General features: G+C 45.2%; 2 protein-coding genes, 1 long non-coding RNA gene and 1 other non-coding gene across 4 annotated transcripts; 2 read left to right on the top strand and 2 right to left on the bottom strand.

Moving 5' to 3' along the window:
* Positions 1-28,193: 28,193 nt before the first annotated feature.
* On the bottom strand, positions 28,194-61,430 carry LOC126534277 (uncharacterized). Its single transcript, XR_011895437.1, has 5 exons — positions 61,262-61,430; positions 46,602-46,671; positions 45,019-45,096; positions 31,101-31,220; positions 28,194-28,332 (listed from the first exon to the last, which is right to left on the bottom strand). It is a non-coding gene; the product is annotated as an uncharacterized lncRNA (long non-coding RNA).
* On the bottom strand, positions 48,516-48,588 carry TRNAT-UGU (transfer RNA threonine (anticodon UGU)). The gene has a single exon. It is a non-coding gene; the product is annotated as a tRNA-Thr (tRNA).
* A 13,495-nt stretch (positions 61,431-74,925) lies between the features above and the next one.
* On the top strand, positions 74,926-97,474 carry LOC129385847 (protein Skeletor, isoforms B/C-like). The gene is made up of 10 exons (XM_072289483.1): positions 74,926-74,965; positions 76,039-76,173; positions 77,142-77,214; positions 78,659-78,761; positions 80,255-80,423; positions 82,147-82,222; positions 90,900-91,117; positions 94,412-94,501; positions 96,438-96,490; positions 97,333-97,474. Exons 1-9 carry the CDS (start codon positions 74,926-74,928, stop codon positions 96,464-96,466), a joined length of 933 nt encoding a protein of 310 aa, XP_072145584.1. The 3' UTR covers positions 96,467-96,490; positions 97,333-97,474.
* Positions 97,475-100,826: 3,352 nt separating this feature from the next.
* Positions 100,827-110,294, top strand: LOC129385476 (protein Skeletor, isoforms B/C-like). The gene is made up of 6 exons (XM_072289482.1): positions 100,827-100,878; positions 102,289-102,423; positions 103,585-103,660; positions 108,058-108,160; positions 109,889-110,057; positions 110,257-110,294. The coding sequence occupies exons 1-6, from the start codon at positions 100,827-100,829 to the stop codon at positions 110,292-110,294; spliced, it is 573 nt and encodes a 190-aa protein (XP_072145583.1).
* The last annotated feature ends 8,145 nt before the right edge of the window (positions 110,295-118,439 follow it).

Here is a 118,439-nt window from a genome sequence, read left to right as displayed (position 1 = left end):
AAGGTTTCCAGGTAGTACTTTTCTTACAAACTTTCACGCCCTGGATTGTACGATTTAGACGTGCGTACAGTTCGGCCCCGATGGCTGTCAGGTCACTACGCAAAACAAGGGACACAACAATTGTCACAGGACTCATCTCACAGCGAATGTCATGAGAAGTGCGCCAGAGGCCTTCGGGACTAGAATCGGGGTGCGCCCAAGCATGCGGATACTAATAATTCTTCCATAATTTGCCACACAGTCAGTGGCACACTCTCAGTGGAACACACTCAGCCACCCAAGTTGGCGAGAGGTCCACTGCAGAGCGGCACATGCCCAGTGTATTCATGTGCTCCCTAAAGCGTTGGCATGTAAAGCGTTGACTGAATTGCGGCGCATGCTCAGTTCATTTGTGGTGCAGCCTGCTAAAGCGTTCTGTTGCTGTCCTTGAAGTACCCTTATGACGTGGGTTCAATTCCGCTGAGCCTCTGATAAATTTATGGGATCTTTTTCTTCATTGCACAGCGGCACGCTCCCAGCGGCACATACCTAGTCACCGACCCAAGTTGACACAAAAGGGTTTCACTGAAGACCAGCATAGATAAAGCGGAACATACCCAGTACTCCAAGTCGACGTCACAGAGTTTCTTTGAATAGCGGTACCTACCCAGTCCCGCGTCTACAATGACGCATGAAAGAGGTTCATTGAAAAGCGACAGATATGTACACATCTCCATATACTGAGTGATCTAAGATGGTCCAAGGGTCAGCCTCGAAACCTGTTACCTCAGGACAGGAGCCCGATGCGCTGCCCTTTCGACCATGGACTACCCAGTGACTCAGACAGCCGGAAATGGTTATATACGTAGATAGCTAGCCTTTGGAAGGTGCGTGAAAATGCTAACGTCAAGGTAATATAAACAGTATGTGACAATGTATACTTGCGTAAAATTGTGCTGGATAGGATTGTTACCACCAGGAACTCGAACACACGATAACTTTTAGGCCTGCTTAGCTGTAAAAGAAGAGGATATGGCTGGTAAAACAAACCATAACACGTAGTTTTATGTCAAGGTTGAGTAGCTGACCGTGGCTGTTGGGAGATCCGTTGTGTAGGACAACTATAGATGTATAATGCCCACAGGCCTCCCCAGAAAATTAACCTGGTGACATTGAGCACGCGATGTTCATCGAAGAAGCAAACGTTAGTGTTTGCTTGACTTTAGTAGTTGTGAGCTGTCATCTTGCTGTTCCTTTCTTCTTTAGTTCACTTCCTCTTATCTTTGACTTCTTTTTCTATCCCTCGTTTCCTAAAGAGTATAAGGCAGGCTCTGTGCCCATCTCGATGCCATTTGCCAGCTTGCTGCTTTCCTATTTTTCTCTCTGTGTACTGGATGTGTGTTTTCATATCAACTAATATAGACTCACCATCCAAGTTCCTTAGCGTGTAGCTGAAAAATTAAGGCTAAAGCTCACGGCGAAATTCAAGGTTTCAAAAAGAATGATCAGGATAGCATAGAGGTACCGAAGGAAACATTCTTGAGGAGCACGGAGGGTGAACGACATTTAGGATTTGAAGTCATGGCTATATGTAACAAGAGAAAAGAAAGGCACCGTGAGCCAAGCCACCGAATTTAAAGAAAGAAGGTAGATTGTGGCAACCTGGAATCTCGCAAATAAGGTCAGATTGTGCAGACTGTCAGAACTACTAAGCACAAGAAAAATAGGTGGAATTAAAAATTATGGCACTGGAAACATTCAGGAAGGACAAAAAAATATTGATTAAAACGGAGAGCTCGCATGACGAGAAAATGCGAGGTTTGTCTGGCAAAAAATATCTGAAAGAGCAGGTATTGTGTGAAATAGCAGCCACTCGGGGTATGTGGGGAATTTTTGAAGAGCTTGTAAGCATGATCAGATCATGAACAGCAGGTTGCCATTATCCCTCAAGAGAAAAGTGTATAATAGCTGTGTCTTACCAGTACTCACCTACGGGGCAGAAACCTGGAGGCTTACGAAAAGGGTTCTACTCAAATTGAGGACGACGCAACGAGCTATGGAAAGAAGAATGATAGGTGTAACGTTAAGGGATAAGAAAAGAGCAGATTGGTTGAGGGAACAAACGCGAGTTAATGACATCTTAGTTGAAATTAAGAAAAAGAAATGGGCATGGGCAGGACATGTAATGAGGAGGGAAGATAACCGATGGTCATTAAGGGTTACGGACTGGATCCCAAGGGAAGGGAAGCGTAGCAGGGGGCGGCAGAAAGTTAGGTGGGCGGATGAGATTAAGAAGTTTGCAGGGACGGCATGGCCGCAATTAGTACATGACCGGGGTTGTTGGAGAAGTATGGGAGAGGCCTTTGCCCTGCAGTGGGCGTAACCAGGCTGATGATGATGATGATGATGTAAGCATGTGTACACAGGGCCTCGTGACCTTAAGTTAGCCAGGGATTCTAAAGAACGCAAACATAATAACAAGACGAAATTCTATGGTAAATAATTGATAACATATATGCCGTGAGCATGGTTTTGGTGGTTGTATGGAATATTCACTAAAGTAAGGTAAAAACAATCAGCTCAAGAAATATTCAGTGATTATGGAGTAATGCTACTTCAGCACTAAATGAAATAATATGATGTTCTTACGAGTGGTGGCAGTGCTGTTGAAGACATTATCTGTAGTCTTCTGCAGCGTATACTTTCCCTTTTCTGTCTACAGGAAGAATGCCGTAATGTTTGAGCACGAAACACAAACCGAACACGAGCAGGAAAGAAGAAAGGGGTGGACACAAGCAAGTGCGGCTCTCAACTGTTTATTTCACAACGCCATAACATATATATATATATATATATATATATATATATATATATATATATATATGCGTGATATGCACTTGCGAACACCTAATAATAAATGAATAGACAACGAACGGTTTTACTTTTATACACGCCTCGAAGAATGCGACTTGTTCACCCGCAAAGAACAGAACGCTCACTGAGACAGTCCTTCGAGCTCTTATATATGTGAAATCCCCACAGTAATGCGGGTTTGCTCGTTGCAGATTTGCAACAGCTATGGTTTCCCAAAGCAATGCCTCCCAACCGCATGAGTGCCCGTGTTCCAACAGGTGTGTGCGGTCTTAATCGTGCGCTCGGAACCGCACGTTTGCACACCTTGCGATTTGACCTATATGACTCTTGCCGCAAGACAATGGCATGCCCCATACCAATGTACAAGTGGCTTTAACAAAGGGCAACACATGCTTTTTTGGCAGCCTCATTTTTTATCGCATGCAGTGCCAAAACGAGTTCGAAAACGGGCGACTTTGTTTGGGAGTAGAAGATGCAGCGGCCACGTCATGCCTAGTTGCCGACGTCTTGATGTTATTTGAGCTTTTGTGCAAATAAGGCAAGTTTTCCAGTCGCCGATTCATCTTTATGGATAGGGTCAGCATTGTTGCTGATCCGTCGTTTGAACTTCGGTAGGAGGGTTTAAACAACCACGGATATCCTTGTCGGTGGAAAGCCTGCCGCCGGCACTTTTGACACCTTCATGTAAAATCTTCCTTCACTCATGTGATGACGCAACTTCTTCGGCGCGGACGCGAGGGAAAGAGCGGCAAAGGCTCTTTTTTAGTGTCGTAGAACAAGACGAGTGCAAATGTAAAAAGCTTTTTGCTGCCATAGTTTATAACACTAGCACACACGTTCTCAAGAAAAGCTAAGCCTACTGTCTAAAATCTGGATTGATTCCCGCACGGAGAGTTGATGTGTATGTGAAATAGCTTGCTATGGATCAGCCAAGTCTCGGTACAGGCTTAGTGCCTATGGCTTTAACGATAGTAAAAATCACCCATAAATCTAAAACACGTCCAACAGATTCCCTCCTCTTTATTGCACGTGCGGTTCACCTTAGAAGGCGAACTATTGCGGTTGTCAGGTATAGTTTTGGGAAGCAAAGATTCTTGTCCAAGGCTGCAGCGAGCATGCCCGCTTGTAACTGGCAGCATTTCACATGAAAAAAGAGGGCAGAGGGCTGCACCAGTGAAATTTCTGTTTCAATAATGAAGCCTGATACCTGGAAGCATATATGAAGTGGTGAAACATTTTTTTTTCTGTTTTAGCATTAACACAAACGGCCATGCGCATATTACCCGTATATCTTTTATGACGACGTTGAGAAATAAGCAGTTGAGAAATGTGGAAGGTTGGGCGAGGTGGTGATTAATTATCATGCCGTGTTGGTGTTCTTGCGAGTCGGCGCCTCGTCCTGGTTAGTGCGCTGCTTCACCAACACGGTACGATTAAAACAGTTGAGAGCAAAACTTGTACCGTTTCGAGCACCTTCGCTTGTGCGGTGTTTTATTTTTTACTCATTATTATATCACTACGGACCAACTAGTCTAACAGGAAGGAATTTTACAAAAAGAAGTCGGACCCCGTATTTACAGACCTGTGTACCTAAAGCTGTCAGCAAATCTACTCCGCTGAGTTGCGAAGCATTCCAGTAGCAATAGTTCATGGGTATAGCACCTTAGATAATGTGCTTAACCTACTACATTATTGTTCTTTCTGACATCAATAAGGAACGAAAACTATTTTATCGCAATAGGAAATACATGGACATGCCGAGCGCAAATCTGTCGTACGGCGACGCCATTTCCGCGAGGTTCAATATAAAGTATAATTAATAATTCATAGTTATTATTTATTGGTAAATATACGGTAAATTACATGTGCGTAGTATACATAAGGAGGTCCCATAGTCAAAGAGTGTATAGGGAGGTCCTGTTAAAGACACTTATGATAGTAAACAATGTTTAAAGCAACAGTAGTACAGATGAGAGCTAAGAGCAATATCAAAGCATGTTTATAGCGTATGAGTAATAAGAGCACTTGTTAACAGCATGACAATGTAAAAAAACAGAATAAAAATTAGAAAAAATAGAGAATATCAGTAAGTATTTATTTTGAATGCTTTTAGTTCTCTTTTAAATTGACATACATCGTTTTGGATCTTTGTCTTTGTTTATAGGCGGTAGAGTATTCCAAAGCGATATTGAGGAAAATTCCGCAGTCTGTTTACCATAGTTCGCACTTTAGGCAGACGGAAATTATCAAGTGTGACTATGCAAATCTAGTGTGACTATGAGCTATCAGGTTATAAGGTGAGAAACAGATCGATGGCAGTTCCTTAGTCATATATTGGTAGAATAATATCCCTAGGTTATATTTCGTGAGTTCTAAAATGGTTAGGATGTTGTTTTCATGTAGTAGTGATTTCCCATTGGCAAGCGTGGACTGCTGGTAAACATTCTTATGGATTGGTTCTGGATTACCTCTAGGGGTGCCAAGTAAGTGTTATAAGTGTTACTCCAGCATACTGCTGCATTATCTTCGTCGTGTCGAAATCCTTCATTGACGCTCCAAACGAGCCAGAACTTACTTATTGTTAACGTCGATGGGGTGTCTCTTTGACGGCGTTAACAGATACTGAGTTCTAACCTCCGTCGTCGACTGAGGAAAGTTCTCACGCTTCCTACTACTCGAGCCGTACGCGTGGCCGATGGCAGCACTGTTGACGTCACTGGCATGTGCACTTCCAGTACAAGTATCACCGGCCGCCACGTTCCTGTTCTTTATACAGTGCTGATCAATTGTCCCCTTGACTTAATCCTTGGACTAGGCTTTCTTACGGTGCATTCAGCTTTGATAGACTGTTCTGCCGGTACCCTTTGCCTCGAACTTCCTCTACTCGGGCATATTCGTGCCGAACTGCCGAACAACTTTTGTGCGACTGCCTTCGTCTACCTGCCGCCTATAGCCTTGACTTTCGTCGATTTGCTATCATCTCTTCCTGTGCCCGATGGTGATTACGTCGCCACACCTGTTCCTGATGTTCTCTTGATGCGCAATATGACTGTGCCCCACTCCGTCGTCACCATCGCCGATAACTGGACACGCCTCCCTGTCGTTAATTTTGGCCTCAAAAAGGAAGTTCTACCGAAAGGCATATCGGTTGCAACTCTCCGTGCTATCGGAGATGACCACGTCACGACGTTTGCCGTAGACGTCAGCTCAGATTCTGCACCATGTCCGCAGGATGCTATTTGCCCTGACGCAACATTTCGTACCTATGATTGCTGCGGACCTATCGCCTGAACAAGCAGCAGCTCTGTGTCGACTTTTGGCTTCCTACCACGACGTATTCGATTTCCGCAATCGCCAACTGGGCCAGACTTCAATTGTTAAGCATCACATAAATACTGGTGATGCCAGTCCTACTCTTCGCCGGCCATATCAAGTTTCTGTTTCAAAGCGTAAGGTTATTCAAGACGAAGTGAACAAGATGCTTGCCAAATGCATTGTTGAACATTCGTCGAGCCCTTGGGCGTCGCCCGTGGTGCTTATTACAAAGAAAGATGGCACATGGCGTTTCTGCGTATATTATCGTGATCTAAACCGCATAACCAAGAAAGACGTCTACCCCTTGCCTCGCATTGACGACGCCCTCGATTGTCTCCACGTGCCAATTACTTTTCATCAATGGACCTGCGGTCTGGTTACTAGGCAGATTTCTGTCAATGAAAAAGACCAACAGGAGACCGCGTTCGTCACTCCTGATGGTCTACATAAATGCAAAGTTATGCCATTCGGTCTTTGCAACGCCCCAGCAACGTTCGAACGTATGATGGACTCTTTGCTTCAAGGGTTCAAATGGTCAACATGCCTCGGCTACCTAAACGACGTTCTCCTATTTTCTCCTGTATTGGAGACACACCTTCAGCGCTTATCAGCTACTCTTCAACTCTTCCGCAAGGCTAGGCTCCAACTAAATTCCTCGAAGTGTCACTTCGGTCGTCGGCAGATAACAGTGCTGGGCCACCTGGTCGATGCTTCTGGTATTCAACCAGACCCGGAGAAAATTTGTGCTGTCACGTCTTTTCTTGTACCTCAGTCTGTCAAAGACGTACGAAGTTTGTAGGACTCTGCTGCTACATCTGAGGCTTCGTTAAATAGTTCGCAGCGATTGCCCGACCTCTTCCTCATCTTCTGAAGAAATACGTGCCGTTTCGATGGGGCCCTGCTCAAGTTGCCACGTTCCCCTACGTCACCAACATTCTCACCACGCCAAATATACTAGCCCACTTTAACCCGTCCTCTCCTACAGAGGTGCGTACCAATGCGAGTGGTCAGGGTATCGGAGCCATCTGAGCTCAGTTCCAACAGGGTCAAGATCACGTTAGCGCATATGCTAGCCGCCTCGTCACATTAGCGGAGCGCAACTATTCGATTACAGATCGTGAATGCCTGGATCTCGTCTGCGCAGTTTCCATATTCCACTCGTACTTGTATGGCACGCACTTCTCTGTAATTACGGACCACCACGGGCTCCGCTGGCTTTCCTCACTCAAGGATGCTACCGGCCGGCTTGGTCGCTGGGGTCGGCGGCTGCAAGAATATTCTTATACAGTAGTGTACAAGTCGGGCCGATTACATCAAGACGCAGATTGCTTATCATGCTAACCAGTGGACGAACCACCCGGAGACCCTGACCCCGATACCGACGCTTGGTTTTCTCCGTTTCTCAGCTGCTACACGTTGCCTAAGAGTGACGCCGCGATGCCACCTTGCGCGCCATGATTGATAGCTTGGAATCTTCGCCTTCTGATTCGTCCATTCACCTGTTTGTTCTCCGGGATGGTGTATTCTACCGCCATAATGTACACCCCGAAGGTGTTGCCCTACTCCTCGTCATTCCTAAGCACCTCCGGTCAGCTGTTCTCCAAGAACATCACGATTGACCAACGGCAGGTCACCTTGGAATCTCCCGCACCTACGACCGGATCCGCCGACGCTTCTTTTGGGCAGGCCTTGCCCGCTCCGACCGGAAATACGTTGCGGCGTGCGAAAAATGCCAGCGCCGAAAAACGCCATCGACGCTCCCTGCCGAGTGCCTTGAATCACTCGACATTCCTTCGGAGCCGTTTTTTCGCGTTGGCTTGGACTTACTTGGTCCTTTCCCGCTATCCACGTCTCGCCACAAGTGGGTCGCTGTGGCGACAGATTACGCCACGCGCTACGCCATCACCAGCGCGCTTACAACAAGCTGCGCCACAAATATCGCCGATTTTCTTTTACGCGATGTGATTCTGCAGCATAGTGCTCCACACCAACTGCTCACAGACCGTGGTCGGACATTTCTTTCTTAATTCATAGCCGACATCCTGCAGTCCTGCTCCACCAAGCACAAGCTGACTGCGTATTACCATCCACAGACTAATGGTCTCACTAAGCGTCTGAATCGTACCCTAACAGACATGCTTGCAAAGTATGTCTTGTGCGACCATGCTGATTGGGACCTTGCCCTGCCTTATGCAACTTTTGTATATAATTCTTCGTGTGACGACACTGCCGGTTATTCAATGTTTCTTCTGCTGTTCGGCCGAGAACCCAAATTGCCACTGGACGCTTTCCTTCCATCCGCCGCAGCAGAGAACAGCGGGTATGCCCTTGACTCCTCTGACCAGGGCAGCCCAAGCACGCGAAATTACCCGTGCTTGCATCCTGAGCTCTTAACACAAGCAACGGCGCTTGTACGATCGATAACACAGATACGTCAACTTTTCGCCTGGATCTATGGTACTCCTGTGGTCCCCGACTCGTCCCGTTGGCCTGTCAGAAAAACTCCTGTCTCGGTACACAGGCCCATATCGCGTGCTGCGGCCCGTGACTCCAGTTACCTACGAAATCACCCCAGTAAATACCAGTGCCTCATCTGCCCCAAATTCCACTGACGTTGTGCATGTCGCAGGCCTTAAGTCATATTACTTTCCTGTTATCACCGATATTTAGACGCCCCGGGACGGTGCTTCTGCCACCGGGGTTAATGATACATGCATATTGCGTGTTTCTTGGAGCCGATGCACGTCGACGCCCCGACGAAGACGAAGAACACTCTCTGGCTCTCGAGCTGTCGGCTGAACTGTCCAGTGCTGCAGTTACCTTTTGTAAATATACTTTGTAAATATTCTCCAGTCTTAATCCTTTGTTCGCGTAACAATACTGTGCCGTAGTTAATATGGGAGTGAATAAATAAGTATTATAGCGAGGATAATGTATTATGTGTAAAGTAGGCATAAGTTTTATTTAGAAGGCAAATACCGTATGCTATTTTCTTTTTTATGTGAGAAATGTGATCTTTATATTTCAAGTTGCAGTCAGCAAAAATTCGTAGGAAAGATGGGCATGGACTGGAAGAGATAGAGTGTGAGCCAAAAGTTAAAGAAGGGAAGGATTGCGAATGTTGTTCATGTGAGGAAAATACAACAAATTTAGTCTTGGTGGCATTAATAGATAATAGATTAGCATTACACCAACTTAAAACGTTTTCTAGATCAGTATTTAACTTGTTAATAACACGTGACATGTTTTTATCAGAGGCAAATATGGTAGTATCATCAGCGTATGGAATGCACTTAGTAGACGACAAACAGGTAGATCATTGACATAAATAAAAAAGAGTAGTTTTCCTAAGATGAATTCTTGAAGCACGCCAATGTTAGTGCTTTGTTGTCTGGAATAGACATTAGACACAGACACAACCTGAGCTCTGTTTGATAAGTTTTTAATAGTGAGAGCGCAGGATCACGAGCACCGATAGCCTCAATCTTAGCAATGATAATACTATGGTTTAAGCATTCGAATGCCTTTGTTAGATCGACGAAAACTGAACCTGCAATTAGACCATCGTCAATTATTTTTTTAATTGGTCAGATGTATGAGTGCCAAATCTGTGGAGTATCCGTTAGGAAAGCCAAATAGGCATGAAGAGAGAATATTAAATTTAGTGAGATATTTGGTTAGAAGCAATTCGATTAGTTTCTCCAGAACTTTGCCGAAAAAGGTAAAGTACAAATAGGGTGGTAGTTATGTCTTGATGTCCTGTCACCTTCTTTTTAGAACTGGAATGACTTTTCTGCAGTTAAGCTCGTTAGCAAACGCACCAGTCTTGAATATCGAATTAGTAATATAAGGCACGATATCAGAAATTAGGTGGGCAATCATTTTAATGGTAGCAGGTACAACTTCATCTATTCCTGAATTGGTGGATTTTAGGTGACATATAATGTTATATATTTCTTCTGGTGTTGTGTCGAAAAGAAATAAATGAGTGAGGGAGACGATTAAGTTGAGTTACTTGTAAAGGAGACTGTGTGTCATTATGAAAAAAAATAGGAGCTGAAGGCGTTGGCTATTTGGATAGGGGAGCTGTACTGTCAGTTTTTATACATGTGCTGGTCTAGAATTCCTGTCTAGAAAGGGATTGATGTTGCTCCACTTCAATTTGGTGTTATTGCCTGCTTGTAAGATTTTTTTGTGGTAGATATAATCGTTTTACCGCTTTTAACTGGCTGTTTATAAAGTTACATCACTTTTTATATCGGGCAAATAATTTGGTATTAACAGGCTCGCTTTTGGTTTTTCTTGTACAGGTTATCGCGCTTCGCAAAGCTACTAATAACTTTTTAGACATCGATGGATTGTGAGAATATTCAAAGTTTTTTTTTTTACATTTCATTTTACAAGTGAATTTACGAATATGTGATATAATTACAGTAAGAAATTTACAAAATGCTTCATGAGGATCATTAAATGTTTTGATTTCATACCAGTCTATATTAGCAATGGCAGTTATCAAGCTCTCTTTGTCCAGAACGTATTTAGAATGTGAAAGACGGCAAGGACTCGAGTTATATTTAAAACTTAGAATGAATGGGCAATGATCAGTTATGTCAATATCAAGAACTTTCACTTCTGGTGGAGTTAGTAAATTAGAGAGGACGTGATCACTTAGCGTCCCGGTGCCATTAGAAAGCTGTCGTTTAGGAACATGAATTAAGCATTCATATCCGTAGCTTTGTAGTAGAGGGCTTTAAATATCTCTGGGTGATGTGTCACTGAGTAGGTTCATGTTAATGTCACCCGTTATAATCCCATTTTTATTTTCGAGTGGAACAGTACGTAAAGGCTGATAAAATCATAGCCGGGCACCGTATGCTATATGCGCGAGTGAAAACATCCGATGGTGAGCCAGCGATCACGGCTCAATCTCGCGCGCGCAAAGGAGGAAAGCGAGGAGGAAGCACATGGTCTTCCGTCGCGAGCAAGGCTGTTGGAGGAGGGTATAGAGGGATTTCTACACTGGGCGGCGAAGGCGCCCGCACGCGCGGTCATCGAGTGAGATTTATTCATGCCTGCTTGTGCGCGCTTGACACCGTGCTTGTTAATTTAGTTATTATGCCTATTTTTACACGCTTATATGGCAGATAGAACTACTATCCTTACTTCGTATAGCTGCCAACTAGTTTGCTGTCGCAGGCTATCCTTTGCCTTTCCGGCGAAACTGCGACTGTTTTCTTTTAAATGTGTCAATGACCTAATGTAACTGTTGTTGCTCGAGTCTGGAAAATATTGAGGACAGCAACCTGGTCAGGAAGAGAGTAATACTTCTTTTTTAATTACGTATATGAAAGAAAGGGTGCTCTTCTCCACCTGACTAGGTCCCTGTCCTGAATATTTTCTACGCTCGCGTTTAGCTGCTGGTCTGATTGGTTTTTTCATTCTTTCTTGCATGTTAGACCTAGCTTTTAGGCGACCGTTCCTTCGTTGAGCGTCGCGTGCCTCGGCGTCTGTCATAACCGAGCGAACGAGCACAGCGAAGTATGAAAGAGCGAACGCGGAACGCAGCGGGTGTTGTAAAACGGCGAGAGCGTAGATGGCGCGAGGAGGAAGGCGGAGGAGGAAGGAATGGTGAAAGCATGAGAAGAACAGCGCAGTGCCACGCAAGACCGGCTCTGTGAAGACAATGACTACGAGATGGCGCCAGAGTAGCGCGCGACAGACATATAGAAAAAAAGAGCTGCATGAGCGGAGGCCTGTCTGAGGCGGTGCTATGAATCACGCCTACGCGTCACCCGCGCGCTGCCTCTCTCGATCTCCTGATTAGCGAGGCAGCCGCATCACATGTCGCTCCATTTGCAATGTGCCGCGCGAGATAGATTCTCCGCCCCAGCCAACGTATCGTGAAATGAAAATACGTATAAAGCAGTGCTCGATACACGATAAGAGCACGATAATCATCCATGAATATTTTGCATATATTCCTAACGAGTTTGTAACGAATACGTGTAACGAAGAGGGAAAGTGATCATAAAATAAACTGAAACTAAAACTAAACCGAGCAATGAATTACGCATGTACCGACCAAAGCTTTGTGGCGAGATAAGAGTGCAATTTTCTATTGTTCTTTTTCTTACTTTTGCACAACGACTCTCTGCCCGTATAAGAATACTGTTGCGTATGGAGCAAGAAATTCACAATTAAAGATTCAGCGCTGCCTTAGACGTCTGGAGGCCTTGCTGACTAACCACAAGGTTTCAATATGGGCATGATTTTAGAAGAACCGAAGAGAGATGGGTTTTCGCGGACGCAGTGTTTTCATCCCGCCTCCTCTTGGGTGTGAAGCTTGAAACAGTCATTATAATCACTTTACGTATACCTACCTGTATATATTCAACAGGCTGGTATATGGATTCAAGCCATGAACCTGGACATTTTCATGTCCGTCACTTCGTGTAAAATGCCCGTGTTTGTAAAAAAATTATCACGCACGATTCATCTACCAATGGCTAATTTTATCACGTTCCTTTGGAAACTGGATGCCAATAGGTTAAGTTATCATATCCTGGAAAGAAAAATGGTCGCCTTCGGGCTTCGTCTTTTTGATGGGTGGGAAGTGCACCTTTTTTCTTCATTTCTTCATTCTTTTTCATTCATTTCTTCATTCTCATTTTCTTCATTTCTTCATTTTCTTCATGCATAGATTGAGGACGTAAGCGCGGTATTTATCATTTTTTGACGTTTGAGACTTGTTTATTTATACAATACGGTATGATAGTCTGTGCCTCTCCAACGCGTTTTTACATGTCACCTTTCTTATTCTTGTAGTCGGTCTGTTACCTTTCAAATTATTGGTTGTGCTTTGCGAGAGCGGAAGCATGTGTACAGTGAAGTATGTAACTTTGTTGTGTGTATATCTGTAAGGACAGTCGAGGCCTCATTACGCAATTCAGCCTTCAGCCTAGAGCTCCTTTTAGGCACTGTCCATGGGACCAAATGCTTTTGAAAAAATAGCACTGAGTGACGTAGAATCCAGAGGCGTTTTTTTTCTATTTTGTTGGCCTTCTTGGCAGCCCGGAGAAAGGAATCTTGTAAAAAATATCATAGAATTAACTTCATTAGGCATTTATGAGCACGCTCAGCAGCGTTTCAAATGCAATTGATGCCCTAAAGAAATATCTGAGATTTCTCATATTTGAAAACAACTATTTATCTAACTAATCGATCTTCAAGAACTAGTGCGAGTAACTTAAAGCTACAAACAATATTCTGATACTCTCAATCGTATTATAGAGTACGCCACGTTATTTTGTAAGTTTGGTTGTCTTTGTGTGAAACACACAAAATGTTTTTTTTCACTAATAAGCTTGTCTTGAGAGTCGTTTTATCGTCTGTTAATGATTGTTTTGTCAAATGTAACCGTGCAAGCAGGCACAGGTTCTTCTTGTGTAACATGCATTGAAAGTGCAATTAGATGACTGGAAGAGCGTATATCTACCTGAATACAAAATGCACCTTGCTAAGCAAAAAGTGTCATTTTAGATGAAAAGCCGTTGAAACTTTACGCATCCGTGGTATCGATGGCCGTTGAGGGCGGCCTTATAATTTTGCTATCAGTCGTTTCTCGCTAAGCAAATATTGCCGTTGTTGTGCATGGACTTAAGATGGGAAAAGATGTTTGCGAACAATCCCCCTTTCTTGTCTCCAAGGAGGAGGAGGAGGAATGAAAGAGAGAAGGCAGGGATGTTAAGCAGAAATGCGTCTAGTTGACTATCCCACTCTGGGGGACGGGAAAGGGGCAATAGAAAGATAAGATAGAGAAAGGAAGGGGGACGAAAGATATGGTGAGCTCACGCACACACGCGGAGGGCCTGAGAAATTCAAAGGCTTTCACATAGTCCAGTCACCCTCAAGAAAGAGAAAAGTGCCTTCACAGCTTTGTGCGTTGACGAGTGATGGATACGGTTTTCAAGTAGCACCTGCACGGACAACGGCCGATCGTCCAACAGTCGTATTGCGAAAGATAATATTTGTCTTTTCGACGGAAATTGATGACAGTGGCACAATAAATATTCGATGTTCTCTTCGGCGCTGCAGACCTCATACGCAGCCCTGCCGGTCATTTCAATCAAAGTAGTGTATGCCTTTGCGAAAGGCACTCGATACGATACGATACGATACGATACGAAAGGCACTCCAACAATACCTGACATCGGTGAAGCCCGGGTGGAGGTCGGAGTTGGAGCGAAGAGTTCAGTTCGTGGAACTTGGTGCGCCTTACATTTGGGGTGTTCCACTCTATTAAAAAGAGACTGCGTGCTAGGTGACGAAATTGTCTTGCAGTGTCTGTCATGGAAAAAATAGTGAGAACGCCATGTTGGTCTTGATGTGTCTCGATCAGCTTTGTCTGCTTGATCATTTCCACCTATCCCACAATGGAGAGGTAGCCAATGCAAAATAATTTCGTGGCATTTCAGCTTGATGCCAAGGGGAAGGTTGACGATTTAGTTTTTTGGCTGTTTGTGCGCTACACGTGGGAGAAAGAACGGCCTGCTACACATGTGGCCTGAAAACTCATTTCTTCGTTATTTTGGCAAACATGTGCTAAAATGTTTCGCCTCTTTTGCGATCATGTGCTCTGTTGCAAATAGAGCTCGAATTACACTGCGCTTTCATGAGTTGATTCATCACATTCGCGTACATCTTCAGCATGAGTGTATCGAACAACTCTTAAACCATTTATTTAGAACACTCGCCACTGTTTATTCGCTTGGTTCTAACAAGAATATGGATATTCAAAGTACGTTCTCTCAGCCACTGTCTCCACGCGCAGCCAACGCATGGAGGCTTAGAAGGCCGCCAGAGACGCGCAGTGTCTTTGGCTGCAAAAACACCCAAGCCGACTGGGCACTTTCCCGCCGTGCTCAATCCTTTCTGCACGTAGGCAGAACAGCGTTGTACCTTCCCGTGCTAGCTTGAACATAGCGCGCGCAAACATTAGCGGTCCTGCTGAGAAGCTGTGGGCATATCACACAGTGGTGCATACACTGGTCAGACAGTTTTTTTTTATGAGCTTTATTTCGTGCAATCATAACTGAGGTGTGGCACCTGTAACAAAGCTTCTGTCGTTCCACATCGCGCCAATGTTTTGAGACTGATGGTATATGGCACGGGGCTATCGCTGCTGCATAGATACAATTATCTCGCGTATCCTGTCGGGCCATGTCGCCTCCGCGTATTATTAGAACCACGCTCGTGCGCAATGCTAAGCGTTCCCATTCCTTTCAGTGCTGTAACTTCAGAGAAAAAATATTCATGTAGAAATTCTTGTAGAAAGCATTTCGCCACTTGCTCATCTCTACGTAACGTGGAGTCATCATAAACGTTATCAAACTTGATCCGACCAGCATGACACTTTATCAACCCTTATCGGCCGTTATCAACCTTATGAGACCGGATACGATCCTTATCGCAATTCATTCGACCGTTATTCATTCTTATCTATCGTGATCAACCTTATCAGACATGATCCGACCTTTATAAACTCTTATTGTTGCTTAATAACCCTGTAAGATTTGCTCCGACCGTTGAAGTGCTCATGGCTATTTAGCATCTTATCCATCCGCGTCGAAAAATTATCAACCGTGATGAAGCCGATATAGCCTCTCATCACTCCTTATTACCCTTATCAACTTATGGACAGCTTATTTGGCTGTGCTGCGCTACGTGAAGTTCATGAGCCTTCTAAGATCAGTGGCATTTCGGTTGGGGAAGGAACGCCCCAACGGAAGGCAAATCCCGCGACAACCAAAAGGCGTCGTGGATGTGGCATGTGCGGCATTACATTTTACCAAAATCGGAATATTTCTTAGGTCTAGAATGCTCTAATCTTGCTCAACGTGTGGTCCCAGAGGTGGCTTGTATTCCACTATCACCAAATATTTCAACACAGCCGTCATGGAAACTGCTCTTCGTTTATTTTGTACATCAGTTTTTACATAACCCACTGTCTTACGCGACAGACGGATGGACGGACCAAATACCGAACGCGGACAGCAGCCCAAAGCAAAGCCGTGTATTGCAGGTTACGGACCGCGTTACTAAATCACGTTACCCGTACGGATGCTGGAACCAGCGTCGTTTTTCCAGCGTTGAAAGGCCAACACCTCTTGTCTCTCGTTGCCGTGTCAAATAGTTGGAAGACCAAGGCGCACATACCGAACTCAATAACCGGTATTTGGGCCTCTGGCCTACATCAGGTCTTTACGCCTCATCATTTGTGATAGCACGACTATTATCGACACAGGCTTTGTGTGCCAATTTAGGCTGCTCACTTGGGGATCTAAGAAGTCGGATAATTAACTCTCAAACTCATTTATGCGTTAAAAAGTCGCATTCAACAATTATTAGGTCCCTAGAACTTCTAGCCGAGCCAACATGTCACCACACATGGTCCCAGATATTGGCGGAATTCGTAGAACTTTTCTTGCCATGAGCTCGGGCAAGCCAGTTGCTCACGATGTTCAACACAATATTGTCCCCAACGACCCGCTTGTTTCTGTGGGACCTCGACAACTAGCGTGTGACGACCCCCAGATCGTGCCCCATGTGTGACTGAGTTCTTGCATGCTTGATATGGGTTTATTGCGGCCATGCTGCCTTTGGTCCCCAGCATAATACATGGTGCCTAATAAGACTCTTCACTGGTGGCCATGCAATGACTACCGTGCTTTAACATGTCACCACTCCAGATCATTAAGCTATTCCACATATTCAGGTTTCTTCTGCTTGTCTCCTCGCCTCTACTGCCTTCAGCAAAACTGGTTTATTCAAGGTGTATCAGGAGACTGCTGTGAAACCATTAGATACACCGAAATGTGTCATCACCACTCTTTTCGGCATGTTTGCTTATTTCCACACTGCACTTGGCCAATGCATCTCGGCTCAACAATTTCAGAGGTTTGTTGAGCCTCGCATGTTGCTTCATGTACCTCAATGGCGTCCTTGCTTTGAGCCACTTACGCTCCGAGCATCAATATAAGCTCAACCAAATTTTGCCTTCCCAATTCAAGACGGTGTCCCAATCAACGCGTTGGCAGCTGAATGCAGCGTCTCGGCGCTCGACATCCTTGGCCACCAAAGCTCTCATCTCGGTTTTGTTTGATACAACCCATATTCCTGATAATGTTGTCTTCAGGCACTTTTTTGGTAGTATGGTAGCTATCTCGTTCACCAAAAAAGCAAAAGCGTCAAGGTACGTCAGGCCTAGAGCGCTCGCTATGTATCATGCCATGAAACATTTTATCCACAGCCTTAAAGGACGTCATTATGTTTTTACAAAGTGACAATACTGCCTTGATTTGCGGCACAAATTTTGTACAGTGTATCCTACAGCCCTTATGAATTTCGTCATTTTGCCTAGATCCCTTAAATCACAAGCGACCTTCGCCACATCAGTGGCAAGGACAAACCTGCCTCTGGCGCGGTACTGCGGCTTGCGACGTACAAAGACAATGCAACCTCTAGTTTCCAGCCGCAACACCAGCGCCGATTGCTTACCTGATGGAAGAATTTGAATGTCGAGGATCGTGTTTGATCCCGCCAGCCTCAGAGCGGCTGCAAACCCGTCTGCATTCGAGCTTGCTTGTGCTACTGGCGGATGTGTGTCCAGGATGGCAAGTGTCAGAATGCAACACTCGTACAGCGTACGCCTGTGCCTTTTAAAGTGAGAACAGACTGACAAGTGACGACGGACCCCGCTTGGGAAGTTCTGTGTATTACAGGGAAATTCGCAGATGAGACAAACTCCAACTTGTACGAAGAGTCAAACTGCGCCTTTTTCTTTCGCATGCCTTGTTTCCATCTGTGTCATGTGGTAAATTGTGGCGCTTAATTGCACAGGCATCCAGTTTTGTAGGCTCTGCACTTACGTGCACATCTATTCAAGAGTGAAGCAATTAAAGAAGAAGCGCGCTTCAAAACCCACTGATGAGAAACATTGTCGTGACTAAGTGGTCTTTTGAAATGTTGTAATGAATACAGTATTTATTAGTAGGAAAAACAAGGGTAAGTATTATGGGTATTCCCTGCGGTCTGTGTCCTCGGTGTACGAGCCTGAAGTGCATGCATGTCTTAATGTTCTATGACAGCCAGTAGTATGCTCAACCGGCATTCCCGCACTGCTTTTCATGCTCAGTGAAAGGTTTTCATGAGCCTTTGCAAATCTTTCCACTGATAATAGCACCTAATGCATCTACATTGTTCAAGCGCTTGGACGGCATAAGGCGTCTGGCAACAGTGTTCAAAGCCTTTAATTGAGTTGGACAAAACATCGCATTCAAGTTTCGGAGGCAGATTGCTATGCAAAAAAAAAAAATACTGATCATTTGCATACACGTGCACCTACAGAACGACTGAACGGCAGTCGGCACACCAGGAATGTTATTAGCGTTCTTCCAATCATGGAAAAATTAACAGTGCTGATTTTTTGTTACAAGTGTTATGCACGTGCCTTTTGTTGCTCTGAATTGGCGTATATCTCAAGGTAAAGTTTGGAGATGCTGTTGTCATTGATGCTAAAAATACACTTGGCATTCCTAATCCCATTTTACGTAGACACTCTGACAACGTAATTAAAGGCACAGCAACCTTCGCCTTTCTTCATGTTCCCACCCCGAAGAACTTATTCTGCGTCGGTCAACTTCAAACCAGTAGTTCAAACCAGGCTGCGTATAGCGTGGCCACGTGGGCCCGTTCTCGTTAGGATGCGGACAGAGTGATGGGGACAGAGTGCAATCGGTATAGAGTGCGCCGACCACTGATTGCTTTGTGTGTGCTGTATGCTTGCCGCTCAGTTAGCGCTGAAGCGAGAAGCAGCATGAAGGTCGATTCGATCGCTGTTGCTGCGGCCGCGCTTCCTCACTCCAGCGCTTTCACCGAGAGTGTGAGCTGTCACCGAATGAGACGTGTTGATGTTTGCTCGTGATTGCGGGACATCGTGCTTGTCAATTCAGTTAGCATGCCTATGTTTACAAGTTTATACGGGTGATAAAACTACTATCCTTATTTCGAATAGCTGCCTTGTAATTTGCTACCGCAGTCGATGCTTCGCCTTTCGGGCAAAACTGCAACTTTTTTTTTTCCTTTCCGTATTTAGCATGTAAGTTAAGATATTTAGTCCCTTTGCAATATGGTGTTCGTGGTGGTGACGATGTTGCAAAAGGCGCGATTAGCCTGGCTGACCTGGCCGGCAATGGCTCCACATGAACGCCTCTTTCTGCATTGCTGCCCTGCGGGTAGCGGAGAACAATTGAAAATGGTTTATATTTGGGCAGTATTGCACTAGAAGAGAGAGAGATCGATGCCGCGTTGAATGCTTCCGGTGCGTGGTCGGGTGGAAGCTAAAAAATCAAAACAGCAACGCAATAAGCATTCCTACACAATATTCAGGTAGTTATGGCAATTCGAAGATTGAAAAAATGCGCAATTGTTCGTATCCGCGAATTTGCGACTCTTTCTTTATGATAATCGCCTGTGCCAATGTTTTTAACAATGGGTATGTTAACATACAATACTCACGAAATTTTTAGAAATGGTCGAACGTAGAAAAACACGTTTTTTTTCGAGCGAAGATCAACCTACTGGCGGAAATATGGAATACATAAACAGAAGCAAGAAGTTGACCCTTGGTTCTTTGCGCTATTGTGAATTTCACAAGTAGCCCAACGAATAACAAGGCTGAGCATATCTAAGCCTTCCAGTTGATCATAAGCGAAACATACCTCGGTTTTCATACAAATGATCTTCAAAACACTGTAGTAGAGACACAGAAACATTATTTCTGGCAAATTTTTCCCGCCAGCTTACGGAAATTGCCCGCTGCTGAGTCCCTCAGTGTAATTTAACTTTAATATTACTCCAAAATAAATTGGAATTAAGATATATTTATTTGTTGCATTAACAAACAGGGCTGTCATGGAATATATGTTGAACACAAAGGCATTCGCTGTCATAGAATACCTTGAAATTGGTAGATGTGTGCTGATTACTATAAATTTGAAAGCTGTTTGCACATTGTGTGCAATGGGCACATTCTTGGCGAAATTGTCATAAACGAATAAATTTTTGAGAAATCTCAGCAGAGTGCCTGATTTCCTTAGGGAAAATAACGGAAAACATTACTTTGAACTTGCACTTTGATTAGTCTTCATTGCATCATAGTGTAAATTATCATAATCCTTACTCTCTACCCCCGCAGGGGCGTCTGCATCAGCAAGCGCTTGTTGAGTTGCAACAACACGTACCCAAGCGAATGAGGGTTGGACACTTTCGTGCGTGGGTTAGCCATGTCCCGAGGAAAATAGGATCCTAGGGGTTGAGCTAATGCCGGTTGTTTGGACCTTTACGGCTGCTCGGCGGCGGAAGTACAGCCCTTTCACCTCGGCTTCCCGCAGACTGCACTCCCGGACAAGACCCACCCGGTGGAAATCGGTAGTTGCCTCTTCCTGTCCCCCTCTCCAATCTTCCTTTTTCTCTCTCACTGTCAGTCTTTCCTGCCTTCTGCTCACTTCATTTTACTTCTCGTTTTCCATGCAGCAAGGGTTAGCCGTGTGTATCTACCTAGTCTTGGGTGCACATATTGCGTTATAGCGGCGCTGTGTAGCTGACGTCTACAGGTATTTGCCTAACCTCGTAGCTTAGCGTCCCCTTGCTGGGTTCGGTGATGGGTGGCTACCATCGCCGCTGAATATTCCAAGAATGTCATGACAAATGCATTCCCCCGCTTCCATATTGCCCTTACAAAAGAGAGCGCACAGAAGCAATTTTTTATTTTACATTAAGAAGCAACTTAGAAACATTCCTACGCTACCATGCGAGGCACAGTGAAGGATCTGCACCAATAAGAAAACTGGCTCCTTTCCAAGCGGCGAAATCCCTCGCCAAAAATTTGGAAAGCAATACAAGGCCTCAAAGAGGTCAAGTGGGGACCTCCTCCTCGAACTCAAAACCAAAGACCAAGTAGGAAACCTGGCTGATCTCACTTGTGTCATTGATATCAAAGTCACAGTCTGATTACACCATTGTCCAGGTGCAAAATGTAATCAATGTTCAAAGAATAAGCTCTCGAAGAAATGACAAAAAAATCCCGGCCGCAGTCACCTAGGGGAGTGTCCACTCTTTATGTTTACTATGGACTCTTTTTGCGGTGATCCCATGGGCGCTGCCATGTCTGGTCACGTGGTGACACGGCCATTTTTTGCCTCAACTGCTTCCGTTGCCGCCCCGTTTACAATGGGTGTGTATTGCGCCGGTAATACTTAGCAAACCTCTGTTTCGGGAGACATCGTAGACCGTGACTGGGTGGACGACACGAAGCTTTGGCCATAGCCTCAGAGAACTTGTAAAAAATGTTTTGGAAGCTTATTAAGCTATGTCCAAAGGGCGCGAACCGCATATATGGTGCTTGTTTTAAAAGCGAGGCTAAATATTTTTTCCAAGCTATCCAAACTTTCCGCTCATGTATTGAATCAGGGTTAGAGTGTTTTGCTCTTCGTTGTTTATTTGGCAAATATCTTGAAGCAGCGGCTTGTCACATTGCCGACTCAGTAAGTTTCGTTGGACGGCCACTGTCTCATTATTTCGGCCTAATCGGTCGCGGGTGTACTCAATTACGATAGATGTGTTCTTGCTGTGCGCAAGGCATGAATCGTAGCCGTTTTCTGCATTGTAATACCTTGTAGCAAATATGTATTATTGCTACTAACTCGCTCACTCTTGTGTACCATCACGAACACTGAGCTTCGACTATTCGTGCGCTATTGGCGTAGCCCATCATTTATTGGGAGTATATGGTGCGCATATATTAAAGTATCCGCGCATTCACTTACTGACACGTTGGCGATAGAGTGGGTGTAAGATTTCGTGCCAGTTAGGGCAGACGTGTGTAGATACTGTGCGCGTAACGTACTATGACAGGAAGTGGCGCTAATCCCTTTGTCACTGTTTAACTAGCAGTACTCAAGATAGCCGAAGTACCGGGAGTGATGCACTTTCTTTGGAGGTTAGCGATACAACTTTGGCGATGAGCAAATTTCTGCATCTTCGAAGAAAGCCGCAGATCTCGAACTACCGGTAATACCTATACAGACAGTTGCAGCAGCGGTCCGCGAACTTGGCCACACAGATTCGTTGCATTCCTCGATATGGCGGTCACTATTTTTGCAGCCAACTTCTGCCCACACCTTCAATTCACACACTTCAATTCGGTGGCGTGATTGGAACACAGCGCGTTAGTGAAAATTCAGTTGCATTTCCGATAACTGGGGTGAGGGGGGGGAGGGTGTTCTTTAACAGTCCACCTAGTGGACTGTTCATTCCGGCTGCTGCTGATTGGCTAGGGCCCCTCGTCTCCTCCTCGCTCGTACAGCTGCGGCCAATCAGCAGCGGCCGCAATGCACAGTCCACCAGGTGGACTCTCACACAATACTCCCCCCCCCCCCCCAATCGCACAGAAGCAAGGTGAAACAGGCATGGTTTCGTATTCATGCGCAGTCGCTAAGGCGACGTCCAACGCACCACCGAGAGCGCCATCTCGTTTCAGTAGAGCAAACTGCACCGCGAAAGCGGTCAATATTACTCTATGGCGCTAGGGGATAACGTGATCCCGCTTGTCGTCTGCTGTGCAGGGGACGAGCACATGACTTTCTCTGCAGGCGCCAACGGATACCAACACCACTTGCATTTTATTTTTCAGATTGCGTTCCTCCTGCAGAGATGGTTTTCAAGACCCTTTGGCTTCAAATTTTCTTGTCGTACTCACATTATGTGTGCAGCGTATCTCAGTTAAAAATTAATCTTTTTGTGTTCAGGATGCGTGAGCCAGCACCCCATGGAGCGCGGCTGTCTTGCTTCGGCAAAACATAGCTAAGCAGAAAAGTGTGACTTATTCGCTGTTTTTATTAGCGACCTATCGCACAGCAAAGAATTCAATACACAACACGACAATGGAGAGTTCAGTGCCCCATTATTGAGTACAAATTGACGCATTCTGTATTACGAACCTACATGCATAAGATGGCTGCCTGCAATTTCTCATAGACAAAAAAAAATTCTATGGAGGCAATCTTTTTTTGCTGTGCACAGCACAACTATGCCGAAGCAATTTCTGTCGCAACAGTTATTTTTCAGTAATAAAAATATTATCAAGAGCAGCAGCCTCACATTTTGGTTATGCTATTAAAACCAACTTCGTTTTTTATTCCATAAAATGGGTATACATGCTAGTCCAAGAAACATGCCATCCTAGAAAATTTTCTGCGTTGCTCTCCTTGCGCTAGCGTGCCGACAGATATTTAGCAAACTATATTGAAAATGTCTACAGTATTTTTTCTTTCATATTTCGTTTAGTTTCGCGCTGCAACATGTAAAATCCCTAGAACTTCATTAAGGTCTGCAACATTGCGAAGAAGGCATCATTACGAAATTTCGCACGAGCATATTGCAGATGTCTCGTACAATTTGAAATGCACTTTGTTTGTTGTATCATCATTTAGACATAAATGGCACATTTCCAAGACCATGAAAGAACGAGCCTCGTTTTTTTTTTTTTTTTTTTGTCGAGAAACAGTAAATGAAAGAAAGGCATGGGTGAATCGGCGGTTGACCGTCAGTTGAGGTTGGGCAAGCGCAGAGTAAGGCAGAAAGGTATTATTAGAAAGGTATTAGAAAGCATAGCCGGCCGCTATGCTTTCATTGCGGTGAAGCAGGACATGTTTACCGCGCTTGCCACTACCGTGCAGCTGGGTATGCAAGGTTTACAAACGGCAATTACCCTGTGTTTGATGCTGCACGTAGCTGCGACGAAAACACTACAAACTTTCGGCCGGAAGGTTCAGCGACGCCTCGATCACGTTCCCCTTCTCCGGCTCGTTACACCCCACCCACCCGTCGCGATTTTCCTGACGCCTCTAGGGGCAGGTCTCTTAGCCCGCGCCGGGGAAACTAGAGGCAGCGACCTCCGGGGGTGAGGTCGCAAACCGTCTAACTTTGCAAGAGCCCCCATCAGCGACGACCGACGACTCTAAAGCTCCGACGACTCCAACCACACCCCCTGTAACCGACGCCGTCAGCGCCGATCTTTTCATTTTCATTGACGGCCACCAAGTGGCCGCTCTCGTCGATACTGGTTCCCATTTTTCGATAATAAGTCAAAAGCTGGCCGACAGGCTGAGAAAAGTGAAGACGCCGTGGACTGACCCAACATCAGAACTGCCGGCGGCCAGTTGATGGCGCCTATTGGAAAATGCACAACCAGAATAGTAATCGCCGGTGCAACTTTCGTCGCTACCCTCGTCATTCTCTTTGAGTGCTGCAAGGAACTTATATTGGTTATGGATTTCTTGAGAGAGTACGGTGCAGTGATTAATGTCCGTGACCTCGTCGTCACATTTGCTACGAGCTCAGATGACGTCGACCCCGCGGAACACCAGCGACCCCGCTTACGTATCGCCGACGACAACGTCACGCTTCCGCCACGAAGCTGTTCCTTCGTACCTGTTATCTGCGACAACTTGAACACCGGGACTGGCGTCGCCGAACACATCGACGCACTGGTATTGAGTCAAGGCGTTTCCATCGCCAGGGCCGTAATTAACGTACACGACAGACGTGCCGAACTCCTGCTGACGAATTTTACCAGGCAACGTCGACACATTGTTCAAGGCACGGCTGTTGCTTACTTCACACATTTACCTCAGTACAAGACTGCCTCTCAGTGGAGCACGCGACGTCCACCGTTGCTATGCCTGCCCCTGTGGTTGACGTCAGTCCCACCTTGTCACCCGTCGAACGCAACAGCCTTCTTGAGCTCATCGCTGAGTTTAAGAGCTGCTTCTCATCAACGTCATGAGTCAGCCAGACGCCGCTCACTAAGCACCGTATTATCACCGAAGCCGACGCCAGACCAATTCGGCAGAATCCTTATCGTGTAGCACCGAAAGAGCGCGAGGCAATACAAACCCAAGTGAAGACTATGCTTGAGGACGGGGTTATTCGGCCATCTAAGAGTCCTTGGGCATCGTCTGTCGTATGGGTGAAAAAGACTTTTGAAAACTCAACCACATCACAAAGAAAGACGTTTATCCGCTACCGCGTATCGACGATTCACTGGACAGGCTACGAAACGCACATTACTTTTCGCCGACGGACTTGAAAAGCGGTTACTGGCAAATAGAAGTTGATGAAAGAGACCGTGAGAAGACCGCTTTTGTGACGCCTGACGGACTTTATGAATTTCAGGTGCTCCCCTTAGGTTTGTGTTCTGCGCCAGCAACGTTTCAACGACTAATGGACATGGTACTCTCAGGCCTCAAATGGTAAACCTGTCTGGTGTACCTCGACGAAGTGATTGTTTTCTCCGTCACATTCGAGGAACACTTACGGAGACTGTACGGAGCAGATATGTGTTTCGCAGCCATCTCGCCTGCGAAACTCAATTTATGTGCGTATTCTCATGCATTATTGTGCGCTTTCACTTTGTTCCTGAAGTGTAAAAAAGTCAAATGGTAATGAGTAGCGCGCGCTGAGCCTCCAATGGCTGGATCTAGTGTAAAAATATACTCACGGGAGGGGGGGGGGGGGGGATAGTGGACGGATCCATGGCCGTAGTAGTAGTGCAATTGGGAGTACAACGCATGCGTAATACGGAGGTTGTGGTCTCACCTCCCACAAGCGAAAAGTTATGTTTTTGTGCGCTTTCAGTTTTCTTTTTCGTTAATACATTCTATAGTAAAATATCAACCACATTTCATTGCACCAGTGCTTTCCTTCATCGCCTGGAAGCTTCATATGGTCATGCATAAAAAAATCGAACAATTCTGTTTCCCTCGTCCTTGTCCTTTGTTGGCTAGCAAAGTGTATCACCCTGCATTTCAGGAAAACTGCACTGCGCCACCGCCGTGAAACATAACAAGTGCAAATAAACTTTCCTATGTGGCTTTGTTTCCCACCTTCTGAAAAATAGTTTTTTTTTCGTTCGCCTATTTCTGCTCATTGCTTACATGCTCTTAATATTTCTCTTTGTTTGGCTGTTTATTTAACGTTTCTTCGAGCCATCACAATGACAAATGGAGACTCTCTTGACCAATACATTTCCTCTGCATTAGGACAAAGACAATTAAAAACCCAAGCCAATTTTCTCTCACATTCTTTTAAAAAAGTACCTGGAAACATAATTTAATGAATGCTTTTGTTTTATTACTTCAGTGAGGTTAGACATTTCAATTTGGCATGGCCACAATCAGGAAAACATATAATTCAGATATTAACGTTACCTGCACATCACAGCGCTACGTACACATGGGGCACTTGAAGTCTTAAATGCTATCTAAATATGTATTTTCTGAGAACCCCTTGCGATACTCAGCGTTGAATGGGGATGCTGCTACGCAGTATGCACAAATAAAAAGAACGGCAACATGAGAAACATGCACGTATTGCCTGTATATTTTGCTAGGGTTGTAGTAGGGCTGCTTCTAGTGTTTTTTACAGGCTGCTATGACGAGGTATAAGCAGGCCACAAGGTCATCTATTTCTCTTCTTGAAGATCTATTTAGAGCGCCGAACATATAGGTTCTGTGTTTTTCTTGTGCAATGAGTCCTTGTCAACACGTATATTTCATTTTCCTGAATAATAGCTGAGCAAGACCTCACTTGTAGTTATTTAGGCACTGGTTGTATCCATCAAAAGGATAATCTGTTCACTAATGTTTCATACTGGAATTGTGAAGAAACTATAAAAAGATGAGGTTCTCAGTTTTCTCCCTGTTTCTGGCAGGCCTTTACAAATGAACATAATTGGTCCTGAAACAAAAGTACTGATTTAGTGCAATGTTTGTAGCATACCTCGTGATAAAAACCTCGGTCCATATTGAGCAGAGTTTATTGTTCCTTTTAAGTTTGCACATGTTTACGTAAGTGGTTGAGCGGTTGCTTATAGACTGCGCATGCCATGTAACGCATAGTGCTAAGCGTTTCAAGCGCGATGCTCGGACATCCATGGCCGCCGGTCTTTTGTCTGCAGCCGATGAGGGCCAGTTAAATGTCGGCGTGCCGAATGCACTCGCAAGGTGCCACAGAATTACTCGCTTTCATTGTGTTTCATAATCCGACAACATGGTGTCCTCAGAACTCATGAGTAACTCAGAAAGTACTTGTAGTCATGCACTTTGAGTATCGCGTTTGAATAATTCAGCTCTGACATGTCTTTGAATGGAGGAGCACTTACGTTGTGGCCTCAAAGTAATGCTTTCATTGAGTATTTAATGGGCAAAATGTACTGTTACGCGTAGCCTACGTGACTTCTGTATCTCGACGGCAGCACTTTTCCATTACCCAGTCATTGAACTTTATTTGAACTTTATTTCTCTTGCCCAAAAAAGAGAAAAATATGGTTAGAGCCCAAGCTCAAGTGCAATTGGTACTCCTTCCGCATGGTGGCGATACTGATGTGAAGCCAACAGTAGAACATTAGATTGACAGGTAGGAGGCAGCCATCTTGTTTCTTACAGTAAACATACGTGTTCATTTGTATAAGGAAAGACATTTTCCTGATTCTTGCGCTGCCTTTGTTCCAGTAGTATTTTTATAAGATTTCTTGCCAGAGAGTTATGTATGATTACAAATATGATCTTAAAGACAGACAATTTGGTTAGGAAGCATTGCTAGAAAATTGCATAGTGTTAATGGTTGCTTGGTCGTAGTAACGTTCTTAGGGACTTGTATGCTGTGACTTTAGGGAACACTCCTAGGGACATTTTTCTTTCAAAAATGGTGCCCGTTCTTAAGAGGATTCAAAGTTTGCAGGAGGCCGCGTGAATTGATTTTGTGGAAAATAAGCACGACAGCAAAACTGTCCACCATATAATGATTGTCCTCTTGATTGAAAATTTTCTTCAGATGATTGGTGGAGTGAGATATTCAACAAAATACCAACTATTATATCTGAGGTGAATAGTAAGGAGGCCACATAATTTGTCTTGCTTGAAGAAACCTTTAATTCTTTTTAATCATTGCTGACACTTTTCTACAAATCACAGCAATATAAACACAAATGCTGATTATGTTGAATTTAACGTTTGTGGTATTTTCGTACTCCAGTTTTCGTACGTCCTGCAAAACGAATTATTGAGCAGTAAAAAAAATTGAAGTACAATAATGCAGCTTCATCTTTAGAGCTACGTAAGAACTAATCAATAAATAGTGTAGGCCCGAAGCAGAATTTGTTACTCGCATTTGTCCTTGAGCATGGCACAGTTGGTGCTGTTTTAGTGATCGTAAGTAATTTTGTTGCCTACTGAGAGAACATATGAAGTGGCGGTCATCATTGCCTGGTATATGAACATTTGCAGTCATGGTTATGGCTAAAAATTTTACAAACTGATACAAATCCCAGTTATTGCTAAGGCTTGGTATTTATTGAGCGTTTGCGGCAAACATTTTTTGGGAATAAATACTTTACGACAGCTGAAGATCTTCAAGACTCCCATGTCTTTAGATAACACGATTTCAGTTTATTAAGTAGAACATGTGTAAAGAAATAATTATAAACATCACACAACGATAACGTGTTATCAATATGTCATTAGAAATGAAACCACATTGTTATATTGTAATGTTACCTATTACTAGCTAATTTTGGTGCGCGAACTAATTCAGCCTAAGCAAAACAGGTTAATGTTGATGGTAGAACATTCACTGATAGGTTGATGCAAACAAGTACTAGGTACACACATCAGGGATAGCTAACAGAGGCAAATTTGTAGCAATCCACACATGTCTTATATAAAACACATATAGACTTCTTTTGTCATTTTCTTTTGAGTGTGGTGAACTTTTTATGTCTAGATTTTATTCAGCAGACGGTGTCACTCAATATCAAGTTTATTATCAATACACCACTGTGAATACATTATGGATCGCTTAGCAGCCACTGCAGGCAAGGGCGCCGTGAGGAATATTCGCTGCAGAGGGGGCGCAAACACATAACTAGGGGAATGAGTGCGGGGCAGGTTGGTGTTGGCGCATGTGGTTTTACGCCAGGCATCGTGGTGGTACAAACATTTGGTGCTTTGGATTTTGTGTTTCTTCGGTCAGAAATTACCCCTGCTCTACTAGAACCAAACATCCCTTCTGCTCGAGTGTTGTAAAGGAAAAGAGGGACGAAAGATTATAGTAAGAAGCCCACCAAGCCTAGTCTTCTGGCTGTTTGCATCAGTGTGGACCCCGACGGCACACGGAATGCCTCGGGCACCGAGAACGAGAGCCGGCGATAGGCCCATTTCACTCCCAATTTCTATAATTATATCTTTTCCGGCTACAGTATTAAACGTTTGTTGATGGAGGAGGCTTTAAAACAGGAACTAAAATCGAAGTAAACGTAAATCACTACAAGGGGTCTTACGCGAAAAACGTGACTTAACGTCGCTTTTGGAGAACTAAAAAACCTCCTGCAACGTCTGCGCTCCACGGTGCTGCTATTCAACGTAGCCAGAAGACGCCAAGCCAGCCCGCTAGACTACTTACAGCTCGATCAAATGTGAGGAAATCGTTTGCAAGCGCCTCTACGAAACACTTTTTCGAAGTTGGTTGGCCATTAAGAAATAGCAATACAATAACACGCCCATTTATTTCTTATTTCCAAAACACATTCATAGAGTTTGGCAAAACTGACAGACAGGCGGCGAGCGCGGGGCAACATCCGCCTCTTTCTCGCTCCATGTATGCGATGCTGCAGCGAGCCACCACTGTCGTCCCACCCAGTCTAGTTCTACCGGGCGAAGCTTGCCGTGACAGTTTGCTGCATGTATCTCGGCCTTAAGAGCTGCGCTTTAAAAAGGGACCACACCTTTTTGTAGTAGGGAGCGCTACAGCGCACCCTACCATAGAAACCTATAGGTTGCTCTTACGAAGCTTATGCATCCGTTAGCTCAGTGCACAAAAAGCGGTTATCCTGAACGCTCCAGCAACCACTGATTGGTACAACCTACGGGAAGCAGATGATGTTCGTGTCTGCATCGGCAAAACAATTTTAACAGCAGCAATTAAATCAAACAAATACTACCGTGTTAGGAGCCACAACCACAATCTGATTATGAGGCGCGCTGCACTGGGGGTGCTCGTGGTAATTTTGGCCATCTCCGGTTCTTGAACGCGCGCCAAACGAACGGTACACGGATCTTTTGGTAATCCGCGCCTATCGAAATACGGCCGGCAGGGCCGGATTCCAACCCCCGGCCTCGAGCTCAGCAGCGCAATGCGATAGCTACTCACTTACGCAGCGGTTAGCTTGAATGGTAGCAACGGCGAGCTGTGTAACAAACTAGACACCAAACCGCAAAGCACGTATTGCGGCTGAGGTGTGCACTGCACTGTAAAAACAGTGCCACCCTTTGGGGTGCATATTTGGCACACAACGATAATCGTCATCTGTCTTGTCCGCATTTCCTTTCTTTAACGCGGCGAGCCCGGTACTTTCCAGTAACGAACGGCATGCGCGTTATCAGCATGACAACGCATTCCCGGCAAGAAAGTAACGAGCGCAACGTTTTCGAGAAAGGAAATGCGGGCAAGAAAGATGACGATTATGGTTGTGCGGCAAATATACACTCCGAAGGGTGTGAACTTTTCTTGGAGTTTGCGTGCATGCGTGTGGTACAGAAACAGGATACTTTAAGGCCTCACTCACTTTATTTCGGCACGTTTCTTAAAGCAGTCTTATCAACTGTTGTATACAAAGGACCAAAATCACGCCAGCCCAAGGTAACATATAATTAGAGTTCCTGAAGTGAGTATGTCATGCATGTCCATGAACGCGCTTTCTGGGAAACGATGAATAAACCAGTAGCGTTTATTGCGGAAAATGCGGGCAACGCACTTACCGCATTCGCAGCTGCAGAATCTTATACCTGACCTGAGCATCCATTCAGTGCAATCAATCATTCTATTCGAAGGACACGGTCTCAGGTTAACTTTGTGTGGTGGGCAGGAGTCTTCAGCAACTGGCAAAGAAAACGAAAGTAGAGGAGCTTCACACCGACGAGAGCGGAAGAACATAGAGTACCGCTGCGAAATTCACTTACGAGGACAAAAAAATAGGCCGTTGTCACTTATTTTTCGTCACTTTCTTTAAAAACAGGAGCAAGAGCAGACGTGGAATTTTTCAGGTGGTCATCACTCTCCTAACCCTAACGTGCGAACACAGTTTTCGCGTGGTCGACTCGTGGATATGCGTAGGGGATAGCGCAGTATCATAAGAGGAACAACACACTACTGCTAGAAAACATTCACGGACACCATCTGAGCAAGATGGCGAAGCGCTTTTTACGGGGGCGGTGATCAGCCTATTTGTGGCTGTTTATGTTTTTATACATGATAGCAATAGAAGTGCATATTACTTACTACACCTCTTAGCGAAAGATGTGGTCTTGGTACTGTCGCACTTAGCATAAACACATATATTACATCTCCTGAGTAAGGGACTGTACGTTGGTTATGGTAAGATAAAACGAAGACAACGTTGCGTCGTCGCTTAGAAAATTTACAGTCATGTATAACGTATGTGGAGCCGTTCACAAAGTTCGTAACCTTGATACGATAAATGTAGAACCGGCATACATGAGAAGAAACAAATATGGCGCACACCCCTCTAGGTTTAGTGGAATATAAAAACTGTGTTCTGTGTAGCACAACGGAACAGCGCTAGGGAATGAAACAAAGTCAGAAGCGTCCACCGGGAAAGTTGGTTGAAGGCTCTGATGAACGGGTGCAGTAATCCGCTTTGTATACTTCAAGAGACAGAATGAATACGCCATATCTGCTGTCAAGCGCACTTGATATGCTATGCTATGCTATCTATGCTATGCTATGCTATGCTATCCCATACTATGTGACGTAACACCAGTGCCAATCCTCTCAAAGTGCTTACTGTCACAAAGAGCAAGCGGCCGTTCGTACAAGAGATGCATCAGTGTGTTCCTAATGTAATGGTTCGAGCATCGGGCGTTTGTGCTGGTCGCCGACCTTTCCGATATTCAACAGATATTTTATTGAAGAGGGCTTAAATTAGCCAGGATACAAACTTGCCGTTAAATGCTCGGATTGAGCCAGATAAGTATCCGCAATAAAATTATTCACTGCTAAAATAAGAGACGCAAGGCCATGGGGAAAGTGGGCTGGATTTCAGCTAGCCTTCCGGGCGCAAATTTCCGCCTCTCCTTTCGCCCACACGTAACTTCATGAGGTTCCGCAGACGTGACACTCCGTTGAGCCCACAGGCATCGTACAACGTTGGATAACAAGGAGAGGAAGGATATGTTAGGTAATAAATGGCGGGTTGAAGTGGCCACTCATCTCTGTTTTAACATTTTCCCTTAGTGACTAATTCCCGAGCGTATAGTGGGTTGATAAAACGATTACATATCAACATATATAAATAGACATAAAAACGTCCTAAGTTACCGGAGCAAGATGAGGCGGATGGCATGCTCTAAATGTCCCCTTTGTGGACTGACTAATTCCGCTGCTGCTGCTTGACTGGCGTTGTACGCCTCCGCGTCCCCTAGGTAAATATAGAACAACTTATCGAGTTCTACATTTACCCTAACTACATTCTACACTAATTACTGCGCGCCGGAACTCCTCGCTTTGGTTACAACCAAGGCAACTGCAAAGACTTGAAAAATTATAGACCGATCTGTTTACTGTCCGTTGCCTACAAAGTATTTACTAAGGTAATTGCAAATAGAATCAGGAACACCTTAGACTTCCGTCAACCAAAGGACCAAGCAGGATTCCGTAAAGGTTACTCAACAATAGACCATATTCACACTATCAATCAGGTGATAGAAAAATGTGCGGAATATAACCAACCTCTATATATAGCTTTCATTGATTACGAAAAAGCGTTTGATTCAGTCGAAACCTCAGCAGTCATGGAGGCATTGCGGAATCAGGGTGTAGACGAGCCGTATGTAAAAATACTGAAAGATATCTATAGCGGCTCCACAGCCACCGTAGTCCTTCATAAAGAAAGCAACAAAATCCCAATAAAGAAAGGCGTCAGGCAGGGAGATACGATCTCTCCGATGCTATTCACAGCGTGTTTACAGGAGGTATTCAGAGACCTGGATTGGGAAGAATTGGGGATAAGAGTTAATGGAGAATACCTTAGTAACTTGCGATTCGCGGATGATATTGCCTTGCTTAGTAACTCAGGGGACCAACTGCAATGAATGCTCACTGACCTGGAAAGGCAAAGCAGAAAGGTGGGTCTAAAAATTAATCTACAGAAAACTAAAGTACTGTTTAACAGTCTCGGAAGGGAACAACAGTTTACAATAGGTAGTGAGGCACTGGAAGTGGTAAGGGAATACATCTACTTAGGACAGGTAGTGACTGCGGATCCGGATCATGAGACTGAAATAATCAGAAGAATAAGAATGGGCTGGGGTGCGTTTGGCAGGCGTTCTCAGATCATGAACAGCAGGTTGCCATTATCCCTCAAGAGAAAAGTTTATAACAGCTGTGTCTTACCAGTACTCACGTACGGGGCAGAAACCTGGAGGCTTACGAAAAGGGTTCTGCTGAAATTGAAGACGACGCAACGAGCTATGGAAAGAAGAATGATAGGTGTGACATTAAGGGATAAGAAAAGAGCAGATTGGGTGAGGGAACAAACGCGAGTTATTGATATCTTAGTTGAAATCAAAAAAAAAAAGAAATGGGCATGGGCAGGACACGTAAAGAGGAGGGAAGATAACCGATGGTCATTAAGAGTTACGGAATGGATTCCAAGGGAAGGAAAGCGTAGTAGAGGGCGGCAGAAAGTTAGGTGGGCGGATGAGATTAAGAAGTTTGCAGGGACAACATGGCCACAATTAGTACATGAGCGGGGTAGTTGGCGAAGTATGGGAGAGGCCTTTGCCCTGCAGTAGGCATAACCAGGCTGATGATGATGAACTGCATCAGCAAAGCAAGTCGACTGGCGACGCGCACTAACAATATACGCTAGCACACAAGACTGTATCATATACCTTGAAATTATTTATCAAAAGTACGTGATGAAGTCAAGTCGTAGGTGCTTCAAATGATGTGGGTACAGTTTAAATAGCTGAAGCTACAAGAAGATTTAAACACACTGATAACATAACTATCAAGAACACGATATTGGAAAGTGCTGAAGCGTGAAGTTTTTTTGTGGAAGCTAACCGGTTACATCATCGTGGCTGAAGATTTACAAGTTTGTAAATCAATCCTCTGAAAGAGAAGCAATGAGAAGATACAATTCCCACGCTTGTTTTAAGGAGAAGCTTTCTGTTTCACTGATGTGTCCATAAGCACCGAAAATGCACTGCAAGATAGCCAACTTACACATCTGCGTAGAACACTACAGCTTATATTTGCAGTTGTACCGATAAGAACGGTGGAAACAATGTCATGCTCTCGACCAATGGGAAAACGCCACGCTACCCAGACGAACTGTATGCAGGCGAAGCTTGTATAGCCTCACTCGTGTCGGCGTAGGTGGTGCGGAACAAAAAAAAAACAGAAAGAAAAAGCTCATGTCTCGTGAAAATAAAAATTGCTTGTCCAACGGCGGACTCAAACCACCGACTTCCGATTTGCGAGAACACTACGCTAACCGATTCTACGACTGTCATTTTTTTTTCGTTATTGCATGCAATTATGTGTAGTCTCAATCTCAAATTGCTACATTGCATATGAAGATACATGAGAAACAAATGCACATAACGTACGCAGTCCAATGAAAGTTCAAAATTGAGCCGTGCAAAATCAAGCGTTTCGACGCGCAATCTATTCACGTACGTGATCATAAGTAGCAACCACGGTATGCACTTGAGCAGCACTTCTCGAAAGATAGACCTTTTCGGGCGAGGTGGCTCGGCATGTCTGTCGATTATTCGGCTTCTCTATAGAGAATAAGTCCTAATAACATAAAAAATCACATGGTGTATTACTAACCGTCTTTTTGAAAGGAAGGAAGTGGATACCATAAGATGTGAGAGGCAGATCTTTTTTTATTGTTCTCTGCATGATGTCACGAAAATGAAATGCGTTACGACAAAGTATAAGGCAATCGTTTACTGTCGCGGGTTGATTGCAAAGTCCACAGTTTGTATTTCAGGGTACATACAGTTCTTTTTTCTGAAGCCACGTTTTAAATGGCAGGGTCGAGATGTGCAGCTTAACAAAAGATGTTTTCGCTGGCGGCGTAATGCACATTCTGCGCACACGGCAAAGAAAATCTTAGTCAAATAGAGACAGATACGACTTTCAGTACACAGGTTCAGGGAAAATGTTATGTATAACTGCTACATTTAGCGGCGTTTGATGGTTAACAAATATTCTAGAGTGAATCTTGCTTTTAAATATGAAATAGTGTCGACAAGTTCCTTTACGAAGCCCCATACCGGCAGTTCTTGAGCAAAGCTTGTGCGAACCAAGACGTGTTCGATTAACTGCGAGAGCGAATGAACGACGGACGTGTTTAAGGTAAAATAATCGCTCACCCAAATGTCGCACAAACAAATGCACAAGACTCAGGCCCCCTTTCTCAAGCGGAAGAAAATGGTTGACCCTTTTCATGGCTTCCCATGATGAAGGCCAAATAAAGCGTGCAAATATTATATGGAACACATGAACATGGATACGTGAGCAGTGCAAGACCTGTAGAACATAAAGAAGCTTAGAAGCAAGAAAGTTATTGCATGCCTTAGCTCTCGCAAAAATGGAGAGGTCACGTGCGCGCCAGGTTGTCGCCATTCGACGGATAGTGGTTATCGTGGACGTGCAATCAGGTCTACTCTTACGCAAGTTATCGAGAGACACGCCAAGATATCGCAACGGAGACTGATTCGAATGCATAGTCGGGAATACAGAGGGAGTGAGCGCCCACATGCCTAACCGAAAGCACCTACCTTTATCAAAGTGTACACTAGCTCCTGCATCATCGGAAAAACGTAGGGTAGCGTTTATTGCCTGGGTAATGGTTGGCTTATCGATGCAAAAGAAGGCAGTGTGCATAAGCTAGCACTTCAATTTCATAATCTGCATACCTGTATCCCTAAATGCTTGAATCGCAAAGCACGCTTAAGCAAAGAGGTTACAAGTATATAGCGAAGAGTAAAGGCGAGAGCGGACAACGCTGCCGAACGGATGACTGTACCTGTATTTTATCTGGGAGCGTACGGTTGATTGACAATTAACTTTGTAGTGCAATATTTATAACAAAGCGTGATATCAGTGTATAATACGCCCCGTAACTGAAGATTGCACAGTTGTCGGAACAAAAATCGTGCTGAACCTTATCAAAGCCTTTGGCGAGGTCAATCTGGAGAAGAGCTAATTGATCCATACTACCCTCTATGCTGGCAAGGACTTAACGTCGGATATGGACATTTGGCTATTTAGAGCGCCCTCGAATTCTGCATGTTTGATGGTCACTTACTAATTTAGTAGTGACTGTTTGCAAGTTATTTTTCAGTACTTTTGCAACTATATTGTAATCGACGTTGCATAACAATATTGCTCTATATCCGTTTACTGTCTCTATTGTTTCATTATCAGTGCTCTTTGGTATTAAAGTTGTCTGGCCCTGATAGAAAGACGGAGGAAGCTCACCATGTTTATAGGCTTCCTTGAAAAGCTGCTCAAAAAAGCACACAGGAATTCCTCAAATTTCATGTAAAATACAGCACTAAGTCCATCAGGGCCAGGCGTCTTGTTTTTCTGCAGATTTTCGATGTCAAACTTAATTTCTTCTCGAGTTATTGGCCCATCAACGCTGAATCAATCATCTTTTCGTAAGTGTGGTATAAGGAAAATAAAATGATCAACTTTTTCTTCATAACAATTCTGAGGCCTAATTGCAGTGAAATGACTTTTATAATGAGCTTCAAATACGGTTATTTGCGATGTTTCTGTGTAAATAAAATCATCAGACTCAATTCGTAATATTTGCTTGGAAAGCGCGTATCGCTTTTCATCACTGAGAAGACTTTTTGTGGGCTCCTCATCCTTGAAGCGAGTTAGGCGTGAACGCACCTTTGCTCCTTTGTACACTTCCACCTCCTATTTCTGTATATAAGCGCGAACTGTATTTATCTCATCGCTATACAACCCTGGTTCCTGGCTTTCGAAGGCATGCAGCTTGTGAAGTAGATCATGAATGTGATGCTTTTCATCTTTCCTTTTTTTTGAGACAGCTCACATGAAACAGCAATTGCCTCATTTTTTACTCTTTTTGAACATTTCCCATTATGCAAACAATGGAAGCTGTTCTAACAATAATTATTTCGCTTTGTTTACAAAACTTTCCTCTCGTAAAATTTCTGTATTAAGTTTCCGAAGTTGCCAGTTTGGAGAAAACTTGCGAAACTTTCGGGGACCCTATGAAACCGCTACTAAAGAGTAGTGTGTTAAAAATACAGGCTTCACGGCGTAGTAGTAAATGTGAGAGCAGAGATTCGTAGAAACGTACACGCGATCAAGTCGTGCATGACAGACGCCTTGAAAGTGCGTAAACCGCACCCAAGAAGGTATGTTGGCCCCCACGAATATTAGATTGTGATCTTTCGGTAACTGATGTAGGAAAGTAGCAGTTGCATCACAAGAATTCATAGGTATGAGATATCTCTGGAATAACAAACACAGTTGAAGTCTCCAATCGCTACCAAATCACTGTCAGTATCTAGGAGTGAAGCAAGAGAGAGGAAGAAAGCCTTCCTTTCATTCACTTTTGAGGGAGCATAAACGCAAATAAACGGCCAATTACGGGAACGAGAAGAGAGGTCACAGCATATAAAGCGGTCTTTCCCATCAACACGTAGCGACAATGAAGACTGATTTAACTGCTTTGTAGATAACGAAAGGCGTCCAGCGGAAGCATCACATGCTTGCCTAATACACACAATGTAGTCTGGTTTAAAAGTTTGCAGCGCAAGGATGGCATCACTAGCAGACGAAATCTTGGTCTCTTGCACAGCACAAACATCAATTTCATGCCGCCTAAGAACGTGGAGTAACTGCTGATGAGGTCTTATATATGCGCAGCCCATGCACGTTGAGGGTCGCTACACATACGGGAAGGGTGAGGACGCTAGCCATTTTGCTCACCTAAAGCTATTGTTTCTCATCACCCTTGGCCAGAGGTAAATCTGTGGTCTTGCTCTCTTTGAACTTCTTTGTGGCACTCTGCTGACCGCGCTGATAATACCAGTGCGGCACATCATCATCAGGAGAGGGAGTTCGTTGAGCACTAGAAGAAACTTTCTCGGGTGCCTGTACTGCACTCTCTGTTGCTTCGTCATTGCAGGGGGCCTGACGTTTCTTCTCCTGACTGCTGTCCATCTCCTATTCTTCCTTGTCATCAGGGCGCTTTTCTTTTAGGTTTGATAGGCAATGTGGGCAAACCAAGCTATCCTCGCCTGCAGCTTCGTTGGTGTTACTTGAGCTGCTGTGGCTGTTCGACATTGGCTTTGGGTACTCCACTTCTTCGTCCCTGATGGAATTCGTAGTCTCTCCGGTGGAATCTACTACATCTGTAGAATCCGTGAGATGGTCAATTTGTGGCTTGTCTACGTAATATTGGTCAGAACGAAGCTTATTGGAGTAGGTCGATACATAGGCGTCCGCCGAGTGACCAAATCGGTGACACTACAAGCATGTCTGCACTGTCGGTGGACGTGCCCCACGCGCTTGCAGCGAAGGCCCAGCGGAGACCTACCGAGGATAAGTACAAGGTAATGGTGTCCATAAATGGCCATAATGGGAGTTATTGAGTTAGGGAGACTGTATCCTTGAGTACCAAGGAGACCTCCAGGTTTTTTGTCACCCACTGTTTCATACCCAGTGCACCTCCATACTTCTCTCTCCATAGACTTCACCTGACTATACGCCTGGAACGCCTCTTCAGCGCGTAGAGGTTCAAGGTGAGGTGGAAACCATAGGAACTTGAGCTTGATGTTTTTACCCGGATATTAAGAAATGCATCCTAAATTGAAGCCTATGCTTGACTTGATTTAAATGACACCTGTCGTGAACGCAACAAAAGAAACGGAATGAGTTTCTTGGGCACGTTCACACCAGGCGTCATTCATATCCAGACAAGCATAGGCTTCAAGTTAAGATGCATTTCGTCGGACTAGAGGGGTTAGTCTCCGGATCTATCACCATGCACTTCAGCGCCCTGACACGGAGCTCACCACAGATGACGAGAGACTGTTTCGCCGCACTTCTAGCGCAAGTAACCTTCTATACATGGCTCACTTGATACTCGCCGACACCTATAATATTTCAGTACTCACTACTTCAAGCAGAGCATCTCGCTAGTCAGGAGCACGGTATGGTCTCCCACTCACGTCCACATGAAGAAAAATGGAATTCGAAGCATCGCTGCCCGTTGGTGGACGCGGGAGGACAACTATGTAACTTGCAAATTCATTCAGAAATGGGTTTGACAATCCTTGGCCTGGTGCTGATACGCTCTTTCCAGCAGAGAGCATTTTTGAGCACAGCCGTTCCACACGGCCGCTTCTTCCCTGTCGTTTTTTTTTTTCTTTCATCATACGCGCCCTTTGAAGCGGGGTTTTTTATGCACGAAGACGTAGACACAACGCAAGGGGGCGAGCCAATCACAGGTGTCTCCTCCCTCCGGATGGAGGAAAGGTGTGATCACGTGTTCGCTCGCCTCGCACCCGCCGTTTCCCGCCAGTTCAGACCCGGCAGTAAGATAGAGAGGTCACGTTTGGTTCGTTCTGCCGAAGAACATGCTGCGTTGAAGGAAAGGCAGCGGAAGCGGGTCACTCATCATGCATTTGTCGAGGAATAGGCGGCGTTTCATGAGCCGTGCCGGGAACTCGCTCGAGAAAGGGCTCGCAACATCGTACCTTCCTCGCCATGAGAGAGCGCAAAGCCGAAGTGTTACGACAGCGAAGAGCCACGGATCCTCAGCTTCGCTTGCACCCCTGTTTCTGGTAGAGAAGGGTTGATGATGTGTGGTGTTTTATGGCACAAGGGACAGTTATGGCCAAAGAATGCTATGACAAGTCATAATGTTAACGATGCTTAGTGAATGGCGTGGACAATGAATTCCTCACGGTAGATGTGACATGGCTGTAAAAGGGCCTAAAACCTGTCGTTGTAAATGGCGTGAAATAAATAGGTGCTAAAATAATAACACTGACTAAGTATTGCTGTGGGATATGGCAATGGGGTTTCGTTAAAAGCATGATGCAACAAAACATAAACATGACACTATAGCTTCAAGAATGCCCTTGAGTATGAGGGCTTTCTCGTGCCCTAAATATTCCCTGGCCAAATGATTTTCAGAGTGTCTGTTTCAGCTAAACACTCTAAGGCTAATTTCAGATTAAAAAGCGGTTCATTGCTAAGAAAAAATTTCGGGTGAAGTGTATTTTCGCGATATGCAGAAGTGCATTGCAGGGCATTGAATAAGAACGTGCAGGACTGAGATTTTTGGCGCACTTACTACAAGTTGGAGGATACCCCCCAGTCAAGAGGTAAGAGTGAATGCCGTAAGTGTATCCTTCTTAATCGGCAAAGGAGCATTTCGTTATATCTTGACGTTCTCCCCGATATCCACTATCCTAAGCTGGGTTTGATCAAGTGAAGTTTCTTTGATATATGAGTACTCCATTGTTTCTGCCAGTGTATTTCCAGCTGATGGCGCAAGTATGGTATAAGATCTGTGGGTGGAGGTGGGTATGTTTGTGTCCGTTTCGCTAAAAGCTACTGAGGTAGCTTTCTCGTCAGCAGCTCCATTGCCTTTCCTGCCACTGGAGCCAGGTACCCAGCATAGGATGATCATTTGTTTAGCACTATAAGCTGAGCATAGCAATGCATACAGTTCATTCAAGACAGTGTTTTTATGTTTACGTAGATTTATTAGGGCTCGGACGGATTACACTCAATGAGTCTGTGAACACAATAGCCCTAGTGAGGTTCGTTTGCATGATGTGCTTTACTGCAGAGAGCATTGCATATGTTTCCGCTGTAAAGATACATGTATGTGGGTTCTATGTACCCGATATTTAAAATACTGGTCCTAGAACTGCGCAAGCAACAACAGAAGGAGACTTAGAGGCATCTGTGTAGAATTCAGCGCGAAAATACTTCTCCTGAAGCTCAAGAAAATGTGAACGTATGTGTGCCTCAGGTGCTCGTATTAAATTTTCTGCAAACTAGACGTCACACTCGATAGTCTGCCACTCCCAAGGCGGTGGAAGCCGCGTTGTTGCCATTATGACATTCTCGAAAATTAAGGCCCTTTTCTTCGAAGAACGCTTCCAACCGTATGGACAGAGGATGTCTAGTGCCTGTGCGGTTAGGGAACAGCCTTGGCCGTGGATAGGTCGTGAATAACTGAATAGCATGGATGATGGAAATCTCATTTCACCTTCAGGGCGTAAGAGAGACTTAAATATTGTTACGGAAGGACGAAAGAAGAAAGAGGAAGAAGAAGATCGGATACGCTGGCTGCTCCGTGTTGTTGGTGGTCAGCCATCTTAACTACTCTGACTCATCCTGTAAATATAGTCTTTCTATAGTAGCAACATCGCTGAAACATATTGGTGGAGGTTCTTTTAAAATGTAGAGACCATTCGTTGGATTCAGCGTACAGAATTTGCACGGGGCTAGTCCTGAACGCACCAGTAGCAAGATGGATACCCAAGTGGTCGACGGAATCCAGCATCTTCAAAGCACTAGGTGTGGCATAGTTATACAATATGGCTCCGTTGTCAAGGCGTGACCGTATAAAACTTTTGTACAAGCTCAAGAAGCATCTTCTGTCATTGCTCCAAGATGTGCGGGACAAGAGCTTCTGTAGACTAATTGTCTTCAAGCACTTCATTTTCAAATATTTAAAGTGTGTGATAAAAGTTCGTTTAGAATCTAAAATGAGGCTTAGAAAGTTAATGTTCATGACTCTCAGATAGCCGTTCTCCATTAAGATCACTAAAGTGCTCCGGTATTACACCTGTCTTGTTGGAGAAGAGAATGCACGTACTTTTTGAGGGTTTGGTTCAATAGACAATTTATTTAGGCCAAGCTGCACTTGTCGCTCGCAGATACTAAGATTACATGACTTGTAGCCTATTTGAATATCATCTACATATACTGGATAAACCCTTGTACGTGGTATGAAAGTATGGAGCGAACTAATTTTTGTAAGGAATGGACTGCCGCTCAGCACTTCCCCTGGTGGCACACCAGTCTCTTGAGTAAATAGACGAGACCGGACGTTACCATCCCGAACATGAAGTGTGCGGTTGGACAGATAACTTATAATCACGTTTAGCAAGTTGCCTCGGACGCCCAATGCAGCTAAATTACGAAGGATTTTGCAACGCCAAGTAGTATTATAGGCTTTTTCCATCTCTAAAAATACCGATGTTCCCTGAAGCCGCACCACCAGGGATCTAGCATCTTGCGGCTTTCAAGAATATGGACTAGGCGCCGGTTAGTAATTTTTTCAAAAGGCTTACATAGGCAGCTTGTTGGAGCTATAGCCTTTAGCTGCTGGCCAAAGACGGGTTCTTGCCCTCTTTCAGAATAGGAATTATGATTGCTTGCTTCCAGGCGGACGGGATGTAGTTGGCAGAGAATATGGCGTTAAAGAGAGAGAGAGGAATGTTTTGTGTGCTTCGGGGTGTAGGTGTTCAATCATCTCGTAAACTATTTGATCGCTTCTAGAGGTCGATTTACTACAACAAAGGAGTACAGCCTGAAATTCCTCCATGTTAAAAGGTCGGTTGTAGGATTCATCACTTTTGCCTTTCCGATCCAGAGGCAGTTGCTCGGCTTGTTTCTAGTCCCTCAGCAAGGTATCGCAGTAATGCAATTAGCTAGAAATTTTCTCAAAATGTGCTCCTACAGAATCAGCTTGGTGCTGAAGAGTATTTCGCTGCGTGTTTACTAATGGTAGAGGATGAGTTTGCCGACCTTTAATTTTATTCTCTCTGTTCCAGGCTTTTCTTTCGACAGTATAAGAGTTAATGATAGAAATATATTTTTGCCAGCTTTCCCTTTTAGCACGGCGCGGCGTTCTTCTACCCTCAGACTTTATTTTCTGGAAAATGATCAGATGCTCCGTAGTTGGAGAGTCTCGAAGGTGGTTTGAATCATTTTTTTTTATTTCTACGCGCTTCTTTCCAGTCGTCGTTCCACCATGGAACACGTCGCTTACAGGGCAATCCATTTGTTATGGGGATGCATGTTTCAACTATAAGCGCCTTGAAATATGCCACTGCAGCCTCGATAGAAAGATTACAGATATCATTCCAAGTCAAATGTGTGAACTCCCTGTATTGTGTCCAGTCGGCACAATCGACTTTCCACCGGTAGACATGTGGAGAGCATTCATAAGCTTTGTTAGTTTTAGAACAATGTGGTAATGGTTGCTCCCGTATGGATGCTTAATCACGTTTCACTCCAGATGCGGCAAGAGGGACCTCGAGGCGATGTTCAAATCGATAGATGAGAATGTTTTCTTTGCGACACTGTAGAATGTAGGACATTTCACATTTAGCAAGCTAGCATTTGTAGTGAAGCGGAAGTTTTCGACTAAGCGTCCTCTGTCATCACAACGACAGCCTCCCCAAAGGGTGTTGTGTGCATTTAAATCTCCAACGACAATGTTAGGTTCGGGCAGTTCATAGATAAAGGTGTGAAATTCTGTTTTTGAAAGTTGGTAGTTCGGGTGGATGTATAGAGAGGTAATTGTGATCAGCTTATTAAACAGCACCGCACGTACTGCAACTGCCTCTAGAGGCGTTTTAAGCTGTCATTTCCGGCAAGCAACACTCTTATCTACATTATTGCCACACCGCCTGAAGAGGCAACGGCCTCGTTGAGGTCTTTTCGGAAAATGACATACTGCAAGAGAAAGTTTGTTTGTGAAGGTTTAAGATGTGTTTCTTGGACACACAACACCTTGGGAGCAACATTCAAAACTCAACAGGGCCCTGGTAGTCTCACTGCCCTTATTTCAAGCAGGTACATATCAAACGCCGTGCAACATTAATAAAATATATCCAGAGAGGGAGATAAAGATGGACCGCAACGATGGCAATGGCATCATTGGAATCAGATATATGCTGGCGAGCTGTCCCATGACTATCCCCAACCTCGTTCAAGAATGTACACAGTGGGAAAAAAGGATTCAAAGCCCATTGTTTCAAGACCAACATGGAGATGCCCAGAGGGCCCACGATGTCGCTGAAGGACTTGGCCTGACAGTGCCAACGTGGGAACAGCCCGCCTTGGCTTAAAGAGTCGAGCCTCTGGACCTCATTTCAATAAAGGTCTTCACACACACACACACCTGAGATCATGACTTGCTTTTTTTCATCAATACACAGTTAATTATTTGCGCGTGAAGTTAGTGTTGTTCATTTTCTTTTTGCCTCGTTTGCATACACTGTACTTCGCATAATATTTAAATTTTCACTTCTATGAGCCTTGACAATTTCATTCGCAAAAGTGCCTGCAGATGCTTATGCATTTCATGTCATCTATGTTTTGTTTTGTTAATTTTGCCTACTCCCCTCCCCTTTGTAAAGCTTTGTGCGTTTGAGGGTAAATTAATAAATATAAATAAACAAAATAAATAAAAGAGAATAACTTTCTAGAAGCGATCCGCTTGCACTGATATAGAAAATCGTGGTACATTGTCGCAGCCTAAAGTTTCATGCTTTTTGCGTGTATGTGAAGTGACAATTGTGGCTAGCATCTTACATATTCAAATTTATAACTCACTCCATTTGCATTCCCACTTGCTATAGCGTGTGCAAAGTCCTGAAATCTTCCCTTCGTTGAATTTGCGCGTGGAAACACCTGAAATAAATGCGCAACGATTCACAGTAAGCTCAGCCCTGGCATATGGGTGCACAAATTCAATTAACACGACATGATGACAGAAATTACCGACTTTCGTTCAGTGAAGAGACCTTGGAATTTTCGATATTCTGAACTTTACGACGATCATGAAGAAATTAAGATTGGAAAGCCAAACCTTAGCAAATGTGCGGAATTTGGGCACGTCGAGTAGAGCAAGCGTCAGGTTATTTATGTTTGAGCACCCTCCATTTGAGAATTGTTTGTTCTCCATTATTAAAATACTAGTATTACGAACGGCGGCTACCTCCTGGTCTACGTGACTGGAATACTGCATATAAATAAATATTGAGACAATAACTGGCTTTATTTATTTTCTAATTTTGAGTGCGGCATTATTGTGCATTTTCATATAAAATAACATGTGCTAAATATAATCCTTCTGCTATATTATCTTGCTAACGATCTTGCACAGCGTTCCTTTGTTACTGTCGCACAAGAAACGCACCCTCAATATTCTGAAGAATATACAAGACTTAGGATTATGGTGAAAAGAAACAAATGCTTACATACATATGCGTACTTTTTACAAGAACTCAATCGTATGTGCATGTTTCTAATACTTGGGGCACACATTTAAGTCAGAAAAATTTGGTCAACGTAAGAGTCATGGCCGAAGCTCAAGAAATTGGATTTCACATTATTAGAACGCTGGAAGTATTATGTACGCCAAATGGTTAAATCTCTCCTGTAATAGCATTCAAGATATGGCCTTGTGCGCTTGACTGGCACAACAATTGGGATATTTAAGGTACCCATAACTACATATTCACAGTGCAATAGCATACGTTCTTCATTATTTGAGAAGTGCCATGAGTTTTTGAGTAAACTGTGTGTTTTCTCAAGCACTAAATGGCCCCCAAAACCTAATGAAGCGGTCTAGGGCTGACGGAGACAACTGCATAAACGCTTCTTTACTGACGTGTAGGTGCACGTTAAGCTCCTAATGAGATCGAATTTTATCCTAAGGACTCAATTATGGCGTCCTTCACACCTGTTTTAACGCATCATAAGCTTTACCGCACCATAATCTTAGATGTGATGGATTCGTTCTATTCTGACGGCTGCTACTGTGGCAATTGCATTTGTGGTGTCCACAACGTCAGTATCCCGAGTTCACTTCAGCTCTTCATTTTACCTTACCTATAACGTGGTGATTACAATTAGAATTTGCTGCTATAGCCAGCTACTGCAATCGATGGCGGCTACTGCGAATAAAGCTCATGAGATTTTTGCGAGAGGAACAGCTCGTTCCGTTGCGCTGTATGTTTGAACATTCGAAGTGGGAATGAAAGTCGTGTGTGATATTTTTATAGCGCCAGAGAGCAAAACCCAACATTGCGATATCAGCACTTGTCTACATTTTGTAAATATTTGCTGTGCTTCGTTTTATCAGTTACGTTCGTGGCCTCTGTTTGCATATCTCCCAGAAAAAGTATACTTGCTGAAAATGGTGTTGGCCAGGGTGATAACCAGCAGTAATTCAAACATGCGGTAGGTTTGACGTCTACCCGGCTGAAAAAAGAAAGGGGGTACGGGTGATCAAATAGGCGGCGGGCTGTCATCTTCAGTGACGTTGGCGAACCTGATTAAACTGGTGGTATGACCTTTGTGTGACCCAGAGTGCTAAGCATATATGCACCCTAATAAACGACCACCAGGAAATAGGCAATGTACAAAGCATTGGCACTATCGAATGAAAATAGCGCAGAATGGTTATATGAAAGATTTATAACGCCCTTAGAAATGTGTTATAAAAGTTTATCGCGTTAGGAAGAGCGAGAAAATGAAAGAAAACATACTCGCATATGAAACCTCACGAAGACTATGCACGATAATGCGATTAGCATATAACTAATGTGGCGACACACCCCTTAGGAACTACCAAAACACGTCCCGTGTGAGGTAGTTACTGCAGCCTAGTTCCTCTCAAGGAGCGTGACGCAGGCGCTGTTACAAGACTCGTATGATTTCTCGCTATTTCTCTTATACACGTTGTGCTATTTAGCGGCGCATGGACGAAGTGGGCTCGAAATCGGCACGAAGTCACCTTGCTTTGGTGCGGCCTCCGAGAAGCGTGACGTGGAGGTGTGCGCTAACGTTGTAAAATAGTTGCTATCGGCCCGCAGGTATTCATGGCCCAGCGTTAAAGCATTGCGCTAGTGTGATGGAAGAACCCGTATAGCACGGTTTCAACTCCGCCCAGCTCTGCAAACAGTTTAAAGCATTTCATTTTCATTGAAGAAAGGCGCAGAGGGGTTAGATAGACCTAACGAGGCTGAAGTAGGCTAAGAATGACATTCGTAATAAAATAAAATTAGGCAGATCGACCAGGCCAGCGTCCGGTATTCTACCCTATATACACGCGAGGCAACAAAAAAAAAATTGTGTAGGAAATGAACAAGCGGAAGAACTTGTGCAGTGCCTCCTGGCTAAAGAATGCACCTGACGAGGTACATACAGGGTTACTTGCATAACATATAATACAAGTGGAAATTTCTATACCTTGTTTACAAGGCTACGATAACTGATTACTGAACCAGCGAGCTCTCGCAGCCGATCCGGGCACTGAGCAGAAGGCTGAGGTTTTTGAAGCGCAGAAACACGCGGCTGAAATAGCGTTCCACCTTCGCCACCGTTGCTTTGCGTGGCTAGGTTTATTGCAGGTCCGTAACAGGGACTACTAGGTTACCTGCTACAATTCGACGAATACCCAAGAAAGTGGACGAACGAGAAGAAAGTTAATTTAACGGAGAGGCCCTATCTTTAATAATCACTTCAAAAGAGGCGAATAGACCCCAAGGACAACAAAGGCGAAATCACTTGTACTTACTAATTGAATTAGAGAAATGACAAGTTAATGCAAATGAAAATGGATGAAGAAACCAATTGCCACAGATGGGGAACGATCTCACGTCTTCGCATTACACGTGCGATGCTCTAACCAACCGAGCTACCGCAGTGCCGTTTTCCTATCAGGTTTTTTGAGTGTTTCTGTTTTACTACTAGAACTTGGAAGTTTTAGCCAGCGCCGCCACTCACAAACCTTGGCAGCGGATGTGGAACATCCTTTCTGCCGCTGGCGTCACGAGTACGTGACTTTTTTGGGTGATGTCAACTGCTGAATAAACTCGCACGTGCTACCTGAAGACATCAGTGTTGCCGGATTCGAGAGCCTCGTTATGTAATGAACTAGAAGACAGAAGGTTAACCGAGTGGTCAGTTTTTTTTATTATTCGTATCCTAAGAAGCCGACAAACAAATACACCAACGACAACATAAGGTGAATTACTTGTACTTACTAAATGAATCAAAGAAATGATATATTAATGGCAACGAAAGTAAATGAAGGAACAACTTGCCGCAGGTAGGGAACGATCCCACGTATTCGCATTACACGTGCGATGCTCTAACCAACTGAGCTACCACGGCGCCGTTTTGCCATCAACTTTCTTTGGTATTTATGCTTTGTACTAGAAGTAACCTTGGAAGTGTTAGCCAGCGTCACCACTCACAAACCTCGGCGGCTGATGTGGAACATCCTTTCTGCCGCAGGCGTCACGAGTACGTGATCGTTTCGGTGAAGGCAACTGGCCAGTAAGCCCACACGTGCTACCTGAAGGCATCAATGTTGCTTCGAGGCCCTCGTTATGTAATGAATGAGAAGAAAGACCGTTAACCGAGCGGCCCGATTCCTAATAACAATATAATACGAAGCCAACCAAGACACCAAGGACAACACATGGGAAATTAATTATTCCTACTAATTGAATAGATAAATCATAAATAATTGGCGACGAAAGCAGGTGAAAAACAACTTGCTGCAGGTGGGGAACGATACCGCGTCTTCTCATTACGCGTGCAACGCTCTTACCAATTATAACAAGACCAAACTAGTACCTTTGTTTCAAGTAGTTTCGAATCCATCGAAATTCTCGCCTTCTTAGTTCAACTGTCAAAAGTGCGTCTAGGATGACTTGATGAGAAACGTTGCCGTACGCGCCTTTCATGTCAAGAAAGAGCGCGACTGATAATCGCTTGCAATATTTTTGCTGCTCTACAGGCGACATTAGATCGATGACACTGTCAATCGATAAACGGCATTGTCGAAACCCCGCTGTAGAGTGAGGGTAAGTTTCGTGGTGTTCAAGGTACCATTCGAGACTCAGGAGGATCATATGTTCCATGAGCTTCCTGACGCATCTGGCGAGTGCTATAGGCCGATATGATGCTAATTCCAGTGGTGAATTTCTCGCTGTTCTATTCTGTTCTACTATTCAATCGTGTCCTGGTGAAGATGAACACCTACAGAGTGCCATAGCAGCTTCTAACCCTTCCACAAAGAATTGAGAGTCTATACTTGTATCTCCGGGACCGGGAATGATGCCTAAAACCACGTCAGGGACCAAAACTGTTCCTCAGGCTACTTTCGCACAAAATTCCTCTGCAACAACTATTTCACGGCAGTTTTCATAGAGAGGAAGGGCGTTAAACCTTTGTCGTTACTCGAGACATGAGCAAAGGCCCCGTACAGTAGTACTGCACAGTGGTTTACGGGGGTCCAGTTACTTGCAAAAGCATTTCCACCTTTGATCCGCTAGCCTATCCATTTGGCACTGTATCTTCTTTTTCATGCGTCTAGCTACTCTGAGATCAAGAATTGACTTCGTGTGAAACAACGCGTACGATATTGCATTGTGTCTGCAATTATGTCGTTTAACCTGAGTGCGGTATTTTTCTTGCATGTGTCTTTTACAAGATCTTCAAAGACTGACCACTTGATTTGGGGAGATACAACAGATATTGAGGCTTGCAGTCCATCGATTCTCACATACGTCAAAATGTGATCATTTCCACGGGTTTCAATATGAGCGAACCACTGCACGCTCGAATTCAGGCACCGTGACACCAGTGTCAAGTGAAGACAACTGCTGCACGTTGCTCCTCGCAGAAACCTCAGGCTTCTTTCATTTAGAAGGCATAGGCGGTGGCCCGATGAAAAGGATATGAGTGACCTGCCCCTCAAATTTATGCTGGAGCTTCCCCATATCTGGTGGTGCACGTTGAAGTTTCCTGTTATTATCCGAGGACCGGGATTCGAAGCGATATTATATTTTAGCCTTTGCAATCAAACTTACTTGTGGGGGAAAGGTAGACGCTAATAGTGTAAGACACAACCTCGTTATTTTCACGTTCATACAGACGTATTGGTTTCCGTTATGTGGCGGTTCTAGTTCGGTAAAATACGTAAGGCACTTGCGAATGTTAACGAAAACCTTACTACTCTAAGCACACGTAGTTGAAACGAAACGTTCATATCCCGATAGCGTTATGGTGGCTGTTAAGTTCGGTTCACAGATCACCAGATAGCAAAGTGGTTTTGAAACACGAACTGCCGGAAATTCAAAATGCGTGACCTCAGGTCTCTCGCATTCAATTGGAATATGGAGGTTGGTTGTCGATGAGTCATCGTTCTGTTGTAGAAGTTCTCAAGCACTGGACTTCTGAAGGCTTGCGAGAACCGGTTTCATGGCATGCAGCACTTGCAACGCGCTTCGACCAGTTGGCGTCTGTACCTCGTCGAGAAGAACACGAATAACACTCACAAGAGAGCTGATCATCTCCATTTGGTGATCTTTGTCCGTCAATTTACCAGGAACAAACGAAGTATCTCTTGCCGTAGAAGTCTGATCTCGCTCAATAGGTGCATGTAGCTCCGGGAGTTCAGGCCAAGCGTCAGCTGCCGTGCTGTCCGATGTTCCTTTGTCCTTAAAAGTGACGGTGTTTTGCCTTGGCGAGAGAGGGACTAGCGATGTACGTGGCTCGCGTTGTACAGAGGCTTTGGAGGTTCTTGATCGGCGTCGGTGACGTGACCGTCGTCTCTTAACAGATGAGGCTGCTTCAGGGTGAGACGAGTCATCTCTGAACATATTTTTCAATATTCCCATTGCCTCTCGAATCAAGGGACGACACTTCTTTGAGGATACATCTTGAGGGCCACTGCAGTTTGTGCATTACAGCACACTGGCCTCACACGTATTCGTGGTGCGGGGCCCAGTACATCGAGAACACATGGTATTGTTTTTGCACACACTACTCACATGACCTAACTTCGTGCACTTTCAGTACTGCAGCGGTTCTGATATAAAAGAGCGAACTGCGTGTCGGAAGTGGCCCACCTTTACAAGTGATAGGGGGAATTCGTCCTTAAATATGATCTTTAAGCACCATGTCGTGCTGAGACGAAACACGTTTTTTATGACGGTGTTTCCTGGAGCTAGCTTGATCAAGATCGGAGTCGGCAATGTTCTTGTCAACATCGTAAATTACGCCAGTACTGACGTCTTTGACCAGCGGAATATAAGGGCAGACTTTTATGCCGTCAAGTTGCAGGACTTTGCGAAAGGAATCCAACGCAGCCGCGTGCTTAATGTCAATTGCTAGGACATGCCTACGGGCGTTCACTCTGATTTCTTTGAGTCATTCGAAACCAGCGCCTCTAGATGTGAAGACAGGGCTTGCCTGTTGAGTCGTCTCAATTTGTCAGTGGTGAGAACTGGCGCGAAAAGGATGGCGAGTACCTCGGTATTTCGCGGAGATTTCACGGCGGACGCACTCGAATTCGATAGTTTGCTGAGAAACGTTCTCTTTGCTTTAAGTCTCCGCAACAGCTCGAAGGTGTCGTCACAAGATTCTTCACCCCTCACGTAGTAGTGCAATGGTGTCGTCGCTGTCAGTGTCACTCTCGCTCTCGTTGCGCTTCCTGGAAGTAGCAACGGCGGCCACTGCCGGGTCCGGCGTACACGCGTGAGACTCCACCTCCATCGCAACTAAGAAGGAAACAGAAATCAACTGGCAAAGTCTAAAAAATTAACAAAAGCAGCAGAGCTGGAAGACTCGGCATTCTGCCCGAAACCCCGCGGCGCCTCAGAATACCCTGTGCAGCTTAGTGACACTAAGGTATGAGGCAAAGTTGTAAACCTTATTTATTTAAAAGTAATTTCCTTTATTTCTTGCTCATTTCGATGCCTGATTCATCGGAGATTCAGTAAAGTGTATAATCCCGCGTTCTTTCTATGAAAAAAGAAATGCAGCGACAGATGTAATTCCAGCTGGTGCCTGTGAAACCAAATGTGAAAGTTCCAGTTCATGTCCAAGCCAAAAGCACGCTAATAACCTAACATACTTTTATTTAGGGTTAATCTCAAGTGTAAAGCAGCAAAAAAAAAACGGTTTAGGTAGCATTGTCTGCAAACTCTCACGATGCGGACGCCCTTCATGCAAAACATGTTTATACGATGCAGACATTTGCTCGTCCGAAGGAACACTGGTTTTCTTTCCCGGTTGTGCATATGCGCCGTAGCTTTGCCATTTAAACTAGTATCTGCAGCAAATGCCAATTGCAAAGGAGAAGGAAATAAAAGTTTTCGTGGAATCCTAACACAAATGCCACAGTGCGTGACGGACACTGCGACGGAAGCCCTTCAAAAAGTCCATACAGATTTGGTAAAGTGGATGATAGTTGCAGTATTCTGAAAACAAGGTCTCTACCCTGCAAGTAAACAATACTTGATATCGCCATTGTGTCAAATGAGTTCTTTCTACATAAGATTAGACAAAGTTCAATCAGACACGTGTGGGCCTTCTGACTTTCAAGTTTCCTCTACAAGACGCTCTGTATCATCTGCGCAAAGGCAAGGCAGGCGTACAAGATAGTCTAGATGAAGTTAAAACAGAACCTAATCTAAAAATAACTTATCTTAGTGATATCCAGACGCTCAATGTGAATGTCTTACTTTTTTCCAATCGTGGGGTTTTGCGAGTCAAAACCAAAGATATAATAACGAGGCATGGCCTAGTGGGCGACTCCAGAGTAGTTTTGACAATTCGGCTTTCTTTAACGTGTGTGCAATGCAGGGTACATCGGCGTTCTTGCATTTGGCCCGCATCTGAACGCCACTGTTGTGGCAGCGATGTGATCCTGCGACTTCGCACTCAGCAGAGATACTCCAAAGCCACTACGCCATCATGGTAGGCCAAAGCGAATGGCTGCCGTCACGGTACCGAAGCTGCAGAACAAGCTACAAAGAGAAAGACCAACTGCCACATGGCCGAAATCAGCCAACAACAAGCGTTAGCAGGCGACGAGTTGTGAATAGAGGATATTTTAAGACTTATGGATGTTTCTTGCGAGTGCTGCATGCGTTCTAAATGTGTTTCTTCATTTATACCGAGCCCAGTTCCTTGACTACATTGATATTACAACAAGAACAACTTTGTTTTTGAATAAAGACTATCGCAAGGCAGTTTTCACCTCATTCCAGGCACATTGCGGTAGATAGGTGACTTCCGGCCCCGCATTGTTAGGCGCGTCTTGAACAATAATCTTCAAAGCACATTTGCCCAACTATGCGACTGAACTGCAACATCCTAGCATAACAGACCGGCGCTATAATCATTAGACCACAGTCACTTGTCTTACTGCATTTGGCCACATTGGCACGCAAAAATCTAGCATGCCAACGCCAAATTACCCTTTGGCACGACTTGCTCATATGTCACGTAGCTTACAGCTCGAGGGAGAGCAGCAGATTCAACGAAACGTTAAGATAACAGGCAGTCTTACCATTCCATCTTGCGTGCGTCACCCTGCCTGACAACATATTGCTTGTAAACGCAAGGGCAGGGCACTTTCTCGAATTCTCTCGCCATGGCCAGCTAACCCTTTGAGGTGCTGTCTCAGAATGCACCACCTTTGGGATCGGCCCACATTACCCAGTGTTTCCCTCACCGTACGCAGCCCTAAGCGGACGCTGTGCGAGATTCTCCTTCACTGTGGGCACTCACTGGCAACCCTAGTCTGCCACCCAGCGCCGCGACAGATCCTCGACGAGAGCGTCTAAAGATGCTCCACAGAACCTCACACCTAGAAATCGCAATTGTCCCCCCCCCCCCCCCCCCCCTATGGACATCTGAACCAGCAGAAGCAGCTGAGCACAATGCCGCGAGACAGCACTACCCACTAGGAAAACTGGGGGGAGTACCGGGAGCATGAATATTTGAACGCTGTACCTCTCGTTTGCGAGCGTGCCACTGTGCCACTAACTAGATCACACACACACACGCACACGCACACACACACACACACACACGCGCGCGCGCGCGCACTATTGCTCTCCTCATGGGAGTATCTCAAACCATCTTGCAGTGACTTACAGAAACTGAAACTTTGCTGGATAATAAGGTAACTGCAATTTTCGCATGGCACTGAATTCACAAGTGCATATGAAATGCTTAACTTTACAATATGAATCCTGGCCCACCTATTTCTCCCCAGGCGGCTAGGCGATGAAGTACATCAAATAAAAGCGTACCAAACGTTTTGATACCAGTCTATTCTATACGAGGCATGCTTTGTAATTCGCCCACAACGTAATTTGCCCTATAAGCAATAATAATTTATTTTATAGTAAGAAAAACCGCCAGGGGGCTGAGGAGCACAGTTGTACCTCACATGGGCTCCTGCTTTTCTCGCTATTTTGTGTGGAACATTGCTTGTGAACTCGGCGAATTTGGTAACCTCGGATTCTTGAAGTTGCAAGGCATCGTTTGACACCAGCCACGACGCAGTGAGTAGACCTTTACTCGAATAACCGAACCTTGAACATTCTGTGACCGTGCGCTCCAAGATAGCCCTAACGCCGGGGCACCCGTGGCACGAGCGGGAGAGCAGCGGCTCGCGCCTGCATGCCCGCGGTGCACGCGCACGGCACTCTCGCAGTAGGAGTGAATCACGCAGAACCAGCATCTGAGGCAAAGCGCGCCCGCTTTTCTGGAAACACAGATAGCGAACGCTTTACAAAAGCCGACAACGGCGCGAATGGAGGTGACCGGGGCTAACTCCGGTACCATACCACAGTGGACATACGACGCGAATAGCAGCAAAACGACGGGTAAAGCCCACATCGAGTGGCTACAAGTTGGTCGTAAAGGCAGATCAGCAAAAGAAGACAATAAATCCACTGAGGAAAGAGCCACGGAAGTCCTGAAACCAGACCCCAAACATCAAGCACAACCACTGGCGCAACGTCAACGCATACTGAAGATGCGTCCCTTCCCTACTGACGACTTCAATATCGTCTTCCGCCCTCAAGCAGGTCTTCACCTCTCGAGGCACACACTCATCGCAGTGACACATGCCATCGGAAGATCCAGTGGTTTGTCCCAGCAAGACTTTCACGATAATGTCCGAGTACAAGTGCAGAAACTAGAGAATGTGATCATCGCGAGCACGGCAAGTACCGAACGAGCTTTCAAACTGCAGCATATCAACATCATACAACTCGGCGGAACCGTCTATCAAGTAAATCCCCACATTCGACACCCAGACGATGTGTGCTGCGGAGTGATATACGGCCTCGAACCGGGTGCAAGTCCCGCGGAGATTGTTGCCGGCCTTCGAGTGGACTCAAGATACACGGTTCTCGGCGCGCGCATGCTAGGATCTTCAACAGCCGCGGTTATCAACTTCGACGGACAGCACGTCCCTTATTACGTAACGTACCAGAGCGGTGACTACATGCAAGCCCTACCGAAAATCCGTCCAATACTGCAGAACCTGCGGCGCCATCGGACACCGACAGGATATCTGTCCTCAGCCGAGAGCCAACTTCTGCTACTCATGCGGGCGCGATGGGGTCACGGAAGAGCACGATTGTCACCCGAAGCGCAAAATTTGCGGCGGAGACCATGAAACGGCAGGCAAGGAATGCAAGAAGAAACTCCGTAACAACCCGCCTCCCTACCAAGTACTTGACAACGCTCGTGCCCGAGAGAATCACTGGAGCTCGAGCACCGAAGACTTCCCCGTGCTGGTTACCGCCTCAGACAGCTCACGGGGGCCCTCGCCTCAACAAAGACCTGGCCGGAGACGCTCTCGCTCTATCCTAAGATCGAGCTCTACATCCCGCTCTCGGTCACGGTCTCGCTCCGTTAGGCGAATCACTTACACCGCCGCGGCGAACGGAAGCAGCGCCTCGAATTCCTCACGCAAACCGAGCAGTTCGGGCGAGACAGCAACGATACGGACTCTCGAACATAAAGTACAGGATCTACAGAGGACGATACAACAACAACCGGTAACCGAGTGCAACATGTCAGACCTCGAGGAAAGAGTAGCGAAGAGAGTAGAAGAAAGCATACTAAAACATGTAGAAACCAGAATAATGAAGCCGGTAGACGAACGGCTGCAAGCACATGAAGCGAAGATTCTCGACCTTGTTGAACGACGCCTTCAAGTCTTCGAGGAAGCCCTCACTACAAAACTTCTCGCATCAGCAGACAGAACCACACAGACAGTGATAAATAAGATCATGGAAAAGGTAGAGCCACTAACCCGTACGGTCACCACACTCGACGCCAAACTGGACGGCTTCATGGCACAACAACACAACTTCATGACCTATGCTTACAAGAATTTCGTGACCCATGAACATCTGGCGGAGCAGTTAGGAACCAAACGCAAAGGACGAAGGACAGTACGAGGGGAATCCGCGGAGGATTCTAGCTCGACAACGCCAAACCACCTACTCCAGGTGGAGGACAACCACCAACATGGCGGCTCCCAAACGTAGACATACCGAGCCACTTCCCACCCTCCGCATTTGGCACTGGAATTGCAGATCCTATAGACCCCGCTCGGTCAACCTGCAAGAATATATCAAAGCAAACAATCCAGACATAACTGCGCTACAGGAAACCAACACCAAGAAAATAAAGCTCCCCGGCTACAACACTATGACACACACTGCCCGCACCGCAATTCTTGTCAAGAAGACACTAACCGCACAGCCTCACGAAATTCAAGACACTGAAATCGAACACACCATAGTGGAGGTGTTGCCGACTCGCAAGAATCAACAGAGCCTATACCTGGCCAATCTCTACAGCCCGCCGCGGGAGCAGCTACTCCACTACGACCACTTCGCCCGGGACCTTCGCAAGAACGCACACGGCAACTGGCTTGTTGTGGTTGGGGACTTTAACGCCCCACACGCGGCCTGGGGCTACCCCAATACCACCATGAAAGGGGCACGGGTTCACGACACCGCGCAGCAGCACGGTTTTATTTTATGGAATGACCTGCTCCAACCCACCCGAGTGGGCAACAGCGTGTCGAGGGACACCAATCCTGACCTCACGTTCACTCGAGACGTGCGAAAGGCCACGTGGACCCGACTCCCGGACACGCTAGGGAGCGATCACCACATAATTCAAATAGAGGTTGAACAATCTCACCGTGCGCACAAGACAGGAAAGGTGCGACTCACTGACTGGAATGCGTATAGGAATGAGCTTGACAACGATTCGAACATCGAAGACGTTGAAGCTTGGCTAAACGGTATCATAGGTGCGGCTAACGGCCACACCAGGACGATTCAACTAGACGAGGACAATCCGGCAGTCGATAACCACCTACTGCACTTATGGGAGGCTCGGCGATCGCTCCTCAAACGATGGCGTCGCCAAAAGCTCAACCGCAAGCTCCAGCGCCGGATTGCCCTATTAAGCAAGCAGGCAAAGGAGTACGCTGAACAGCTAGCGAGTCAGAACTGGCGATCCTTCTGCAACCAACTTCAAGGAACCCTCAGCACAAAGAAGACTTGGCATATACTTCGATCCCTGGTTGACGACACTCACACCAAAACCCAACAAAGACATACAATTCACCGACTAATCCACAACTATGGCGGCAGAGAGGAACAGCTACTCCAAGAGCTTCAGACAAAGCTACACGGCTCAGCTAACCCGCAAACCACTGCCACCAACCTTTCCACCCCCAGGGAGTACCAAGGAGCGCCGAACGAAGAGCTAGATCGGCCTTTCACACAGGCAGAGTTACAGGTGGCCCTCTCTAGGCTAACACGCAATACGAGCCCGGGAAAAGACAGAGTCACCAACAAGCACCTTCGACAGCTACCCCCTCGGGCGTTGACGGCTCTCCTTCTGTACTATAACGACTGCTGGATTAAGGGCGAGCTACCAACAGCCTGGAAACACTAGGAGGTAACCATGGTACCCAAGCCAAACAAACCCATCTCCATCGCAAATCTCCGCCCCATCTCCCTTACGTCCTGCACCGGGAAAGTATACTTGAACACATGGTCAACGAGCGGCTCACCACACATCTCGAGGAAAGCGATCGCTATCCGCACACGATGTTCGGCTTCCGCCAGATGCTCTCCTCGCAGGACGTCCTCTTCCAGCTAAAGGAAGATATTCTTGACCATTTGAGCAAACACAGCAAGTCTTCCATTCTAGCGCTAGACGTAAAGGGCGCCTTTGATAACGTGAGCCATGAAGCGATTCTCCGTAACCTAGAAGATATCGGCTGCGGCGCCAAAACATACGCCTACATGTGCGCGTTCCTCACGAACCGTACGGCCACGGTGGGGATTGCCAACCTCCGGAGCAAGACATTTCACCTACCTAACAGGGGTACGCCACAAGGTTCGGTAATCTCGCCCCTCCTCTTCAACGTGGCCCTCCTCAAGCTTCCCCGCCTCCTAGACACCGTCCCAGGGATATTTCATGCTCTATATGCAGATGATATCACACTGTGGACGAGAGGCGCGAGCACGGGTGAACAGGAGGCCCGTCTTCAGGATGCGGTCAACATCATCGAACGGTACCTCAACACTTGCGGCCTCCACTGTGCTCCAGATAAATCCGAGCTGTTAGTATTCAGGGCACGCACCCGGGGCCGGCCCCCAAACCACGACGCACTGGAACCACAAGTCCTTCAGGGAGTCCCGATACCGAAGGTCGACTCACTTCGAGTCCTCGGGGTCCATATACACAAGGACGGGTCCGGCTCCGCCACACTCCCCAGGCTACACAACACCGTGGCACAGCTTACTCATCTGATACGACGGGTGGCCAATCGCCGCAATGGCCTCAAAGAGCACGACACTTTGCAAATGGTACAAGCCCTCCTTTACAGCCGCATTACATACGGAACTCCGTACCTCAACCTGAAGACAGCCGAGAAACAAAAGCTAAACCTTCTAATAAGAAAGGCCACGACGCTCGCCCTAGGACTACCAACAACCGCCTCCACTGACCGATTGCTTCGCATGGGAGTTCACAACTCCTGGGAAGAACTCGCGGAAGCGCACCTCATCAACCAGATCGAGAGACTCAAGCTCACAACCGCAGGCCGAGCAATTCTCCGACGCACAGGATACGCAACCAATCTAGAACACGATGGAGAACGCAAGGAAAAGATCACATCGAAGCTGCGAGAAGGTCTACGAGTTCTTCAGATCCCTCGGAACATGCATCCAGAACACCATCGAGGCAGACGGCTCGCCAGGGTAAACGCAATCAGACACAAGCACGGTAACGACCCGCAGGCGCGCTACGTGGATGCAGCCAAGTATCCTGGCCGAAACGCCTTCACCATCAGCGTGACAGACTACAGGGGGACGATACTGGCGTTGGCGACAATTCTTGCCAAACACGCGGAGACAACTGAGGAGGCCGCTATAGCACTCGCCACCCATACAAGCGAGGATGCCATAGTGGTCTTCACCGACTCTCAAACAGCGGCACGCAACTACATGAAGGGCAGGATCTCCATCAAAGCGATCAACTTACTGAAACGTGGCGATACTCCTCCCCCTTACACCTGCGTCATGTGGGTTCCGGGACACGAGGGACTCGAGGGGAATGAAGCGGCACACACCGCGGCCCGCGCAAGCATCAACCGGGCTTCCCCGCACGAAATTCTAGACAGGTCCCACCCACCCAAATCAGAGGAGGAAACGGAAACAATACCGTTAACTTACCAAGTACTGCTACAACACTATCGACTTGGACGCAGGGTCTACCCTCCACCACATCCAAAACTAACAAGAAACGAAGGCACCGACTACAGGCGACTCCAGAGCAATACCTTTACCCACGGAAGCTTACTGCATCATTTCCACCCGACGCTATACAGTTACATCTGTCCACACTGCAATGTGCCAGACACCCTGGCGCACCTCCTCATGCAATGCAAGAACGCCCGAGGAAGCATCACAGCGCCACAACTAATAGCAACAGACGCAGACCCAAACCTCCTCGCTGAAATGTGGGAGGCTGCGATCTCCAAGCCAGACCTGGTCGACCAGCGCGAACTCGTCGCGCAGGCCCGAAGGGCGATCCAAGATAGAGGGTTCCTGGAATAAGGGACCCTCCCACGTCGACTGACAAATCACTACTTCAAATAAAAGTCTCTTTCTCTCTCTCTATCTATAGTAAATCTTCTATGACTTCATAAATTTCATTTTTTTTTCATTCAACGCACAGACCGAGGTCCCACCCATGTGACTTCCAAATTTGGTCTTGCTGTTTAGGGGTACACTGTTTATAAGTGGCAGTGCGAGACTCTCATTTGTTTGCAACTTCTGAAGTGAAATACATAAATCGACGGAAATGTTCCGACGGCAATATCACGCAATTGCTCAGGTTCCTTCATTTCCTTCGCGTTGTCATCCCTGACCAGCTTCACTTTTTGGGCGGCGTCAATACTGACGCCACCCTTGAACAAAGTGCGCTGTTCCGAGTCCACATCACCTACCCAAAAAATGCGCTGAATATTCCGTTAGAGAGCCAACGCTTAAAGAGCATGCAACGTGAGGACGTTGAGATTTTGTGGCACTTCAAGAGGTGATCAAAAGATGCCACAGCTATGACTCAGTTGAGCAGTTGTGTAATGAGATAACCGCTGAGAGTAGCCCAACCTTCTTTACTAACGATAGCCGTTCTCTGTGTTAGTTGCGTTCGAATAAAAAAGGATATGGAGTTTGTCCCCAACTGAAGCATCCTCCTCAAGAGCAAGAAAACCACGGAACATGTGTAAGTGAAATTAGCGGAGAAAAAATGTCTGTCGAAATATCCGTGACACAAGACACTAAAGCTACAACCAAAAGAAACCCTACAGACAACTGCAAACAAAATGATCAAAAAGGTTATGTTCGCTCTGGGTATAAAACACTGACGCGCACTTCTCAGATTACTTTTTCTTTAGGGACTAAATCAAACATAAAATTATACTTACCATTGCGTATTCTGCGGTATGCTTTGACGACGTGTAATCGATCTACCGTACGTATACGCAGAAACTTACATCGCTGAAGTGTTAGGCTTTTTTAGCGACTATACTTGTGTGAGGTATTGCGCAGTCGAGGTAGGACACTGCTTACAATAGCAGCCTCGCTGGCGTTTGTGTCGTCGATGAATAATACTGAATTGTTCATGTGTTCAAAAATATGGTTCTTTCTCAAGCAATATGAAAATGCATTTTTTTTTTTTACTCTTGGGCAGTGTTGAACGATTCAAAAGCTGTTTTACCTAGAAGCTCATGGCTGCGGCACATTTCTTTGCACCGCCGGTGGCCACTGGTGGCACCGAGTTGATGTATTTTTTTAACCACTTGAAAGCCGCAGCCACTGCGACACATCTAGACTGCATTTTACTTCCGTAGTGATCAAGCAGCCCTGACCGTTGGCGCAATATGCGTCGGCGGCAATGCGGTCGGAGTATCGCGTTTCAATCGCTGGGCACTGTATAATGTCCAGCTCGAATTTCTTAACTGCTGCACTTCGAAAGTAGCTTGATAATACGAGCGCTACGAGTAGGTCAATATAACTTCGGGGACTCGGTAAGCAAGGAGAAACGATTTCAGTGTGGACATCATCGCAGTACTAGAGGAGCGTTGATGTGCATATTGCTTTTCTCGTTTACCTCCTGACGCAAAGAAAATGTCTTTGCCATGAGTTTATACGCAATATACGGGAAAAAAAATACGCGAGTTCTAACATAAGAATATGCCAACTTGCACCTGCTGCACTTTATGACAAAAATACCGTTCTTTAAAAAAAATCTTCAGGCACAATTTTTCTATCACTGTGCATTTACACCGTACAATCCCAGGGCACGTTTGAAATATAGTCGAGCGAAAGCTGCGTGTTTTTTCCTTTGCGTGTCTGTGCCTAAAGATGATGTCCTCCTACATACTTGGGAACATAGAGTGTAGAGAGCTATATTTGTCTGACGATTCATTGTTCGTGCTGCATAGAATTTCACAGGCAGCAAAAACAATGAAATAACCATAACGTATGTAGGCGTGCAGTTCATCGCACGCCAACCTGCTGTATAATCGAAGATCTAAAGTTACTATTAAAAGCTTATGTATGGTGAAAATAGTTTTGTCGGTTTCTTACTCTTCTAGCCCGGTCAAAAAAAACGCGAATACTTAGATTATTTAGAATCAAAACGTTACAAAAATATCTTGGCTTTCTTTGATTATACCGCACCATTCAGAAGCAACGGTTTCTGGCAAAGTAAAGATATGAAAAAGGCATTCCGCTATAATTAGCGGAGGAGTATGAGCGCGCCTCGAAACTGGTAAATGTTCGCAAATTTCTAATAAGTAGATTTGTAGTGAAAGTGACTGGGCTGTATTTCCTTACTAGAAATCTTTATCGAAACCGATCTGACTATAGTGAGGGCGTCATAGCTATAACGCCAAAGTGACGAGGCGGCAGCAGCCAATGCAGAACCTGCGTAATAGCAAACTTTCTATCTTGTCTCATGCCGCCGCAAGAACATGTTGGGCTCATGACTGCAGGGTCCTGGGTTCATAGTGGCATCCTGACATTTTCAATGTTTATATGTTATCGTCGCTGCAATATTATTTTTTATCGTTTCCGTTCTGCCGCACTTGCTCTTTTGTACGTTGCTTCACCAAGCGTGCTTGACATGGGGGGCTCCCACCAGGGGTAGCGAAGTGACCTTTTGCGTATCACTGGGGGAAAGGGGCGGGGGGCCTTAGGTAGATGCCGCTTTAGCGGGCGCTGACCAATGAATATTAACGCCCTACTAGGTTGTCAGTGTGCGCCTCAGTGAGACGGGCGAGCCAGTAAGTAGCGAAACACTGCTCGCGCACAAGCGGTTGAATAACAAAGGAGTCCCCTCCTAATTGAAATTGCGATATGGCACGTTTCTCCTATTTGTGAAGAGAAACAGAGTGCAAGTTTGTACATGCGGACTAGCGACGCAGGGCTCGCAGACGCAAAGCACAGCAGCATCAACCCGACAACCCGCTACTGCGCGAGTGGCAGTTCAGGAGATCAGTTCTTCAGCCACGATCCGATGAGCGCGTGTGAGGGAATGGCAGTACATTCTCGCAGGCTAGGAACAATGGCGCACAACGCCTAGCCCAAACGGGTCTCGCTGTGTGTTCTGCGCAGTGCGTAGACAAACAAATACGGCGCACGCGAGGTAACACTTAACATGACATCACGACTGTCGTAGGCCGCCAGCATCGCCACCAACAATCGTCACCGAACGCATACCGAACAGAAAGCTTTGCTTACGTCGATTACCACAGTTGTGGCATCTGCACGACCTTTTTGTTAACCCTGAGCGCTGTGTCCTACCAAACAATAAATTTGAAGCACAGAGGGCAATATTGCTCCCAAACGTATAATATTTAAGCATTGAAGAACTAATCTGCTGGTTGGTGCATTGAAATGGTCTATAATTTTGTTAGTAGCCACCTTTCAGTCCGTCTTTTCATATATTCACCTGTCAAATCCTCTGCCAGCAACCTAAGGAGACCCTCAAGAATCGCTTCATAGCCGAATATATTTCTCTCACACATTGTTGACTTATTTCTGCTTGTATCCTGTAACATCCAAATGTTCGCCGATAATATTGTCATTGATCGGACAATACATAAAACATCCGACCATACATGTCGCAGGAGCAATTCACTAACATATTGAAATGCCGTGACCACTGGTCTAAGGTGCTTCAGTGCAAAAAATAAACATTGTCGTTTTTTTTTTCTGTAGCAGTAATCTCCTGGTATTTTCTTACCAAACCCGAAACAAACCTGTCGAAGTAACACAGTCATATAGCTACATAGCCGGTACTGTGTGTAATGATCTGTGCTGCTGTATACATTTTCCTAATATCATGATCTGTTAATAAAGGTTTAGATTTGTTAAAGTGCAATCACAGTCACGCCCCACAAAACGTAAAATTCGTTGCCTATAAATCTCCCTGTTGCGTTCACTTGGCTAGGTCATCTTTCAGCGTATCACATTTCGCGTCGCTCGTTTCTCTGCAGATCTTCTAAACCTCACTGCGCCGACCGCGACTGCGCCATCAATAAGTACCGCGACAGCACAGCAGCAATGACCGGGATGGCCTCTGTGGAGCCTCTATCGCGATAGACATAACCTGGCGCTAGTAATCAGTCACGCATAACTGCACTGAACTCGATCACCATGCTCATACAAGAAGATGAGGACAACGACGAATCGTCCGATCCGGGCAGAAGAGGAGGACTGAGCGACGCGCTGACGTGGCCTGGTTCCTGAGCTCCCGAACACTGGTTCTGGTCAAGTAGCTGGCGGTTTTCTGTTAATCTGTGTATTTTACGTATTTGATTTTACCTTTTCTTTCAATATCTGCTAACCTTACAGAGTAATTTCCTGTTTTTTTTTTTGCAATGTCACTCTCATCGCCAGGCCAGGAGGCTTCCTCCTGGTCGGCTTCTGTTCCTAACTCTGATTTGCCGGTGGAGCTCTTCTTACGCAGTGGGACGAGCAGCGTACCTGTGGCTTTGGTTCCGAGTGATGGCGGTGCGATTCGCATGAAGAATCCCAAAGCGATTCAAAGCGAACTCCGGATGGCCTCGGCCAATTTTCAACAAATCACCGAGGTTCGACAGTTCGGCCGAGGGGGGATTCTTTGCTGCTCGTCAGACCAGGCTTGTGTCCAAGATTTACTGAAGTGCGATGTTTTCGCGACACATCCGGTGAGCAGTTTCATTCCTCATCACCTTGCATGTACCAAAGGCCTAGTCCGCGGTGTCGACATAAGTCTATGTCCGGCAGAAATTTTGGAAATGTTTTCAGCAGCAGGCGTGATTTCTGTGTATCGTTGCAGCCGTGTCGTTGACAATAAGCGCATGCCCACTGAAACAGTCATTGCTACTTTCGCTGGAATGAACCGCCCATCGGAAATCAAGGCATGGCCACTGATATACCGAGTTGAGCCTCTATCACCTCGCGTCCTTCAGTGTCTAAAGTGCTGGTGGTTCGGGCACTCGATAAAAGGCTGCAGATCCAACACACGATGCCGAATTTGTGGAGAAGGCCATCACTCAAATGATTGTTCTTCCCGAAATGAGTCCTGCTGCCTTTGCAGTGGTCCCCACCCCGCAAATGAACCTAATTGCCCTGCAAGGGCAAAAGAAATGCAAATCCTCGAAATAATTGACAGACGTCGATGCTCTCGTCGTGAGGCCATTGGAGAAATTCAGAGCAGATCTCAAGGGTATGCTGGTATAACGGCCCGCCAAACATTGTCTATGGAAAACTCAATCTCTGAGGCTGTGGCTGATTCCGTAGAAAAGGCATTGGAGAAAGCAATGGAGCGTATCATTACAAATCTCACCGACTCCCTTGTTCAGGTGCTGTCCTCCCAACTAACTCAGTGGCTTCAACTAACTAATAAAGCCAATAGTGAGGATCCGGTGTCAGATCTACCGCGGAGTCCACCAATTGGAATATCGACCGCGCAGACATCCACAATAAACGAGCCATCTAAGCCATCAACTTCTAAGAAAATCGATCAGATCTGTCTTTCTGACACAGACGGGATGGAAAATCAAGATGTAGATATGGACCCCCGATCTCTTAAACGAACAAGGTCACCGACACAGAAAAAACCTAGCTCTCCCACCAAGTCCAAGGCAAAGAAGTACGATAGAGAGATTCCTACGAATAAGGACTTTTTAAAAGAGAGCGTTTTAGACCAAGCAGTTTCTACTGCTCGGATTTATTCACCATAGGAACTTTAACAGTAATTCAGTGGAACTGTCGTTCCATACTTTCCGCTGCAACAGATTTGTTATATCTTATTTCTAAATATTCTCCAGATATTATTATATTACAGGAAACTTGGCTTGTTGCAGGTCAGGCTTTTCACCTAAAAAATTTCCGATGTTTTCGATTGGATCGCCTATCCCGAGGCGGCGGTTTAGTTTTGTTTATCTCATCAAAAATCTGTCATAGAGCTACTATAACATACCAGATAATGTCCCCAGACTGTGAAATCTTAGCTCTGGATATAATACTCCCTGGTTGCACACCTTTTTCTATAATTAACACGTACTTCCCCGCTGGAGTGCAAGATACCCGCTATCTGGATACCTGTATTGCACGTAGTCAGAAAAACATCCTACTGGTGGGAGATTTCAATTCTCATCATGTATCGTGGGGTTTCCGAACGGACACTTGTGGCAAACGCTTGTGGGATTGGGTCTTAACGAATCAATTCTCTTGTTTAAATTCGAGAGCACATACTTTCGTACGGGGTCAGTCGCGATCTGCCCTAGATCTTACGTTTGCTACCTCGAGCATGTCTGTCACCTCCTGGAAGACTGTAGACTCCGGAACTAACAGTGATCACCTCCCTATAATTTTTGAACTGCTTACCCCGTTAACTAGTTTAGATAGTAATGTGCGCACTTTTGTTAATTACGAAAAATTTAAAAATGCACTAAAATCAGCTTTACACGCTCAGGAGGGCATGGAGAGGGATATCAAAGCAATGAGCCTATGTTCCATTCTAAAACAGTCATCAAAAAAAGCTCAGTTTGTTGTGCAATCCACTAAGGGTGGATCATATTGTCCCTGGTGGAATGCTGACTGCGAACGAGATTTTAGACGTAGAAAAGCAGCGTGGAAGAAACTTTTATTCAACCAAAGTCCTGTTAATTGGGCTGATTATACATATATAGCTACTACATTTAAACGAACAGTCTCAAAAGCTAAGGAGGATTATGATTCCAAGCACTACACATACCTTTCAAAGTCTTGCAATAAAAAGGCCCTGTTTAAATTTCTTAGATCTCGTAAAGTTATACCGGCGCCCGTCAATGTCGATTCTGTCGTTTTAACTACAAAAGAAGTATCGGAATCACTTGAACAAATTGCTCAAGGATTTGCGCAACGTTTCAAACGTAAATTGCCCTTAAACCTAAAGAAACCTCCCTTGGCAGACGACTTTGAGATAATAACAGCGACAGAGATAGAACGCATTATTAGTTCGCTGCCAGCGTCATCCCCCGGTCCAGATGGAATTACAACAGGAATGCTAAAAGTCTTATTTGATAATGCACCTCAGGACCTCCTAAACATAATAAATTTCTCTCTCAAGAATGCATGGGTTCCAAGAGAGTGGAGAGTAGCTAAAGTTATTCCACTATTAAAGAAAAAATCAGCTGGACTTGACTTAGACAACATACGACCAATTTCTCTTACTTCCAATGTCGTCAAATATAATGGAAAGAGTTCTTCACGACCGTATAACAAATTTTATGGAGAATGACACCCTTCTCAGTCCTTGCCAAATCGGATTTCGTCCCGGCCACTCCATATGGTGCGCCCATGTAGACTTAGAGAGCCGCGTTAAACTGGCTCGCCGCAAACGAGAGTACGCAGCTTTGGTGACGCTAGATGTAGCAAAAGCATACGACTCTGTAGAACATTGTATTCTATTCGATAAACTTCAGTCTACGAATATCCCAAAATATATAACCGCTTGGATCTATGAATTTATAAGAGATAGAGAGTTTTATTGTTACCAACGCGGTATTTCGACGTCCAAACACAAGCAGACAAGAGGTGTACCACAGGGTTCCGTTCTTTCCCCTATATTATTTAATATTTTGCTAAGCACAATTCCTTTGTGTCCGGAAGTACATGTTTATGTTTACGCGGACGATATCGCATTTTTTACGTCCGCAAATAATATACAGTCACTACAACAGTCGTTGCAGAATTACTTAGGAATGCTGGAGACATGGCTAGAGGGGTTATGCATGTCGTTAAATATTAGCAAAAGTGCAGTATTGGTATTCCCATTAACTGCACAGGTGCAAATTACTTTACAATACCGACAGGAAATCATTCCTCAAGTTGACGAAGTCAAGTACCTTGGTGTCATTTACGATGGCAAACTCACCTGGCGCAGTCACATTGAACATATTAAAACAAAGGCAGAACGAGCCGTAGCTATGCTCCGCCGGCTCAGCCACCGTCGCTCTGGACTACGCAGGGATACCTTACTGATGATCTATAAAATGTATGTTCGGCCCATATTAGAATTCGGCTGCGTGATACTTTCCGGTGGCCCCGCCTACAAAATTAAACCTCTCATACTTTTGGAAAGAGAAGCACTACGGTCATGCCTCGGGCTTCCTAGATTTGTTGCCAATGCTGTTTTATATCAGGAAGCTCATATACCCACCCTAGATTGCAGATTCCGCATGCTTACGGTTCAGACATTTTTAAAAATTTATGAGTTTTCAAAAAGACGTACGCAATATGCCTTTATCACTGAACCTGCTGAGTTTTTCCAAGTATCGTGGTCGAGATTGCACAGCCCTCAGATAGTATTCGTACAAGCACAGTTACAAAAACTGGATGTATCCATACGCCAAGTTTACCATTCAAATGATGCCTTTACAGACCTCAAAATTGAGTTCGAGGACATATTTCCTAATCATGCAAAACTATTACCAAGGCAATGTTTAATTAATATCTTACACGGCCACCTGCACCAGCTAACCACTGACAACGTAGTAGCTACTGACGCTTCTGTTTGCAATGAGAAGGCAGGAGTGGGGATCTTCTCTGAATCTCTTCAATGGTCCTACTCCCTTCGCCTTCCCGACTTCACACCTATATTTCAGGCAGAACTATTAGCGATTATATTAGCATTACGAAAACTCCCCCAAAAAGACCCATTAGCTGTTATCATGACCGACTCGCTATCTGTATGCACCGCACTAACTGCATCATTAAATTCAGCAATTCAAAGAACATTTCGTTCCATGATACCTCCGTACTTACGAAAAGTATGTTTGCTTTGGGTACCGGGACATCGTGGGTTGCACTTGAATGAAATGGCAGATTCACTCGCACGAGCATCCCTTAACGGCCCTATCATACCTGTTTTGCCGACATCAGCTTATGTCCCCGCGGCAAGGTACAGAAATTTCGCTATATCTCAAAATTCTGCAATATCCATGCTAACACCGTGTTCTGAATTCCACCATCTTGGCTTCCCATGGAATATTAATTGGTGTCCTTCAAGGCAATTGGAAGTATCTTTTACAAAATTGAGATGCCGTATACCTCCTCTAAATTTTTACTTACACAGGTCTGGTCTCGCGACGTCCCCTCTATGTTCTTATTGCAGTGCACCTGAAACTATCGAACATTATTTTCTCTCATGCCGCCGCTTTCTAAGACAAAGAAGAATATTAGAATACTCATTTACCAAACTTGGCCTATCACTAACCTCGACAAACATTCTTTCTTTTGGGGCAACTTCACTGGGAACCAGCCACAGGGATGCTTTTCTTGCTGTTTACAATTTTATTATAGAGACAAAAAGAGTACCTTGCTGATTTTCTACAATTATCCATAGTTTCTATTACTTAATTCCTTTACGTTAAATTATTTTAGCAAAATTCTTACCAATACTTTCATTGCAAGTCTAAATTACAGTTCTATCGTCCCACGCTCCACTATTCAAATCTAGTTTCTCTATACTTCTAACCTTACGGAAAACCGCCTGCTTCTTGGCCAATCCCCCATAGTGGGTACGCGCCACTGTCTGGGACACAAGACAAGACAAGACAACTACGATAAACGACAACTCTCGACCCCGCCCGGAGGGTCCTACAATTCGTTGTCCTTTCGAAACTCGTCCAGCTCAAGCGATGAGCGTGCATATGACGCTGGCTCTGCGATTGGCCCAAGCTATCCTTGTGATGTGCATTATACCGAAAGGTACGTTTAACTTACTATTCCCATTCTTACGCACCCGACCGGCCGCTGTAGCCATAGTGGTCATCGCCCATCCTTTCCACTTCCCTTCGTTTGACTGGTGCGTAAAGTGCAGTTTTCGTTCACCGTCATCTGTTAAGAGGAAGCTTTAGCTCGGGTGCTCCTATGTAAATACACGTAAAAGGAGAATCCGTTCTTCTCGGCAACCACTGCCGCTAATTTGACGACGTTTCGCGCATGTAAATGAACAATTTAAAATCTAGTTACTGTTGGTTTCGAGTTTTTTATTTTGGTCGTCAATTCTTTATTAAATATTGGCAAAACTGGACAATTTTCAAAAAACAAAGCTGTCAAGTTTACAACTCTAACTCAACCACGAAAAAAGATAATAAAATTCTGTGAATTGCATTTAATAGTGCACCAAAAGCGGACGAAATTGATATGCTATACATGAATCTCAAAAATATTTAGTAATATGTAAACACAGCTTTTGCACAATCCTTGTAGAGAGCGTAACGCATTCACGTAAGATGTAAAATGACGTATCGAATTTGTCCGCTTTCAATGATATAATGGATGCCGTTTCCAGAACCGCGATGTCTGTTCTTGGTGCAGTGCTATGAATTTGTAAATTTCGTGATTCTACTTCTTTCGAACCTACGAATGTTCGAAACTTCTTGTAACGAAATTCAGGACCTACATCAAAATTCTGCTTGCAACAGTCACAAGAACTACATTTTTTATCTCAAATGCAACAAATTTCATTCAAATTGGTCCAAGGGTTATCTTAGAAAAACATTTTTGCGTTTTGCATGTATTTGAATAGGCCGTGTCGGAGTTGGACCCGAGCTAAAGCTTCCCCTCAAGCTGGCGCACATTTAACATAAGCGAAACAAGTCAGATAAGCTTACGTACCAATGGTTATGAACAGTTCAATTGATGAATTATTTGTGGCGAATAGTTGTAAAGGAATGTAGAATGCATTTACTTACGGCGTACCAATTTTGGTATCTGACTTTCATTCATTTTGTTTTTCGAGAACAAGTTCTCTTTTGATGACTTCCCACTGGTTCGGGGTCTCTGGGGTCTTGCTATGTTGTAACCACTTCCCGAAAAAAGAAAAACTGTTAGGTATCATGTAGATGTCTGAACTTGAAAATGGTACAAGTGGTGCTCCTCCATGCCGCGAACACGTAATTGTAGTCAGCGGCTAAGAATATAATCAAACAGGATGAAAATGAGCATTAAAGTTTCGATGATGATGACCATATTGTGATGCGGATGATGATGACTTCTGGCATCCAATTTAAACTGGGCGGTGACAAATAGTGACCTAGCCGGCATAAGGTAATCGGGTATGTTATACGTATATGGTTTTATTTCTAGTATAATTGTATATATTTAATATGTTAATCTCTTCTTCAGAAATTCATCTACCTTCTACTTCACCCACCATCGTTGCTTAGTGGCTATGGCGTCGGGCTGCTAAGAAGAGGTCACGGGATCGAATCCCGTGCACGGCGGCCGCACTTCAATGGGGGCGATATGCGAGAACACCTGTGTAATTATATTTAGGTGCACGTTAAAGAAGCCGGCTTCCCTCGCGCGCTTTCACTCGCACGTGGCGGTGAGGTAGGGAGGGGCGGTGGTGCTGCACTCCGGCAGCAACTGCGCATTTCGCGACCGGGTGCAAGGGTAACTGGCGATCGCCCCTCCTTCTCGCGCGCGATATATGGAGGACAGCGGGGAGGAAGCGCGGGAAAAGGGGAGGGGGCGGCTTCGACTACGCCAAGAAGTGCGCACTTTACGCGAAAGGGATCTGCGGATGGCTCATACCTTTGTGCGCGCTGTGTTCTCGTCGCTCTTTCGTTGAAGCCATAGCAGGCCCCGCACACTCTCAAGTTCAACAAATGGCCACAGAGGGCGAAAAATCAATCGAGGCGCGTTTCAGCGTAAGCGCGCAAGTGGAGCTACTGTAATTTGGTCGAATAGTTTAATTTGTGCTTTCTCTGCTAGGGGCGCTGAACATGCTGAATTTTTTAATTTACACAAACCATTGACATGAACAATCGAGGTGTCTAAGGATGCTTTTTTACCTCAGGCAAATAGGCAGTTGATTTTCTTTTAATTTAATTGTTGAAGCTGCTTTTTAGTCATAGCGTCAGGGTTTTTGTGCTCGATTAACCACCGACAGCCGACAGCCTATTGGTATCGATGTGTTTCCTGGCCGTTGGCGTTCGAATACTACGGCGGTAAAACATTTTCGAAAGCATGCTGGTTTCGTCTGCGAGTCATTACATAGACTTGCTGTAAGAAGGTCTACTCTTGGCAAAGAATAGTGCTTCATTTTGTTTAGGCGTTGACTATCATAATGAATGCGGCGGAGGTTGAGGGAGTACGCTTGAAGGTACGTTTTTATGCCGTTGATCTCCATAACACTGTAAGAATGCAAACCGATGTCGCAGAACACCCGATGCATCATTGTGTGTTCTCCGTCATCGCTTGTTTGCTGTATGCCTGCTAATTCTTCATTTCTTCAAGTGTTGTATCCTCATTTTGTCCTTGTTCACTTGTGCTTCACTTACAGTATGTCGTTCCGTCAGCTGTAATGCGCATTTGCAAAACCAATACGTTTGATAAGACGCAGTGGTTATCATAATTTCACTACACGTGTATTAAGCGGGAGACACACGGTCCGATTCGGCATCCGATTCGGCGTCCGACGCGCCGGAACGGCAGCCGGAATCGAGGTGTTTTGCCGTGCCGAAGCGCCGGATCGGACGTCCGGTGTGCGACAAGCCGGGCAGATTTTCATCGTCCGACGCGTCCGACAACCGCACCGTCGTCTGGCCGCAGCCAATGACAGCGCGGCTGGCATGTGACGTTCTCTGACGTTCCCTCCACGGAGGCGGCGCTGGCTGGCCGGTTTCTCGGTTTTTTTTTTCCTTGCCTGCTGCAGTTTGTTTCCGACACGAAATAGTTACCAGTTCAGTAAAATTATCTCGAACGTGTGCCTGTTATGCAAAGCAGCGCCTAGTACACTAGCACTAGGCTACTGGCGAGATCGGGGCCGCGACGCGAGGGCATTTCGTGGGCAGACATCACACACCGGCCGTCTGAGCGAGGCTGCTCGCTTCGCTTGCACGTTTGCCCTTCGCAACTACTGCGTCGAGTAAACCAATTGTATTTAATTACTGGCTACCTGAGTGTACAGTGTTAATTGTTTTGGCAAACATAAGCGCTCTTCGACGAGCTCGGGTAGGATCGTAAGCGCCGTCGACCGCGGCGTCTGCCTAGCTAGGCCTAGCGGCCCCATCGCTGGCTGTTAGCGGAGTCGTCAGTGGATAACGCGCCGTCGTGAAGTGTTCTGCCACTCGCAGGGCAGAACACTTAATTTTATTGACAGTGTTCGCGTAAAGCGAAGCAATGTTGCGCAGAGTTGTTTATATTGCGTTTCTCGACGTGGCTATGAAGTCAAGCTGGGGGGGGCTGGATCTGGGCGGAGCTTACGCGCCGATCAATCTTTCGGATGCACGCACCGTGTGCCCCGAATCGTCGTATGGCGCATGCCGGAGCATGCGGCGCCGCACGTCGGATCGGACGCCGAATCGTACCGTGTGTCTCCTGCTTTAAGCTGGCACATATGGTTCAGATACAGATACCTGTATGCGAACTTGCACGACGTTGATGCGGAGATTAGGATAATTATGACACCCGTAAGGAAAAGGCAGCTGACGGCCGTATAAGCTGTTGCGTTCTTTCCGCCAAACTACCCGGCCTGGTAGTGCTGTAAAGATGCTGTATAAAAGTGACACGCGGTGACAGGGAAATTATTATACTTAGCAGCCGACCGTACGTTTTGTAGCTTAGGTCTTCTTTCTTGTGCGTTTGTGCTACCCTTATTAATGAGCCATCTCTTGACTATGTTCTTGACTATGTAACCGCGTTTGTGTGAATGCGGAGACGTGTGCTTTTTGTTGTACTTGTGAAATGCAAATAAAATATTTTCAGGCTTACTCAATCTTTGGTGTCGTGTGCATTTATTCCAGTCGAGGCCATCGTGCCATCTGGAAACCGCATTCTGTCAGTAGCCCTACACGAAATGCAACAGCTGGAGCGCGGCGGCACTACTCGGGATGCCCTTAAAAGTCAGTTCAGAGTGTGCCTTAACTCGATATGACTCAGCGCTACATGTATTCTGCTGCGCCTCGATCGTGCTCCCGCCAGTTTGGTTGCTGTGTGGCAAACGTAGCGCCTACATAAATATGTAGGCGCTACGTTTGCTACACAGCAACTAAACTGGCGGGAGCACGATCGAGGCGCAGCAGCCAGAAACCCAGTAAAGCCACAGAACACCTGGTAAAGCGTGTGCAAACCTGGTGAAGCGTGTGCAAAACCCCGTTTCCATTTCCTGTTGTACAGCGCCACCTGTGGTCACATACTTTAGTTCACGACGCCACCGCTACGCTTATTTCCGTAGCACTGTGGAAGGTACAGTTTCCCTTCTCTAAGTTTGTATAGGTGTTCTGTGGCCATAGACCGCAAAAAGGCCACTTCGCTCGTTGCTGCTGCCGCGCTTGCTCGCACCAGCGTTTTGAGAGCAAATGTCCGCGCACATAGAGTGTTATGTGTTCTTGTTTGCTTGTGCGCGCTGACGCCATGCTTGTTAATTCAGTTAGGGAGCGAATATTTCCATGTATATACGCCCAATAAATCTAATATCCTGAGTTGGTATAGCTGTCTGCAAATTTGCTATCGCAATCTGTGCTTCGCCTTTCGGGCGACACTGCGACAATTTTTTTTTTCATCTTTATTTCAAGGACTGAGTGCGTGCGATTATGTCACGATGGGCGCTTCAGGGACCGTGATGGAGCAGAACCTTGTAGGTAACTGTAATAATAGCTCTATGTCCTCTCTGTTTCATGAATGTGCCGCAAGATGGCCCCCTAAAACCTTAGGGGGCCATCTAGGTATACGGACCAGCTGCACCTCTTATAAGAAGCAAGCGGATTCTGTATCTGAGAATTCATGAGACTAGTAATAGCAAGTCTGTTTCTTGCTTCTGAAAAGTTTCTTCCTTGCGGTGCGTTCTTCTACACGATGATGACAGGCCTGCACTGAGCTCGTGTACGCAGCATACGCATGGTAGCTTGAGCAGAGAGTGGTTTTATTTGTGAAAAGAACACCAGTAACATGAATATTGAACAGAAAACATGCACACATTGTGATTCGATGTGTCGATCACAGAAAGGGAGATGCGCTCCCGCAGCAATGTGGTTGGACCGTACGAAACTGCAGACAAATCTTACGAACAATCAAGCATTCTAGCTCTTGTCTCCGACATGTGCCCTCCTGGGCGTCATACGGGATGCGTAATAAACATGGTGCAAGGAAAGGTGCACTTCGTGGAAACCGTTGTTTCCTTTAGGGCAACGTCGTCGGCCTGGTAGAAGTTACGGCTCTTTTTAGCGTTCAATACGCCGTTATGATTTCTTCAAGAATTGCGAACACATTTTTACTTAGAACGTATTTCTTATTAGAGTTGAGAAATTAGTGTCATGAGAACAACGGCAGGTAACGTACTTGAATGTGGTTGCGCGGCCCTTGGAGCGTTCGGCGCTTCGCAGAGAGCCGTAAACACCATTACGTTTCTACACAAAGACTCTCACACGGCCGATCTTCAGACGCTTCTCGCACTGAAGTTTTTCGCAATAGGTGAACCGGGAAGATGGCAATCATTACATGCCTGGAGATGGAGCAATCCTTGAAGGCCACATAACCCAACCTGCAGCGCTTGCACCGAAAATGGCCAATGTGCAAGGCTGTAGCGAGTTCGATATGAGAGTTATAAGCAACTCTAGTTGCGAATTCGCTGTGACCATACTACTGCAGTACTCGGTCGATACCATCGATACCACAATCGGTCATAAAACGCGGTTTCACTGCCTTTTCCTCGCAGATACCTTGGCTGTGTACCACGGCAAGCTCATCGGCTCGATCACAACCTACTATCACAACTTCAGGGGCACTGTGTACGCCGCAACCGCTAAGAGCATCGTCATCACGGATCTCAACTACGATGGCGGGGGTCCTGGTAGGTCTACTTCATTGCTTTCATGTTCTTGCATCGAGACATCGGCCCATTGTTTTCCGTTTGCTTTTACTAGTCAAAATATTTTTATGTTGGGCAGGGTATCTAAAATTACCAGTGGCAGTTAATACGACGGCGTCATCAGAGCTATAATAATTTTAAAGGCGGCCCTTCTGTAAGATGTGTAAGATAAGTCGCTCTATAAAATATTATGATTTACAAGTTTTAGCAGTTAACGTGCAGTAATTGCTTTTTAGGATATGCTGCTTTTGAGACATTGAAACTGGTAAGCGGTTGCAGCATGCGTGAGTGATAGCAGATAGTCACTCAATGTTTTTTATACCCATAGCTAAAATCGTTTGAAAAACTGAATGGCCTTCAATGATTTTCATTGAAGTCTTCCTTGCGCGTGATGGAATAAGTTAGCCGGGCACGCGAATATATTCAGCAGTGTATTTCTCAAATTAATATGTTGAATCTCCGGCTGATATTCTGCCCGCAGTATTTGAAGTAGCAGTTTTATTGCTTGCGTCCATCGGCCAAATATGCGTCTGAAGACTGTGTAATAACTGCCGCCTAATGATTTAATTTGTTTATTTCACAAAATTTTAGTACACTAGTCTAGTATTGATTTTATTATTTCCTTGGGCAGCTTGCGATACTCGAGTATAGCTGGCGGGGCATACAATCTCCAAGAGTTCTTAGCATTTTTTTATAGTCCCGCCGATCCCACCTGAACACACTTGTGCATGCCTCAGGGTCGGTGGTTTGGCAACGTAACAATCTTGGCTTCAGTTTGAAATTAGAACTATCACTATTTTCTCGGGGGAACCAGCAGGAATCTGCTGCACCACCGCTGAAGTGTATATCTTCTACCCAGCTTGTAACGGTCCGCGAGGATTAAAACCAGTCGAAATACTGAATGGCTTGCACTATTCATCTGAACACGTCCGCTTTATTTACGCTTGCAGCGGCCCATTTTTGGGCGGGTTCCAACGTTGGACTGGACAATCATGGCGACCAGCTGCTTGACGAAGAAATGAGGTGTGTAAAGCGCGTAGCTCGTGCATCCGGACATCAACACGGAGTCACAACTTACGAGCGCAATAACGACAGTACGAAATGACAATGTGTTGTCAAGATTCAACACTTCTATCGACTTTGCTTCCAGGACAGAAGTGAATAGTTATCGAGAAAAGCAGACAGGGCAAGCGTGGTTCTACGAAGCTGCCGCTGGCCACGCCAACACCCCTGCGTGTATCGATGCTGTGCCTAATATTTAGTATTAGCTGTCAGCAGCCCCATAACTTTGCAAGGTGTCTACACTCTGTCCAAAGGTGGGCTATGCTTATAAAATGTGGACCATTTGCACACTTAACTCACCACAATTAACTTTCCTAGAGCTAGACATGTTCCGTAGAAACTCCGCCCAGTAAGAATAAAAGAAAGAAGAAAAACCAGGTGGCAGCAATACAGCTGATGCTTGTGCGACAAACTGCCAGTAGTCCCCATCCCTGGCCACTTACAAACACCGTTTTAAGTGGTTTCTGCCGTACACTGAGCCTCTTAATAAGCGCTGTGTGCGGGCATCTGGGCTGCAATAGCAGTGCCCTGTGTGTTTCCTTCTTTGTCCTTTGTTGTTTACGCGGTCACATGATGCATTCCAATATCGAACATCAACTACCCCACCTCTCCCTGTAAAATATGTGTTAACAACGCAATTATTTGAAATGGAGAACGATCATCAAGAAAGCGAACAATTCGCTACGTCACTCGAAGCCAAAACAAAGCTTTGCCAAATCCATGCACAAATCCATGCTGCCGTGCTGCCCTACTGACAGCACCAATCAAGATGTTTCCATTTATTATTGTTAGTACGAAAATATTTGCTAGACAGTGAGCTTTTCGTATCAGCCAGTGTACTAGTACATTAAAAAAACAGAAGCGCTTCGATGCACTCTTTTAATTTCAATGTTTAAAGCGGCTTATTGACAACGCCGTTTATTTTGTATCTTTGTTTTATTGTTTCAAGTTCAATGGCATGCGCGCTGCTAATACAAGATGGCTTTCTGTAGATGTATCCAGCTTTTGTTCTTTTTGGCTAATTACTTTAATTTCCTTTCCTGAAACCCCTATACTTTACTAATGAAGAGGCTGAGATAGGTCGCACTGAGCGATGCTAATCTTTTCAAATCGAGGAAATGTGAAAGCATACTGAGAGCGTAAGTCTTTTTACAAAATTACATGTATTCAGCCTTGAGCCAAACATCCACACAAAGTATACGTTCTCCTAGGGGTGAAAGGTCGAATAACGATCACTCCCGAAGTCGTGGCACGTACATGCATTCTTGATCTGTACATGGCTGGTGACAAAAAAAGACTGCGAACGTTATACCCCTTCGCGGCGGATTGCGCTAGAGATTCTCTGCGCGCTATATCGGTGCGTAACACAAGAATGCAAGCTATTGTCTTTTTTTTCATTTCGCAGCACCAAGGTATTGAAGCCCTACAAGAATGCCACGGTTTTCCTGAGGTTGCCAAGGAAGGTTACCGAATACAAGTCTTTGGGCATCTACTGCGAACTGTTCGGGGTATGTGGTGCTTCTCGGCATCCGTTCATGGTCATGCTAGATGAATATTCCCTCAGAGCTTTTGAAAGAAAAGTGCCGCTCATAGTTTAGTGAATGTTCGACCAAAACTGTGTTATACAGCTTCGACAGGACACTTTCCTCTCTTAAGACCGTCTTTTACGTTTTCATTAGAGTGATTATCGCCATCTGCTGCTGTCGATTATAAGCCATATCAAACGTTTTGCGCAACGTTAGTAAAGATGTATGCTTCTTGGCTGATTTTGCTTGACCTTTCGCAGCAGATCATGCGCCAACTGTATTTAAAAAGCCCGACGTTGATTGATCGCGCCAAAAATCATCACCTAATATTCTACGGCCGGTTGAAACATTCATTATTCCGTAGACAATAGCCTTAATGATATAGTTAACGGCGTCCACTGTACCGTTGTCAATGGTTAATATGGACATTACAAGTGCATTCCTGCCGTCGGCGTCACCCATGATGTGTTCCCCATAAAGTCCAACTGCGATAACATCGCGGCCGCGCGCCGTATGCTGTAGGTGCGAGTGAAAATGTGCGAGGGTGAGTGCACGATGGTGGTTCGATCTCTCGCGCGCAAGGGAGAAAGTCGAGAAGGAAGCGCGCCGTCTTCCATCGCTTGCAAGGCACCAGGAGAGATTCTATTTCGGTGGCGGCTGCGTATGGTGCGACCTAGCGCCACCGTGCAGGCCCTACAATGAAAGCGATGTGCGATGGGGACACAGTTCGCCGAGTGCTGATAGCTTCGTGCGCGCGGTGTTCTCGCCACTCAGCTAGCTTTTAAAGGAGAGGCAGCACGAAGGTCAATTCACTGCTTTCGTGCTTCGTCCCACCAGCGTTTTGACACCGGGTGTCCGCGGTCACTGAGTGAGATGTGTTCATGTTTGCGTGTTTTCGCGTGAAACTATGCTCGTCAATTTAGTTAGTATGCGAATGTTTACAAGTTTATACAGCCGATAAAACTAATATCCTTACATCGTATACCTGTCTAATCATTTTCTATCGCAACCGATGGTTCTTCTTTAGGGCGAAAGTCCGACTTTTCACCTGGTTGTAAGCGCTTTATCTTGCACACAATACAATAGCATAAGCTAAATAATTATTCATCTGTCCCCGCCCTTTCCTCACTTTTTTCAATTACTCTGCGCAGTCGCTTATCAGTGATAATCGATGCTGCCGCTGGAGATTGGTAGGTGAATGTGAATGATCATTTGATAAGTGTCCCTCGGTGAATTTCTATTGACATTTTAGTAGAGTAGTTTGCTGGGCCAGTTGGCGCTTGGTTCAGCGTTGTTCTGTCCGTTTCTACTTACTTGTGCTCGCGTCCGTACCTGTTGGAAACTATTATACGTTCTATTGACATACTAGTGTTCACTGCGATTTATATTTGGTTTATGAATTGCTCTCAAGCATACAATATTATATTTTTTGTTCATTTTTTTTCACTGACCAACGCGTCAAACTTGCATCGAAGGCTGACTTCGGCAACGTCCAGATTCCGGTCGACTATGAGCTGCCCAAGGAGCAGAGCCTCGGCACGCTGACCGCCAAGCAGCACAACACAATGGCTGCCGAAGTCATTCTCAAGGATAGCGCCACTATTCTACTCAAGGGGTTTGAGTACAGCGCTGCCTGTCCAGGATGTAAGCTGGCCTAACTTTAGTGTACATAGTTTTGGCAATAGAAATGCAAGAGCGGAGAGCTAAGAGATCTTTCCCGCATTCCTTGCAAGGAGCGATGGCACAATAGAAGTAAATTCGTCGTCAATTTTTTTTTTCTGTTGACCAATAGTTGTTTTCACGTCGGAGATGCCGTCGCCAGTGCTGCTTTAACCTCTCGCGCGAAGTTTCATTCCTTGGACTTTGCTCAACTTGATTATCACCTGCTTCAACAGTTCATGTGTGAAAAAACATGCGGCGCAGCTTAAGCTGCACAGCCGAGCGAAAGCGGGTGTCTTACGCTGGGCAAAATTACGCTAATGAAAACCAGCCAGAAGTGCGTGATCATCAATTAAACTTATTGAAAATATTGTCAAAAACGCTTGACACTGTACACAAGCATCTCGAGCAGAATTGCTAAGTGAGTGACATATTGCAGACGCAATACTAGAACGATATTCTATTTAGAGCTGGGCGCAAGTAAGAAAAAATCGTGGGAGCTAAAATGAATTATAGGCCCACCATTGCAGTCGGTCTGGTAGTGCTGTGCTGGCTCTGAGCAGCAGAAGCAATCAATCAGTCACCTATTTCGTCAGTGACAGCATGAATATTTATTGATTCGGCGATTCATTCTTTAGTTACCAATAAGAAATTGGAACAAAAGTGGGCGCTAATATTTTGAAGGTGACAAACAAGTTGAACATTTATTTAATTTTAGCACATATACATATGTGGGCATAATCATATTTCAGAGAAAGGTCCCATAGGAAACCGTGCAGCGGGATTTTTTTTATCATATATGGTACACTGAATAGCAAGACTGCTAAACGGTAAATAAAATATAATAAGAAACATATTCGAGTAAAAATGCCAGCAGTTGACATATTACACAAATTATGTTACGATAATACTACTAAACGCACGAATTAATTCAGAAGCACAAAACATAAAAGCTCCAGTTGATGTCAGAAATTAACATTTGCATAAATCTTGTTATTGGTTACAAATGAAATTATAAAACTTGCGTTTAAATGACGGCACATAAAAAAGCATATTTATTAACACAATGCAAGGGATCCCACAATTTATAACAAAACCAACTCTTTGGGAGCTTTAGATGGTACGGAACTTGGAAAGTAAGAAATTGTTATGTGGAGAAAAGAGTGTACCATTTGAAGACGATAACGTTCAGGTCATTACGGTCTTGTATCATTGATCTTAATGGCTGGTGGAATGTGGCTAGTCAGTATAATAGGTTGGTTGGAAGGGTACAACAGTTCACTATGGTGACGGTGGCCAATGAAGTAAGCGAAATAAACGAGGGCGTGAGTTTTAGTCATAACATATTCGCTGTATTTTTGTAGACAACGATTTTTGAGTTCTGTTCCATTGACTTATAAAAGACGTGACAAAACCTATTTCTTCCTAGAGACACTTAAGGAGCGTGTATAATTATGAACAATATATTAACTCTGAAATGCGGCAAAGCCACTTGCTCTTGCATATTCCCGCAGCTGTTTACGCATACTCGTGACACCTGGGCCCCCTGTCTTACCACCGTTTTGACACGTTACTCTAGGCATATTCAATGTTTTGAGGAAGCTCTTATTCGATTACAGTGCAGCACCTGTTTCTTCAAGTAGGTGTTCTAGTACGCGGAACATTGAATAAAACGACAAAGCCAACTTTTTTTTTTAATTGCCTGCAGCTGCCTTTTTCGTGGCGGGCCTTACTGCCAGCACCCAACCAGATCAACTGACTCGCCTAATCAACGACAATGGGAAGTAAGTAGATGTTTAATTTACGGCCTAAATATATCCGTCCACATTTATTCGCCTATCATTTGCACGATGAGTGACACTTGAATGCCGTGGTGCTGCCGTTTCTTTCCGTACGTCGCACGAGTGGTAGATCAAGGTTTCAGGTGGTCACATTGTGCATACTCAGATGATTGGGCATACGGGAAGGTAGTTTGTTTAGATTTTCTTTCGTGATTTCACTGAACGCACTGCAACATCGTGCAGCGGCAAATAATAACAAATCTATGACACCACTAGCAGAATAAAACGAAAGCACGCGAAAAGCTGTCCGGCTAGATATCCGCCGCTGTTGGCATGCCACACAGGACGAAACGCAAAGTGTCATTCTCGCCGTGGTGACATTAGACCACACGGCTACGTGTCACTTTTCATGCATCATGGCCGACCTGCAATTTCGGCTGTATTTCGGCTGTACTTTCGCATACCCCGCTGCAGGGGCGTAGCCAGGGGGGGGGGGGGGGGGGCTTATGGGGCTTCAGCCCCCCCCCCCCGAAATTTTTTCGTGCTGTCCATGCACCGCCCACCCAAGCAACCCCCGGTGCCGGAAATCATTCTGAATTTTCTCTAGAGTGTCTTTTTAACGCTCGAAAAGACATTTCAGCGCGAACCTTGCGAACTTGGGCTGGATTTCACGGCAGCGCCCATGCACCGGGAGTCACATAACGCCAAGCAGCCCCATCCGAGCACAAAGTTTCAAGGGCGTTTTGATGGCGAACGGGCTCGCCACGGCATCTTGCAGAGGCCGCGGAATCTACGCAGCGCATGGATGTCAATTCCGAAATTTGTGGGTATAAAGTTCTCATAAACTTTTGATGTGAAAGGTGCATTGACATTTCCAAAGTTGTGCTTTAGATTTTCAATTGCCGAACTTTGTGGGTTTTATGTTACTGTAAATATTGGACGCCAAAGGTGCATTGACTTTTCTAAAGTCTTGCTGGTTCTTTATTCTATGGTCTTGCATCGGACCATACAACGAGACAAGCCACATCAACACCCTATCAGACAAGTTGACAAAGCCAGCAGCGAGGTCGGATGAGATGAAGCGTTGTGGTGGTTAATTTGTGCCGTCATGACACATAAAAAATATTTTTTTTTCGCCTACGCTAAAGCATCCGCGTCAAAGACACTAAAGTCAGCCAAGGTAACTACGTTCTTATTTATTTTTTCTACTTCGACTTTTATTCGCGAGGACCCATTGAGCCTCTTCAATTTTTTTGTCCTCGCTACCCTACCCGCGGGCTGCCAGAGGCCGCCAGAGCGCATGCGTGTTTCTCGTTTTGCTCCCACCACCGCGCGGCGCAGTTCGGTGCGCGTTCGCTTTTCTCTGGCCGAGTGGACTTTCGCCTGGCAGTGTTTTGGGCACTTTCTGGCTAGCAGACGAGAAAAAGAAACTATCGTCGCTCGCTGTCATCACTGTGGGGACTCGACGGATTGCACCGCGTTCGCTTGAGCGTAACCTCTCCGGAAAGTCTTGTCTCGCCAGTGTAGGATACCGAGCAGTATGCCTATGGTTCTCGGTGGACCAAGCGTCTCACGTTTCTTTCGATATTCTTTCGATAAGTAGACATTCGATTGTGGCCAACATACCTTGCGCTTTTTCATTTCGGTGCGCCAGCCCCACAAAATAAAAGAAAAAAGACTGCTGTGGCGCAGCGAATTGTCGTATCGTGAAAGTTCGATTTTCCTACTTCTTTTGCGGACAGTAATGGGCCACGGGACGCTTCAGTTGCCGGATAGTTTTATTATATAGTATTGCTATAGCAATTATATGGACACTCCAGGCGCATTACTGCCGTTGCCGTCGCCCTCATGTTTCGTATAAAGTCCAATGGCGATAACATCGTGACCGCGCGCCGCATGCTGAATGTGGGAATGAAAGCGTAGGGAAGGGGATGGGGGGGGGGGGGGGTGGAATGGGTGAGACGACTATGGTGGCTCAGTCTTACGTGCGCAAAACAGAAAAACGGGGAGCAAGCGCGCCTACTTCCGTCGCCCGCGACACATCGGGGGGAGTGGATGGAATGGGGGTGGGATCTAGGATTCTGTGAATCTCTAATTGCGCAACATGTTCATTTGCCTTGTTTGACGCATTGTATACAGTGACTTTTTTTTAGATACGTAGATTTATTGGAGACTTATACGTATATTTATATATCTTGTTGCGGGGTTATGTGTATACCTGCAGTGAACTTTGTTTCCAGCGACAATTTTTTGCCTTTTATCAAACTGTATCTTCGCATTTCTAATGTACGAAGGCGAGTAAAATGAAAGCGAGCCAACCCACCCCTCGCAATAATTGTTCGGTCCATTATCTGCGAGGCATCCACGTCACACAGAGGCATCTCTCTATTACAAAAGTGACACGCAGGTGTGAGTATTAAGGTTGTTTAATGCTGTCATCCACTGGGTTGAACATGGTTGGACATAACGGACATGGACATAATGGACGCTCTAGAAGTTGAGCAGCGTGGTGCCCTGAGGTTTTTGACAGCTGAAGGTATTTCCCAAAAAGAAATTAGTCGCCGTATGGCTGCCGTGTACGTTGAACATTGCATTTCATTGGCCACTGTGAAGCGTTCGCGCAAACGGTTAAAAGAAGGACGTGAAAGTTGCAAGCACAATCCAAGGCCGGGCCAAAGCCATCGTGCAATCACCCCTAACAAAATTGCAAAGGTTGATGAGCTGATGAGACAAGAACGGAGGATAAGCATCGATGAACTGGCAGAGCGTGTGAACATCAGTCACGGTTCGGTTCACGCCATAATTCATGAAAATCTCGGTTATCCGCTCTTGTGTGTGCAATGGTTGCCCAAGATTTTGAACTACCGCCAGAAAATGGAGAAGTTCAGCGCTGCCTTGACTCATCTGATCCGGTATCACAATAAGGGTGACGACTTCTTGTCTCCAATTGTGATCGGGGACGAACCATGGTGCCACTTCTACGAGACTGAAACACGACAGCAAAGCTTACAGTGGAAACATTCGAATTCACCACCCCCAAGAAAGGAAAGGCCATCATTTCCGCCGGAAAGGTGTTGTTCACTTTTATTTTGTGATCGTCAGGGGCCATAACTGATAGAATTTGCTAAATCTTGAGAGACTATCAATTTATTTCGCTATTGTAAAACGCCAGATTGGCTGCGTGTCAAAATCAAGAACGAATTACGTGGAAAATTGACGAATGGGGTCATCTTGTTCCACGACAATGCCGTCCCCACGTCGCTGATGTGGTTAATATAAAACTGGCAATGTTCAAGTGGGAAACGCTGCAACATCCGCCATACAACCCAGACCTGTCACCTTGCGACTTCCACTTTTTGGAGCATTTGAAAAAAACAGCTCAAGCGAAACAGATTCGTGTCGGACGATGACGTGAAAGAGCCAGTTGCAGACTTTTTGAAGCAGCACCCCAAGGAATTTAAAGAGACGGGAATCACGCGACTCGTTAGACAACGGGACAAATGTCTAAATGATCATGGAGATTACATTCAAAGAAAGTACCCCGTTTGTCATATATTCACATTGGCTGACTTTCATTTGACTCGCCCTCGTTTATTTTGCAGAACTCCTGCTTTTTATACGTGCTCTCTGTTGCGGCTATAATTTCGGTGCAATTACCCACGATACACGACCGGTGACAGCTGCTTCTGCGCAATACATTGGAACAAATGACAGCGTCATTGAGATTTTTCACTGGCTGATGCATATGTATAAGAATCCAACCAAGCTTCTTGAATGACAAAGTTTCGTTAGAATATTCGTCCTCAGCTTGCTAATTTCTTGGCCTTTACATTTTTCATATCAGCGGCATGCATTGCCTTGCTGGTTTCTAACTGATATAGTTCTAAAGTTCGCGTGTTATTTTATTTACTTATTAAATAGAGAAAAAACACGGAAGCATTGATGTCGGTTATTTTGGACACAATTGTTGGCACAAACAAGCATATTCTTTTATAAAAATGTACATATTTTACTTGTTTTGATAGTGCGTAGCGTTCAAGAATTCGTTTGCAGCATCTTTAGTAATGACAATGCAGTTATTAGTCATGTATTTGATCCCCAGACAAATTGTTCAAGAGGAAGCTTTAGCTCGCGCCCAACTCCGACGCGGCCTATTCAAATACATGTAAAACGCTAAAACGCTTTTTTGTGATAACCCCCGGGTCGCTTTTAATGAAATTTGTTGCATTTGAGAGAGAAAGTTAAATTCTAGTGTCTGTTGGAAGCGGAATTTCGATTTAGGGCCTGAACATTGTTTAAATATTTTGAAAAACTCGAAAGTAAAAAAATAAAATAAAAGCACTATGTTTACAAACTAATAGCTGTGCAACAAGCCCACATGTCGCTGTTCAGTAAACAGCATATATTGTAACAGTCAAAGCGGACAAATTTGGTGTGTCAATTCATATCTTACGTGAATTGGTTACGTTGTGTACAAGGATTCTGCGAAAGCCGTATTTCCATAATGCTAAATTTTTGGAGATTCACGTGTAACATAGAAATTTTGTCCGGTGTAGATGTACTATTAGGTGCAATTCACAGAATTGCGATGGCTTTTTTCATTGCTGAGTTACATAGCTTTAAACTTGATAGCTTAGGTTTCTGAAAATTTGCGATTTTGGTCAATTTTTAATAAAGAATTGCGAACCTAAATGAAAAATTCGAAACCAACAGTCACTAGAATTTAAGTTGCTTTTTAAATGCAACAAACCGTGTCAAATTTGGTGCATTGGTTGCCGAGAAAAACGAATTCTCCTTCTACATGTATTTAGATACGAGCATGCGAGCTAAAGCTTGCTCTTAAGGAGGAGACCGAGCTGCAATGTGAGCCCCCCCCCCCGAACGAAATTTCTGGCTACGCCACTGCCCCGCTGGCTCTCTCGACGTGGGCTCAGGTAATCGCGGCTTCGATGAGCGGCGATTCCTGGCGCAGCCGAGAGATGGCGAGAGCAGCTCGCTCGCTCGCACGGTGCTGACTTGCATGGAGCTTCACAGCAGACGCTCGAAACGAATCGAAAGGACTGCTTTTCGGTAGTCTCTATGGTGAGCGGCACAAGGCACTCCGTAAGGAACAAGAATATTTATACAGCCTCTGAGAACCTTTTACCAAAAGCGGCAGCAGCTGTCCTGCGTAAGCTGTTCATGAGCCTTTAATTTCGCTGTATCTGTGGCTCCTCTGCACCGCGACCTGGACGAGGCGTACGAGCCGCGTCAGCGCTCTCGGCCAGTTGTTCCAGGAATGCCACTGTGTTATTATCTACTATGATGAACGAGCAACACTTGCAAAATGTGTGCCGCACTTATATGGCATAATGCGCCGGAACTCGACAGTTACATGACATTTTGAACGAAAAGCCGAGCACCTGTCACGCACCTTTCATGCCCAAGATATAGGGCGGCCCAGGGGCGAAGAAGTATTTGAGATGAACCGCGCGGGCAGCGCGATAAAGTGACGGTCGCACGAGAAGGAAATGACCACAATGCGCCCGTCGCATCATCTGTCGTGTTGGGGCAAGAACTGCGCTTGCCCTTTCTTCTACGGACGTGACGCACTCAAAATCTCGATATCGTCTCACATATTGCCTTTTCGGAGGGCGTGCCGTGCGCGTTTTGCCTCTCGGCGAGGCGACTCACGACACAGGGCGCGTCGGTGCCATGCCCGACGGTGTGACTTTATTGAAACGGCCGAGCGCGCGCTGTTTGGCCTAAAGACGTTTACTTGAACTACTGCAGAATAGGTCGTGTTGATCTTTCGGCCACTTGAAAAGCAACATAGCCATATAAAATCCCTACCATTTCTCATTTCGTCACAAATTATGTTGGACTTTTAATAAATGCGTTAGAGTTACTTATTTCCAATGTGCTGCACTTTCTATAGTCTCAATGTCAACGTATCTGTACGATTGTCTGTCAGTCTCATTGCATTGATCACATTTAGAAAGTTAAAAAATGACGGTTTATTATGCAATCAGTCGCCGCACCTTTTTCATCAAATGAATTGAATTATGGACTCAAAGCACAGGAACAAGTATCAGCTGCGGCCATTACGAGAAAAAAAATGCGGTTCCTTTACCATATGAAAGAACGTACCATGTCTAACATACCGCCAAACGTTGAAATTTCTTCAGTAAAGCTGTCAGGCGCATATGAAAGGGACACAAAGGCAAATACAAAGTCAAGCTAAAGTGATAGATTAGTGCTCGAGAATCTCAAAGGCGTCAATATTATAGCGAACAGAGCTTTACTAATCGAAAAATCGAGGTAAATACAGGACATGATTAGAGACTCTCCCGGGATATTCAAGCACTTGCCCGATGACGAAAGCACTCCTCACGTAAATTCTGTCACTAGTACTCAACTAGTCGTTGCAAAAAACGTCCTCGTATTGTAATATAAGAAGGAATAAAATTCTACTTTTCCAGTTCCATTTCATGCTCAGAAAAAAGAACGCATTGAAATTACCGTTGACAACGACGCGCGTGGTCAAAAGGTTTCGTTTCCCTCGACTAGGCGCCGCCCACGCTTTCGCGTTTCAGTACTTTCCCGATCGCGTAGTGCTGCACTGATTTTGCTGGCTTGCGAAATTCGCACGAAGTGCAAGTAGCAGAGAATTCAATGTGATGTCGCCGGATGCCCAAACGGTCAACGCCACTTGACCAAAAAGCAGCTGCAGCGGCGAATCCCCAGCTCTGTCTTGGCTCGGTGCCGGCGTCTGTAGGGCGCCGTTTTACTCGCCGACGGCAGCAAAGGGCGGTAATGACGTATGTAACGTAACCACTACCCCGGTTGGATGGCTGGAGATTTGAATTTCGAAAAAGGTATTCGGACCCTTCAGATACAATTTTCTCGTAAATTAAGTCTCTTCTTCGCACTAAACAAGCCTTTAAAGGTTTCTGGAATTGTATTTAAACAGTCCACGTCGACTTAGTATTTGCCTTTAGTGCACCTTTGAAATGGAGCCAAATTATGAAAGCACAGCGTGTAGTTTCTCTGCAGCTCAATGACAATGTTTGTTTCTTGATACGACTAAGCTGAACTACAAAAATCGTGCAGAATATGCAAAGGCGCACGCTGTAAGCAAAGTAAATAAAGTACCCTGAAAAGCTTTGTTGCTGTGTTTTTAAAGCCATCCTTTGCATATTGCAGAATCACTCTGCGGCTTTGAAAGTGACACTTTCTAAAGACATCCTTCTTTCAGTGTTTAACAATGCTTTATATAACTTACTCGCTAACCTTCTTTCAATATGTCCAAACATAAAAACTATTCTGAACATGGTTCAGGAAAACATTCATTTGGGATAGATGGTGCATATTTGAACTAGAAAGGAACAGCGCCAACTAAGACGATCAGGAGAGGGAGAATGACACAGGACAAGCGCCATCCTGGACAAGCGCGCTTGTCCTGTGTCGTTCTCCCTCTCGTGATCGTCTTAGTTGGCGCTGTTCCTTCCTAATTCATATATTCTGAACACATCAGTGATTGCATACTCAAATTACGGGTTCACATTCCCACAGTCGCCTTACGTGGCACATCAGTCCAACTCTGCCTTTTTAAGACAAAATGTTTTTAGCGACTTCAGACGGGTTAGCCGTACGTAAAATCTCGGTGTCTATTTGGCCTCATGGACAGAAAATGACCCTTTCGCGCCTCCACAGCGTAATAGCGGGTCACAAAAGTATCACAACGAGAATTACTAGCTTGGATTAGTGACAGAGAACGTTAACATTAGCGGTACTTGCGCAATTAGCGCCAGTATAATAGAAAATTCACCACTTTACATCGCAGACTATATTATCTCCATCATTGGCAAGAAAGAAAAAGTATTGGGCAAAATGTCTCGGTCAAAAAAAGCAAGTATTCCAACCAATGTTAACGCGAAGAAAACAACGCTGGCGTATGTGCGCGAAAAAAAGCGAATGAAAAAAGTTCTACATGAATAATTGAAATAGAAGGTCAAAAAAAAAATGTAAGGTCTGTCAATGCAGCAAACAAAATAATGTAAATATTGCAGGAAATATAATTTAATTATGCAACGTTGCATCATCCTGAATGCCCCGATTGCAGGACATCTATATACAGAGCCCATTTACATCAACTTTGCCTTCTTTCATGTCACCTTTAGGTAACACGTCCTTTTTTGACATGTTCTTTTGTTCTTTGCACCTAACAACAGTTTCATTCGAACTTCACGTCGCATAACAAGCATCAGTCATAGGAATGTCGTTTATCATTGTGAGCCCACACTGCGACATACCACAACATAATGTTTCTTACGTTATGCCCAAAACTGGAACAACGTTGCTGCCAGCGTCGTTTTGTTCCCCTATAAATCAAGTCTAACATCGAAGAACGCCTCAATATGCAACGTACGACTACCGTTTACTCACGCGCAACCTTCATGCAGAATTTCACCTTGGTGTCTTTGGTACAATAAAACAAAAGAAATTGGGGGATTCTATGTGAAACTGCAAGAAAACACATTGCATCCGTTGAGCCCATCGCTCGGCCTCTGATTTCTGAGCAAATTCCGGTGGCACATAATAGGTGTTTCGCAATCCCCGAAGAACTTAGCAACAACCGGAGCAAAAGTTCGCGCGCAATACACAACGCCGTTCACCCACCGGCATTGTGCATTCTCAGGACGAGCAAGCTGGGAAGGTACGACAAGAAGGACGTCACGGCCAGACTGCCCCTTGGTCGGCACTGGAACGAGTTCAAGTGGTTTTCGGTGTACTGCGTCGACGCCAAGCAGAGCTACGCTGAAATCGCTATCAACCAGGCGGTGGCAGAGAAGCTGCCACTGCACGATCCCAAGACTGTCGTACCCATGCCTTCGATGGAGTCAACGGACAATGCAGGTAACAAACTCATTACAACGGAGTCGAACGGGGAGTCACACCTACTTCATTATATCCATTACTTCGTTATATCCATTATTGCGTGTACTCTACTGATAATCTCCACGGGTATTTCAAAGGGAATTTCACTAACTTCTTTTACACCCGTCATTTTATAATATCCTGTTTAGTTGTAACAAGGCTTGAATGTACTTTAAATACACCAAGAAAGGTACAGGACTTCAACGTATGACAATAGCTGGCAAAGGTATTATCTGTTATACAAAAATCATAACGCTTCAGATACATAGAGATAAGTTTGCAGCAAGTTTTCCCGAACAAAGATAAAAATTCAAATATAAAAAATTTAAATCATGAAAAGGTACTGCAATCATAAGTAACTCTACTTCTTAAACAATATCTGACAGGAGTGCTAATACATAAAAGCTTTCAGATGTAGAGTGCAAATCAAACAAGCATGAAATACAAGAGAATATGCAAAGCTAGTCCAGTCTATAGAAATCAAAGAATGTTCATATGCACTGTAAGGAAATAAATTACGTGAACGAAATCAAGTGAGTGTCAACGTGCCGCTAAATAATACATTCGTACTTGTTGTTTTCAAAAGGTTTAAACTGGCGTCGGACGTTTATAGTTTGGCACCCCTTTCCCGCGTGTGAGAATGCTATCTTATACGCAAATGTTTACGGTTGTCACGCGGTGTATTTTTCGGCGAACGAGCTAGTTTTGCATAGAATTTATCGACAACTGATTCCACCCTGCTGCGAAAGAAACATGTATGCTGGCAGTCTGCGGCAAAGGAACTGTGCCGAGCGATTGAAACGTGATACCAGGAGCGCGTGGCTGCAGGCACTACTTGTGCGAGCAAGAGGCGCAGGCAGCCACGTGAATCGTCAAACGAATCCGACGAATCGTCAAAACGATGCCAGCGCCCGCATCTCCAGTGGCCAGATTTGCGCTCAATATACGGAGCGTTGGATTAGTGGTGTTCCGCACATTCAATCCCGGCTACAACTATGGCAACGCCACGAGTAGTGCGCACACCGGAGGAAGAAGCTGCCTACAGCGAGCGTCAGCGAGACTTGGCTCGTGAGCAGGCTCGTCCTCGTAGGGCCGACCCCGATACGCGCGCCAGAGACGCCGAGTTTAACCTCCGTATTGAGAAATGCACCTTGAAGCTCATGCTCGATTTGACATAAATGACGCCTGGTGCGAACGCGCCGAATACGCTCATTGCGTTTCTTTAGGTGCGTTGACGACAGGCGTCGTTTAAAGCAAGCCAGGCATGGGCTTCAAATTAGGATGCATTTCTGAGTACGGGGTAAGTGACAGTGCCGGGAGGCCGATCAAGAAGTGCGTGCCCGAGACGCCGAAACACATCGGCAGCGTCGGAATGAAGAACACAGCTTCGCTGTTCGACCATCTTCACGGCATTGGAAGGAGCGGTGTTCTGTTTGTGTGTGGTTATATCCATGAATCGCACAAAACAGGGCATTGGGATTGGTTTCTCTCATTTCCTAAGTGACGCGACGCGGCTATAAATGTGGGTGCTGGCAATTCGCAGCGACAAATATCAGCTATCAGACGCCGATAGAAGCGCCGGAAGTCGCTTGAGCTTTTCTAAACGAAACTCGAACAACGCAGCTGCTGCCTTGTCAGTGTCAAGCTGGATGATGATGACTTAGACGAACAAGGGATGCAGCTGCCAAGGCAGATGTTATCTTGTTCGCGTTTACGCGTTAAAAAAAAGCACATGACATGTAGGGAGCTCTCTGCTTCGTATACCACGTTGATTTAGTGTGAAATACTCCAGCAGTGGTTTGTTACTGTACCGAACAAGCCTTTAAATCTCCCGCTACATTGACTGATGCCACACTGGCATTTTCGACTGCGAATGAACAAGATCTGGATAAAATGCTGCTGCAGCGGGATTTCTGATCGCGATTTCGCTCGATCCTAATCCAATCAAATGTTGGAGAGCTTGATCACGATCGAAAATGTGGATAGCCGGCACCATCAATTCGCAGTGAGGTCAGCGAAATTTCCGCACGCATTCCTCCATGACCCGGCCGTACGCCTTAAGCCAGCTGCAAGATGTCATTGCTCGTCGGTTACGAGGTAAACATATATTTGTCCGAATACGTTCGGCCAGCACTTCGGATCGTTTTTCCAGGCGTCTATAACAATACGATCAGGGTATGGCAGACGGGGACAGCTTCGCGACGTACCACTGACAGGAAACTTCTGGCAGTGAATTCATCTACCCGGAAAAAGATATCGCAGTAGGTGCGATGCCGCGAGATGAATGGTTTCCCACCATCGCTTCGCACACGTCTCGCACTTTCATTTGCGCGCGGCCTGTGGCGTCCCGCTCTTTACGACAAAGAGAGACACATTGCGCCTGCAGCAAAAGCGTCAGAAGCAATAACTCTGCGTCGCCGAAATATACTAGCCCAGAAAATTGAGGTAAATATATCCAAAGCGCATTTCTGTTGCTGCATGTAGGCTTCTAAATGTCATGCTGAAATATTGTACTATCCTCAAGCTGTTGTCGCGCGCCCTCAATTTGTGCGGATTTTTGTGGGATATTCTTGGGCGATCTGGCATCGTCGAAGTTCTAAATGCAGTATCTTTTTTCTTCGAGGTGCTTTTCTGGTGTTGCAAGAAAATAGACTAACTAGTTACTTCTCCGTTTTTCTGCGCGTACGAGCAAATGCGTCGGCTCCAAGATACACGAACGTTTCCACTGCGCACACCACTGACTCAAGCCCTCATATTCAGGAACACTTATCGTCTCCACCCTCAACCTCTACTCTAGGAAGTGGATGGCATGCACACCAATCGACTCAAATGGTCATGACTTCTCATATGCGCTTATAGGCAAGTCTTCAGAAGCATAGCTTTTTTTTTTTGTCGCCTTGCGATGATCTACTCAACTTAACTGGTGGAAGAGCTTCGAACGTTGGAGAATACGGGGGTAAGACCGTCGAAGCTCCTCGTGTAACAATAGTTTATTTGCTGTTTATTTGAAAGACTATCCATTTGACCGTCTTTGAGAGGTTCGTATGACACCGGTATAAGGAGAAACATAATGGGAGTGGCACACCATTAATGCTTCGCAAGAAAAATGCACTGAAATATAAATCATGCTGTTTGCTGCTCACCCTTGTACTCATTATCACAGGCAAACGTCGCAGCCTCTTTCATTTCTTTCTACGTGCGTATATGTGGCAGGATGTTTGTGTATTTGTATTGAAAGCCAGGCAAAATCTTTGAATGTATTCACTGGTGCAGGTGCGACCTTCGCTCCATTCTCAGCACTGTGGGTGTCTACTCTGATTTCGGTCACATTGGCGGCAGCTTTCGCCATTCGGCGATGCCTTGGTGAGTTCCCTTGTTTTCTTTTTTCTTTCTTGGCTCAATTAGTGCGAACAATGCGCTCGTAGAAGTGAATTTCTTCTAAAAAATGGAAAGTTGCTTCATATCAATATGTACCATGCAGGAAGTAAAAAAAATTGGGCAGGTTTTAAGGGAAACGCAGCCGAAATTTTGTACACGCCTTGAGCGCGCTGCTGAGAGTGTAATGGATACTTGGACACAATAATGACGCAACCAATAAGAGGGATGTTATTTCCCTTTGCATAGCAGATGGAGAGGGCTAAGAAAGGCGAAACGAACCTTTAGTTTGAAATGGCCTAAACCCATTGCACAACTAAACTCATATGTTGGCTAATACATTACAATCCGACATAATTATTGCGCAAACATGTGTACATTGTGGGAAATACATAGAGTAGCGCAAATAGTAATAGAACAGAACACAACCATTCACCATATGTAACAAGTATTTTAAAAATTTCACCTCCTTTGGCAGACGCGTACCTTTAAGTTATAGCTAAACATTAGTACTCAACGGAGGATATCTATAAACACTAGAAAAAGCGATAGGCAAATCAGCCATCAATACAAAGATCATTGTTGATGAAGATGGATTTCAACTGCGCTGCACCCAATTCCCAGCGCCCGTGGTACTTGGGCGCACATGTAGTTTCGTCTGGCTCTGGTACCGCATTGGGTGTGTACCCTGCATTCTCCGGGTGGACACCGATAGTTCGGCCTTACTGCCTAACTCTATGGCTGTCGCGACCGCCGCATTGGTGACATTCGAAAGTGGGCTGCACCTCTCGAGCTAGCCTCGCTCACATAGGGTTGGGCTTCCTGCTCTTGCGGTTTCTACGGAGAGGGAACAACCTTTGCTGTGGTCAGAGAGGGGTGGGCGAAGATACGCCATCCCTGTGCGACTCTCTTTCAGGACATTTCTAGATGCTACAGTGTGGAACCTGGGGGCATTCTATCAGCCGTCAAAGCCGCCAAGCAACCAGCAAATTTCTGCAACACATCACGGAATTGTAGACTTTACAACTCCTGATGAGCGCCACGATTTTTTAAATCTACTGTGGCAGCATCAGCCCTCTGAATTTCGACCACTCCATCTCGGATCAACAAATGTACTGCGGAGCTAAGCCTCTGTGAACACCCCGAGCGAGGCTCCATTAAGTTCCAATTTCGGCATGTGTGACGCAATAACGGCGACATCAGTGCACGCGATACATGCGTGATCGAGTGATGGTTTCGTTTCTCTATGCAACGGCATCAAACTCATGCGTCTGGGTAGTACGGTTACAAAGATGCCAACCAGGTGGCTAGCAGATCACTCTGCGATCTGCTAGCCTCCTGGTTGCCTCAAATTGTGAACCAACCGTCTCGCGAAGGTTAATGGTCCCTTTTTCGAGTCCCGAATAAGGATAAAGCTTTCTTCAACTTGAACAGAAACCCGTACCTAGCTTCGTGCTACAAAATGGTTAGATGTTAAATTTCTTCTTTCTCGAACTTTCCTTCGCCTTGCAGGCATCCGCCAAAGTAATTTGTCAAAGATGTAAGCAATATTAGTGTAAAATGTTTTACAAGTTACAGTTTACGTGTTTACATGCGTTAGAGCAAGGTATACCCGCTACTGACCGAAATGATAGACAATGCACGTCACAATGCTGAACTGACCAGCGCAGGAACAAAGACTCTCGCTTAATAGAGATTGATGTTAACGAGGAATATAAGATGGTTTCATAGACGCCCTGTAAGTTAGATCCATGGATCAAAGACTACCATAGAGAAGCCAGGAGCTTGTTAGCAAGTAAATTTGAAACAAAGTAAATACTGGCCTATATATTTAGGAGCTTATTGCTAACTTAATTGCAGACAAATATAGTCATGAAGTCAGTGCAGCTGCTATCCCCTTACAACGCTGTATTTTTTTTTCCAGAAAGCGATAATCGCATCAAGACATGCTGAAACCGGCTCCTTCCTATTTTGAAGGTGGGTAAAGCATGTTGTAAAAGAAAGCCTTCCTACGTAGCATTGCATGACACAAAGAAATTATGCATGAGTTTCCGTATCACCAACGTCCTAAATGTTGCCCAATTCAACACCGATACGAATTTCGTGGATGTAGACAAAGCAAACCTGTTAGCAATACCCTTCATCTCAAATTTTGATTAATGAGATAAGATTGCGCCATATTGAAGGGAAACAGGAAGCCGAGGCATGTTACCCGCGTATCTGTGTGCCGATCGGCATCTCAATTGTTTCTGAAAGCATCAAATTTTAGCATTTTGCCTTTGTGCGGAAGTATAGTTCGATGAAAACTCCACAGTCTGCATTCTTTTGTTGCGCTTGCCTATGGCATCTTCAGGGTACCAAACAAAAGTCGCAGATGAGCTAGTTAATCCCCAGTGACCGCAAGTATTGTACAGTGCTCTTTAAATACAACTCAAGGTGATGCCAAGCGTTTATTTGAAATCAGAAAGAATTAAACGTGGCGATACGAATGTGGATAGCTCGGTGCAAGTTATACCATTTCCATCCCCAAGTGATGAAGCGCAACCTAAATTATGGGACAGTTAGGGCCTCTTTCTTCCACGCAGTGATTGGTTTATTTATTCATTTGGAGTAGGTTCAAAGGAATGCCACAGAACATTTATTAATAGTGTAATGTCCAGCATGACATTATCATTACCTAATGAAACAGCAAGGAGAAAGGAGGAGGCGGTTGTATTCGCTTTGATACACGCAATCAACTAACGAAGATAGTATTCCTCTATGCCAGCTCTTATTCCCGATCAGGATATATAACATTCGTGTTTCAACGTTTCCTGCAGCTTCGCAGGCTTTCCGCCGTGTGTCCTGTGCTCGCAGCTCTTCATGTTCGGCAGCCAAGTGCTGGGCCTGTCTTTTCGGCGCCATATGTGTGGCCTACACAGCGCAAAGTATACAATGATCTGTTGCTACAAAATAAAGAACTATCTTCTGTCAAATGTCTTCGCTTGTGCTGTGCACCATCTGCAGCCAGCGCTTTAATTGATCATGACCGAAAGCTAATTACAAACAAACCTGCGCCAAATAGAGGCTCAGAATTGACGCAACTTACTACGTTGTCCCAGCTAACAACAGAACATGCCTTTGAGGACACGTAAGGTTACGGGCAGTTGACACAGAATGTACGTTGTTAGTACGCTCCCGGAGAAGTCTTTTCGTGCCCCTAATGATAGAGAGCAATAATATTCAAAATTTAATAAACTGTTCAATTGTTAACTTTAAGCCCACAATGTCAACGCACCGTTTGTAGAGCAACTTAAAAAAAAAAAAGCATTGATTTGTCTGCGATGTGATTACGTTTGCGTAATGTTCATTGTTTACTAAATTAGCAACATTACTAAATGTGTGTGGGACCACATTTGTTGATTATCAGGGCTTTTCTCGACCGTGTTCACGCTTGTAACCTTCTCGTAGTGTTTGTTACGAATCTTCCGCAGCTAGGTAATCACAAACTGCCAGACCACCCAGGTGCAAGAGCACCCTGTGGGAACAGCATTTGCGCAGCTAACATAAAATTCCGATTAATATTATCCATAGTTTAACTTCGAAGGCGATGTGCAAGATCAGAACAGTTCATAGTAACTTTACTAATCCCCCACGCACCCACCCCCTTCCCCCTTGCGGTAAAACATTTCAACACATACCGATGTTTACGAACGGCGCGTTTCTGTAGTTACTGAAGGATTAGTCCTGAACCATGTTGGTTTGCACGGGACATGGAAGACTTCTTTTCACAAAATCATGAAATAGAAGGCATATTATGCAATAAGAAATACGCTCAATGAGGTGTTGTACAGGCAAGCTTTGTTGGGCGTGTTGGTAAAATGAGATTGAAAGAATATCTAGGAAGGGCATTGTGGTGTCGTCTCCCTTCTGTCCTTGTTCAATGGCGCTAAATATGCTTGCAAGCCTCGATAAGTTCGCTACTTTTGAGGCAGCGTCAAGATCACCATCGTGTACTGGCTTTGTGTTCTTTTTAAGCAATCCTAAACGGCTGCTTTCTTCGCGCTGCCGAGCTGCCTTTAGCTGTGAGTGGCAGCAGATTGAATGAAAAAAGCAAATGTCTGCGAAAAATGAACGCAGGAATGTATGCATCGTCTCAGAAAAATTCATTATTAAAGCAAACCGATTTCATTGTTGACCGTATTTTTCATTTCATTCCTCCTTTATTGCTTTATTTATATTATATATACTTTTTTAATTGAGTGACTGCCTACTGAATCGTTTTGAACTTTCGTCTCTTCAATTAATGCACCAAAATTAGATTTATAAGTTTATTACCTGAACACATATGTAACGTTTGCCCGATTCTTGGCCAACCTTGTGATTGGGTATGCGCCAAACACATCGAGGTCGTCGTCGTCGTCGTCATCATCATCATCATCATCATCATCATCATCATCATCATCATCATCACCACCAAATGCGCACGCCACTGAGGTGCAGAAAATGAGCCAAACAAATGTGCGTAACGAGCAAATCACAAAATTGGCCTTCGGCGCAGACCACTGCTTATGCCACATAATGTGTGAAGCTTTTATTCACGCGGAAAGAAACATTATCTGACTTTGAGGCATTTTTCATACAATCGAGCAATACAATTTCAGTGATTCTGCAGTTCTTAAATTACATTATGAGACCTTTGTAGACAAGCGAGACGGCTCTCAAAGAAGCAGAATATTTCATTGACATTCGTTAATTCTAATAATCCATTCACCAAGTTTAATGCTCATTGAAAATATCCATGCCGCAGTAGACAGTGCACACTCATTTCGACTGCCGTACGGGTTAAAACCTGAAGATATGGCTAAGGCTGACACGGATATATGACGCGTTCTGCACAAACAACTGAGTGCTGTGCTGCATGGTCAGGAATCGAGCCTGGCGACACCTCCTGTTTTGGTGCGATGAGATTGGTTATTCTTATCGGCGGAAGCGACACCTTTCCGCGCATATCAAAGTGCCGCTCTCAGAGAAAGTTCATAATTTTTGTACATGTCGCCAGCATACCTCACTGTTTCTGTTTAAGAATTCTAGCACACACAAAATAAACAGACACTGTGTAAGTGACGTAAACAGGCTATCTATGGGGTTTTTCGCAGCAAAAAAGGCTTAAACGATACACAAACATGCCCGAAGTTACGTTCACCATTTCCCTTTGCTTAGGTCGGCGAGCCTTTCCTACTAGATAGAAACGAAAAATTTGGGTAGAACCCATCCTATGATGAATGTTGACTATAATGCGAATAACAAGGAAGCATGTTTTGATGGATAAAGAAATATATAGATAGATCATCCCCGGAAAGAAAGGAACAATGAATAGATGGATAGACAAATATGTAGATAGAGCATCCCCGGAAAGAAAGAAAGAAAGAAAGAAAGAAAGGAAGAGAATGGATGGATGGATGGATGGATGGATGGATGGATGAATGGATGGATGGATGGATGGATGGACGGACGGACGGACGGACGGACGGACGGACGGACGGACGGACGGACGGACGGACGGATGGTGCGCCTAATACCCTAGAAATTATTATCGCAATAATACTGCCGAAGCAATAAGCTGAAGACACACCAGAGGAACGAAGGGATTTGTTGTGGGAAGATCATTACTTCATTCCTTCCTCAAATATCCGCAGACCTCGAGCGCTGCCGTATTTGGCATTTATATCACTTATACATGACGCTGACCATGACAGCTTGCATTTGTTTACTTGTATTTTTTTTTCAAAGTATACGCAGATTCATCATCATTCCTCGCAACGCTGGTTGTCAATGCCGCTGAGCTTGATGATGATGATGACGATTCCAGCAGCAGAGGCACATGACTAATTGAGAATATGTAGAAAACAAAATACAGGGAGATCGACCTCATTGTCTGCGCTCTATAGTTTGCTAATCAACAACAACAACAACAACAAAAACACACGCTCCGTGTCGCCAACAAACTTCAGAACAATATTGTTAATTTCTTACAAACCAACACGTTCCTCGATATTAAGAGCAACAATGCAAAGCAAACAGAACGACCAAGACAAACATATATATACTGGAAACTAGTTGAGAGAGAAGGCGGAATCTTTGAAAAAAATATATTTTCCAACATGAAAAAAGAAAACTTCCTTTTCCTTGTTGCATGCTTAAAACACAAGCAAACCAGACGCAGAGAAGAAAAGGACGAAGCGTTTGAGAAGCCGTTTTCTGCTGGAGCATCGAACTTGCTGTAGTTCTTTGCAGATCCCTCACGCTGCATCCAGCGAGTGTGCATCTAAACATGGCTCTCCGTCTAACCATTGCTGCTATTCTGCTAATAATCACTCCGAAAGGTACCTTTCTTTCCTTATTGCCAGTCTCACACTATTTCTTACTGATTCGACTAGCACGTATACGGTCATGCTCATACAATAGGACATCACTTCCTCTTCCATCCTTGTAATTCGTACTAATCATAATAACTCCTTGTGCTCTCACGCTCTTGAATGCTGTCTACTTAAACGTCATTAGACCCAATCAAGTTGCCCATAAATATTAGCTCATGAACTTCTCCAAGCAAGCTGTTCTTTACGGGGAATCAAACGTTTTGATTTGATTTGGTAGAGCGCCACGTCTTGCAACACCAAATAAGTCAATTTTATCATGTGCAAATCCTTTGAAAGCCTGAACTGAAAAGGAAAAAAATTGTGATGTTATGGAAACAGCAAATGTAGCGTTTTCAGGCTGAGCACGAAGTAGATAATTGGGATCCCAAATTCTAAGGTAGCGCTGTAAAAGGCGCTCGATCCAGAAACGCTCATATGCTGTCTGATCAGCGAACGTTAATGTAGAGCATGTGACCAAATTGCTTCCGAGCCGAGGTCTTTATTGTAAAACGTCTTCGGCAGGACTTGCGCAGGACTTACACTCCTCATTCCGATTCACCAATCGTAAACTTTTCAGTAAGGCCCCTCAGAGTTTACTGGCTCTGGGATAGCTCTCAACATCGTCGTATCGTGTTCATCATTACTGAGCATTATCGCTAGCCAAAAGTTACATTCTACAGAATTAGTTAACACCAGCCCGTCTGCAGCCAACATTGTTCATGCCGTGAGCGACTCATGAACATTTTGTCGAAACATCCAAAAGGAAAACATGTTGCAGCTGTATTAGCACTGTGCCCAACAGCCCTTTCCACTACGGGTATAAAGGAAAAAGTCATCAACCACCTGGGATATTCACAAACCGCCCCCAATTTCGTTACCACATCCGGAGTACCAACTGAACGTTCCCGACTTGACCCTGTTTACTGTTTGACAATGCGTGCCACCTCCTTTAGTACAAACGGAAGGCCTGCAGGTCGCGCTTCAGTGTGAAGGAGTGCAAGCCCACATATTTATGAGAACGAGACGTTGTAACCACATAACGGGCCCTCAGGCGTTTCTAATTATTTTTTCCCTCTTTTCAGGCAAACTCGGAAAATTCAATGAAATATCGATATGTGCAAATCGACAATTTCGTTATAAAAGGAACTGTAGGAGAAAAATGCCGAGTAACTGACAACTTCAAGCCGGTTCTCTTGCAACCAATGCTGTAAAGAAAGTTCTCACATTCCCACAGCTAGCCAGTTCCCTCGTTGCACACATGAATCGAATCCGTGATTTCGTGCCCGATACAAGAATGCTGTAGCAAGGGATCCACTGTGCCTGGAACGCATGTGATTAAACATGACTGTTGCTGAGCGCAGACTCATGTTCTCGCAGGTGTCTTTGGCGCATACTATGGCAAGCTGATCGGCCAGATCGAGACATTTCAGCACAGTTTCAGCGGCACCATGTACGCCGCCGGCGATAAAAGCATCGTCATCACAAACCTGAAGTACGACGGCCGAGGTCCCGGTACGTCTCAGGCATAGTACAGTTTTAAATATGGCGAACCATTCTTTGACTCATACCATGCATTTCTATGTAGGTAACTCCCTGCCTTGTTCCGGGTGTCTTCAATAAACAAATTAGGTGTCCCATGGTCGAATCGACAAGAGGGTAGCCCAGAATAAACATGCGTTGGCCTGCGCATTAGTCTTGAATTGGATACGTACTGCTCTCACTCTGACGCGTACTATCGCTTTGAGATCATTAGCGCCTGTATCACGTTGCCTAGCAACACAGTGAAAACATCGTGGTGTTCCGTCTCACTTAATACAAAACGGGTCATGCTGCTTTGACGTGCGAGAACACGTGACTGCCGGGGCTGAGGCAGTATCTTTCTGGAACTCGAAGGCATAGCTGAAAGTGGTAGCAGAGAGCCCGAGTACGCCATCTTCAGTTGCAGTTTACTACCACCACCTCAAATGATCGGCAGCAACAGTTTAGTCGTATATAGGTACATTTTGAGTGATGCAACAAACGTAACTATAGTGGTTTGGTCAGCGGTCGAACGGGGCGAGCACGAGAAGTATTTTTCGCAGGCGCCTATTTTTGTCCATACAGCTAAAAAAAAAAACAGAGAGAGAGAGAGAGAGAGAGAGTGTACGTGTCCAAGTGCAAGGCGGCCAGGAATGAAACGTATGCGTCGTTGAAAAACATACCCTTCACCTGGGTCACGTCGAATAGTAACAATTCGCTTATTGGAGCAAGAGCACACCAGTTATAGAGTAATATCAATAGTAGTAATAGTAAATAGAGTGAAACTGTTATCATGCTGTCGTCATTGCCTTCTTTTGCTAAATGTGGACTGCACTGAAGTATGCAAAACCCATAGAAAGAAATCCTTTTCGAAAACTTTACTGTGCCACTGAGGCCACAATGGGAGAAAAATTCCTCCTTATATATGACGTCATGCCTATGACGTGATTCCCACGCAACATAAAAAAACCTGACTGGGATCTTCATTTTACATAGTAGTTATCGACCTCGTACCACGAAATTGTCCATGGCAATCTCAGAAATATGAGTTTATCAATAGAAACATCAGTGTTTCGCTTCTTTGGACGTTCAAGAGAGAGCTTTCTTAGGTAATACTGAGCACGCCAAGAATGAACGATCACTTTGCCTTCACAGCGGCGTTCTTCTGGGGGTCAACCACAGCAGCCGAGCTTAAAGAAGACGGTGACCAGCTGCCGGACGAAGGAGGAAGGTGTGTAGAATAATTTATGCATGCCTGGTGGCCATCGTACGCCGCACGCGTCCTTAGCGCAGCCGGGTAAAGGGGCCAGGGATGAATACAATTCCAAGCATTTAAAGGACGTACATATACAAACACACATACTTACACGCCCATACACACATACAATAATCTAGAAAAAAAAATAAAAGGAGACAAAAGAAAATTATGAAGCTGAGCTAGAATGAAAGACTAGGCTCCTGTATTACCGAATTCCTCATCGAAATGAAAACCAAGCTGTAGTTCTTCAAGAAAATGACAAAATTAGAAATTAAAGGTGGCGCCATTTCTTGTGGAATATAGCACAGCTCAAACGGGACATCAGCATGTGCTATTCATAGAGATAGGATGCTATTTCCCGCCAATGTGAGCTGCATCGCTTTCGTCCACCTTGCCCGCTCCGGCCACTGGCACCCGAGAAGAGTGAGCGTCTCCGGTAACCTGAACCAAAGCAGAGCCTCGAAGCGGTGACAGCTTCAGCAACTAACGCAAGCAGACTACCGAAAGACTGTAAAACAACAGCGGCACATATGGAAGTCACGTGGAGATTAGGTGAACTCGTCCGTTTTAGCAGGGCGTAGTTTTCTAGAAAAAAGTGACATATTGGCACACAGAATGATGACAGACATTTAAACGAATGCTTTATCCATCGAGATCGACCTAATATTGTCCTTTAGTGCCACTTGAAAATCTGGGTTTCTGCACGCCAATACCATGGTATGATGATGAGGCAGGCCATCATGCAGGGCCTTGGATTAATCTTGACCAACAAGGAGTCTTTAATGGGCACCTAAATCTAAGCACACGGGTTTTCTTCCGTCTCGCCCCATCGAAATGTTGCTGTCACGGCCCGGATCGAACGCACATTCTCGAACTCATCCATATGCGCACATACATACATACATACATACATACATACATACATACATACATACATACATACATACATACATACATACATACATACATACATACATACATACATACATACATACATACACACACACACACACACACACACACATACATACATACATACATACATACATACATACATACATAGATACATAGATAGATACATAGATAGATAGATAGATAGATAGATAGATAGATAGATAGATAGATAGATAGATAGATAGATAGATAGATAGATAGATAGATAGATAGATAGATAGATAGATAGACTCGGCCCCTCTCATTAGGGGGCCTAAGTCGTACCTTCGAGCGCACGCGAACATTATGCATGGCATGGCCCAAGGCATTCTGCGCCAAGCTGGCTCTTAGTGTATCTCACCAAAGAACATGGAAAAACATTTGAAGTTCAAATTTTGTACTTTCGCACAAAGAAAAAAGAACGAGCATTGTTTCAGTGTAAGAAAAAATCAATTACACAAGAAACTGCTCTTGAACCCATTTCCCTCTCACTGCTTTTGCGATTGTCCTATTCAAATGTCGATACAAGTAAACTATTTTCACACTAACGCAAGGTTTGTCCCTCTACTTGAGCGTTTATTTTATGCTGATTGCTTGTAAATGCCACTATATATATATACATTCGCACGCTAAATGACATCTTAGGACATAATCGTCAGATCAAGGTAAGTGCATGGGCACCAGTGGAAAACTAACAGCATCGGCAATGGGCCAAACCACCGATGTTTTCATGGGAGAAAAATATGTCGGTCTTGTATTGTTTATACACTGCAACTGATTAGACACGGAGAACGTAAGGCTGACACAGAAGGTGAAATTTTTAAGTGAAAAAAATACTTTCTTTACCTACAGGCTGGGCCTGTGCATGCACACGCGGGCCACGGCTAAGCTTAGTAATAAACGCCCGGGCTGGGATGGGGCTTCATAAAGCGAGCCAGGGCCACGCCGCGCAGTGCTTTACAGTGGACGTAGGTATGAACGTGAGGCACTGTCGGTGAAGGCGAGTGGACGTTAGTGTCACACGGCCGCTTTCGATCGCGATGAAGTCCTATCCGGTTCGAATTTCTTGGTCGCGATAGACAATCATCACTGCTACACGTTCCGACGATCAGGATTGCGTTTTGTTGAGCTCAAGCACACCACATGTCGTAAGTGGGTTGACAACATCCTTTTAGATGGCATGACATTGTAATGTAACTTGTTTCGCAAAAAAAAATATATTGTTTCGTTTGGCATTGCGGTTAACTGCTGATCCACGATCAGCTGCCTGCTGATCGTGGGCAAGTCTCAGATTTACATGGTTGTCAGCTTACGAACGGATCAAGACGCTCTATCGCGACGCGCGGATCATGTTGCCTTGATCCGGCAACATGTTGATGCCTTGATCCGGTTCAAGCAAGATTGGGATAGAAAGTGGCCTTGTAGCAGCAGCCTGATCGCGATCCGGATTGAACAGTGTGTCGTCGGTGTGCGCTTGAGTGAATGGCAGTCAGTAAGTGTTGGCGCAAGTATAAGCGTGAGTGGGTGCCAGAAAATGTGAATGGAAGTGACTATGAACGCGAGTGATTGTTGGTGAGCTCGACTAGGGACATATAGGGAAAACGTCGGAGTGCACGTGGGTAGTAGTGAACACACAGCCTACATAAATACTGGGAAGTATCCACTTATAGTGCCAACCTGTGCTTCCTAGCCACTCAGCTACTGATACACGAATTGGTAGCACCTGTTTTAAATACGTAACATTTCTTTGCGTGCACAACTTCCCGTTCGGCCGTTCGGCCGGCCGGCCGTCCGTCCGTAACGTAAGACGATCGCTTTCAAGATAGGGCCTGCACCAGCGATCGAATGGACCTTCTTGCTGCATCTCGCTTCAGCGCGAACTAAGAGGCAAGGACACAGCGCACACGAAGCTATCAGCGCTCCGTACAATCTGTGCCCATCGCAGATCCCTTTCAAGATAAGGCCCACGCGGCCGCTCCATACGGAGCCACCCGCGGAGTAGAGTTGATCATGGTTTGCATCGACCGGAGGCAGCGTCATGGATACGTCTACATACGAGGTCTACTAAATGCGAAACTATTCAATTACGTCACGTACTACAGCACGCATCGGCCAGTGCTCATTTTCCACGAAGCAGCTGTATCACCCAAACGCACAATCCTCCAATTTGAAGATAAAGAAGCGTAAAAAGAAGAGCCGAACAAGAGACTGTGTACACAATAAATGTAGGATATATTTGCTTCATTTACAAGTTCTCCTTCGTCATTTCATTGCACGTGCACATCCTCTTGGAGTTATCTATAAGATGAGTGAACATCGCTACTACTCGCCTCTTCGCCGTCTTATGCTGGTCTCAGTTAACATATCGGTGTTCAAACAGCGAATCTCCGTTTCACGATTATTTCGCGGTGTTTCTAGCAAAACTACCAAACACAGCAGTATACGACGACAACATAGCAGGTGATTAGCAGTAAATACTTACCTATAATTTACATAACTCCCACAGGAAATTCTGCGCGTAATTTTTTTTTTACTCTGACAACTGATCTATTATCTCGAGCACTGCTTTATGCTTGCTCGTCACTATAGCGTCCCTGTAATGCTCCTTAATGTATATCTGCCAGCTTTTTTATGAACTTCACATTGTGAGGCATTCATTCTGAACTACGGTGCTCGTAGCACCGAAGAATGGTCAGGTCGCTCACTTGATGGTATGCTGGAGCAGCTTTCACGAACGCTTGCCCCCGAAGCTTGGAAAACTGAAACCACTATTTGAAAGGCTTCGTTTCACCGACTAGCGATTTGTTCCTGAAAATCTGCGTAGTGGGGTACTTAGGCCCCACGGAGGTCTTTGAGGCCATGTATGTGCTAGGTGTCTCTGACACACAAGTAGCTAGGTATCTACGGCGGGGTGCTGCTGCCCTTCATGCCGTAGCTCCCTCTCCTCGCCGTGATACCGCAATAACTCATGAAATGAGTGACAGCCGACACCTCTAAGCACAAGGGCATTACCGCAAGAGTGGACTATTTTCCATCCGTGACACGTTTGCTAGATCACGTAGAATGTTGCGCTCCACTTAAAGACGTCTGTCGGTTTATATCACTGCTTCACTGGAACGCAGTGCGTCGCGGCATGAAGAGAGCGTACCTGAAATATTCAATAACTTTGCCAAACGAATGAGTTTCCCTGGAGGCAAGCAGAAGGCACGCGCATACTAACACTTTCGGCTGCTCACAAAGAAAGAAACTACTTCTAGTAGAGCAGCAAAAATCAGTGCTCGCTAAGCTGTTGGATGAAGTGCTTCACTTTTGGGATGCTGATGATTGCGCTGGCTGACCTTTTTGAACATACAGTGTCCATTACGTTTAGTTTTTGGCACTATTGTGTGTGCTCCCAATATAAATCTGACCGTGTTACATACGACGCTGTCTTGCAGCACCCAGCCCGTCAAGGCTTACAACAATGCCATAGTGCACCTCAAGTTGCCCAGGAAGATCACCGAATACAAGGCTATCGGCATGTACTGCAAGCTGGCTTACGTAAGTTAAACTCCTATGAAGTGTTCCCCGAGTAATTTCTCGTTTGTTAAGTTGCGCATGTAGACGCTTCGTTAAGGGTGCTATTTTACATATCTTTGTTTATTAATTTCTCCCGGTGGGGTGCCAAAGAAGTGGTGGGAAAAACAAAATTCTCTTTGGGAACGCGGACGATACAAGAAACACCATGAGTAGATTGAACAACCATCAATAAATAAATTACAAGCACAGTCTTGTGGTGCGGTGCGCCAGCTACATAAGTGGGAATGCTGTCACCAAATTATTCTGCAGTAACATGAACATGGAGTGGATTGCCCTTTTGTGCTTGCTGCCAGACGAAGGCTTATAGCAGTGGTTACATCTCCAGTCGCCGCTCTCTTGCGTCTGCTGACGCCCTTCCTATGCTTACAAATGTCCTAATCAATTCACTCACCCTAATGCTCCACCATCTTCAATTCTTTTCCTTACCTTTGGCGCTAATCACGTATAGTCATAATAGACGACTCGGTTATATGCTCTCCGTATTGCGCGATTTGCTCAGCTCTCTCACTGCCGCATTAAATAACTGCAAGTGAACGTAGGAACACATGAATACCAAAGAAAATGCAGCTTCGCAAGGCAAGCGATACGGACCATGGCGCGTGTATTGTTAGCATTTATTCCGAAATGACGCTGAACGGCGAACAGGGGTTAGAGGCCCCACGGGTACTCCGTAGCACTGAGCTTCCCCCAAAGAAAAAAAGAAAAACCTTGTCACCTTCTTTGCCCTCGCGTTTACAGGACCCACACCACTAGTTAGAGCCATCCACCGTTGTGCATCATCGTTGCATTGGATTGGATCGTCTGGTCACTATCGAGCAATAATGTTCGCCGCCATTTCGCATACGTTCCTTCGATCCAGGGAAGGACACCGTGAGAAATGCATATATGAAATATCGCCGCGTGCTCCTTCTGATCGTGTCTTTGCAATCGCTGTAGCCGTTGCATAGCCGCGCTGTCCAAAGCCTTTGATGTGTAACTACTCAAATTTACCAAAGTTGTCTCTGTACACTTAATCGTCTTCAGTAAATTTATGATCCCTCCACCAACCTTGGAATAATCGCCTTAGAAAAGTAGCCGCCTGGTACCAGGACGTACGCAGGCTCGTCATGTAAATTTTCAATCATGTTTCAGACTGAAATTTTCAGCAAGTGTGCTTTCGCGCACGTTTAGCTGTGAAATTCAGGACTAAACTCGCGCGTAAGTGCGCCTGGAGACACGCAAGAGTAGCGCTGGCCATCGACCATTATGGTCACCACCCAACAAAAACCAATAAGACGTATCGTCGCTTGGCACTGCATATTATAGTTATCGACGTGGTTTCTCACGAACCCCCAGCACTTTTCTTTATCCGGTCAGTACAAGGGAAATTTACAGTAAACACCTGGTTAAAAACAGCACACTCCTCTGTGATTTCTAATTAGCCCCTTATCAAGCATGAACAACGAAAAAAAAAAAAGATTCACAGTTGTGTTTGCTCATTTATTTATTTTCACGGTTCAAATTCGCGTGCCTAGCGCTGTTGGATACTATCACACTAGACTGGTAGTGAATTGGTAGTTGGAATTAGTTGTTCGCATGGCTTTCTTTAGTGCCTGCTGTGATAAGCACCTTAAAACAAACTCTTACAAGCGACATGACCACATGGTCCAGCTGCGCAATTTGTATTTTCCTCGCGGTCTACTCGTGCAGGCCGACTTCGGCCACGTTAAGGTGCCGTCCAACTTCGAGCTGCCCAAGGAGCAAAGCCTGGGTATGCTCACCGCCAAGCAGCACAATACCATGGCCACCGAGGTTATCCTCACGGACAGTGCCACAATGCTGCTCAGGGGGTTTGAGTACAGCGCCAGCTGCCCTGGATGTAAGTTACGCTGGTTTATGTACCACATTTATAGGGACACTATAGAGACAAACCCTTCTTCTACATATTAGTAAATTGCACATTAACCCCCGCATTCAGAAATGCACCTTGGAAGCCCATGCTTGACTTGATATAAATGACGCCTGGTGCGAACACGCCCAAGACACTCATTGCGTTTCCTTTGGTGCGTTCCCGACAGGCGTCATTGAAATGAAGTCAGGCGTGGGCTTCAGGTGAAAATGGATTTATAAATACGGGGATTAGAATACAAAAACAACGCTCTTACCGCGAGAACACATTCGGTAAGCCAGAAAAAATGCAAGAACGAAAGACAGGTCGTGGCAACGCTCGCAATGAAGTTTCTTCAGCACCTCTGCGTGATTTCATGGATTTCGGCAGCCCCTGCTACTTCCAAGTTAATTATTTACCAGTAAACGTTGACAACGTTGTATTACAAAGGAGCCAGTCACTGATTATGACATGTCTTGGGAGCCACCACGGCACAAATACGAAACCAATACTTTGAAATCTGTAACGTGAAGCTGACGCATCGGCGTGAGATTTCGTTGCGAAATGAGAAAACAAAAAGTGAAATTTGGACTTACACTTCTTGCTTCTAATAATCAAGCCATTGCCGCGAGAAACGACCATACAGTTTTAAAGAATACTGTATCTGTTTAAACTTATTTAGTGTTTTTTCTTAGAGGTCCATTTAGGAAGTCTTTATGGAAACGGAACTAGCATTTGATGTGTACTGTCCACACAAGTTCCATGAATCAAATAGTTTGACCTGATCACAGCATCAATCAGATCGAATTTAGGAGGCCAATGTGCCCCATGCTTTTTATTACTTTGCTTACTCTACAGAAGTGAATGAAATTCTTCATAAGCTCACAAGCAGCTTGTAGACACGCGTTGGTTTTAGCGATAAAAATACTTATTTAAATGTTGTTTTTACGCTAGGGCCAGTGGAATAGCGCATGCAAAATTTTAGACCCCGTTTAAAAAAATATTTGAAAGCCTCTTTAGTTGCCCTCTTATCTTTTGCACGCAAAGCAAGTTTCCTCCGGGTGTTTCAATTGAAAGCATCTGGTTTTTTTAATGGTATTCTACTATACAAGTCCCTGTCCGAGAGTTTCCCGCTGACGACGTAGAAGGAGAACAAGCCTCCCGCCATCAGCGCAAGCACGAGCGTCGTGACAAAGAAAGCCGCGCGACAGCATTCACCAGGTCTGGCGGGTGGCTCACTCTTGGGCTTGGAGTCCTCGTCGGTGGCCATGGCTGCACGACTCAGTAGCTCGAGCAGAGCTTTGTTCAACTTCTGCTGGGGAATGGCCTCCAAGGTCGGGTAGCGGTGGTCCACGGCTGGAAAGGCGCTAACCAACGCCGGTCCGGGATAGAAGGGTGCTGGGCCCAAGAAGGCTGGCGTCGGAGGCGGCTTGAAGAAGGGCTGCAGCGCTGCAGGCTGCGTGCCAGCGGTCCCCTTGGCGCTGACGGCAGGCGTCGGCGCGCGCACCGGAGGCTTGTCTCCCGGCGCGGTCGGGCAGGGCAGGAAGTAGCCCATGGGTAGATAGGTGGTCGGGCTGGGTCCTTCGTAACTTGGGCTCTGTTCCGGTGCAGGGAGCAATCGGCGCGAGGTTTGCGGTGGATTTGAGGAGCGTTTTTTGGGGTGTGGCGAACACTGTTGCGCCATCTTCTTGTCTCGCCTCCGCGGCAACCGTCTTTTGGTGAGAGTCGTGCACTGCCCTCTTGCCCGCAGGCGCAGCCGGGCCTGGCGCTTCTTTGGGGGATTTTCTTCTTCTGGGCTGTGTTCCGCGCGACAACGAGCGCTTCTTTTTCCTCGAGTACATACAGGTGCTACAATTGTCATGCCCTCGGTGTAGGAAAGCACATTTAAGTACATTCATAGGAACAAGAAAACCGCACTCACTTGTTACTGCAGGTATGGTAACTGTAGTGTGCATGGGAAGAAGCAGCCATTTCATTACGGCGACATTGGGCACGAAATGCTTCTTCCAGAAAGAAATATGCTTGAATAGTTTCAGCGTAGCCGAACTACGCGAGGCTCCAAAGTTCCAGTGTGAATGATGCAGTTTATATATCTGGGTTTCAGCGACACCGAGACAGGCTGGTAGTTGTCACACAGACGTCCTACAGTAGTCTCAAGCCACTATACAGGCCACTCCTTTAGGGCGAGCGCTGGATGATGTGAGGGCTCAGTAGTGAAATGGCTAACCGGTTATCATCTATAAACCTGAACTCCCCTAACGTCAGACGCATTCGTGTTCGCCGTAGGCGAATGCCCGGAGTTGAAGTAAACGGGCGCACTGTATATTTTCATAAAAGCACTGCGCGGAAACGAAATGCATATGTCTACTCGTATCATTGCAATGGGTGTGACAAAAAGAGCGCCAATTGGCACTTATCTGGGCAAGGGCAACAATGTCTGTTTCGGTTTAGGAAACGGAAGTCGCTGTCCCACATTTATGCACCAGCGTTTCTATCCTACTGCAATTGCGTGCCTCTTATCACATTATATTTAATTGATTGTCATTACCATGTTCTGACGTATCGCCAATGCTTTGGATCATTATAGGCATCGTATTGCCTTGGTGCCGGTAATCTCCAATAACCTTTCACGAGGGGACAACATCGGTGCGCATTTACTATAGGAACTACCCCCAGGTGTCTAATTGCACTTGGAAGCAGTGTTTAGAGAAGAATAGCAGACGACAAGCGTTTATTGTGTGGCGAAGAAAGGGCACTGCGCAGAAGTACAGGTGTGTGTAGGCAGAACCAGCGCAGCTACGCAAGAGACCACGTGTTATGCAGCAGGTGTCAAGAGCACGTGGAGCTAAGGCGCACATGTGAAGTGAGTCAGAGATGTTGTAGGCAACATATTCCGTGTATAACACAGAACTAATGTCTCCTAATTTAAGAATGCACTTACTCTGACCAGGATGACGAACTTGACAGAGACAAAGACATATGAGGCCGGGAAACATCTGCGGAAGTGTGTAGCTCCAATTAGAAAAATTATGGTAAGAAAAAGAGGACGAACGCCTACTTATAGCTGAGTTTGGTATAAAGGTTATAAGCAGGGACAAGTTGCCTCAGGAGGGCTGGCGAACGTTTTGCTTCTAGCTCAGGTGCTTTAGCGTACTTTCACACGTGATATATATATATATATATATATATATATATATAAATCCCGTAGGCAAGAAGGAAAGCTATATAGAACCTAACCTAACCGGAAAATAAAAAAAAGAAACGAGAAAATATAATCTACAGGCACAATAATTAAACCACAATATAATCGAAGTTGTTGAAGTTCTTGAAGAAAAGAGCACTACAAGACGCGGACTAAAAGAAGAACATGTTCGATGGACATACCCGCCGCGGTTGCTCAGTGGCTATGGTGTTGGGCTGCTGAGCACGAGGTGGATGGATCGAATCCCGGCCACGGCGGCCGCATTTCGATGGGGGCGAAATGCGAAGACAGCCGTGTGCTTAGATTTAGGTGCACGTTAAAGAACCCCAGGTGGTCGAAGTATCCGGAGTCCTCCCCTAAGGCATGCTTCATAATCAGAAAGTGGTTTTGGCACGTAAAACCCCATAATTTAATTTTTACGATGGACAGGCGCCGCACCAAGCTCCTGCTGCTTGTTATAGTTATTTCTCTGTTTCGGACAAAGATTTCTGAGTTCACTCAAACATCCTGATCTCCTCATCTATTCTGCCTACGTACAATGGTGTGAGTATTATCTTCCTTGCGATTGAACGCCACAACTGTGTGCTCAAATTAACGTGCAGAGCAGCACATTGGGCCATGCAGGCCGAAAAACATTCTTTTCTTACAGACACTATTAGCGTGTTAAAACAACATTGTGTTTAAGGTACCCGCTTGTCTGCCGAACGTAGCAAGCACATGCTTGCTACGAGCGCTCTCAATATACCGAGCGCTGTCAATCAACGCAGCGGCTCCACTGCTTAACTTTGCATACGGTTCTTCCATGTCCCGACAAGCCTGTCTCTCTTTGAAAGACTGGATAGATTGCGCGGGGCTGAAAAGCAATATGACGTTGGCGAGCTGCTCAGCACTGGCACCTTGCACCGGTAAAATTTTCCATTTCATTACCGCCAGTGCCGCCGACACCTTTCGCTAGCGGAGGGAAACAAAGCATGATACGCCACTGCAAACAACGACAAGCCGTGTTTCCACGCTCACGTTCCCGAATGTTTGCCCTTCTGATATCGATCGCAAACTTCTAAAGTCGTGCACAGAGCATGTGAAATTTGTTATTATGGTACTCCACCTTGAACTCTCTCTCGACTCGTGATACATGCCATCAAAAACGCCACGGCGATCGTTTGTCGCCTCCCGATTCATTTTCTTTCTACGACCTCAGAGACGGTGTATTCTCGCGCTGACGTGGCAATCCAGAAAGCTTCAGCTCACGGTGTCCATATGATAGGTGGTTCAACAAATCATGCTTGAACGGTATGACCGGCGACCTCGTGTCCTTTACGCACATTGTTTTACGGAGCACCGCCTGCTTCACTGTCTTCATCTTTTCCCTTTCCCGGCGGATTGGTTCAGCGAGTGAAACAAGCAGTTACTCCAGGGATTCCGTGGCTTAAGGCAAGCTGCTTGTTCATCTAAGATAGTAAAACGTGGCATAGTGGCCGGAATTTTCTAACGCGTTCGAGAAGCGCCTGTGAAGAAAAACGCTGTTCACGAATTTGCTACATAAACCGACGAAAATGGCAGAAGCGGATTTTCTGCGCGCAATATTCTTAACGCCCATAAGAGTGGTCAGAACAAAACCATATATATAGTTTATTCTAGCGCTCGTAATTTTCATTGTCGACCTGTTGTCTGATTCGCATTCTGCATCGTTTCAGCAAGAATCGATTGCCAACTACCTAAACATACCACATTTTTTCGTCAAATTTAGTGGCGGGTGTCTATGGTAATGCCTACCGGCAAGGAGAGATAGAGAACCGTAGTAGCGCACTTGGTGAAGTAGAACATGTAAGGCTTGTAGCTACTCAGCACAATCATTGAAGAATTTCCAGTCAGGGCCACGTCAGCTACTTAGCCCACTGAATCACCGTTGGCGAATATGAGGGTTTCTTAATGGTTTCTGTTTTGTGACATGGTGGGGTAGTGACACTCTCTTTTAAAACAGTATGCCTAAACTTTAACCGAAACGTCAATTCAAAGCGCTATGTCATTTACTTGCAGCTGCGTTCTTCGTGGCAGGGCCCAGTGTCAACCCCAAGCCAGAACAACTTACTCATCTCCTCCACGACAACGGACAGTAGGTGTCAATTACGTTTTGCTTTGCGTTCGGTATTGGCAAACATACAGAGTGACGAACGTCCTGATATTTTACATATAGGACATTCGACTCGTCTTTTGAGGGGCATTTAAAAGCGCTCCTACGCTCGCGTAAAGCTACAACGAAGTTTTATTGCGTAGAAAATTGACTTTAGTAACATTATTCCGGTTTTGTTCTCACTATAGCAGCGTGCATATTGGCATGACAAAGCATAGTTAAGATATTTAGGGCCTTTGAAACGACCAGCCGAACGTACCCATCAAATTGGAGTGACCTGTATCAACGAATCTCTTAGCTAGAAAATCGCCTTACTTTCGCTGAAATTTGGCGCAGAGGTAGTAAATTTCAATGCGCTCACTTTGAACGTATGTTTACAGGCATTATTTACTGCTCCATTCATAACGATGTCCGAGTGCGGGTGGTGTGCGGCCACGCAACGCAACGCAAAAAAAAAAAATGTCAATTTTGATGCAGAGCATTGTGGCGCCATCTGACACCGCTTCTGTAAAAGAGGTGTTCGAACATAGCGGAGACAGATGGCGCCACGGTTCCAATGCAGTCAGAGAACCGTCATGCAGGTCCTGAGCAATGCTTTTTAAAGAGGGCTCCCGGTCAACGACTTCTGCCGCCGTTGCGGGGTAGTGTTTTGCCCCGGCGGAGTTAAAGACGGACGTTGCTCTGATGATGTTCAATAGTTATGAAGAAACCGAGGACAAAATATGGCACGCAAACTATCCAACATGAAACTACGTGTTTATGCAATACGTACCCTAACATTCTTCACGAAGCTACAAATTGTAGAACAATGCACAAATTTAAGCATGTAATTCTAAACATGCTATTTTCTGTCCACATGTTGAAAAAATGCCAATGGAGTTTTAAATTGTTCCATGTTAATAGTGATATTTTAAATGCTACATTTTAAATGTATAACTTATGCTTGTAATAGAATGTTTTTTACAGTGCTATATAAATTTATTTACTTGCTATTTTGCAAGCAGTTGATACTTTGCACTCTGTTTAAAAATTGTGCTGTAAATAGTTTTGATGTTTTCTGTTTTATTAGTTGTTGTATTTGGTTTCATCAGTATTGATACTTGTAAACTGCTACTTCTGCTGCTCCTGAGATGTTAAAGCCTTAGACAGGAGGTTTACGACCTCCTTTTGCCTTACCTTGTGGGTAAGCCTTGTATTTGTTTTGCCCAAATAAAGAAACAAAGAAACGGACGAATGCCCGTGGTTAAGGCGATGCAAGACGATTTCTGCGATGGCGAGGAATATATCACTTGCTTTTACTGACGCAAAGTTTCCGTGCGGCAGTCAGTCTCGTGATGGTTCGTGGTTGGTGCTATGTGCGGTGCTCGTGAGAAAGTTTCGCTAATGAAAATATGCAATTTTTCATCTTACTGCCATTGCTTTCGCTCACGGCCGGCAGAAGTTGCTCGACAACGCAAAACGTATATAGTTAGATCAGTTATGTCTTGATTCGGTAAAGCCGAGTCACGTGTCTCTGATATGTGACATCGATCGTGTGTGTCATCAAACGACATCATTTGACGATCGTACGTGACATCAATGCAGGCAGTCTTGGGCAAGAACAAGATTCCCGTCGCGCATTTAGTTCGTCGTATGCATCGTCATGGTGGCGTACGGCACCGATACTAAACGGTAGCCTAACTTCGTGTCGGCAAAATAACACGGCATACTGCGTACACATGTCAGAGGTAGACCAGGGTAAATGTTAAACACGTCATTTGTTTAACCGTTCATAATTGTATAGATGTGTATAATATAAATGTGTTGGTTGGCCCGACGATGAATCTTGTTCGTTTCTAGCAATTCATCGATGAACTGCAGCCTTATTTGTATTAACGGTCCACCCTCCTACTTAACCTAAGAGTTAGGGCTTTTTGAGGCAGAAAAAAATGTCACAGCTACTTTCACAACAAATACCGGTCTTCGCTTTGTGAATGCATGAAAACAAGGAAAAGCGTTATCATTTTCATCCATGTACATGGCTTATCAGTATTTCTGTATTCTTCCTTTAAAGTGATGTTACCTCAAACTTATTTTGCAAATAGCTATCTCATGCAAGCACAAACCCTGCAGCGTTTTAATGGGTATTCACTGAAGCAACGCAGTGGATTGGAAAATTCAAGAGCGATAAGTTAGCGGGGACCGAAAGACTCGCACCAGCGCTGACACGACGCGTCTGTCCTGTTGTCGTCCGTTCTACGCGCTTGAAGTTTAAACATGAACATACAGCAACTTGTTTAGTTTACCCACCTTCTAATGGAACACAAGATCGGTTTGACTTGAGGACGCGCAGCTTCTGAAAAAAACTAAGCAAGTAATAGAACAGTGCACATTGCTTAAAATAGTGCTCTTCTGTGCGTCAATCACACAAAAGCAACATATTTTTGAGTGTGTATACTAGTGCTGCTCGGGGCCCCCCCATTTGCGGCACTCTTGAGGTACGACAAAAAACAATTATTTTATATGCTAATACAGCGTGGGCGGAGTCTTGAAAAAACTGAGAGTTGATGTTACGGAATCGTCGACGAAAATCTTGAAATTAGTGAACCCAGCTCTTGCCTTTAAGTAGATGGGAAGCGAATAACCTCGTGGCCCCTCAGTAGAGTATCTAGGTAAAGACTGCTTCATAAATAGATTGATTGGTGAGGTGCGACCTCCGCGATCGGTGGTCGTAGACGCCGTAGTGGAAGATTCGTGAAAGAAAAATGAGTATCATCCACGCAATGCATTAATGCCTGATATGTATCGCGTGACTCTGCGCTCAGCAGCTGAACGTTATAGGCAGGTGATCCGGCATAGATTTCGTAACGCGCTTACCGACGCCTCGCGCGGATTTTTTTCCAGCAGTATCTGGCGAGGTTGGTCACGTGTAGCGAAAACAGCGGATTTTATACGCCTGCCCATCCGCGTGCACAGGGATGCCAAGCTGGAGCGCTACGACAAGAAAGACGTGACGGTGAAGCTGCCCGGTGGTCACCACTGGAATGAGTTCAAGTGGTTC

Source organism: Dermacentor andersoni, chromosome 7, assembly GCF_023375885.2.
Source record: "Dermacentor andersoni chromosome 7, qqDerAnde1_hic_scaffold, whole genome shotgun sequence".
NCBI classification, from domain to species: Eukaryota; Metazoa; Arthropoda; class Arachnida; order Ixodida; family Ixodidae; genus Dermacentor; species Dermacentor andersoni.
This window is presented reverse-complemented; position numbering and strand designations above follow the sequence as displayed.

Bases quoted from the DNA above. Each gene is read 5' to 3' on its own strand.
- LOC129385847 (XM_072289483.1), top strand. From the start codon at position 74,926: ATGGGCGCTTCAGGGACCGTGATGGAGCAGAACCTTGTAG. The intron at 76,174-77,141 runs GTAGGTCTACTT...TTACGCTTGCAG, and splicing joins CTACGATGGCGGGGGTCCTG to CGGCCCATTTTTGGGCGGGT. The intron at 77,215-78,658 runs GTGTGTAAAGCG...TTCATTTCGCAG, and splicing joins CTGCTTGACGAAGAAATGAG to CACCAAGGTATTGAAGCCCT.
- LOC129385476 (XM_072289482.1), top strand. From the start codon at position 100,827: ATGGCTCTCCGTCTAACCATTGCTGCTATTCTGCTAATAATCACTCCG. The intron at 100,879-102,288 runs GTACCTTTCTTT...ATGTTCTCGCAG, and splicing joins GCTAATAATCACTCCGAAAG to GTGTCTTTGGCGCATACTAT. The intron at 103,661-108,057 runs GTGTGTAGAATA...GCTGTCTTGCAG, and splicing joins CTGCCGGACGAAGGAGGAAG to CACCCAGCCCGTCAAGGCTT.